The sequence below is a fragment of the Nipponia nippon genome, unplaced genomic scaffold (assembly GCF_047370975.1).
Source record: "Nipponia nippon isolate SJK-2023a ecotype South Korea unplaced genomic scaffold, ASM4737097v1 scaffold_3, whole genome shotgun sequence".
Taxonomy (NCBI): Eukaryota; Metazoa; Chordata; class Aves; order Pelecaniformes; family Threskiornithidae; genus Nipponia; species Nipponia nippon.
The window spans coordinates 125,920,739-126,063,566 of record NW_028262347.1 but is presented as its reverse complement, the minus strand read 5'-3'; the positions used below and the strand labels follow the sequence as shown (position 1 = coordinate 126,063,566).

The window sequence follows — 142,828 nt, the reverse complement described above, 5'->3', positions numbered from 1 at the left end:
CTGATTTGACTGTGCCATGGGTTTTTCATTTTATTTTGATCTTTCTGTTGCACAGTGCTCTTCTCCTAACTCTCCCAACCCTCTGTTTTCAGAAGAGGGGGAGAGGTGAGGGAGTGCCCTTTCTTAGGGTGCATGTTCAAGCTTAAAGAAAAAAAGAAATTCAAAATGCCTGAGAATCATCTTTCCACTACTCAAGGTGAAGCACTGAGCCCAATGCACATAATTTTATGGCAAACAAAGAAAACGGACATGGTGAAATAGCATTCCTGCAGTTTTCTTCTGGAGGGGGAGCAGATCCATTGCCCTGCTGGAGATCACCCTGCCATGTGCGTCGGGAAGAGCAAGGCTGGAAGGAGAAATGTGGGAATGACAGCCTGAGCCGTGGTGGTTCTTGGCCTTACTGTTGGCCTGTAAACATGATGTCGTGTCGAGAAGCAACACAACGATGGTGCTTTAATAGGCAGCTGGCTGGGGGCTTTACTGCACCAAGGCTGGTGCTGCCCAGGGCTCTCCTGCAGCAAGGGCATTTCTGCCCTGCTTATGCACAGCTCAGACCTGGCGGCGTGGGGGGGAGTAAAAAAAAAAAAAGGCAAAATATAGTGAAAAGTTAGACTGGCTCTCTATGCTCGTACAGCAAGGATAGAGGAGATGATCCAAATCGTCCAAGTGCTCCTCTGAGCATCTGGACGTTGCAGCGGCATCAACAACTGCAGTCCCTGACTCACCCCACCAGGTAGCCTCCAGGCAGGGACTTGGGAGAGAGGAGTAAGGCTGCCCACTTTGTGTGTTAGATTTTCTGCAAATCCTTTGCTATGGGAGCAAACAGTCCTTCCCCTCGTCACCCGGGGAGAAGCCTTGGTCTGTGTGAGGCTGTCGGTGGCTGTCTGGATCCCTGCCTGAGCCTGGAGGGAAGAAAGGCAATAGCAGATTAGATATTGAATTACAGGCTTACTTAAGATGGCTAAATGCTGGAACTAGACACATCCTTTTAAGTATGCCATTTTAGAAACTTTATGGCTTTTCCTCGTGAGCAGACCCCTTGTCTTGCTAGGGATGTGCTACTGATGAAGTGCAGCCATGGCTGGTGTATTAGAAAACATTTTTTTTTTTTCTAATGAAGCCACAATCAAATTTGATTTTTCCTGAGAGAAGCCTTATATGATGATGCAAGATACATTTATTTGCACCTGTCATCATTAATTACACGTTATCAGGTGAACTTACACAGTGTGATTTATGGAGCCAACTGTGAAACACTGCATTGAATGCATTACTGAGAAGAGACCTAAAGGTGAGCTTTATTGAGAATCATAGTTAGAGGAACAGTGGGTTTCGTGGGGAAATGTCCTTTTACGGGTTGTAATGGTGGTGTACATGCTGTGACCTTGCTTTATTTGCTATGTAACGTTCTGTCTTCATTGTGGGGCAAAACCAAATAAAAGAAAACGCTCATTTAGGAGTGTCATGGTGCTGTCGAGCTGAAAAAAAAGTGCATGAATAAGTGGAAGACTTGAGAAAAGAATCCATTAATAACAAGAGAGAGCAGTAGTCACTGGCATGCATGAGGCAACATTTGTAATTTTGGAGATTTCTGAATTAGACAAGTTCTAGAAGCGCAAATGCTTTTTTTATTGATCCAAGACGTGTTTTCCTTATTCCCTGCTGTCTCACGACAAGAGCATTACTGCAGTTTCTTCTTGTATTTGACAGTTTTATATCTGCCCTTCCTGCATTCCCCCTCCTGATGGCGAACGCAGGTACAAAAGAGATGCTCCTGCCAAGTGATGGGGGCAAGCAGTGAGACCGTTATTTTTTCACTTTCCAGGAGATCACCATGATCAACTGGAGCCATGCATAGGTAGAAATATTACTTAGTAGTATGCGTTATTTATATATAGTAGTAGAGGAATAAATAATATGTATTGATGGATTAATGTTGAGATGTATTTTTAAAACTGCTAGTCTGCTGCTTTACACAAGAAAAATAATCCATGGACTCGGGCAGGTGTTGGGAAGGCGCCTCTGCGTGCTGGCGGGGTGAGCTCTCGGGGGGCTGGGGGTCCGGGCGTACCGGGAAGCGCGTCGGCTGCTGCGGGTCAGCTCTCCCGCCCTCCAGTTCACATCTATAAACCCACAGGAAACAAATCACTTATTTCTGTGGTTCTTCCTCATTTGCCTTTTGCATAAGGGCACCCCGGTGCTGTCTTGCCTATTTTAAAATGCATACATCTTTTCTGCTAATTTTTGTCCGGGTATCTTGGTGCAAGTCAAATAACTAAACGCTCTACCGGTGTCTGGAGCGGTCCTCAGGGCACCAGGCCTCCCGCAGACCTGGGCGTCCCAGTGGTGGAAGCTTCCTGCTGGTGTTTGCTGTATTGACTTGCCAATGATTTAAGTGAATGGAGAAACAGAGCAGAGTCAGGGACTGAACTTGCAGAAATCCTGTTGAAACCGATACCTTGCTAGTAAATAACATATATATTCTAGTCATCACCAAAGGAAGGTGAAGAGAGGTGTTCCCGTGAGCCTGGTAGATCGTAGATCTAAGCTGTGTTGCTCTAAGTTTGGAAACTGCTATTTCTCAACTACTTCAGCAATTGGCTCTATCAAAGTTTATGTAAACCAAAAATATTACTTCTAATAAGCTATATCTTATTAGTGGTATGAACACATTTCTAAAGCCTTGCTTTTCAGAGAGATGTAATGTGCAATCCAAGACTATAAAACATTGAACTCAGCAAGCTGCTCTCTGCCTGACAACCAGGTAGTGATTAACTTAAATGATGCCTTTCTACACAGAGTATTTCAGTGTCTAATGAACTTCTGGATAATACTGATTGCAATCAGTTCTCTGTCCAAAATTCACAAAATGATGGCTTTTTTCTTTTGCAAAACAATTCAGAGACTTTAAGCATACATCTTCTGCCAACTGTCCAATGAATATTAATCTACTTGTAATAAACTGTCTTATGAATAATTCCGGTTCCACAAAATGAGTGAATTTAAGATATTGCAAAGTTAAATGAACCATTAGTGATGTATCTCTTGTAAATATTGCCAATTATTGGATGTTGTTTCAGAGTTTTCTGTCACATACATTTATTCCTTCATTTATGAACATGGTACAAAGAATCTTTAACTTTTGCCTCTTATCTATCTTTTTATTGTTTCTATTGAAATGTTAAATGGGTTTGTGTTGGATTACAATGGTTATGGCCCATTGCTAAGCATGAAAAAGACTGAAATGCTACCATCCAGTGAAGAACAGAAGGCAGGAGATGACAAAGTAGCTTGACAAAATGAGGGCTAAGAATGCCTGAGTTAAGATTTTGGATCTTAAATTACCTACCTTACCCAGGGCAAGACTTTCAGCCTACCTCAGCTCCCCATATTATAAAAGAAGGATGATATTCCCTATTTTGTTTAAAACTTCTTTTATTGATGAGAATACTTGGGCACCTTTCTGCGCAAGCGTGCTGCTTAGCTCAGGGTACTAAGTTCTGTTACCTATTTTTTAATAATAAAAAGTTTGCAAAGCTTAACCAAATTCAGCTTAGGTAAGTAAAAAATAAAATAAATGAAAGCTTTCTCAGCTGTGTCCTCAGATTATGAACTTATTGCAGTGCCCCTTTCTGTCAGACCTGCGTTCCTGCTCTCGTCTTGTTGGGTGCCATTACCTGTTACTGCTGCAAAGCCTCAGGACCCAAAAAAAGTGGCAGGGGGTGGGGAGCAGGGCCCCAAACTCACATGGTCTGTGTGGTTACTTAACCATATATTAATTACTCACTGATTTCTGTGAGGTCTCTGCCTTCAGGAAGCTTCATTTGAATATTGTAGTGGCAAATACCGTGTGAAGGCAACTCATCAGTAGCGTGCCAAGAGGTATCCTCAAGAAGAAATGTGTGTTTTTTTCACAGCTGCTAGTATATAAACCTCAGCACACAAGGGTAGTTGAGCAAGCATTGGCTTTGCTGGCTCATACAGCTACAACTGGGGGTGAATGGGAATTCCCAGAAACCCAAGGGATTGAGGGAGGGATTGGAAGGAAAAGAGCGCAGGGTTCCTCCCAGAGTAATGGCCTCATCTCGCAAGAGCCCTTCTCAGATGGGGCACTCGTGTCCTTCACCCTGAGTGCTTGCACTGCTGAAGGTCTCTGCAAGACGCCCTGACGTGGCCCCTGTCTCTGCAGCCCCTTCGGGCACAGCCTGTCTCTGCCCTGGTGAGAGAGCAGCGCACATCCGAAGCAAAGGAGGAAATCAGTCCGCTGATGGTTTCAAAGTAATTGTCTCATTTTAAACAAATCAATATTAACTTCAGATGTTGTTTTCCCATTGTTCTCTTATTTGGAGATGCGTGTTACTCATTTCTGTAGGTGAGCATCAGATAGGCAATATGAAGATTTGCCTTTAGAAATCACAAAAATAGTCAAACCATGTGAGCTTAATTATTAATCACTAAAACCGCAGTGGAAAATTCCTTAAACTGCTTCCTTCAAAATAAAAGGTCTAGTAAAGTGTGGAAAAAGCAATTTTAAAGAAAATGTTTATAGCAGTTAGATGATTTATTCCCTAGAAACCTCTCTCAGCTTGACTTTTTGGAAGCTTTCAGTAAAAAAATAAATTACTACTTTAAGCCATGTAAAATTTTAAAGTAGACAATAAAGTCATAACGACAGTGGCCTACTTTATTCTGCAATTTAAAGCATATTAAAAAACTAGACTCTTTGTATTTAAAGCTGTTGTTATGCCTGATTATAGGAATATCTTCATAATTGCTGAAATGCACCCATTTATTTTGTTGAAGAATGTAATCTACATGTGGAGAAGCGAATAGGGAAGAAAATGCACTGGGTTTTGTTTGCATCGTCTAATCCAGTGATGGGCGAGTGTTTTCCTTGAGTGAGCACAGATCAGAAATGGTGCTTTGTCAGCAAGTTACCTCTTCTCTTCAAAATGCTGCCCGGGCCTTCCGCGGTGTCGGCGGCTGGGCTGGAGTTCGCACACCTGGTGATTCAGTAGTGTGGAGGGTTCGTCAAAATCACCAAGCTGAAAGCCTCTCACTAATTAGAAGTCAGCTGTATGGCAGACATAAATCCATTTCCTCTGAGAAATGAGGTGAGACATGAATCTCTCTGCTTCTGAACTTCGAATGGTTAAAGAATTTAGCTATTTATAAAAATATGCAAGCTGTACAGAGACAGATAAGGCTTGCTTATGAATAACATTACCCTATAATTCTCATCTGACGCTCTTATCCTTTCTCTGCCATTGCTACAAAGATTGCAAAGTAGATAATAAAGCCATTTGTAAATTAAACAAAGTGGTTTTTATAAATTATTCTAACATTTCAATTTGTTTCTCTTTTTCCAATTTGGGCTAATTTGGACCTGACCTTTTTCCTTCACTCTTCCTAGCCCACCTCTCAGCTGGGCTGTCGCCTACTCCTGCCCAGCGTCTGCGGCTGGGAGAGGGGAGCTGCCGTGGGGTGGCCGTAACCACGTCTGTGCTCTGGGGTGTTTCCTCGTGTCATATATCTGACCGTATCCAAGAGTCCTGTTTCCATCTTAACTTGGATGAAAGTTACTCTCCAAGTCAATTATTCATAAAATAATGCCAGATCTCGCTGGTATCGTCCTGTTTTAAAGACTCATAGTGGTCCTTCGTCTTGAGGGCTGATGGTGCTGAGGACAGACCGCTCCTGCCATGCGGGTGGTGATGTGCTGGGTGGCTCTTCTCTGCATCCCCAGCAAGTGCGAATTTGGGCAATTGCAGCCCGAAGGTGTTGCCTTCTCCATTTTCAATTCAGTGATTAATAGCTCTGCTCTCCACAGGAGCTGGCAGCTTATTTCCTTTGTGCTGCCTCTGTGGCTTCAGGTGCTCATTTAATTTGCACGGGGACCTACAAGGGGAAGACCCACACCAGCCTGTACTTGCAGGTAAACCAGCCACGCTTTACTGGAGGAGTCCTGTGCTTGGGAGAAATATTTAATAAAAGGTTGCAACTCCAATAAAATCTATACAAAACAAACTCTTCCAGCAAAGCTCTGGCCATTTTTCCCATACTGGGAGCGTCCAGCCATCCTCCCTGAGCATGGCCATGTGCACGCGGCTGGGAAGGAACGAAACTGGTTTGTAGAGGTGATTATTCAACTTTGTTCTTTTATAGAAAATTAATTAGGCTATTATCAGGGGCTCAGCAGCAGCAGGTTGCCATGTGGTTCTCCTGTGTGTGGGTGTAGTCCTGAAGGTTTTCTGAATCTTTTAATTACTAGTCATGAGTGTAGCAAAGCCTTGCTGGAGATATATGCCTTTGGAGCAAAATATTAATACTATCTGGATGGGAGGCTGTGGGGAATATTTCCAGCTAGGTGCCTGGAGGCAAACCTGTTTGAAACAGCCTCTGGGAGAAATAAAATCAGAAGGAACAATTCTATGGGTTTGAATCAACATTACAACAGCAGTGGGGATATATACATTATGTTTTTAATTTTAACAATCTCATCAAATCTGGCTACCACAGAGACGGTTTCAGAGGGCCTTTAGCATTGCCAATATTTTTTTTCATTGCTAAAAGTGTCCTTTCATGTGTTTCCTTCTGGGAAGAAAACCTTCCTGTTTTCACTTGGCTAATCTGGCTTCTTATACAGATTTTAAAGGTTTATTGCTTAAGAACAGAAAACACCTCATCCATACACAAGCTGTGTTACATTCCTCAACTGTCACTGAAAAAAAAAAAACCAAACCCAAAACTTAATAATTAATATCTCCATTGGAAGCTGCCTGTATAGCATCACCCGGGACAGGCTACTATGCTCTTCCGTAGCGTGGACCTGGTAAGGTTCATTAGGGGGTTTCCTGAACAAGAAATGGAGCATCTGGTCCATAATCCTCATTTGTATATTTTTATATAAAATGAAGAAAAAAAAAAAAAACCAAACTTTCACATGTGGCTGCCGAGGTGGTACCTACAGCTGTGCTGTTGTCTCGGTAGGCTCTCGGTCAGTCCTGGCAAGGTGTGGTACCTGTGCACAGTGCAGGTACGTGTGTCTGGCCCCACACCGTGCCACCAGCAGCAGGGCATTGTCCTGCTTCAGCAGGGGGAGCAGCCCGCTCTCAACGTCCACCGTCATATTGCTGCAGGCTTGGCTGAAACGGGAAGGTAGAAATGCGAAGCCTAGAAGCACTAGGCTTAAGCCAAACCCAGAGCTCTACAAACATCTCTTTTAATCTGGATTTATTCAATTTATGAGAGGAACCTCAGTCTTTATCCTATTCTTGATGCACAGCTCCTGCTCCATTTTGTGGGCAAGTAAATCATCCCCTGTACTTTGGGAGATAATATTTCCTCAAAAAATGGCATGTGAACACTTGGGGCTTCTTTTTATTTGATAACTCAAAGGACTGGACAATTTAAATGGTTCTTCTACCCACAAGCTCTGTGACCGCTTGATTATTTTAGGCTGACAGTTTTCAAAAGTTGATTGTGCAAAGCAGCACGTGAATGAGATGGGAAATGGGGCATAGTTAGCCAAACCACTTTCTGTGGAAAAAGGGGGCTAACAGGAGCACTAGTACCAATAAATGCATTGATTTTGGACCTTTCAGTGTCAGAAGAAAAATCTAGCACTTAATTCTGCCCTGAAGTGGAGAAATACCCAAGGCATTACGAGTATTTTGTCTGTAGCTTTGAACAAATACACTGAGAGAAGCATTAAGTAATAATAACTCTTCCCTATGATCTCCAACGAATTCCTGGTTGGAACAGTGTTTATTACCTATAATGTTACCTGTGATGTTGTGTAGTCTCTGACAAACCTTGAATGTCACAAAGATTGTGAAAACTGGAGATTTTGAGCAGCATTTGCTGCCCCAAAAAAGCAGCCAACTTTTTTCTTTCGTGACAATCTTTAGACTATGTTTGTGCAACTGTGGGTAGAAGTTTCTGCACATAATTTATTTTTTTAAGACAGACATTAGTTAAAAAAAGAAACAAAAAAAATCTAATAGCCTGTAATAACTCATAATGTCAATTCCTAAATTGTGTTTCTGTGGCATTGAGATTGGCACTGAGATTACATAAATGTTTTCTTCCAACTGAGGATCTGAAAGACCTGCATATTTTATTTTGTTGATGAAGACAAATTCTTCAAGTGTTCAGTTGCATTAGGTTAATGTCTGAGTGTGTTTCCTTAGGAATATGATGATAAATTAAATTGGCTGGTGTTTGGCATACGCATGTGCAGTTGATCCGTACAAGGGTTCAGGATAACACGTGGAAGTTATCTGCCTATGAAGTCATTCTGTTTGTAACGGTTCACGTCACCTGTGCTGCTGCCATCGTGTCTGCTGGCTTTTCACCCACCCCCAAGTTCAGTTGTGGGATTCTGAGCTTTTCCAGGGCAACCTTTGCTTTCACCTCTTCTGTGCAGAAATTTAGGTAACTTTCAATGTTCAGCTGAAGCATTTGGTAAAAATTGAATTCTGCCTAACCTTGGTTTCATCGTGTAAGAACCATTCATTTGCAAGATGGTTTAAAACTTGTTTTTCTTTCAACTAAGCTGCTTTATTCTCTTTTTCTTTTCATTATTTTCTTTTCTTCTTCATCTTATTGTTCTCATTTATTTTTAAGTATCCATCTTTCTCTCCCCTTGGTTTTACTCATCCTTCTTTCCATTTCCTACCCTTCTTCTTGATGATCTTTCATCAGTCTGCTCTCTCTGCTTTTCTTTTTTCTTGCATTTCCTTTTGACATTATTTTCTTAGCGTTACTTTCTGGATACACATTTTTAAAAGCCCTGATGGGAGGGGTGCCAAGGTGGAGGGAGGCAGTCGGTGTGAGGTTACATCCACTCCCTGTCTTCTGTCTGTGCAGAAGGCTGACTTCTGTTGCTAGCCTTGAACTCGGAAACGCCTTCCACATCCTTGCAGTCAGAACCAGACTTTGGTTCTGCATGAAGAATATGGCTAAATTCATACATTAACCTTGCTGGGGATGTGATGACCTTCAGCCCGTCCAGGCTCTTGCTGGATTAGTTACAAGAGGGAAGGGTGACCCTGGTGATGCTCACCTGCACCGGTCAAGTGCTGGTTGGATGTCAAAGGAAAGCCTTCTGGTAATCTCCTCTCACTAATACTGTACTGCTATCAAAAGGAGAGAGAGAGGAAAAAAAGTGATTCAGAATGTATTTGACTCCAGTTAATGTCTATCCTTTCTGCAAATGCAGCTTGGCCATCTATGGAAGAAATATGATCTATTTAGTTTCATATTTCAGACTTCAGTTTCAACTAGCGCAGCAGTAATGAATCACTGACCCTAGAAAAATATCACTGATTTGATTAATTAGCACTTAAAAGAACCCTTCAGAAAGGAAACTTTCAAAGGTTGGAAATAATGCTGGTATTTTATTTGTCCTTTCATTAACTGGATTCCTAAGAGAAATTCTGACATGATTTTTATGGGGATTACTTTCCAGTTGGTGCAGTGTAACCTCTGATTAGGCCACCTTTAGCAGAAATATTACCAGAAGGGGAATTCAAAGGGAAGTAGGCTTCATTTGACTGCATTGGAATTTCTCTTTAAAATTAACTTTTTAAATTTAGAAAGCATGGGACCTATTCAGGATAGATAATGTATGCTTTCCTTTTTATTCTTAAAGATAGTATTAAACCATGTTTCACTATTTTCAAAGAGCTATATCACACTCTGATACTTCTACTGGTTTCATCCTTCAACAACACAACTGCGTGGCAATGAAGGAAAGGCACGTGCTCATGTCGGGTATTTGGTGGTGCTCAAAATTTCTGATAGGGGAGAACCTCTGCAGAGGGACAAAATCCATAGGAGCTGATTGGTGCCATTGCGGGTGACCACCTTGATCTCTGCTGTGCTGACGACCTACCAAATGCAGCATTTGCTCTAGAGACTTGCCAGAGACTCTCATCAGTGAACCAAATGAACTTGTAATGAGTTAGAAAAGGCTTTAAGTGTAACTTCTGCTTTTGCTACAGGGAGTGCAAAGCCTTGCAGAGGACCAAGGAATGGCAGAGAAAAGTTGCTGAGTAGGGAAGCTCAGCAGATATCTGGAGGTGTTTTGACTGTGATTAAAGGTCTCCCAACAGAAAACATGGGTGTCAGTGTTTGCATAGCAGCGTACAAAGAGTTACAGTCAGACAGCAGTTTGGAGGGGAACAGAGAGCTCGTCTCTGATGGCTACCTGGAAGGTGGTCTGGGTCAGAAGTAGCCTTGCTGCAACCTGGGCAGAGACACCCAGAGTAAAGAATAAAGAAAACTGGGCAAACTCCAGTGGAATTACAGAAAACTACAATAGAATCATAGAATTTTTTAGGTTGGAAAAGACCTTTAAGATCATCAAGTCCAACTGTTAACCCAGCACTGCCGAGGCCACCACTAAACCATGTCCCTGAGCACCACGTCTACCCTTCTTTTAAATCCCCCCAGGGATGGGGACTCAGCCCCTGCCCTGGGCAGCCTGGGCCAGGGCCTGACAGCCCTTTGGGGGAAGAAGTTTTTCCCAATACCCAACCCAAACCTGCCCTGGCGCAGCTTGAGGCCGTTCCCTCTCGTCCCATCGCTTGTTCCTGGGGAGAAGAGACCGACCCCCCCGGCTCCAGCCTCCTTTCAGGCAGTTGCAGAGAGCGATGAGGGCTCCCCTCAGCCTCCTCTTCTCCAGGCTGAGCCCCCCCAGCTCCCCCAGCCGCTCCTCCCCAGCCTCGGGCTCCAGCCCCTGCCCCAGCCTCGCTGCCCTGCTCTGGCCACGCTCCAGCCCCTCCATGGCCGCCTTGGGGTGAGGGGATGTTACCCCAACCTCCTCCTGCTGCTGCACTCCCTTGCGCTGCCTCTTCTCTCCTTTCCCATCCCTGCATTTGTAACTTGGTTTTCCCCTACCCTTTCCGCTGGACCTGACTTGTGCCGTAACCAATTTCTTATCACTGTGTTCACACAGAAAACAATGCTGACAAGCCAACATCTTTCAAAGCACTACGGGCTATTACTTACCCTTTTATCAAGACTGCTGTTTTGAAAGTGATCTTTATTTCATTTTTTAATGCTTTCTAGTAGACCAAAGCAGAATTTTAAAGAGGCTGGTGGGAAATACAAGCAAAGATCTGGCGGTGGGGGGTCCCTCAGCCTATGCTGCCATGCTGCTGGAGGCATCTCGCTGAGACATGGGAAGTGGTTCCCAGTCTCCTTTGAGAACTGGGGGGCTGGGGCTGGGTGATGGGCTCCAGATAAACTCTTTGGGTCTGAACAAGAGCTGAAATACCAGGAGCGGTGTCAGAAATACCAGCCAGTTGCTGTTGATTTGGTTGCCCTTTATGATGGCTGGTGAAGTGCCAGACTTGAATCGGGTCTGATCGTCCCAGTGGTACGAGCCAGGGAGGGACAAGCCGACCAGCACCGTAACTGGGCGTGGGGAGTGTTCTCATGTCAAATTCTGGTTGCTGGCATCTGCCCCTTTTAATTCAAGAAGCGCATAAATAATCTTGGATGAATTGACGCCTATGGATTTCATGAAACCTGTACGTTCACTTAATGAATTCAGATTTCCAGAACTTATGTCTGTGCCTGTTTTTAAAAGGTGCTAGGGAGAAAAGTAGCTTGCATTTCATTTAGGAATGGACAAGTTCTGCAGTAATTTAGAACTGAATCTGAAAACAAGTTACAGTATTATCTTTTTATGATGTAACATTATTACATGTTAATTAAATTAATTGAAATATGTTACCTGGTGATGAGTTAAATGCACTTTAATTGGATAGACAGCATTACGGCACAGGGAATAAAGCGACACACACGTCTTACACATCTCTCCTACCTTTGGGTTGTCTACGTATGCAGTAAATAGGCTTTGCATTTTATGTTGCTGAACTTTACATGAGCAGTTTTCTGCATATTGTGCCTCTGGGATGTTCTTTGATCCATGCTGCTTATGTTTTATTGGATTAAAACTACTTTAATAACTGCAGAAAGCTGTGTTCGAATTAAGGAGAAAAATTAACGCTACGAGGAAGGAAATAACGAGACTGATCCTATGCCTTGCTCATCTGGCTCCCTGCTCATCGCATGAGCAAAATCTGTTTGTCAGTGTGCGGGACTGGCTAAAGCGGGCATTTCCGAGTTCTGTTGAATACCGCGTATCAGGAGGGAAAAGGAAACCTTTGCTAAACTCTTCTTCAGCTCTTGCAGAAGTTTGCCGTTTGCAGTGGCTGCGCGGGGCAGGAGGGACGGCGGTGCCCCTCGCTGAGGCCAGAGCCGCCTCTCCTGCGCAGGCTGCAGTTCTCGGCCCCGTGGCCGTGTGTCGGTGCCGTGGGGCGTCGCGGCGGGGACGGGAAAAGAGCTGAGCTGAGCAGACGTGGCGGAGGGCCCGGGCGTGGGAGCGGAAGGCTGGGGGAAGGACGGCTTCCCCTTCCAGGGGTTGCTTCAAAAGTTATCTAATTCAGACCATTTTGTGTGTTCCATCACCAGATGTGCATTTCTAGGATAAGTGAGGATTTACAATGGATGCTGGATCATTTTTAGCCACAAACTATATAAAATGAAATTTTTCACAATGCTTCGATGTAGCAGTCCCAAGTGTATGTGCTGCTTGAGGCTAATGGAAAACTCACCTCTCATGGAGAATTCACTTCAGTTTGAGACAGAGTTGTTGTATTATTATAGAACTGATTTAATGTGAAGAGCCAACGCTTTCTAACAATATAAGAGGCTTCAACAGTGGATCCTTAACATTAAAATGTCACATTAATTCAAACATTTCTCTGTGGAGGGATGCTCCCACCCGCGTGCACCCTGCGCACACGGGCAGCTGCGGGAGCAGCCCGCGAGCGGGGGCTCGCTGCGCGCCGCGGAGCGGGGCTCTTCCCTGGGATTAACAGCCAGCTCCGGCTCAGCCCCGCCAGCGGCTTCCAACGCAGGCTTGTTGTCATCTGTTATGACTAGCAGTTTGATCGGATCTGATGATTTGGCAATTCTTTCTGGGAAGATCCCAAAACCAGTCTATGCTGTTTAGGGTGACTACTTAGAAAAAAGAGTAACTTTTTTTTTATTATTGTTATCATTCTGGTATAGCGTAATATTTTTTTTCCTGCTTACAGCAGTGAGACAGGCTCTAAAAGACAAACCATGTGTTGCTAATAACTCCTTCACTTCAAAACTCGATTTGTCAGCCTGAAAAGACCCATTACAGACCTGTGCAAACGTAGTGATCTGTGTTTGTAAAGCTGCTTCTGGAGCAGGGTAGTCTCTGAAGTCAGGGTTTTGTTTTCCAGAGATTAATTGCTGACCTTGTTGAGCCAGTGAATTGTGTGACTATGACGACTTAAAACTTGCTTATTCTAAAATGTTGCTTTTTCCTTTGTATTGTTGCTAACCCCCTCCCGGCATTGCAGAGCCCGCAGGCTCCCCCCCAGTGCTGTTCGGGGGTGTGGGGGGATGGGGCGAGCTCCCCCTCCTCGTCTGCAGCCTGGGTCAGTCCAGCAAATACCCCGCTCATGTCTGACTTCCACTGGCGGGGACGGGGACGTGTACTGGGAGGGTGGTCTGCTGGGGGTGAGCTCTTCTGGTCAGTCCCTCAGGGATCCGAGGCATCCAGATGTGCACCGGTGACTGGGCAGAAAATCCTCCAAGGCCAGTTTCTGTGTGCTACTGGACCCATGACACCAGCGGCAAACCTGAGACCTGCCGTGCCCCGTACAGAAACCGGGGCAAGCACAAACTTCCATGTACTTGACCAAGAAAAGGAGATGGAGCAGCCCCAGACCTGTTTGGCAGGGAGCGAAATAATGAGTTCCAGTCCCGAAGTAGCATTCATTCATCTAAAGATCATGCTCTAAAACTGACTTACTTAGGCTTATACCCAAATTAAAGAACAGATGGTTTTGTTACTACTCATTTGGTAGCAAAAAACCAATACGCTCATTTTCACTCGTGTCCTATGCTGGTATGCATATACAGAACTGGCTTTTTTAGAGACCCAGTACCAAATCACCACTCATAAGCCCTGTCCAGAGACAGACAGTTGGGTCACAATTATACAAACCAGATATGTCCTGCTCCTTTAAAGTACTCTGTTCTGTTTTCTTTTGTGTTTTGGAAGCATGAACACTTGCCATAGGAACCGAGACACCTCTAGGGAAACGCGTGCCCCTTGGGGGCTGGCTGGATCTGGGGACTCATGAGGCTCTGCTGCTGCAGCGGCCAAGGGACAATAAATGCCAGGGCCCCGGCACACCGGGGAGGCGCGGGAGATGCCGGGTTGCGTTTGGCGTGCCGGGTGCTCTCAGGTAGCTGTAGGTTGTCTGGTTGTGCAGCCCTGGCCAGAGGGGCACCTATTTGTCTCAGTGAATTGCCCCTCGGTGCTTGCGGAGAAGCTTCAAAGAGGGCTTAGGCGTGCTGGGTCAGTCTGTAGGGCTGTAGCAGTGATAAGGATAAACGGAAAACTTGATGTCTAACTGCATCAGAAGATCTGCTTCATTTCAGGTTATGTCTGTGAGTTGAGAGCTGAAATCCTCACCCAAAGCCGGCAGGGCAATACAGACATTACTACTCATGAAGTTACAGCACAGATGATGGGTAGAGAGTTTGGGAAGAGAGAGAGGACGGGTATTTATTCAAAGGCAGTAGCTCACTTGTAATTAGGAGGAGAATGAAGCTCCTGGAGAAGTTTCCGCGTTCTCACAGAGGAGCACCCGTGCTCCCCCGTGTCCTTCCTCGCTGCCACGCTAGGGCAGGTCACAAACTCCTTCCTTCCCTTTCAACTCTCTCCAATGTATCTCGAGGTCCGGGCTTGGTAGCAGCCTAGTTTGCCATTTGAGAAACGTAAATAAAAGCCTCACTACTAAAAGGAGAGAAGGCCAAGATGATTTCCCAGCCCTGCATGCGGAGCCCCAGAAGGAACAGCGCATTCACGGGGCTACATAAATATTGCTGCTACTACTCCAAGCGCTATTGCACTCATCAGCACCCTCCATTTGGACATTAGCTCTGCAGCCAGAGAACAGTGCTCTGCCTTAATGCCACGGCTTGGCAATTTTATCTGATTACTGGAATAAGTAAGTGGTGCATACGAAAGAAAGCTGCCTAATGACAAAGCCCTGATATGAGGGATCCAGAGATTAATCAGGCACATCACTTTTTCTGTAGGAAACAGCCAATTTCTTTACAATTAATGGCTTGAAAGACTTTTTAGTAGATGAAAAAAACCCCAAACTCGGCAGATTTGCATGGCGTGTGAAGCACGTGGAGGCAAGTTTGGAGGAGCAGAGCCAAGCGGTGTAAAGCACAACGCCGACGCTGCGGGATGATCCATCACGGGAGCCATCAGCCTCGCTCCGCGGCTGGGCCGGACTCCGGCCCCATGTCGGTGCCCGCCGGGGCTGGCAGCGGAGCGCTGGTGGCTCAGGGGAGCTCGTGGGAAACCCTCCTGCTGGCCTCTGTCTGCGGGCTCGCACTTGCCAACGCCCGCTTTGGGAAGTCATGGGAAATGCCGTGTCTCCCCGCAATGGCCCATCACAGCACAACTCACTGCTACGCAGCAAGCAGCGAAGAGAGAATTTTTTTTTTAAGCTTGCTGTTACTGGTATTCAACAAACAATAATAACGTAATCAGAGCGATCAAATCTTCAAGTGCTGTCAAATTATTTCTGGAAGATGAAAGCATGAAATGTTCTGTGCTTCTGGCAGTTTTTGCTACAGAAACGGAACAAACCGGAGAGTTTGATAATGCATTAACGTTACCGGTTTTAAGCAGAGTTGCGTGAAACGCTACATTTCCCTGCCACAGGAAGGGTGGGGATTTTTTCTCTCGTTCTTTGGTGTGTTGGGGGTTTTCTCTCCCATTTCTGCACGATCATGCTCAGGTCTTACACAAAGCCCTGCGCGCTGCCAGCAGCGCAGCATCGCCAGCTGATCTGGTCCTGCTCGGGGGGAGCCTGAGCTTCCCAGGGACTGGGGGCTCCAGAAACTGCCCTTCACTGCTAAAACCTCAGAGGAGGCTCAAGGAACCAAACCCAGTTGTGGTTAAATGTCCGTAAAACTCCTAGAGAATAAAAAAGAGCCAGTTGAAAGACTTTGATCATTTATTTGTCCAAACTGACAAATACAAGACTTTCTATCTTTTCTAAGGTGTATAATGTGGAGTAAGGGGAGGTGAAAATAAAATAAGGCCTCGGGGGTGCGGTGTGAGCTGGGCTGTGGTCTGGACTGGGCTGCTGAAATTCAAGATAAGAGGAGAGTCTGAAAGAGGTATTGCTCGTGGGATCGCAGACAGGGACGTCTTTTTCCTGCTGGTACCAAAGGAAAGCTAATTGACTGACTTAAAGTAAAATAAGAAAGCGATACAAGAGAGTAGTAGCAAAATTCAGAGGGATTGCAGAGGAGTGTAAAAATAGCACTGACGTTTTGAGAAATTTTTAAAAGATATGGGTAACTAAAATGTTTGTTGCAGTGCTGTGATATGAAACATCTACCACTCAGTTCAGACTGCTTGGGCACGCAGGAGCTGGTTAGATACAAAAGTTGCATCACTTGGTGATGCAGGCCAGGCATGGCTGTGCTGCATCCCCACAGATGGGGACAGGTACCACCACTTGTCTGTTCACTGGGGACCGCAGCGAGGCTCCCAAAGCCAAGGCCGTGGTAAATCTCTGGTCGAGCCCTTGGCAGGGAGGCCTCCAGGCGGTGCTGGCTCCCGTCCCGTGCGGCCTGAGGGATGGTGCTCATGGCTGTTACGGGCTGGGTGGGGAGGGAGTACTTTTATTTATTTATTTTTGATTTGTTGGTGAAAGAGCTGCTTCATTTAGCTCAGAGAAAACCTTCACCTATGGCAAGTGGCAGCCTTTACTGGAAACATTACGCTTCCCCCACCTGACGAGAAACTTTTTGAGTTCTGCTGGCTCGCTACCATAAATATGGAAGGATTTTTAATGGGAGAGCTTAGGAGAGGGCAGGCCACAATGTTAATCATGTCATTATCTAAGTGGATAAATTACTCTTTAGGAATGGCATTAAACTCTCATGGTCTGCTAACTGTATTATTAAAAAGGTTGGCCATATCACTCAGAAATATTTGTATTTGGGCTTTTTTTCTTTAGAAAGTTACTGGGGAATCCAGTTCAGCTACTTCCACTAAGTCCAGCCCTACATCAGCGTGGTCTAACAGGGCTGTTTATATATCAAAACTATAAATATACTGTTTTCTCTGAAAGACCCCGTGAAGAACTCGGGAAGGATTTAAGAAAAAAACCAAACCAAACCCCAACAGCCAAGGCCCAAACAAACTCACAAAAGACTGTGATGAGCTCAGGGACCTTCCCCCGTGCTTTTGCGTGGGGTCACAACAAGAGACACATGGAACTCAATTACCAAGAAGAAATGCCGTGGAAGATGTAATTGCCGCCTACCAGCAGGACCCTCTTGAATTGATTACTTTTTCCCTTTAGGAGCTTGCTTGTCAGCTGAGCTTTGCTTTCATTAAAGTACTTTTCTTTCAATTTTTGTCTGCTCAAAAATATCCTGAAAAGAAATCTAGTGTTTTTTTTCTTTTTTCCCTCTCCCTGGTAGAATAGCCCTACCAGCAGTTGCTTAGGTTATTTTTAAATTGAACAGAGCGGAGGAATTCTCTAAGAAGAGAGGATTTCAGTCATTATTAGTCTCCCTTAAAGCCCGAGCCCGAAGCAGACAGTTTTCCCCACCTCTAGCTGTCCTTTCGTAGAAGAAAGGCACAAGTAGTCTGCCGTGATAACGTGTACAGTTTTTCTCCCTTGTTTCCCGGCTTTCTTCTACATACGGACATACTCAGAGGAAGCCTTTTCCCTGCTGAAAAGGAGAAAAAACCCCTCTCTGTCACCCCTGGTGACCTCTGCCCGAAAATCGGGACTGCAGCTGGGGACCGCGAGCTGCTCTGCAGCTGTGCCAGGCACCGGGTTCTTTTTTGGTTTATAATGTAAGAGTTTTTACGCTTGTCTTAAATTCGCGATCCTCAAGGTATCTGGAGAATTAAACTGTTTTACAAGGTCAACCACAAGTCTTTACTGAGTAGTAATAGTGATTCTATTCAATTCTGTTTTTTTAATGAGCAATATCAAGATGGCTAGGTGTATATTCCTACCAAAGACCCGTGTTAACTGACTTTTTTTAAAGCTGCTTAGAGATTCTCCTCTTCGTCCCTGTCTCTTTCCATCTTCCCATCTTCTTCTGAAAATTTAAGATCATATCCATTTGTACATTAAAAATAACCATCCCTTTTCCTACAGGAGAAGAAAGTAATAATTTGGGATTCTGCCTCAGTGACCTTTTAGTATGTATTTCTTTAAAACGTACTTGAATGTTTTCTAAGAGCTAATCTTATAAAAATAAAGTTAGGAAAGTATCATTATGGGTGGATGAAATAACAAAGAACATTATTACCTGAACAAAAGGAACTGATTTGAATGCAATAATGATTAGTTTAATGATAAATTACCTAGAAATACTTTGGGCCAACATATTTTTTTAGGCAAGCTGAATGCATATTTATAATTTATGAAGTATACATGGCACAGCAGAAGTCAGTGTTTGGAAGCAAGAGAATAGACTCTGATATTGCTACCAAGACTTTAGAAACAAAAGCAGATGTGCTCCAAGGCAAGGAGAAAGGATGTTACAGCAAAGCCTTCTTTTGGGTTTTGTTTTTTTTTTAAGAACTCTGATCAGGTCTATCAAACAGAGGGCAAAAACACGTAGATGACTTTATGAAAGATGAACCAGCCAAATATCTTGCCTAATTGTATTAATAAACTAAGAAAAAATATCCACTTGTAACCATAACTAGTGCAAAATCATTGTTGGTGTATGGTTTTGGGATGGGAACCTACGGTGTTATTTTTAGCGTAGTGCAATGGGTCCTTTTTTCCTTAGCGTATTGAGACAGATGAGGAAAAATGAATAGCGATAAAGGAAATCAAGCAGCCGGCTATTGCAGGAGTTACCACTGGCTATTGCAATAAATACAATATTGCAATAAATAATAGTGGGTATTTATGGGACTCCAAGGGCGTACGATAAGGATTCCAGTTCGTCTGGTGACAGTCGCCAGCCCAAAGCACCGTGTCACTTGGTCCTGGGTCGTCTTGCAACGTCAGGTTAAACGGGACGTGGGCTTCGCACTTTCACGTGGCTGCATTTCAGCCACTGCGAGCTCACCGAGCGAGCGGCCGAAGCTGCGTTACAGTGCCACGGCGTGCGATCTTCCAAACCTGGAGCTGGTTCTTGGTTAGGAGGTGTCCCTGTGAGTGATCTCGCGTTCAGTTCATCTTGCAACGCTACGTTTCTGGAGTGGTTTTGCTTCTTTCTGCACCTGACAGCTGAGTTTGGCATCTGCAATGAATCCTTCTGCAAAAGAAGCCAAGCGAAGAAGGTTCTTGATGTCAGCTCATAGCCCGTAGGAAAACTTATTAAGAGATGAGCTGCTCCACGGACTGTTTTGAAAATAGAAGTTCTCGCACAAGGAAGATTATTATTCAACAAAATGATTTCTTCAAGCAGCAAACAAAATACGAATCGGGCTTGTGGCATGAATGACATATTGTGAAGAAGCGTCCGTTGGGAACACTGCCTTAAAGCAGCAAGCGCACCCGCCCCGGCTGCGGGAGCCTGTGCTCGTGAAGCCCCCCTTCCCCAGAGCGCTGCACGGAGAGGAGAAAGCGGGGATCAAGGGAGGCTCTGGCTGTAATGAAGGGAAGATGGCAGGAGAGAAAATAACGCTCGCCTCTGCCCTCCGGTATTTCCTTTTAACACTGGAGGTGTTGTCCTCTTAGCTGAGCAAAACATAAATAAGTTATGATGCTGGTAATGCTCAACCCAAAGACAGAAACGCATAGCTTAGAGAGATCTCTAGAGAGAAGAGAGCATGCATTTACCTACTGTGGGCACAGAGAAAATCAGTCCTTGAACGTTTTTTTTTGTTTGTTTTTTGTGGGTTTTTTATTGACCAAAGTGTCAGGGAAATAAAGAGGGAAGATGAATTCCAAAGGCTAGCTGAAAAATAACAGCAACAAACCAACCCAAAAATGTATTAAGAGTTTGAAATCAGCGGAATCAGCCTGACCATCTCAGGGGAGGAAAAACAGATACGAAACCCAAAGTGAAAACCAGCCCGAGCAAACCTCTGAGGCAGGGAAGGAGAGGGGAGGCTGCCCGGCAGGCGCCCAGCGAAACACGGCAACGCCGGGCTACGGGACGATCTTCTCCAGGCTGATCTTGAGGGATGGGAATTATTTTTTGTGTTTGCTACTCAAGTCAATGCCAGGTAGCAGGATAATGCACCACTAGAAACTGCAAGCAAAAGTGTATGCGAAATGAATTTTTTTTCTAATTTGCCTATTAAAAAAATAGTAAAAAAAGAAACAATAAAACTGTTCCATCCCTTTCCACAACCTTTCTCAGTCTGTCCCTTTGGACTGCGTTGAGCAATTTCTCTCCCTAACTTGGGGGCCGTAAAGTCATGCCCTCCCGCACGCAGGGCTCTGCAAGCTGGTGGGAACATCAGAGGCACCTTCGAGCTGGAAATCCGTGTTTGGCTGTTTTACAAGATGATTTAACAATTTGTGCAGTTTTTAGCAAAAGTTCCTTCTGAGCAACAACTTCTTACGAAATAAGAAAATAACCTTTTATACTGTTTTCTGCACTAATTTTAAAGGCTGAAAGCCACAGCTCAGCCAACGTTATTCACAACTTGTGTCATACAGGGTGATCAATAATTCCCTCTCTCCCCTGAAAATGTGTGAAGCTGCTGGCGAGCCCTAACGAGCAGCTCCTCTGCATCTATTGCTTGGCTTTATCAATTGTTGCTTCTTTTGTGCTGGACTTTCGTGCCGTATCCTGACGCGGTGACCGCGCCCTGAGCGGGCAGACAGAGCCTCGGGCTCCCCAGAGAAAGGAGGGAGGCATTGCAGCTCCCGAGCCCTGCGGCTGGTGGAGCAAGCCCTCTTGCTGTGTCTGTGGAAGAGAGCCCTGCAGGGACGGATCCAGGACAGGCTGGAGCGAGGAGCCCATGGCACCTGCCCTTATGGGGTGGAGGGATGGGGCTGGAAGCAGGAGCTGTCCTCCGCTCCTGGCGTGCCGGTGTCCAGCGGCACACACCGTCGCCTGCCTCCCCCCTTGCCCGTTCCCGCACCGGGGCTGGGAACTGGATCCAGGAGACGAGTCGGACCCTCCGCAGCATCTCCTTCTCCTCCCGTTCCCCTGGGGCTCCTCACTGGAGTGGGGGAAGCTGGTGGATATCGCCTTGGTGCTCTGAGCTGCACGCCCCCGGTACTGGGGGGATGCTCTGATCCCTTCGTGGGATGGAGCACAACTGCTCCTCTGAGACAGTGGCTACCCCCACAACCAAGCTGTGAGGTGTAACTGGTATCTGCTCACCGTGTACTGGTACCTGCTTACCATGTAATAGCTGGGAGCTTAGCATGTACCGGAGAAGCTTGGACTGGGTTTTGTTCTTGGCCAGAGGACTTCCAGGCGCTGGAGGTTCCTGGCAGACCGCAGACCCCGCTTCTCCCTTGGGGCTCGAGTGCCTCCTGGGACTCCAGTGCGCGGCAGCACTGCCTGCTCAGGACAGCAGCACGCGCCCAGCTCCGAGGCAGGCATTTTAATGCAAGCATTTGTTTTTAGAATGGTTTTGTGTTCTACCTAATTCCTAAGTGAGTGGCAGAGCACTTTAATATGTATGAAAAACAGACATCTTTTATCCAGCCCTAAGCTGCTTACAGAGGAAGGTGGCTGTGCCGCTGCAAGGCAATCCCTGCCTCACTGCGAGCCCGTTTGCAAAGGCAGGGAAAGCTCACGGCGGGGGGGAAGCGAAATCCAGAATCCCTGCTCGCAGGCTGGCCAGTCACCATCCTGAGTTGCAGGAGAAGGGACTGAGGGTGGAATAAATGGCCTAAGCTAACGGCCAACTGCAAAGTAAAATCATCGCTGAAATGGGTAATTAGGCGGCGAGCAGAAGTAGCTGCAATAAGGAGAGACCAGGAGAGCTCTGTCCTGAAAGCGCCGTGAAACGCTCTTCTGGGAGCGGAGCAGAACCCATTACAGCTGAGTGACTGAAGAACGATTCTGGGGGATTTAACGTTGGAGAAATTAAAGCTGAAGGTTTCCAGATGGAATAATTAGCTCTTGGTACATTTTTTTGTAACTTGACACTGGTATTTCCACATTTGGTTCCCAAAATGGTTTTGGAAAGAAGTATGTGATCTGGTATGCTGTCTTCACCACTGAATCCAGAATAATGGTGATGTTATTTAAGAGCAATAATCTGGGAAGAGAAATAATTAGGTAGGGAAAGTGTATTAAAGTTACTAGAAAGAGGATAAAGCTCATAAAAATGAAATTGCTTGGCTGAATTTTTAAACTTGCAATGAGCTTTGACATAACCGTGTTAACATGGGGAGGTAAAACACCTAATTAAGAAGCTAAAAACATGTATTTGTACCTTGGAATAATGTGTAAAAAGTAGAGGTAGTAACGATTTTCCACCTTCTGCCAAGACCAAAGTGCCCACGACTCACCCTCCCTCCCGTCATGTATTTTAAATAACCTGAGTTCAGTGCAACCAACTGTCTCATAACGCTGCCTTTGCAATAAGCCCTTCGAAGCAATTTGTGAAAATAGCGTGTGGGCTGATGATAATTAGGTGCCTCAGGAAAAGTCTGTCCTTGGCATGAAACATGACTGTTTCTTCACCGACGGATTTGGTGCATGTTGTGTACAGCAGTAGTGTGGTGGGTGGGTGCAGCGCCTTTCACACACTCCCACTTCACATCCAGAACATTGCTGGGGGCATCGCGTCTGCACCCAGAAGCCTCCTCCTTGCCCGGTGGATGACATGACCGTTCCTCGAGGACCAGCAGTCACTGTGCATGCTCGAAACGGCAGCTCCGAGACAGAAAATTGTGTCCTGTGGGCAGTTTTGAAGACTTTCTACAAGACAAGATGTGATGAATGACTGGTTGCAGCCCGCTGCGAAGCTGACCACGCTTTTTGCTGTTCTCGGTGATACCCGCCTTTCAGAGCTGGGCCTGTTGTTCCTGTTATTTCCAAGGTTCACCACCGAGTTTGAAAAAGGTAGGTTTCAGGAAGGGCCTTGTGACTATCAGATAAACTCTGGGGCTGTTCTGCTGTCTGATGTCTTATCAGTTAATGCAGTGTTGCTCCCATGTCTTTTCTGGAAAACTGATCTTTTCTAAACTGGAGATTAAGCAATAACAAATGTTTGTTTAGGGCTGTAAGAATGGATACGAAGACTCCTCTTCTTCCAGCTTCCATGCAAACCACAGTGTTAAAATGCTGAGTGGTCTACAGCAGTGAGACGAGGACAATTTTTTATCCCTCCGGGATGAACTGCAACTTGCTTTTGAAAGTAAACAAGTGGCTGCGTACGCAACAGACTGTTCTGCTGGGCTGTGGTATCTTCTGCCTGCCCTGCTAGTGCTACAGGGTGGGCAGATTTGATTACTGCTCTTCACCTTTTATTGGTAAACTAGCTACTAGTGGCCACCAAAATAACTTGAATCTTTATACTATAAGCCCTACTGTTAGTCTTTCTACAAGGGAGATCATCTGCCTATCCATCAAGCATCTCCTTGGAGTAGTAGGTAGATGTGAGATGGCACCATCTGTTGTTTGTTGTTTTGGCATCCGCAGCTTTTTGACTAGCTAGATGTTTTGAGCTTATCACATACATATTTTGCTGAAATTCATGAAACAGTTAATTTCTAAGCAAGTTATTGTGAGTGAATTCATTGATCTGACTTCACTGAGAACCTGGAATGCTCAAAATTTCTTCCTCGTTACCTAAGGTATCTGAAATGCATGTGAGACACGTGGTGATGCAGAGGACCGGATCTCCAGGCGTTCAGCGATGGCTGAAGAATGTAAATCAGGAAAGCATCCCTCTTTTGACAAGTTAAAAATAAAGCACCCCTACTGATTCTCTTCTGGGAGGTACCAGCTGCAATGCAACATCTCTTCAAAGCCTCGATGCTAAGCATGCGCCTCAGTATTTTGGAGGACTAAGAAGGGGCAAATCCGATTCTGAGAAGGCTACCTTTCTGCAGTATGTCTCCTCTGAGACCCAGAGGTTCCTTCCAGACAATCTGTAGGCTCTGAAAGACAGGAGGGAATAAGGAAATTTGTCTCTTTCTGCTAGTGGTCAGCAATGCCTACCAGGAGCATCTCCTATGGAAAGCCCCTCTTGAGCATGTGGACCAGCACCGGGTCAACACGCTTGCCTTGGCAATGCTTGTCCTTAGGGGATGGTGACCACACGTGGGTGGGAGGGAGCTCCTCCCTCCACCCATTCCCTGCCGTTACGGAGAAGCTCCCTTCCCTTCATGTAATGCTTTGCCAAAAGCAGCTCCTGCACTCCCGAGTTTCACAAACTGAGACACGGTGCGGCGTCACCGCCCTGTGTCACGCAAATCCCAGGTGCACAGGGAGGATTCCTCTTACGGGTTTTAGCCATCCTCACCCGATCTGCCTGGATGTAGAGGGGAGATGGGCCGATGCATCTACAGATCGCTCAGTCCCACATCTAGCATGGAAACTGTCTTGGAGTCTTTTAAAGGAAGGCCCAGATGAAAGTGAGCTGTGAGTGCTTTCAAGGGTGCTCTGGGACAAAGGGTGGCCAGAGGTAGAGATCTTTTTCCCATTTTTTTTTTATCCTTCTGCTACTGTGGGGTGGAACTGGGAATGGCTACCAAAGAGGGTTAAAATCAGACTGGAGATGTGTGCCATCTGACTAGTGAAAAAGCAAATCTTGCCTCAAATGACTCTGCTCTTTACTCTTCAATTCAAAAGGAAAAAGTTTCCAGCAACTTAGTCTCTTGCTTGAGCATACAAAATATGACTTTTTTTTTTTTAAATTTTTCTTGGTTTGAATGCCTTTCTGTTTCTTTTCTTAGCTACCTGAATTGATGTTCCTATGTGCAAAGCCCTGCAGAGCTTTACTCTGGACTATGCATTAGTTGTTCTGTTTTTAAAGAAAAAAGGTATGTTTGACTTCTGCATCCAACACGATTAGAATAAATTTAGGACTTTAGTGAACGGGTTTAGCTGTCCCAGCAGTCCTGGCAGGAGTTGTTTCCCTTTCCCCTCCATGCTTCTGCTTTCAGTCGACCATGTTACTGAAGTGCAGTGATCTCTCATTTGTTTTCCCTTCCTAAATAGACAGAGTTTGAAACTTTGGTATCAGTAATTCCCTCTTTGTATAAAAATAACTTAAGAATATTGTATAAGAAATCAGAAAACAAATTGATTGAAGTATAATGGAAAGAAAATTCATATTTTACAGCTTAACTTGCCAATTAATCTTCTTTGTGCAATCATGTCCTTCTCTGAGAGCTGCTCAAACTGCCATTGGGTTAATCTAGGACCCAGTAAGGCAAAGATTAGCCGTAATCTCCTGATGCGACCACCAAGAAACCTGAAGGCCAGCAAGTTTGAAGACAGAGTGAAAAAGGAATAAATGGCTAACTGGGAGATGTAAACAGTGTCGATGGCAGAGCAGCCCCAGAAATCACCAGCAGCGTTATGAGGACTCAGTTCGTTCACAGCAGCAGAAGGTGCTGGGGCAGGCTGGGGATGGAGGAATGCTGCTCCAGCCCTTTCCCCACCCAGAGATGAATTTTGGTACTCGCCTTTTCACAAGCTGTAAACCAGCCCCACTCCCAGGCTGGCGGAGGCTGTGCTGGCCTGCAGGACAGTCCCTGGGGTGACGGGACCATCTGCAAAGCCTCAGCTGCTCTCTCAGGTCTCCAGCCCATGGCCAAATCCTGCTGGTTGCTCCTCCGCCACTCATTCTCACACCGGCTCGTTTCCATCGCTGTAACCGCTTACACCGAGGCTTGTTAAGCGGGCGATCCCTTCATTTAGATGATCTGTTTGTAGTTTCCTGAAGTGTCTCCCCTTCTCTAACCGCTCTTCTCTGCTGTTGGACTTTTTAATTCTCCTTGTCTGTCTCCTGCTGCAGTGCAGGGTGCCCGTGTCCTCTGGGTGCCCGGCCGTGCTGGTCTGGCTGCCCCACCAGGATTGCCATGGACCCCCTCCTGCCAGTGAGCTGGGGAGGCCTCCCGGGGTGCCAGGCGTCTCAAGGCAATTCTCATCATCCCCAGAGACCGAAAATGGGCTCCTAGGAAGGCTGAAGTTACGCGTCCCACGTGTTTTCCTGTAGCAGTTTTTATTGCACCGAAGCTACTATTCATTTGACTCCCTTTTCTTTGATTTCTCTTAAGGGGGTTGAAAGGGGCTTGATGCACTGCGCGTGGAAATCAATGGAATTTAGCAAAAATCAGATGAGAGATCGGGTACTTCACATTACAGGGACAGAAACAAAAAGGTCATTTCACGTCAGGATTTTCCATTTGATGTGTTTGCACTGGGGACTCTGTTCCGGGAGGACTGACCTGCGCGCAGAGGAGCGGTGGAAGCTGTTCCGCCATCCAGCACTCACACGTGCTGCCTAGCTCCTCCTCGGCACGGGCGCCGGCAGCTAACTCACACGAGAACCTGACTGGCTTAGGCATCGGGGTTTAATCCCTCTATCCAGGTACAGAAGGACTACTCCTTGGGAGCCACCATTTCCAAAAAGGATTTGTCAAAGCTTCAGATGAGCTGCACGGGAGAATAAAAATAGCGCCTGTGATTCTGCTAGCTAGAATAAAAGAGGTAGGAACAATCAGTCCTTGTGCTACAGACTATAGGCTGATGGCTGGCTGGACTCAAGCTCATTTCCCTTTGTAGTGTGGTATCGCACAATTAGGTGCATAGTGGGTTTATTTGATACATTTCTGAAATATCTGCTCTTTACCGCTGTTGGAAACAAATGACTAATGCAGCAGATAAGGATTAACCTGAGGGACAGGCTATTACTCTATGTTGTTATGAGAAAACTCAACAGAATAATCGCCCAGCCAGGTCATTTGTTTGCCCGGGTGTTTTGACAGCTCTGCTCGGGAAGAAAGAAGAGCTCCTCAGCTGGGGTTCCCGATGCACTGCTGTGAAGGGGGGAATCGGGCAGGTTTAGTACCTCAAAAGAAAAATCCGCTTGCTTTCTCACCCAGCACAAGATGCCCAAAGCTGGCAGAGGAGATTCCCTCTTCTGGCTCCAGCCCCTCCACATGCTGTGGACTGAGCAGTTTAACCTGAGGGGCAGACACGGGCAGAGATAGCTGCAAACCTCATTCCCTGGACTCTCAGCTTAGATAGCATGCGGAAGCAGGGAGGAATTTATTAGGAATTTGCTGAAGCGTGTAATCCTGCCAAGATTCTGGTCAGTGCTATCATCTACGGGCAACTTCAGCACGTTCCAATATCCATGGCTACAAATACATCTGCATATAGGGGCTTCTGCATAACGCCTTCCGGATCAGGGTGCAGGATACTCCTCTGTTCGTGAGCGTCATACCACATTGAATGGATCCCTGCGGATGGCTCCTGCCATCACCTGCTCTGTAAACCAGTTTGGTCATTACCCGATATGGTCTCACAAGACAACCTCGGCGTGAAGTGGTTAGTCATGTCCTCAGTAAGAGAAGTCTGTAATTTAGATACTAATGAAAGGGATCCCTTTTTGACTGTTTAGACCCATTTTTCAGACTTAAAAATGAAGATGATGGGTCTAAACCTTTTATTCCAGTGCTCCATTGGTTTTTGGCTACCTAAAGTACATTTTGTGGCATTTGAGGGCTAACGTGTGTACCAAATGCGAGACTGATTAACTGTCGCAGGTGCCTTTTTTTTCCTCAAAACACTTCCAAGTTGAAGCTGCAATAGTTGAAAAAAGTTATGCCCCAAACACTTCTCTTTTCGTTCACCATGGCCTTTCTATTAACTTTCCCTTTGCCATGAAAGGTGAAAAATAACCCCCCTGTGCTGACATGTGGGGTTTTTCCAGCTGTGTTACACGGCCGAGGCTGGCACGGGCCGCGCTGTGCTGGCCTCGTGGCAGGGAGCCGTGCCGGGGTCGCTCCCTCGCTCGCTCCCGGTGCCGGGGAAGGAACCTCCTGCCCTTCTGTGTCCCTTCTGCACCCTTAGAAAACTCTTCCGAGGCCTAAACTAGGTTTTTCTTCCTGCAATTTAGGACTGCTGCTTTGTGTTCTATCCACCAGGAGCATAAAAACCAGATTAACCCCTTCTTCTTGTCAGCAGCCCTTGGGCACATTTATAGGTTACTACCACCTCTCTGCTCCCCCTCTCCTTTCCATTCTTTAGCCCCCGCGGACCACTGGCATCTCAGCCCACTGACATCTCAGCCCACTGACATCTCAGCCCACCGGCATCTCGGACTACCGGCATCTCAGCCCACCGGCATCACTGTCACGAATTTCACCCAGTGCTGAGCACTGGGGAGAGACTCCTTGAGCCAGTTAGTGCTGTCGCTGGGGTGACTGGAAGGGACTGTTGCTGAACTGGCAAGTGGGTTACTGTACCATCCTCTTGGCGATATACGCCATTTCAAGCACATCAGGGTTTAATGTGACCTTAAATGCCCCCTTGGTTCACAGGAATGCGTAACAAGCCTGTCAGCAGGGCAAGAATACCACTGTCACTGGGAATAAGCTCCACCAGGAACTGGGGGACTGCTCAGCCCCGTGTTACTTCTCACCCGAACGCAAGGACACCCCTCCAGCCTTCCCGTTACAGAAAACGCGGCAAGGGTCGGGCAGGAGGCAGACGTGTTCAGGGCAGCCCCCGCTCAGAAGGAAGCAAGCCACCGCGTCTGTTTTGGAGACTGGAGAGGCAGCTGGTGGTAAAGGGCATTAGGGATGCTGCTTCCTTCTTCAGGGGAGGCCACCCCATGCTCTGAAGATGAACATGATGCAGACCCTGCGCATATGAGCATGAGAAGTAAGTCCAGAACGTGAAAACTTTATCTGAACCTTTTCACTTTGCAAAGCGTGGCTTCAGAGCCCGCGAGCGCCCAGCCGTCCCCCAGCGCTCTGCAGGGGTGAGCGGAGCCTGTCCTCTGCCTCCAGGCACCGCAGCCAGGGGCCTGTTCCCGGTCATGGCATCGCTGCCTGCACGCTCACCGCAGGCTTGGCTTCGTCTCCGCGCTGACGCTGGACTCGGCATCACTGCCACTCTCTGGGCTGCCTGGGAAAAGCAGAGCCCCGGCAGCGTGCATCGCCTGGCTCCGGCGGGTGATGCAGCCCCTCGCTCCTGCTGTCACCCCTCATCCCTGCCATCACCCCTCATCCCTGCCGTCACCCCTCATCCCTGCCATCACCCCTCGCTCCTGCCATCACCCCTTGTCCCTGCCATCACCCCTCACTCCTGCTGTCACCCCTCATCCCTGCCATCACCCCTCGCTCCTGCCATCACCCCTTGTCCCTGCCATCACCCCTCACTCCTGCTGTCACCCCTCGTCCCTGCCATTACCCCTCACTCCTGCCGTCACCCCTCACTCCTGCCATCACCCCTTGTCCCTGCCGTCACCCCTTGCTCCTGCCATCACCCCCCATCCCTGCCATCACGCCTCGCTCCTGCCGTCACCCCTTGCTCCTGCCGTCACCCCTCGTCCCTGCGGGGCTGCCGTGTGGGAGCACGGAGCTTAGACCACGATGAGCCTCTCGCGTATGGCCTTGTCATCAACCTGCCGCACAAACAGCCTGGGAAACACCCAAACACTTCCCCAGCTCCAGGGAGGAAGGCAACAACCATTTTGTTACTATTTTTTTAAAACGTAGGCAAAGCAAGCCTAAGCAAGAAAGCAGCTGATGCCTGCGTGCGCATCCTTCCGCCGGGCTACGACGTGTCTGTCACCGGGTGAGAAACCCCGCTCTGCCCCCGCTGGCCCGAGCGCGGGGAGCCTCTCTGAAGCCACATTACACACACAGACTTTCCCATCTAATATTCATAGAATCACAGAGTATCTCAAGTTGGAAGGGACCCACGAAGATCATCGAGTCCAACTCCCTGCTCCTCGCAGGACTACCTGAAACTAAACCGTATGGCTAAGAGCGTCGTCCAGACGCTGAAGAAGTTGCTGTACTTCTTTGAATTCTCTTTCAACCTTTTTCCTCCCCAAAATAAATCTTCAGCCACTAATAAAACGTTCTGTTTTGCTGTTATTTTCAGCATTTTAGAGATGGACTATCGCATTTAAAACAGACTACTCAAGGACCACTGCATTTCATAGGAAACAACCTTTTTTTTTCTCTTTTTGTTGCTGTTCTCTTTGTGCGTGTTCCTCTGTTCACTGACAATTATCAGTTAGTGATTTTTGAGTTTTACAAACAGCCAAGCACTAAAACATTTAGAAGCGATCTTCTCTTTATCTGATTTCTGTCACTTTGTAGGTGGCTCAAATCTGTATTTCCCAGTGTCTCTCTGAGGATACCTGTAAGCAATGGATTTCCCTGAACCCGTGTTTATCCACAGATCATAACAATTTGATTTCAAAACTTCTTGGGAATTACTTTTACCAAGGTTATTCACTGCCACGGGAGATCCAATTCCCTTGCAGACCAAATAAAATTAGAGAGGCTGAGGAGAAAAGACCACTTTCCGAGACCGTTGCCTTTCCTCCGCGCAGTTTTCGGGCGGCCCTGCTCTGCCTGCGTACAGCTGCGCGACCCCGCTGCAGCCCGTTTGCCGCTGCGCTCTGGGGCTGCGGCGATTCACAAACCCAGGACCGCTGCAGCCCTCGCCGTGCTGCGCCGGTGGCGAGCCGGAGCAGCGCCGGTGGCTTGGCAGGAAACATACGCAATGATTTCAAACCGTAAAGCTGAAGCGTTCAGATGTTCCGTGAACTCAGGCTCAGCCCATTTTACTGTTATTCATGCCTTTAATTTTTTGCTGGAGAGGCTGGAAGCTGTGATGCCGTCAGCAGGTAGCAGAGGCTTGCTCAGCTCTGCTCTCCTCGCAGCCGTGGAAAGCGGGGAGGAGAAGGCAGGAGAAACAAGCCCACCTTGCGAGCAAACGGGTTGCTCACCCCGGGGACTGCCTGAACTGGGCCAGAGAAGGGAGCTACTCTCAGGCGTTTGCAGAGGTCGGTGCCTGCTTTTCCTCAAATCGTGACAGGCAGCACGATGACGCACTCCTAACTGCTAGCGGTCACCTGCAACCAAGTGTCAAAGGCTTCGTGTTTAATTGAGGAGCTACCAATGGCTTCTCCCGTGGCCAGGCAGGAGCTCAGGGCGCGCCTGGCCGGTGTGCGGCGGCCGTGGGGGTGTCGGGGCAGTGGGACCCTTCCCCGCCTCCTCAGCGGCAGCGCCCACAGAGGTCAGCGCCGCGCTGGGCACCCGCTTCCCACAGCGCCTTTCTCGGGCAGCAGCAGCAGCAGCGGTAGCGGGCTCGTTTCCCTCGGTGTGCGAGCAACTGTGCGTTACCAGGGTTTTATTTCTGTTGAAGACAGAAGAAGGGCCTCACTGGAGATGGGCGTCCGTGGGACATTTGGGCCGGCTGCTGCGGGATTCCCCAGAGAAGGCTTCTCTCTCCCGTGCCAACACGTGGCCTGGGGAAGCTGGGAGGCTGGGGAAGGCGGGATGCCGGGGAAGGTGGGAGGTTGGGGAAGGTGGGAGGTTGGGGAAGGTGGGATGCCGGGGAAGGCCGGAGGTTGGGGAAGGTGGGATGCCGGGGAAGGTGGGATGCCGGGGAAGGCCGGAGGTTGGGGAAGGTGGGATGCCGGGGAAGGTGGGAGGTTGGGGAAGGCGGGATGCCGGGGAAGGTGGGATGCCGGGGAAGGCCGGAGGTTGGGGAAGGTGGGATGCCGGGGAAGGTGGGATGCCGGGGAAGGCCGGAGGTTGGGGAAGGTGGGATGCCGGGGAAGGTGGGAGGTTGGGGAAGGCGGGATGCCGGGGAAGGTGGGATGCCGGGGAAGGCCGGAGGTTGGGGAAGGTGGGATGCCGGGGACGGCGGAAGGCCGGGGACAGCGGGAGGCCGGCCGAGCCACCGTGCCCAGCCCCGGGGTCGCTCCGCCTCGCCGCCCGCCTCGCCCCTCGACGCCCGGTCCTCCGGCGCCTCTCCCCAGCCCCGGGACCCGGCGGGCAGCCGCCATTCACCCAAAGGCGGGGAGACGCTTCCCCGCCTCAGAGGAAGCCCTGCGACGCCGGCGAACAACCCCGGCGCCCTGCGATGCTGACAAGCCCCTTCCCCCCGAGGGCCACGGCAACCGCCCCCTCCCCGGCGGGCGCTGCCCCGGCGGCTGCGCGGCCCCGCTTACCGCCTGCCCCCCGGGGCGGCCCCGGCGCGGCCCCCGCCCCGTCCCTGCTGCCCCCGCCCCCGGCCGGGCGGAGCCTGCCGGCGGCGCCCCGCCGCGAACTGGAGTTTCACTCGGCGGCGGCGCCGGTGCGGAGCGGAGCGGAGCGGAGAGGAGTGCGGGGCGGCCGGCCGGGCTCCGCCGCGCCCCGGGCCATGCAGGATGCTGCCGCCTCCCGCAGCCAAGCGGCCGCCGCCCCTGCTCTGGGCTCCCCCCGCCGCCGAGCCCCCGGCGCCCCCCTGGGCCTGGGTGGTCCCGGCGGCCGCGGGGCTCCTCAGGGTCGGCGGAGCCGCCGCCGGGGCTCCCCCGCCGCCGCCGCCGCCGCCGCCGCCGCTGCTGCTGCCGGCGCCGCCGCCGCCGCCCGCGCCCCCCGCCGCCGCCCTGCTGCGGGCCGCCCCGGGCTGGCGCGTCCCCTGCGAGCCGCTCCTGCCGCTGCTCGCCGCCGCCGACCAGCACGCCGCCGCGCTGCTCCGCGGGCAGGTGAGGGCGGCTCCGGCCCGGCCGGGGCGGGGGCGGGGGGCGGCGGGGGGCAGAAGTTTCCCGCCGCCGCTGTCCGGAGCCCGTCGCCAGCCCCGGGGACGGAGCCTGGGGCCGCCGCCCGCCGGCGGAGGGGGCAGCGGAGGGGCGGGCGCCGCCGGGAGCGGCGTGCGGCGGGGCTGCCGCCGGGGAGGACGAGGGCCGGAGGGGCTCTGCCGCGCTCCCCGGCCCCGCTCGTCGCCGGCAGCCGGCAGACGGCGGCTGCGGGATGCGGTTTCTGCAGGCAGGGACCGGGAGGGAAGGAGCGCGCCAGCAGTGCTCGCACAGCCCTCTGTGGTGTCAGGGCTGGTGGTTTCTTGAATATTGATAACGAGTAAAGTTTGAGTCATGTCGGTTCAACCAATCTGTCCGCTCGGTGCTTTCCCTGCTCGGTATTTCAATTCTTTATCGCTGTCGAAAGGCTTGCTTGAAACCGTAACGCGTTTCGGCCGGAGCGTTTGTCCTGTCACAGAGGAGATGTCGGAAGCTGTGCTCGTAGTTTTGTCTTCTCCTTGTATTTTTTACAAGGAAGAAGTGAAAACGAAGCAGAGATGCGAGCGCTGTAGTATCCGCTGGATTTCACGTGAAGGTTTCCAGCCTTTTCGAGCACGAGCGTCTCTTGTGGTTTGGGAGCGGAGTGAGTGGGAGGGAGAAAATAGGTAGCGCTGGGTCTAATGAAACAGTAACATCAATTATTCCCCAGCGTCAGACCACTTAAATAAACTGCAGAGGTGGTTTTACTGTGGCAACCCATTTGCCAAACGAATTTAAGTTAAGAGAAAATGCGTTTCCGACATTTCCTTTGGTTCTCGTTCGCCTCGAGACGAATTTTAAAAACACTTTCTAGCAATGTTTTTGTTTTGTGTGTGAGCTGCTGTTTAAGCAGAGGAAAACCAAGCTTCCCTGGCGAGTGGCAGCTGTTAGCCAGGTACTGCTTTACTGCCAGGCTACTGATTTATGGCTTTCTAAAGCAGTTTATAATGCCAGTGCCATGTGTCACTCGCCATGTAATGCCTGAACAACCACACATGGCTGGTGGACCGAAGAGAAATTTTCTGTACTCATCTTTTATATAATTAGGAAATCAGGAAAAGCATCAGTTTGCTCAGGGTAAAATCCCTTTTGTTAACTTTTCTTCCTGTTTCCCCCCCCCAAGTGGATCTTTGGAGCTCATTCTCCAGTCATAGGATTTTCACCTTCTTCGAGCGTGGAATTTGTTCCTGTTTTTCCACCTGTGTACGCATCTACGGTTCCGCCTCATGCTGGGAAAAACTGGATTGATAAAAGGCTACCGAACTGCAAAGTAAGTCTGAGCTTGGTATGTTGAAGTATTTTTAAGGGTAAAATATATAAAGTATATGAGCTGAACAACGTTACGGGTTTTGTGAGTTGCGAAGGCGTGCGGAAGGTCAGCAGTGTGTCAGGCAACGCCCCGCGGGGGAGGGAAGTTGTAAGGGATGGGTAGTGGAGGAGGCTACGTCAGCGGTTGTACGTCTTCACTTTTCTGAAGTTATAGAAGACTAAAATATCTTTAATATTGGTCTTTATTCCATTGAGTGTTGAACAGGAGAATGTTCTAGTTTCACTATAGGATGTGATTATGAGAGTTTTCCATTTTCCCTTTCTTCTTGGTGCTTCCACTGTTTCTCCCCCAAAGGGCTGCCGCGGTACAGCGGTGGCGTCACCGCGAGCGCCGCTACGTCCCAGCGCCGCGGTGTCGCTCGCGGTCCTGCGCCCTCGTCCCGCCCCCGGTTCCCTGCACCTGTACTTGTGACTTTATCATCATTGTTGTGACTTGATCCTGTTCCCCTCCCTCGCCCCCATCTCTCCTACGTAGAAGGCGGCTGAAGCCTCTGCGTTGCAGATGGGCTTGCTGCAGATTAACTGTGTCTGGGGCACAGTTGCCTTCCGCTATTCTTTTCTTTTTGTGGTGCTGCATCAGCTGATTAGTCGTGTTAAAGGCCAGTTAAGTTTTGGATGGTCAGCGAAACTCGGCCTGCAATGTTTATGGAGCAGAAATCAATCTATTTTTGCAAGGTTGTCCCTGACCTGAGATACTATCTGTATTGCAATATTGAGTTAAAGATACTTTATTCTCGCTTTTATTGCTGAGTTTTGCGTCTCAAACCTTGACATTCTTTGTTTTATTTATGTCGGACAGATATACTTGAATAATGCGTTTGCTCTGGATTCAGCATGGATGCATCCTGAGGAGTCAAGACTCTTCCAGGGAAATGAGAAACCTCTGTTAATGACCAATCAAGTAGCTATGGCTATAGCCAGGCCAGCTGCCGCCTCCAGGCCTCTTCCCACAGTGGTGTTGGCCCCTCAGCTGATACCAGGTCAGTAGGACATAAATAATTAAGCACTTAACTTTTCTTTTTTTAAATGCACTTCCCAGAGATGCATAAGCCATTCTCTAAAGTAAGGGTTTCATTCTCTTCAGCTGCAAATCTCTTGCTTGATCTGAACCTTGATGGCAAAGTGTCTTTCATCCTCTAAATTACTTTTAAAGAAAGAGAAGACCGTGTGTAATTATAGAAGATGGTAACAGATTATTGCATAACTGGTTGTCGACTTCTGGAAAGAAGGGGCCAGCCGCTCCCAACATACGTGGTTTATTTTCAAAGGAATTGCCAGCCCAGTTCATGTATAATTCTCCTACTGGCTGCTAACTTTAAGAATTTGGCGTGGTCTGTGTGGACAGCTATCTGTAGAGAAGAGCAATTGATCCATCATCTCGTTCAGGCTCGGTTACGCACAGTGATAGTTGTGAAGTAAATTCCATTAATTTGCATAACTCAGGTGTGTCACAGCTGTGAACAGGAGAGCTGAGCTTTATACTTGGAAAAGAACAGAAAATACATTGCAGGAAAGCTGAATCTCTCTATTTTGGTGCTACAGTAGTAACTTAAAATAGCGGTTGTTTCATAGAAAAGGTTAAGAAGTAAATTGCTACTGATGATTAAACCCCTAACATATATTCTTAAATTCAGAATTAGGATATTCTTCATGGCTTGCTGTCAGTTGTTTCTTTCTTTCTTAGATCGAAGGTAATGTCTGTTCGGTTAACAGCAGAGCCCCTCTTACCTTGGTCTTTGCCCTACAGAGGACTACTTCTTGTGCAGCTATACAGCACGCAGGAAGCTTTCTTCTGTTTTGCCAGTAACACAGAGCTTCAGCAAGAGCGTGCTGGAAGGGATCCTTACTGTTTGGGTTCATTTGCCAGACTGATTAATTAGCAGTGAATATTGTTCTGTATTGAAACATGTTGAACCACTCAAATCGGCTCCGTGTTTTGATGTTTTAGCAATCCGTTGCAGTAAGCTGCCTTCTCCTCCTGCCAGAGATGCGCGATGCTCAACTGGAGCGCGGCTCGGCAGCGCTGGGAAGTGCGACCGCCGCGGGCGGAGCCCCGGTATATCGCCGCGCTCCTGCCGGGATGCCGTGGGGAGCAGTCGAGCTGTGCTCCCAGACCGGAGGCACTGTTCGAAGCGGGTTTTTCAGGGCAGGCGTGATGGTGAGGGAGGTGTTCTGTGCAGGGCAGCGGCGGCCCTTCATTTGTTTCTGCATCTTTAAAATATTTCTATATTTTATACAAACATATTTTGTCACATACAACATTTCAGACATAACGAAGGAGCATACCTGGCAGCGGGCTAGGGGTGCGTGCCTGGCAGAACAGGAGCATTCCCAGCCTGATGCCGTATGGTCTGTGAGTAGCACAGGCGACAGAAGATTTTCCTCCCCCTGGACAACATATGCCCACTCAAGCCCGTTTGCCCAGGAGATCTTCAGGTGGATCCAGCTCTTCCTCTGGCAGCGTGCTGAGCGTTGGCTGCCGCCTCTTCAGAAACCTCCTGAGCTCCCGTTCGGGTGGGAGAGGTGCAGGGAGGAGCACCAAGACCCCCAAGCATCTTTCTAAGTCTTCCCATCCCTCTTTAAAATCTGATTTCTGATTGATGCAGTCAGTGCTAGTCCAACAACATCCCCAGCCATGTGTGAACTCCAGAGGTTGTGCAGAGAAGCGTGCGTGGCGATGGCATCGCTGCAGGATGGCACTGTCCGTGCCCTACAGCCGTAATCAGAAGCTGCTGCTAGGAAGTGTTATGGTAGTACTTGAAGTATTTCCTATGTAATCTTTACACTTAATATGAAGAGTAATAAAAATACTGAGAGCAAATTGCTTAGTTAAGTGGTGTAAACTGAGAAGCTAATAAGCTTTTTGCAGGCTATGCAGCTGTATTCATTTTGAAAGCCTGTCTTATGGCAGGTTTGCCTTCCACAGTTATCGGTAATGATATAATTGTTTTCTCAATGTATCAGCAATGTCACAAAGATAAAGGAATGAGGTATTGGAGTTTGGCGAATGGTAATGCACATAATTTAACAGCTGCGAGCTCCAGCTACTAGAAGGTGTTGTTTTCTGTAAGAAAAGGAAGCCGCTATTATTCTCACGCATATTGTGAAACATGAATTTATGTACTGACCATTTTGTATATCTAAAGAAAATCGTGATGTTTTACTTTCCCACCTAGGAATGATAGCTTGTTTTATGTCTGCTGGATACTGCATTTTTTGTGAGGCAGGTACCATCTAGATATTTTTGCAGAGAAAGGATTAGTATTTTTGCCTCCTGCGTTGTGCTCCCTGCCGTGTGGATGAAGTCGTGGCGGGTTTGGTCCCGAGCCAGGTGTGCCCGTGGGGCATCTCTGCGTTCTGCACATCCCCCTGCAGCCGGTGGCCGCTGCAGTGGGGTGAAGGAGCACCGGCAGGACCCCGTGGTGGTACCCGTTAGGTGAAAGCTGTAGCCCTTCGGCACGTGATGTTCAGTGCTTTTACTGTTATCCATGCTATTAAAGAGGTTTTAAATGTTTCAAGGTACGTTCTTGCAGTCTGGCATTCCTGGCTCTCGAGCATCGCCAACAGTGGTTCGTTACAAAGGGTGTGTTCGTATTGGCGTGTTCAAGAAGGTTTTCCCAGGAGACCTTGGAGATCAAGCCCTTCATCCAGCCTCCTGTGAGGGAGGGATCAGGAGATGAAGATGGAGGCATGTTGTCATCTCTTCAAGAAGCGAAGTTCCCCAGAAGTGCTTCACGGGCCGCCGGTGGGAGAGCGCCGAGCAGAGCCCGTGGCCATGGCTGGGCAGCGGGGGGAGCGCAGGAAGCATCCCGACTGAGGTGATGAGAAATGCAGTGATTTCGTTAAGCTGAGATGCTGGCTTTCGGCTTATAGCCCTTGAAATCCCTCTTTGCCTTCTGCTTGCTGAAGGGTGAGTATGAAATGCAAGGTTAGCGAGTCGATGTCTCCTGTAATTGCGTGCGCGGTCCCGTATTGCACAGGCTCCGGCGTTTGCAGGGACTGAAAGCTTGCTGGCTCTCCAGGAGACGCCAGTGCGATGCTAAACCCAACAGTGTGTGGGGTTTAGACCCAGTAATATAATGGTCGTTAACTGGGCTCCTTACTGAAGACCGTCATGTTCTGCAGCTCATTTCAGGGTATCGTGCCTTGAGCAGATCATCTACATACAGACTTGGGAATTCTGCAGGGAGACCCTCAGCCTGCGATAAGGACTTCCCATCCACGCCTGAACCAAGTCCTGGCCCCAACCACTGCTGCAAGCGCCTAGAAATGAAGGTTGCTTCGGTAAAGCTTGCCAACGGCAACTGAATAAATGCCCTCAAGAGTTTCTCGGGGTTGAGGCTGTGGGCAGTTGCTCAGCAGGAATTTGGAGGCTTGCATAACCTTGAAAATGGAGTGTCTGTAGGTACAGGAGCTTCGGCTAGGTTGTTGGGTGAATGGAGCCTGGATGCTGCCTTCTGCACTTCTACTCAGAGCAAAGGAAAATCTGGCGTTTGAACATCTGTTTCCATTTTAAAACACTTGACAGTCCTCAAATGGATTTTTTTTTTAAATGCACATTTCAATATAAATTGCATTTTCTTACTCATCTTGAGTGTGGTACTGGCCCTGATACTACGGGTGTCTTCAGTAATGGCTGTGAAGGTGGATGCAGAAGAATGCATTCTGGCGGACACATTGCGTTCTCGGAGGTCTCCTTCGGGGACCCTTGCCAGAGCCACGAGTGCTGGGAGGAGATGCTGAAGAGGTGAAAGGCTTTTAATGGTTTTCATCCTTAACAAAATGCTCAGAGTATGTTTTTCATTTGTAGTAGAGGCACTCTAACCTGGAATGAAGACTTTCAGTGTTTTTCAGTGTTGGTCTCCTTGAAGGAAAATAGTTGTCTTAAACCAGATATTTTCTTTTCTTTCTTTTTTTTTTGGTGGAATGATCTTTTCAATAGAAAATACTTTTTGCTAAGTCAAAGCTTCATTGCTGCCTCTACATTTCCACGGTGTCCCTTTGCTCAATAGCAGTCTTGTTCTTTCATCCATCGGTGCCCGAATGGAGAGTTCATGTATGTTCTTTCACCCCATGGCTTTAGCATTGCTGATCCCGTGTAGATTAAAATTTTGATCCTTCCTGTTAGTGTCCTTTTTCTTTCTTTTCATCCCGCTAACTTTTACAGAACTGAGCCAGTATTTTTCATAGCAAGTATCAGCATTAGAATTTCTATGCATATACACATATATGTACAGATATGGTTTTCTAGGTAATTTCAATTTAAATTTCAGATGTTACAAATCTATGAAGAAATGTGCTTGGGTTGTGTTAAATTTGGATTCCATTTTCTTATGTTTTTTAACAGTTTTGAAATACATCACAAAGGACCTCCGACCTCCTGTATTTACTAAACACAAGCTTTATATTTGAAGCACATGTATATATAAGTAGTCAGGTTTTGGGCCTCTCAAATTGGATTCTCTTATGTTTAACATGCGTGCGCTAGTGCTCCCTGTTTGTAAAACAAGAATAGCACTGCAGGAACCTGAATATCCCTGAAATGCCATGAAAACCCTCTTTATTTGTGGAGCATTCAGGCACTGCAGAGATGAATACTTCATTAAGTCTCTGGGAATGCTTGACTTTAATCCAGCCTTTACAAAGGTTTTGTTTTGCTTATTAAGTGTGTGCTTTTTGCGTGCTTTTCTATTACCTATGCAAATCAAGTGCAAACTTCAGCACAGTGAAGATTTTTTTTTTCACTTAAATTATAGGAATGAAACTACATGTGTTTATGGGAAAGGCTTGTCGTTCTGACCCTTCCATAATATTGTCCTACCTAGCCCCAAGACCTCATTATAAAGAAATGCGGATCTTTCAGTGGCTTGCAGAGGCTGTTCTTGTTTGTGAGGAGCCAGGTATTTTTATTTATTGCATATGAGCAAAAAAAAGGAGCTGTTAGTGGTGCTGTTACTGGCAGACTCGTGCAATAGCTGGAGTTTACAAATGGAAAAGACAGTAAGCTTTTTCCCCTCCCTTTGGGCTACAGAAGATAGGGATATCAATATGTTTTCCTTTGCATTGGGATAAATATGCTGTTTAAGTCAATCCATTGCTTCACTGTATTGATTGATAAATGCTGCTTCAGTTGCTCAGCAGCGGACATTTCGGACCACGTGCGATTTAGGGAGCAGGGCCAGCAGGTTCTCAGTCATCTGCCTTCTGCGAGCATCAATACCGGTGTTATAAATTTATGTGCTATAGGTCTTCCAAGTATTTGTGCTTGATAAAAAGGCAAAGTTCCTTGCAAGAGGCATGGGAAGCTCCCATTAAAATCATCGCTGATACCGTGCATTAGATACTCAAACAGTGTGGTGTTGTGTAGGGGTGGGCTCAGTTTAAATAACGCTTCCCATTTCCTCTGACTTTTAGAAATACTTTTATTTTATGGAAAGTGCCCAACTGGAATGACTCTGTCTGCTGAAGCGTATTGGTCCCGTTGACTTTGTAGTACCAGGAAATATCTTTTAAATGGTAGAGAGCAGAGGAGCAAGGAGAATAGCTGGTGCTTGATCCGAAGGGCTTGTAGTAAACAGCCTTCAATCCTATTGAGGAATAAAACAACAATAAAAGTAACTTATCTTCCCAGTTGCTATCCACTTATGGGGAATTATCTAAAAAAAAAATTAAATAAATCCAAATATTCACAAAATGGCTACAGGTATGAAGTTTACCTCTGACTCGCTAAAATTGGACCTCCTCCTTTTTTGTGTTTTGAGGTTATATTTTTTTTTTTTTTAAAACCTCTTTTCACTTGGCATCTCACATCTGATCTTCTAACAGCGTGAGTGACAATTTATTGACAAAGTTGAGAATTCAAGCTGTAAGTTCAAGGAGCGTGTACCCCACTCGTCTGCTCGGAGGGAGCCGGCAGCAGCCCCCTCTTCTCAGCCCCCAGAGAGGAAAATCCAAACCAAACCACCATCCCCATGAATGTACTGAAGCCAGTATATGTGTATTTATATGTAGTATAAATATTTATATTATTAAAAAATTCATGTCTTCAAACTTAACATTTTTATAATCAGTAGCCTTTTAATCCTAGCTATCATTTTTTACAAGTGATAATTTTTATCAGCTCTTCAAATGGCCCAAGAGGTAGGGTTTTCAGAAATACCAGTTTGTAACTGATGGCTGAAATACTTTTGAGAAAATGTTTTTCTCTCTGTGTCCTGCTGTTCCCGGGCCCAGGGTGGCCGGTTGCAGGGGTTTCCCTTGCCGAGGCCAGGGCAGGCGGCAGGGAAACCCAAAGGGAACAGGGATACAGGCAGTCAGGGTGTTAGGGGTCAGTTGGCTTAGAAATAAAAATAAGGAGCTTGCGTATTGCTTTAAAAAGAAGGGAGAATGGTGTACATCCTTCTGCGGGTGAGGTTTAGGACCTCAGCATTACTAACTTCTATTAACTCTGGGGTCAAAGTATTTAACTTCTATTGAATTGGTGTTTAATTTTATATGACTTCCACGTTTAAATTGAAACCCTTCAAAATATTTTTTTTTTATTTTAAATATACATGGAAAACATTTCAGATCCCTTAAGGAAGCTGCTCAATACTTGGTCTGATTTTTCCTGGTAGCGTTGAGTCCTGGCGTCCTTTTCCCGTGCTAAACTACCACAGCTAGCATGGGAAGGAGCATGGAAACAGGAGGTTTGGTGGTCGGAAAGCTTTGACAGAAACCAAGTGCTGTGTGGTTCCACATGCTTGGTGTGCGCTTACCTGGCTAGAGGCAGGTCAGCACGCTGCAGTGGAAATCCATTTGTGTTATAATTGTGTCTTTGGGCTATTGCGGGCAAAAAAGAGGCGGCAGCCGGGTCGGTGTCTGTGTTGGGGTCCTTCGGTCCTCACCCGACGGAGGGCCTCCTCATGCAGAAGAGCTCTTACAGGGCCTTTGGGCACTTGCAGTAGCTCATGGGCTGAAAGGATAAGCAAAACCCAGCGATTCATTGGATCATTAAAAAAAGTTACAAGGAACATTATACTCCTGTGTATTAATACTTTCTTCTCCAAGACGAAAAGTTCAAAAGGTCTTTAACCTGCTTTAAATTTTTTCCTCTCTTATTTTTTTAATGTGGGTCTTTTGGGAACGATATTCATAACCCTTTGGTAAAGGTGTTTTCCTGTAGGCAAAACCGAAGACAAAAACTGAAAGACTATAATAATCAAGTGCAATTTAAAACCTGTTACATTGTCTGTACAGTAAGTTTTCACAATACCAGTAACTTCTTTATCTGAAAGGGAAGGTCTTGAATCACCCTTTTTGGGTAAGAGTGGATCTTCATGTTGCACAACTGTTAGTGCTTACTTTTGTCTTGTTAAATAAAGTAATTTCTGTTGTTCTGGGTGTTTTTTCTTCAAGGAGGAAAATCTCATGGTTTCAATTTTTAATGTGTTAGCCAATGTCGGTAGCCAAAAGGCAGCTTTGGTGGGCTCTGGTTGGGAGTGCAGGGCGGGCACTGGTGCAGAGCAGGGGAGTGGAGGAGTTTGGTGCGTCTTGGCCAGGACGTTGGGCACGCTCCGTGCCAGACACGATGCGGCTGGTGGGTCCCCATGGCGTCGGCCTTTATAGCGCTGAGGGTCTCCTTCCTCCTGGGCAGGCGATGGAGGCTACTTGAGGGCAGCGCGTCGTGCTGTGTAATTTAGCGTGTGCAACGGGACCACCACGTCTGTCTGTCTGTTGGCTTTGCGTACCTGTGTGGGGAGGCTCACAGCCTGCTCTCGGAGTCCTGAAAAGCCTGGGAGGGAAACGCTGGCTTTGGGCAGTGGAGGCCGTGCTGTGGTGTCGAGCCGTGTGCTGGCCAGCGATGGCAGCGTGGCCCAGGCTGGTTTGTCCCACGCCAGGAGTGGCACCTGGCAGTTCAGTGGTGTAGCCGGCAGGAACAGGTCTGAAATGAAATGAAAATGGCTCTTCTAGATCAGGAAACTGGGTACCAGTCACAAACTCAGGTAGGTGATGCTGTGCTAGAAGAGAAGGCGCAACAGAAAGAGCTCCTCTTCTGCACCTGTATCTGTAGACCCTTCTCCACACGGACATTAGCGGGTAGATATTTGGCGATCACGTGTCGTCTGTTGTGATGGCTTTGCCGCCTGGTTCCAGTGCCTTCACCGCATGTCACCACCATCGGTTAATTATCTCTGAATAATCTCTTCATTGCTGCTTCAACTGCTCTCTGCTCTTCAGTTGCTTCACATCAAAATGTGCCGCCCATCTCAGGTGTCTCCCCCTAACCTGTTTGCTTGAGAAGGGCCGAGCTGGAGGGCTGGGGAAGGACGTTGCAACGGGGTTTGGATCTCAGCAGACAAGTATTGCCTTACTACCCAGGATGTAGCGTGACTTGGCAAAAACGGATTTGGGGGAACCACCGTTGCTAGGAAAAGATTTGCAGTTTTTTTCCCTCAAGGGTATATCGATGATAGTATTTTCAAGGCATTTGACTCTTGCAATTCATGTAAATTTAGGGTGAATAATGATGATTCTTAAAAACCCTTTCAAGAGGTTTTTGGAAATACAGCAAATTCTGGTTTGTCTCTGAGAAGAACTTCTCTGCAGCTACACTGAGTGCAGATGAAAGTCCCTAGCTCTCAACAAGTCAGGTCCTGGGCCAGCTTCCAGTTGCTTTGGCAAACCATATGTTACGTTAGAGTTTGGTAGATTGCCGAGATGATTGTTCAGTTGAGTGCAAAGCAAGAGAGTGGGCTCGATGCCCCCCAGACGCCCTGTCTGTGCTCTCCTCTCAAGTATTAACAATTATAGGGGTAGTCCTTTCTTCGCGGAATTATTTAGCAGGACAGAGGGAGAGAGAACTTCATCAAAGGCGGGGAAAGCACCAAAACTTCTCTTTCAGCTGACTGATGAAACTTTAATAAGGGAATTGATGAAAATTTAATAAGGAAACCCTGCTTCAAGAGCGTTACTCATCTATGCTGGCGGAAGACTGGCTATCCAGGCAGCGAAGGCTTACGTTATGTTGCTGCTTTCCTGGGCTTTTTGGGGAAACTGCATCTTCTTCTCCAAAATAAAAGAATTAAATGAGAAGCGAACAACCTTTCTGCTCCTGTGCCCTGTAAGAAACCAGTAGAAAAGTAATTTTTCTAGACAACGTTAGTTTTCGTAAGAGTTACAGAAGATGTTTTGTGGATTTTTCCCAACTACCGACAGCTGGAATTAGGAATGAGTGCAGGCTCTTGGAGGCCAGGTGTTTAACCTGTTGCTGTGTTCTAGTCCTCAGGTGAATAAACAATAAACTTATATTAATCAGTTGGATTAGTTGACTACTGATTTTTTTTTTTAAATTTCCATTGTGACTCTGGCAGAATAATCTGTTTTTCATCTATCTGTGGTTGAATGATCAAAACTTTACTATTTGTGATTTTTTTTTTTGCCTGTGTGCCTGTTAATTAGTGCATATGCAGGTGTTGCAAGTGAATTCTTGGCATTGACAAATACAGTAGAAATAATAGAAGGGTTTTTTGTGATGCTTACTGAAAATATTTGACTTCTGTTTTGCTAATGCAGAGCTTATTTTGTTGGCAAATAATTGTTTATAAAGAGTTAGGAGCAAAGCTGCCAGAAGTTAGTATAACAGATAGCCTCAGGAGCCCCAATTAGCTGCAACCAAAGCAGGTTCCTTTCCAGAAACCACTGACCCACTCTTTCCCCAGCGCCAGCTGTGAGCAAAACGGCATTTGGCGTCTGAAAGTCAAAACTTTTTAGGTGTCTGAAGCCAGAGCAGGGTGGAAAAGCCTGGATGAGGCGCCTGGGCTACGTAGCCGTGCAGGGGACGGTCACCCGCCCGGGAATGCCATCTTAACCGGGCTCGCTGGGCTGCCCTTGGCTTACCCAGAGCGGCGGTGGGGCAGAGGGGCTGCGGTGGTCGCGCTGCCCGTGGTCATGGCCGATTCCCCGCTTTCCTTGCGGAGGTGCGCGTAGAAAAAGAAATCCTACAAACTCCTGGAACGACTGAAGTGAGGAGTCTGATCCAATAGTGATTTTTTTTTTTTTTTTTTGCAGAGATACAGTTGGCTCTTGCTGCCTGAAGGATTTCCGCATGAACTGAGAACATTTGCTAAATGACATAATAAGCTAATGATTGCTTAATTTTTGAATACATAGCTTAGTGTAGAGAGAGTAACAGCTGGTGTTTGTCAAATTAGGTTTTCTCCTTAAGATTTTTACTACTCATTTTCTTGTTTATTTAACATATTTAGCCAAGATTGAGCTCTGAAGGTCTTCCCCCCGAGCTTATTAGACTTCAAGGTAAATGTTGCATCGTCTAAAGTGCGTTTGAGCCTAGATTTGGTGGGCTGCTTCTGAGCTCCCGTGTGAAACCATTGGAAGTTTCCCGTGCGGTGTGTTTTCAGGATGAAGGATACTAGTGTGGAAAACTTGTAAACCTCAGGTATCGGCATGCGTACTACAGGAGAACAGACGGGCAGACAACTAACATTGGACAGTCAATAGACCAATAACAAACACATTCAGATATGAAATCGGACAGCTTCTATTTAGGAAAAGTCAGAATAAGGGTGGTCATGCATCGTTATGAAGCTGTAGGAGCTGAAGAAAATGCCGACCAATGTGTTCAAATATTTGACTTTTTTAGTGAGGTTTTTTCATTTAAACTTAATGGTTTATATATGACTCACTACTGTCTTGTCCCTCTAGGTTATAATGGTATGTTCACATATATGGGGTTTTTAATATCTAAAAATGCACCAACCGCAAGCTAGGACTTTAAGAATAATAATTAGGAAAGGGCCTTTGAGAGTCCTTAGAAGATATGTAATATATTCAAAATGTAGTGTCTCACTAAGGGGGACATGCAAACAGCAGAGGCCAGATGGGAAATGTTGCAGACTTTTGTTCCATCTTGTGTTGAAATTCAGAATGCTGAAAACATATAATCTTAGGTAAACCCACTGGTTTCCAGTTACAGATAAAATCTGTTGCATCTCACTCTTCCACAGGTGGTTGCCAGAATAGCCTTAAACCGGTCGGCGGCAATCAGACCCTGGCGCTGGCCGCCGCGGCCACCACTGCGATGGTGTCAGTGGAGCCTGAAGCCCCCCAGGGACCTTCGGCGCCAAGCGTCCAGCCTTGCCACGTGCTGACCTTCTCCCCTATCAAAATCCCAGTCTTGGCTTCGCCTTTTCCAGGTAAGGTCACTCCCGGTGGCGCTAACACACAGCTTTTTGTTTGCTTTGCAACAGAGAGGGGCTTCTGAGCATGAGTTTTGCTGTTGGTATGCCTTGGTAAATTAAATATTCAGGGGATCTAGGTGGTGTTACTGTAATCCAGAAATAAAGTTATTTTTTCTGGTGCTGCTTCGAAGTGTTCTCTGAAATGGTGTGTTAAAGGTAAGTTCAAAACTCCATCTACATTTGCAACGTTTGTGTACACTGTGACGTTTGCAGGCAGTAAACGACCCGAGCTGCATCCTCGGTCGTCTCGGTGACTTCTGCGAGAAAGCGTGCTCGTAGTGCACCGAGGCTTTGCAGCAGGTCCTCAGGTTGCAGTGTTGGCAGTTGAAAGGTATCTGCTGGCATATGGTAATATTTGATGAAGACTTAAGTAGATTGTTTGGGTGTTTATAATTGTGAAATATGCCGAAAGAATCTAGCCATGGGTTTGTATTTTTTTCTGATGGGTTTAGATGTGGTTGCTTGCTGGAAAAACTGCTCTTTTCTTAGCACGGCTGTGCCTAACAGCTTTCTGAACATGGCAGCTGGGGACGCGCTATGGCATCCCTGGCACACCGTGGAAGTCTGACTGAGTTAAAGTCTTTGGGATAATTTTTGAAACTGTTCTTTGAATGCTTAAGGCTATATTTTAGAAATGTTATGTACCAATCAAGTTAAAAATTTAAATTAGGGTGCATTTTCCATCTTTTTGGTACTTGAAGTGTAACACAGCAAGACACAGTGAGATTGAATTTCACAGAAGGTATGCAGTTATGATTTTTGGTGTTCAGATGAAATCTTTTCATGAGAAATGTATCTCAGTAATTAGCGTTCCTGTTGAGCAGTCATTAGAATCACCCGGATTAGAATCACTGCCAGGCGTATGGCAGTGGTTTTGTGTTTAGGGAGTCTGAAGAGCAAAGTGACCCACAGGAATAAAGGTACGAGTCTTTCGGGCTTCGTCGAGAAAGGACGGTGCTGAAATGGGAACAGAAAGCGGAGTTAATTGCTGCTACAGGGCGGGGTGTGGTGCTTCCCATGGAGTATCGTCTGACCCACAGAAACCCTTTTACCGGTTTGTAAGCGAGCATCTTAGAGGAGAATCCAAAGGGGGGAAAAAAAATCACTCTGTATCTGTGCTGCAAGCCAGAATTATGTGCCAGATGTGTTCTTCCCTGAATTGAGGTGCTCGGGCGCTCTGGGAAGGAGCTGGCGCAGGACTTTTGATTTACAGCTGCGGAGGCGAGCTCTGCGTGAAGTGTGTTAGGCATGATCGAATACGATAATGCCGGGAAGCGCTGCCACTTCGATAACTGGCGCAGCTCTGCAACGATAAACATGTCAGGCCACGATAATCGTTGCTTTGCTCTCGAATGCGTGTATGATAGGCTATCGAATATCACGCTTTGAGTGCCCGAGCAATCATTCTATTATCAGTCATTCACAGTAAACCACACACTTCTGGGTGTTTTCTCCTGCAGAATATATAGTAGCTGTTTAGAAAAGAAAGCTTGGAAATGCCCGGTCCGTGTACAATAAACTTGAGATTCAGCTAACCATTTTTCTCTATTAATCACCATCTCTGGGGGGAAGGCTAGTGCCTTTGCAAAGCCTTACATAAAACATCTTTATGAAATTCCTTTTTATTGTGCTGGCGGAGGAGAGGACTCGGGGGTGCTGGGTTTAGATTGTCTTTGTCACCACCAGCTCGATGAACAGCTTCCCCAGCTGGCGCGGGGCTGGCTGCGGTGGGACGGAGCCCTGGTCCGCCCCGGGGCCGGGACCGCTCTGCCGCTGGGCTGGCGTCCTGGGCTGGCCTCCGCTGGCCGCGGCCGTAGCTACCTGGTAAAAGCAGGGCTGCGGGTTTCTGTAAGAGCTAACGAAGGAGCCAGGCGTTGGATAGGCGCGAGTGAAACGGGAGGAGAAGCACCTGCAGAAGCTTTAAACCCAGCCCTGAAACCCGGGCTGCCCCTGCTCCGCGCTGCCGAAACGCGGCGGGCGAGGTGCTGCCGCTGGGTTCAAGCCGGCTGGTGGGAAGCACGGTCAGCTGGCCAAGGGCAGCTCTCCGCTGTCGCAAGCAAAGGTCTCTGTTGCCGTGTAAGTTAATGGCCGGGAAAGCATCAAGAAAGTGTAATCTAATGTACAGATAATCCCGAGCGTGGAGCATGCTTTATAACCCTGTCGGCCTCTCGGTTAAAAACATCCGTGCGTTGGCGTTTATTAAAGATGACTTACTGTTTTCAAAGAGAAATACGTCCTGGAGATAGCATTATCTGTGGAGCCTGGGGGCAGCTGTGTTTTTCTTGATGCATTTATAAAGTATCATGGTAATTAATGAACTTCTCATGTTCTCCTTGTCTAAAGTTTATGCAGGCAATGTTCGCATAATAGGAATGAAGTTAGGGAACAAAAGATTAAATTATTTCCAACTTAAATCTCCAGGTATATTGGTGCCTATATGACTGAACGTCGTATGCTTAGTTATACACTGTTAATTGATTATACTGGAGATCGGTGTTATAATACCACCTTGTGCAGTACTAATTTCTAATCACAGCAGTTTGTTCAATCAATAATCTTGTAATTGAATATTTACTTTTAAGGAGGCCTTTTAATATGATTAGTTTTGCCGCCTTGCAGTTTGGCTGTGTTACTTTCCGCCAGCCTAATTAGTAAACTTAGTGAGTTAGTAAGAAATAGCAAGTTAGTGAACCAAGGTGGGCTGTTGGGGAGGTGTGGGGAGGTATGGTAGCTGGCCGGGTGAGGGTCCAGGCGTTTTTCCAGCCGTGCAGAGGGAATTTCTTGGAGCTTCCTTGAAGCAAATTGCCACGTCCCATGGATTAAGGAGAACTCAAAGTCTGCAGAATGCGGTGGTAATTTTTACAAGTTCATTTTAATACAATTTATTTTACATTTTGTAAAAGAAAATCAGAGGTAGAGCTATAATAGAGTACAGGATATTTGGGGAATATCAGCCTTTCCCTGTGCGGGGTGCTGTGAAGTATCCTGCTGGGTCTTTGGCCCTGGGGATAAGCAGACGAGGGTGGGATGCGCTGGTCTCTTGGCTCTGCGATGGGAGAAGCTTCTGTAATCATTTTTGCTGTTGGGTATCAGTTTGGCACCATGCTGATCTTAGAAACTTTTAACAATGAAGTAAATTTATGGAAAAGAAGAAACATAACATACCTTATATTTAAGGTTGAGGAAATTATTTGTCTCTATATGAAGTGGTCTGTGATCTTCTGGGGAGCTACGGTTGCGTGTTACCGCATCATGCAAAACAAATGCAGCCAAGGCTCTGACCACCAGTGAACAATCAAAAAAAAAAAAAAAACCAAAAACCAAAAAAAACCAAACACCCCCAAAACCCCAGAGAGAGACCACTTTCTGACTCCCAGAAGTTCATACTCAAGTGTTTGTGTATCCCCCTGGCTTTAGGTTGAGGGCTCAGCGCCTCTGTACTGAGGCTGGATGCCAGCTCCGAGCACAGCATCCCCGGCTGGACCAGATGTTGTCAACATCAGCTGTCCTAGGGTCAGCGGGCTGGGAACGTTTCTGCTCTCTAGCTGTAAGAGGTCTCCTTTGGCCCGAGAGCCCACCGTAGCCACAGTCCCTCCTAGTATAGGACATGAGTTTTCTGCTCTTAATGCTTCTGGACTTGACATTTAAACTGTTAATATCCATTAGAATCAGAAACCCAATTGAATTTCACTATGATGGGCTCATTTGAATAAATTGATATTAAAACCCCTTGTCCTGGTGCTACGGGGGTTGAAATGCAATACCAGTGTCGTTCTCGGTTTGGGTTTGCTTACTGCTCATACCGTTGACAACAGTCGTTTCTGGTCTATAAAAGATGGTTTCTGCCGTTACCCTGATTCGGAGCTGTGTAAACGCGTCGTGCAGTTTGTGTAAGAGTTAGGTAGCTTTCTGGAAGTGAGGAGTCGGAGCGGTGTTGTAAGCAGAAAAGGAGGGAGCAGAGTGTCGCGTCTCTCCGTCCCCAGTCCTACCGGTGCTCTAAAAAAGCTTGACTTTGGTGAAAGTGCATGGAGAACGTGAGTATTGGAGTTGGTTGTTGGGTGTGGGTTTGTTTGGTTTTTTTTTTAATTTGGTAATATTAGATAGAGCAAATCTGTTTTTCTTGGCCACCTGAAAGGCACATTATCCCTCGCTGCCCTTCAAAAACCACGTCGCTGGTCAGGTTCCTCATGGACCGGGATGTGAGAAGGCCAGCAAGTGCCTGGTGTCCTGACTCCAGCTCAGGGAAATCTGCTTTGCTGCAGACTTGAATGGCCATAGGGTCACATCCACAAATAGGGAGTGGGTGTTTGATAAGACTGAAAAATCTTAATATCCTTGTATGTGGTGTTACAGAAGGATAAAGGTAAATGCAGACCAAATGTCATGTGGAAAGCTAATGGTGCCTGGAAACAGTGAGGCTCTGGGATATTACAGAAAAAAAGTTGAAATAAAAAATGAAATAAAAATTAAAAATGAAATAAAAATTAAAATAGAATTTAAAGTCAAAAGTCTATGCCTACCTATGGCAGCCGATGGTGCTGGCTCCTCTAGCTGTGTCCCAAGCAGATGTAACGGGAGGTCTCGGGAGTCTGGGCTTCTGTTTCCAACAACTGGAAGAAAGTGGTCTCCTTCTGCTCCCTGCTTTTCTAGACTGGTTTGGTTTGGTTGGCCATTTCTCATTTGGCTTAAAAAAAAAAGAGTGGCTTGATTAGTTTCTGGAGGAATGTGATACTTGAAATTTTTGCAGATGAAAACTGATGCCCCTCGGACTCGATTTCCAGATTTTCTCCTCTTCAGCTATTCCTGTCTCAAAACTGCTGATCTCAAACCATTCAAGACCAGTCCTGTGGTGAGCAGTTTTGTAATATAGTGGTGGGGTGTTTGTACAATTGCCAGATACATTATTGTTTTCTGTCTGCCAGAATGTAGGATTCTGTCTTAATTCATTGTAGCATTTTCCCTCAAACTCTGAGCGTGCTGCGTTGATGCCATTCTTGTTTACAAAAGTCCCTTTTTTCCCTGATATTTTTTTAAACAACACTAAACGTTTCAATTTTCCTTTGTTGACAGGGTCTTGGATGTGCTTGTTTTCTGTTACTGAGGTTTCATTGGGTTTAACACGGTGCCTGGTATCATTCCCGTACGGTGAGCTCTGCTTCTAGCATGCTGAAACGCCGAGCGGTGGTGGCAGCCCCTCGGAGAACTTGGCTAGAGCAGCTTTCCTAGTTTTAAGCTGCTAAGAAATAAGATCTATGCGGTGTCTTCCATACGGTATGTAGAGCAATGCCAGATAAAATGCTGATTTAGCCATCTCCTAATGACGAATATCATGAACGTTATGACTAGACTCCCTTCTGAAAGTGGTTAAAGCTGTTATTAGGGGCTCCTGCAATGATAAAATTAATTCTTTTGCACCACTTTCCCTTTCCTTTAAACACTGTTGAGCCTCCAGCGGTCGGTTTTGAGGGCGGGCTGTGCTGTGGTCAGCCAGCGTTGGCCCTTGGAGAGAGGGGTGTTCAGGACGGTGGGGTGTAACCTCAAATGTGTCACGCTGCAATTATCATCCAGCAGCTTCTGGAGGATAAGATGTAGTTATTTTACCTTGCGTTTTATCTCTGATGACTTGAGACAAGCCTCAACCAAACTGGAGATACAATATCAATCCTGTTAGCTAAACAAACGTGAAACTGTTGGCAGCCGAGTCATTCCTAAGCTGTTCTGAAACATCCTTGTATATCTAATGTCGCCATGCGAATGCTCTCTTTAATGGGCTTCAATCCTTAGTGTCTGGTGGAAAAAAACCCCGGATTTTCAATACTAGCAAATACCCTTATCCCTGGGGGGGACAAGATCACCCTTAAGCAGAGGGAAGCCAGCTGGGTGAATCTGAGATTTGGTACATGGCAGCCTTGATACCTGGCACCATGACCTTCGGGGTGCAACTTTTGCTTTCTGGAAGTTTTAACTGAAATCATTATTTGCTAGCATTGAACAATTCAACTTAAATAATTTAAAAACTTAGTTTTGCATCCCAAAAGGTGTTGGACCTTTTCTAGCTCTTTTGTTAAATGATGCTTTTGCTCATCCTTTACCTAGAGAACCTTGTGATTTAAGTTAAACTGTTTGCAAGCAACACTTCTTTGAAAAAATCCATGGTTTTTTAATACCTCTAGTCTCCATCAATTGGGATTGAGGATATAAAAGCTCATAAGCAACAGCAGTAGGAAGAGATTGAAAGCGGAGTGGAGCCTGGAGGTCGTTGGTGATGCAGGGGTGGGCCTGGAGCATGGTCACGGTCACGCGTGGAGCATCGCCCCCGTCCCTCCCCCAGCCTGGGGAAGCGCCACTTGCTGCTCGGTTCTCCCTCGAAATGGGTTTTGTTCCCAGGGTCCGTGCTGGGGACAGCCTTGGCTTGGGGACCGTGCATGGGAACATTCACTAGAATGAAACTCAAGTGCCTGGGGATGGAGCCGTTCAGAAACACCCTGCAGTGAGACGGGTCTCGGCACGATATTTCTTCAACTGGTTTCACATCAGTGAGTTAAAATGGAGAAGGTTCCAGCAATGCTATTGGAGCTCCATGTTGGATTATTTGCTCCTCTTTTTTCTTATTTTTTTCATCTACTGGTGGTTCTGCTCATACAGGTACCAGGCAAAGTGTTCCCTTAAATATTTAATGTCAGCCTTGCTGTTAACTTAGTTTTTGTGCAGATTTAACATAAAGACTAAATAGGAGCTTGTGGAGATGCAGCTACTCGGTGATCTGGGCTGCATCTTCATGCTTATTTGCTCTGTTGGTGAAGAGAAAACTTAATTTTCCAGCACTATCAAGCCAAGTCTTTGAAGAGGGCTCTGTCTAAATAAAAAACAACATGCAATAAACTTTGGGGACGTAAACAGTTATGTGGAGTAATTGAGGTATGGGATATCTGGTAGTCTCTAATACCACTTTTATGGCTACTGTATTAAGAATTGGGATATTTATTTTCTTACCCTCACATACGATTTCTTAATTATTCGAGTGAAAAAGGTAAGATATGAATCTGTGGTTATGGACTCTGTAAATTAGCAGTGAGTACAAATATTAAAAAAGGCACCATCTGCCATATAAACCATTTGCCACCTGTTCCCTTGCTTTCAGAATTATTTAATTGTTTAAATTTAATGTTTTAGCCTGCCACAGAACAGCTGGGAAGTGACTAAGTATTTTTCCTATCAGTACCTTAACGGCCAAGCAACATTATATGTTAAAAACAGCTCTTAGTGCCAGCGTTTTTCTACATGCTCTTTCATGTGTCTGTCAGCTTGCTTCATTAGCAAATTCTGCTGATGTAAAACACATTTTCATAACAACAATTACTCAATTATTTTTACGGTGGTTTTTGCTGTGGAAGTGAAGCTGTTTCTTCCAAACAGAAGTGATGGCTGTTTCGGAGGGGTCGCAGCGCTTAGTGAGGGGTCAGCACCCATCGGGGGAAAGGTAGCATGACAGCGGGCTTACTCCTGCGAAACCCTTAAGCTCAGCCTGACATTATTATAGTTATATAATTATATATGTAAAAATATAAAATATACTTCCTTCCCTCCCCAGTTTCTTAGTGCCGTCGTAGGTGAGATTGAGTGAGGCGAGCTAAATTTGTCTGTAAGAAATATTTTTTCTGGGAAAATGAATTGAAGATATTAAGGAGTAAGGTTGGACATCTCTAGCACCTTCCAGTTGCCCGGAGGTTTGTTCTGCTCATCTCCTCCCGGCGCCCAGCTGCTGGGGTTGGGGTGCTCCAGCAAGCTGCGGGGCTGAGGAAATTCGTCCAACCTCTGCGGAAACTACAAAGGCTTTTTTTTTTTCCTTTTCTTAACAAAGTGAATTAAAAAATGTAATCCAGTGAGGAAATGCTTGGAAAGCTTGTGCAGTTCGGGCGTTCGGACTCTTTCTCCCTGCTCTGCAGGTCCGGGTGCGCTCCGCAGGGCTCTGTTTCCCCGGGTACTCATTCCCATCCTTAAGACGATTTACTCAGTGGTAATTTTCCTTGTGCATTTGTTATTGAAGATAGCCTAGCCATTGTGTATACCGGAATTCCTAGATCTTAAGTGAGCAAGAAATAATGATTTTGCAAAATCAAATGAGCAATTCCAAATATTCCAACCAGAAATGTGATGTTCATCTACTCGGGAAGCTTTTTCTTTCCCCTTCCCGGGTGTCCTACGTGTCTCGCAGTAAAACAGGTTTGATTTGAATACTGAGTAGTTCTAACAAGCTTGTTGTAAATGATCTGCCCAGCTTTAATGCTGTGTAACGAAGCAAGCAAATGAATGTTTATAGTTATTAAAGTGATAACTTCCTACTCCAGTTAATATTCAGCATAAAATTACTTTTCTGTTTCATATCTGTGTTGGCACATGCAGGGGAAGGCATGCACGTACAGAGGGCTTCTGAGCTAAAATAATGCCAGCGATCACATTTAAATGAGTATCAATTTTCTCCTCGCGTTGGACAGTAAATCTCTGCTGGAGACTGCAAGTGCTCAGCTGCCCAATTAAGACTCTCTAAGAAACGGGGTGATGGCTCCTAAGATGGCTCTTATTGCTCCTGTGAAAAATCGGCCATTTCTTTGGGTTACCAAGGCAAACATACTGCATGAGAAGGAGAGGCAGAGTGATACCAGGCAGAACTTTTTGATATTGCAAATTTTTTACACCATCCCCATTGAAAAATAAAGTAAATCATGGAGCATTTACTGATGCAAATGTGTGGATGGACTAAACTGGCTTTATGGGTCATGATGCAGTTAGTCTCTACAAATAGATGGTGATTTCCAAGGCATTAAGATGATGTCTGTCTGAGCCTATCTTATGTATCTGTCGGAAAAGACATCGCTAATCCTCCTTTTCCTGGAATATCATTGACGTGACTAACTAGAAGTAGAAGGGAAGATCTTCTGGCGGGATAAAAATACACTTGCAGAGAGAATGTACTGCTGCGGTACTTCATCTTACCTCTTGCAAGAATCCTGCAGCCGAGCTGGTACTAGTTACAGATGAGTCCTGCTTCATTTATGCCAGGTTCTTGGGTAAACAGCTATTTTTCTCTAGCGTGAACCAGAAGAAACTGGCTCAGTGTCTCGAATGTAATATCAAGATATTGACAATAGCAAAAACTTAATTAAATATTTCGCATAGTAGTTAGAAAAGACAAACAACCCAAATCCTTTCATTCATGCCCAGCTGTTTGCTTGGTAAATGTCACAAAAGTCAGACTTCATTTACTATCTGTTTAACTACTTGTTAAAACAAGTAGTAGGTTGGTTTCTTCAAAAAATGCTAGTGCACTACTGTAGAGAGAGTTTAAATCAGATTCCACATGTTAGTAATAGCATTTACACTGTTAAAATACCTGCGGGGCAGTTTTTCCCCGTTCAAGAGACAAGCAAGTGGTGCAGACCTAGGCAGTTATTGCTGCTGATACTTGGAAGATTAATACTAATACAGCAGTTCGCGATTTTCCCTGCGGAAAGCAAAGGCGCTTTGAGGAACTTGGTTTGGATTGGTCACGTTTTGCTCCTTCCCCAGCAGGACGGGCCTCCTGCACCGCGGTGGGACACAGGGCTGCCAGCCCCCCGTGCCATGGCACGCGGGGAGTCCGCTAAAAGCAGGCTATATATCGCTTTTCTTCCTCTTTTATGCTTTGTGATTATTTGGCCAGCCTGATAATATTTTAATCTGTCTCGGGAGTTCTGAAGTCCTGCCTTGGTGGGATGTGGATGCCCTAGCTCTCTCCTGATCTCACGCCTAAGACGAGGGGCTGTGATGGGGGCAGGACTGGTGGGATCTCTGCAGGTCTTACTCGCTGCTTTGCGGGCTACGTTCTTCCCACCTGTGGCAAACGGGACCCCTGGGGATCCATAGGGGAAAGGTCTCCTTTTCCATATGGCTCCCAAGATGCTGACCTGCCCACCGGTGTTCCTGACGCGTGGTCCCTAGGCTGGGGGCAAGTTCGTGTATCGGTGCGTGTGTTTCACGCCCTTGCTCAAACATTTCCTTTCAAATCAGTTCAGCTCCTCCTCGTTAGCTACAAGAGACACCATTTCCCCCCAGAAGACTTTTCAACAAGGGATTCTCCTGCTTCATGTCTTTTCTGTTGCTGACTCAAATTTAGCTGGGATTTCTGTAGCTTAAAGCAGAGTCTTAGCTAAACTTGATATATTGTAAGTGGAGCAGAAGTCTTAGAAGAAAAAAACAAATTGACTGAAACGAAGAAATAAGCCTTGCAAGGATAACGTAATAGTTTCAAGAAGAGTCGTTAGATTGCCCCCCTGCAGAAGATGAACGGACAAGAATTACTGTTTGCGATCGTGAGGTTTAAATCAGAGCTGAAGGAACACGTTGTTTGGTGGCTGCTGTTGTTGTTTCCTTAAATTTATTTATGCAATTAAACCATTAGGAACTTTGCATGCATTGCCAAGGCTTAATACAGTTACGATGTAATGTTGCTGCGATGCAAAATAATTCAAGGTACGATGACGCAAACCCATCTTTTCTCAACTGCTTATTGGTACCCACCAGAAACATTGCGGAGATTTTGAGAGCAGTACAAAGGAGCAAATTTTGCTAAGGTCCATGTAAAAGATGGAAAGATGCAACAGGAGTGACGCTACTTTGTGTCTTGCACTAGAGAAAATTTTAAGTATGCTATCAATGAGAAGAGGAACGCATTCTTTTTTTAAAATTATTTTTCATAATATGTTCATCTGACTTTATTCTATTTTTCAGATTTTTGTTTTGGGGGGGCTTATTTTGATATTATAAAATGAAGCTGTAGTGTGGGTTTCAACCAACACGTTCTCAACGTTTGACGGACTTGGTGGTACTGAGTCAGCTCTGTATGTCTTCTCAGCTTCGTGCAAAACCAATGTCCGATGGAGGAAGAAATTCTGTGGTCTCAGTGGATTGATCTCTTGTAGAATTTACATCCCCAGAATCTTGTACCTTCTGGTAGAAAATGGTCAGGAAGGTGTGTTAGATAGGAAATAATGTCACAGCATTCCTTGGAATAGAATGGATTCTCAAAAGGCTAATAGTTTGTTAATTTTCTCCTAAACACTTTGCCTGATGCAACTGTAAACGGAGTAAACTCCATGCCATGAAAGTGTCCCTCAGATAATTTAAGAATGCTATTAGCTTTGATCTTGGAAGTCAAAAAATAATATAGAAAAACCTGTTTGGAAGCTTTATTGTAAAGAAACCTAATGTAAATATAGGTTTCAGGGAACCACAGCAGTTACGTGCTGTTGCCCATGAGCAGCTCAGAGCAGACGGGGGGTCTGTGAGGCTGGGGGCTCAGGGTGGTTCCCTGGCAAGGACCTGCCAGCCTTTGCTGGTGGCTTTGGTCCTCCAGCCCCAGGGACAGGCGGGCGGCTGGTGTGCCCCGAGGGAGGACACAGGGGATGGGAGCGTTTGTGGTGGTGTTGTCTTCATTTATCCAGTAAAACAGCCATGCGTGTTCAACCTCTTAGATGGTGGGAAACAAATTTATAGCAATTTTCATGGTATTTTTAACCAGTTACGGTTAGGAGTCAGTGGATGTTTTCTGGTTGACTTCATGTGTTTCTCAATCAGGCCCCACTATATAAGTGTAAATAAATTTAACGAAGTAAAATGAATCTTAGTTCGTTGGCCAGAATATAAATAAGGAAAATTAATTAAATTCTACAATTTTAAGTGTGCCATAGTTGCTTCCCTAGAGTAGCTAAATAGAATTTCATTGATTTTATTGCAAACGTAGTTCTGTTTACTGCATGCAAAGCGCGATGATGATGTTTCTGCAAACGAGGCAGGAGGTCTGGCCGCCCCCAGGAGAGGGCTGGCGCGGGCGCCGTGCTGACCCTCGCCTTGTGCAGGAGGCGAACGCGGGGGCTCTGGATGAAGGGCGTTCTCTGAGCCGCAAACCCCGGCGCCAGCGTGGAGGAGGCTCTGCCTGTTGCCGTGCCTGAAGCTCCTCTGGACACCGGCCCTGCAGCAGTGATGTGTGGTCCTGTGCAAGGTCCTGCACGTGGGTCAGGGCAATCCTAAGCGCAGGTACGGGCTGGGTGGAGAATGGATTGAGAGCAGCCCTGAGGAGAAGGACTCGGGGGTGTTGGTTGGGGAGAAGCTCCGCATCGCCCGGCAATGTGAGCTTGCAGCCCGGAAAGCCAACCGTACCCTGGGCTGCAGCCAAAGCAGCGTGGCCAGCGGGGCGAGGGAGGGGATTCTGCCCCTGTGCTCCGCTCTCATGAGGTCCCACCTGGAGCCCTGCGTCCAGCTCTGGGGCCCCCAACATAAGAAGGGCATGGACCTGTTGGAGCGGGTCCAGAGGAGGCCACGGAGATGATCAGTGGGCTGGAGCACCTCTCCTGTGCAAACAGGCTGAGAGAGTTGGGGTTGTTCAGCCTGGAGAAGAGAAGGCTCTGGGGAGACCTTAGAGCAGCCTTCCAGTGCCTGAAGGAGCCTACAAGAAAGTTGGAGAGGGACTTTACAAGGGCACATGGTGACAGGACAAGGGGTAATGGCTTTAAACTGAAAGAGGGGAGATGTAGATTGGATATAAGGAAGAAATTCTTCCCTATGAGGGTGGCGAGGCACTGGCACAGGCTGCCCAGCGAAGCTGTGGCTGCCCCATCCCTGGCAGTGCTCAAGGCCAGGTTGGATGGGGCTTTGAGCACCCTGGTCTGGTGGTGGGTGTCCCTGCCCATGGCAGGGGGGTGGAACCAGGTGATCTTTAAGGTCCCTCCAACCCCAACCTATGTTTCTGTGTAAGGTGAAGGCAGATGATGTCATATCACAAAAATCTGGAGTAAGTTACAGTGGTGAGAGCTGTTTAGCTAAAGGTTTACCGAAGCAGCCGTGCTGTTTGGCTTGAGGAGCTGGCAGCCAATAGCCCAAAGCAGAGAGCCCGTCTGTCTTGGGTTTGTTTTGGAGAATGGATAAAGCTGCAGAGAAAAGTCTGACTGGACCCCCACGGTTCCAGGAAAGAGAAACCCTCCTGCCAGCCCTGTGTTGTGTCGGCTTCCCACCGTGATTTCAAGAACCAGTTATTTTTTTAAATCTCGGCTCGGATACCATCATGAAAATTGTGCAAGAATTAAAAAAAGAGAGAATCGCATTGCTGGTTACTACTTTACTGGTTTCAAAATTCCAAACCTAATTTATAACACAAATCCTCCTAGAAATAAGTATTTGAAGATTTTACTCCAAGGTACAAAGGATTAGTTCATGCAGAAATAATTGCTCTGATACGACGGAGAGAAAGTGGAAGTTGCGAAGGTTTGATACTGCATAATTTAGTGTATTCTCTCAGAATTACATCCTATTAAACGAAGAGATTGAAATTTTATGCTGGAGTTAGTTTTCATAAGGCTGGAAATAAATCATAAAAGTTTTGCAAATGGGACCATATTAAGGAGCAGCGAGAAGCGTTGTGGGAGATGAAAGGTGTGGGGTGATCATGGTCGTCCCCTTTCCATCCCCGGTGTGGGCAGGTGCTTCCCAGCCCCTGGCTCCCGCGGGCGCGGGACGGGCACGCTGCAGCCCTCCTCCCTGTTTGCTGGTGCCTCGCAGTGCGCCCTCCGCTTGGGAAACCGCTGCCTTGGAGACTCAGTTACCTGTGAAATGTGCTGAGCTGCACTTGGGTTTGGGGACTTATGTCCTTATTTGCCAATTTTATATGATGGATTGTGTGAATTCGAGATAATTCAAATAATAATAATAATTATAATAATTCAAAAGGAGCCTCTCATCCGATACCGGCTGTCACGTTCCTGGGTTCGGGAGGTCCCCCTGCACCGGGAGGTCACCCCGGTTAGGTGCTACTGCCCTGAGAAACTTGCTGAAAATGTAATATTAACTTTTCTTGCCGTTTGAGGGGACTGCGTTACGCTCTGTAACGCAACAGGAGCCAGCGGTGTCTAAAGTGATCTCGGTGGAGTTTTAGACGTGCGTCTCTAGAAACACATACGAGCCACTGCTTGAAAAACACAGCGGCGCAAATGCTGCTCCTCTGAGCCATCAGTTACGTCTCATTTGTGTTGTGCTGAAGAGTAAAATAGTCATGCCGCACTGTGCCCTTTGTAAAAGGGAATGAAGAAGTAGTAATCTTTAAAATGAGAATCCAGAAAAATTTCAATTATTGGTTCTGTAATACCAATTTTAATAATTACATTATTTTAAATATAAATCAATAATTCTAATGTTGTGAACATGCTGGTTTAGTTCTGGATCTGTAAGATGCGATGGCAGAATGAAGAAGAGTTTTTAGTGTGCTGCCTGTTTACAGGTGGCCCTTGTGTGGGGGCCCGGTACAGAGGACTAGCTATGAAAATGTAGCACAGAAGAGAAATATATATTTTATTTTAAAATAAAAGGGTAAACAATTTTTTTTTAAGTGAGCAGAAGAGCTTGGTTTCACTTCACGCATTGCTTATTTTGATGGTAAATCTAGAGGATGATTTAATTCCATGGGCTTTGTAAATCACACCGACTAAGCATCCGGATTTCATTCGCTTCTAACAAACGGGCGGTCTGACCTTCTGCGCAGTGTTGCACAAATCCAGCTCCCGCTTTTGTTGCGCCTGGCAGGTGCACTCTGTTTACTGTAGGCAAAGATGATTTTGCTGGGGAAACGGTAGTGTTTGAAATTTTTTTCTGAATTAGCATCTTGTTTGCTTTCTAGAGGATCATATTTGCTCGGCTGCTTGGCTTAGAAGGCTGCAGTTGCTTTGGAAAGGATAAAGATAACTGTCCTTTCCCTGTTTGCTGCAGGAGGACTCGGTACCGTTGTGTACGTTTCCTCTGTCAGCATATGCTACTGGCCATGTGCCACCAAGGTGGGTTACAGGAATTAATTTAATTATTAAGTGGTGGTGAGCTCATACGGCTCGTGGAAATGCGAATGAACATCGATCCTAGCACCCGGTGAGGCGGTGGAGTCTGTTTAATCCTGCTTGGTCCCCACCTGCAGGTCGCAGGTGCTGAGATGTCCAGGCTCTTCCTCCTGGTTTCTGGTGGCATCGCGGGTCCGACGAGGCACGCGGTGGGCTCTGTCCTGCGGAGCAGGTTTTGTCCCTGGTGGGTAGAGCGTTTCCCTTTTTATTTTCCCCCTTCCCTTCTGTCTTTTCTTGCGCCTTTTCCCTCTCCTGCCTCGCAGCCCCGGTCAGCTAGAAAGTTTTCAGTGTTTTTTGTTTTCGCGCTGAATCCCACTGTCTCAAACATCGCCATCATCATCATCATCATCTGATAGTGGGATCCAGCTCTTAGGTGCCTTATTTTTTGGGACGCTTCTGGCAAGATTTCTTTTTAGTTTGTAATACCACCTTGATACTTTTTTCTCAGTGTAGTATTTTGAAAATCAGGAGAATATTCAACCAGAAAGGTATTAATCTAAGAAGAACAGCAGATGTGAGATACAGTCTCTGGGACGGTAAATGGCACGGGTTTATCCCGGGAACTGCATGACACGGTGCGTTCCAGCTCTGCTGCTGAAGGAGTGCCGTCTCCCACAATGCCAAAATAATTCAGTAACTCACAGAAACTTGTCATAATTCAGAATAATCTGGAGAAGCGTTCCTTACAGAATTGTTTGTTTGTGTTTCCCAGTATATTTTTTGGTGTCTGTTGCTATCCCATCCCCCTTCCCACAAAACAGGCTAGAGGAGAAGCAGTCCCCGGGGGCACTCTGGCTTTCCCTGGATACCCAGTGTAGGGAAGGGTCTCACGGGTCAGCTTAAACAGTATCGGTGCAGGGAAAAAAAGGAGAAGTGAGTAAAGGTAATTCTTTTTCTGTACTGTGCGTCACTGTATTGCCCCTGTGTGTGTATGCATACCTATATAAATGCACACGGCTGGGCCGGGCGATGGAGGTGATGCTGGGGACGGCGCCTGGCAGCTCGCTCTGGCACCGGCACCTTCCCTGGCTCTTCCCGGCCGCCGTTGCCGGCTGGGAGCAGGAATCGCACGGTGCAAGGCAGGGAGCAAAAACTTGAGCCTGATTTTCTTTGTTGACTAGAATTGAGACAAATATTTGTTTTTCTTTTTAACAGTTAATCTATGAGCAGTGGTGTTTTCACATTAATTTTCATGAACAGGCTCATGGGAGGAATTTCGCTGGGCTCCCTCCTCCTGACCATCAGTATTGCAGAGGCTCAATCCACCCTGAACACGGTGGTGCTGAAATTCAGTGGCTTGAGTGGTGCTTTTGGAGAAGCCTGCTCAGGTTACTGGTGTAAAATACATGAGATTTCTCTCACCTGATACTTTGGCCTTTTTTTTTTTTTTTCTTTCCTTTCTTTTCTATGGAATTGCCTCCCTCTCTTATCAATGTAGGCGGAATTAGGTGGAAAAGTGTACTCGCTTCTAATGCTACTGCTTTTGAAAGAAGGACTACACCTTTGGTTTAACATGGGAAAATGACCAAGTCGGAGCCAGGGCGGTGCGGGGTTTGCTGGGGGTTGCCGGTGGGGACAGCCCCCTCCCGGGAAGGGGGAGAGCTGGAGCTCCCACCCCGGGTGTCTGTGGTCCGGGACGACTGAGGTGGGCTCCGGGAGTTAATTAACGAGAGCAAACGCAGGGAATCTAATTTCACACTTGATGTATGCAGCTGTTAGGAAGCTTGCTGTAAGCGGTGCCGAAGATCTCTGTTACTAAATATATCAAGATCTTTCCTGGGGTTGAAATCTCAGGGGCGTCTCTTGGTTCCCTTCTGTGGCTGCCCGACCCGTAAAACTGCAGGAAAACCTGAAATATTAGCGATGGGGAGTTCCACCTTTATGACTTCAGGTAGGGAACCAGTGTTTGATGGCTCAGAAGCTGGGTGTCTTCTGGGTTGTACTAGTCATCTTTAAAAATAAAAAGGGTGAGAAGAAACTTCTGGACAGGATTTGTATTTTCAGTCTTCTAAAGTTATGGAATCTGAGCCCAAGTGAAGTGTTTTGAGCATTGGGTTACCAGAAGTCCAGGCAGCTGAGCGGTTACACGGGGACACTGGCTGAGACGCTGGAGATTTGCATCATTTGCTTTTCTAACTACGCAGCTTACAGTGGTGTTTAATAGTCTTGTTATTTCTGTTATTAAATATGTCGCTTTTAATACCGTTATTATGATTCTTGCTTTTACGGCTATTGTGATGAGAAATCTCATTAAAAGTTGTGAAATGGTTTGTGTTAACTTCTGGCCACCGAGCTCTCGTTTAAATTGGGACTTCTTTTCCAATTAAACGCCGGTGGCAGGAGGTAGCTGACGTCCTGCCCCGAGGGGATTCTTTCCTGCTGCGGTACCCAGGGGCGAAGGCAGCGGCAGGGCAGGGCTGGGGCGCAGTCAGGGCCGGGCGAGGGTGGGTGGACCTGAGGAACCGCTTCTCCCCAAAGAAAGAGGCTGCAGGAGCATCCTCGCTCCCCGGTGGAGGTGGAGTGGGCGGCCGATTCTTCTGTCATCGCTTCCCCCCGGCCTCAGGTCCGGGAGAGTTTCTTTGCTTGTTTTATAACCGGTGGTATTTACAAGCATCAATAATACAGTATGCGTTTTTTAAAAACAGCTAACCGTGGCACTTCAGCTGTTAGCTTTTAAGCGGTTTTGACTAGTTTTGACTTCAAAATGGCTTCAAAACCAAAGTGACTTTACTTGTTTCTCTGCTCATCTGTTGGAAATTGCCAAAAACCCAGGGTGTTAAAGGAAGAGAAAGTAGAAAACTCTTACCCCAGCTCGGCTCAATGGCAGAAGGTGCTCATTGACACTTAGTACTTGTTCTGCAGATTTACAGAGATACTTGCTGACTTTCTATCTGCACATCTTCAGTTCCCACTCCAGTGAGCAATTTACTTCATCATTTACTTGTCCCTAAAGTGGTTATGTCAATGCATACTGAAATGAAAGCTTAAAATTATCCTGCAGAAACAAAAGTGCAGCTACCGCTTGTGCTGCGGAGGGTGCAGGACTCGGTGCGCTCGGCTCCGTGCCAGCAGGGATTTTGCATTTGCTGTTGGAGGTAGGTGATGACTTTAGCATTTCCCACCTTCAGTGGAGAGTGAGAGCAAAGCCACGGAGTTTTTGTAGTAGGAACAAATACGGAGTGAGGCTGTTGGAGCTTGGGTAAAGGAGGAAAAGAAAACTTTGAGAAAGCCCGTAGGACTTTCTCTATAGAGCATTGGATGTAACGAGGGAGGAGGACGGCTGTCAGTGGCTGACCTGCAGGGCGACGTGCACAGAGGCAGGGGCTGGTGGGACAGGACCAGATCGCAGTAGGCGGTGGTGGAGGACGGAGGGAAACCGTTTCACGTGAGGAAAACGTTTGAGGAGCAAGGTCATGGGGAGCTGTGAGGGAAAGGGCTGAAACCCACCTTTCTTCCAGCCTACAAACACGAACGAGCTGTAGGTTCCTCTTTTGACCCAAAGATGTCCAAATTTACTTTCAGAGTTTTGCAGAAGTGTTTGGGGCTCTGTTTAATTATTTTAACGTTCTGGGCAGGGCCAGCTGCCCATGGCACTCCCAGACGTCCCTGATGCCTTCTGCCGATGGTTTGCCATCTTCGCTTCTAGATGGTTTTGTCCAGCTATCTAGTTAGTGCATGTGCTTGCATTTTCCCAAGGGCATGGCATAGCCAGCTTTTGATTTTCAGCAGTCCTACGTCTCATGAAGTTATATCCTCACCTTGTTTTCTAGAGCAGCTTTTCTGCCAGGCTGCTGTGCCGCCATCTCTGTCCGTCTGGTTGCTTCTGCCACCCAGACCTGTCCTACTGAGGAGAATTTGATGTCGCTCATCAGATCACGGCTTCTATTTGCCAAAATAATTTTGAGAAGAAGAAACAAAATATATCTCAGCTTTCTCTTTGATATTGGTCTTTACCCAGCTTCTGTTTCTTACTAGGGGCAAAGTAATGGAAGTTAAAACCTGGCCGGGTGTAAGGGTGCCCTGGGCATCCAGCTCTGCTGCTTGGTGGGCTGCTTAGGTGGCTGTGGAATTTTTGAACCTTTTATAACCCCAGGCTTTCTGGAAAATTCATTTTAGTTGCATATAAAGGGGTAGTTGGAAAGTTCAGAAAACTTCCTGATGCAGCTTTCCTGAAAAGCCAGATTCTGCCTTGAGGTGTCCAGTTCCTGCTCTGGGATTTCTGTGGGAGTTTTGGCATTTGACTGAATGAGCATTGCTTGGGTTTGTGGTTGCTGCTGCGGCATTAGTTAGGTGTGACGGACAAGGGTGAAGATGCAGCGATGAGCCCCGGTCAGGAGTTTGGAGTTGGCTGTGAGTGTGTGGATCACGCGTGGGTCATGGACTGATGGACCTTCTCGAGCACGTGTAGTCCCTGCTCTTTTTCAGGGTTTTTAAAGTCAACATCAGGTGTATTTGCACTGCTAATTGTTCCCTGCGCTGGCCTCATTGGAGCTGGAGATGTTTTTACTGCTCTAAGTACAGTTCAGTGCAGTTTGTCGTGATGCTGAGAGCGCTTGGCATCTGTTGAGGAGAAGCCAAGGAGTTGTCCGTGGAGCCGGTGCGGCGTCGAGTGGCCGCGAATGGAGCCCAGGGAAACGGTTGTTTCAGAGCTGAGGCCTGACCGGTGTCGGAGGGGTCCAGCAAAACCCTTCTGGCGTGCAGCCCCTGTGCTGGGAGGAGCTGGGGGGCTGCCTGGCCGCGGCGCTCCCTGCGTGGAGGGGAGGGGGCTCAGCCGGCGCCCTGGCCTGGGCACCCCGGCCTGGGCAGCGTCCAGCCTGCCGCTCCTGGCAGCGTCTGCCGCGCACCTCCCTCCCTCTTGTTTTGCTGTTGTGCACCTGCGTGCCCAGTTTCTTTTTATTAAAAGTGACCAATTTTATCTCTGGTTAAGCAGCTGTTTATGTCCCGCGTAGTTTGGCGTTGCATTTCCTGGAGACTCTGTCAGTAATGTTTTTGTAGGGTTTATGTTGGAAGAATTATTTTTCCTTTTTTTTTTTTTTTGTTTTTAAGGAAAGTCATGGCAGCAAGTTACGGAATTGCCTGTGTATGCATCAGTGAGTGCCCAGTTACCTTAAATGCTGTCACCGTCTGTCTGCCCGCACGTTGTATGGTTATCCTGTCAGGCTCAGGGGTAACAGGGAATCCAAGCTGGAGAACACCAACAATTTGCTAAATATGTCTCATCGCAAAAGTAAAGTGGCTGATCTTGCTCTCCTTCCCTCAAATTATTATTTTTGTGTGTGTGTCTGCAATATATACTTGATATCAATACAGATCATTTTGAAGAAAAAAATTTCTGGTGTAAGCTTTAGTAGAAGCGAAGTAATTTAAAACCATGCCAGTCTAGCACAGATTGTAATCTAATATTTGTAGCCATGTTGTCGTTATGATTTGTGTCTTGTAAATATCTGCCTGCATGAAATGAGATGAAATCATATTTTCTCTTCGTTCTTAAAAATCAATTGTCCTGTTAAAATCATACTGAATGAAAATTATACATTGCAGAGCAGTATCATAATTTGCAATCGTGTAGGGCTGTCTGACCGTTTTCCTGGTGTGTGTATGGATGTGAAGACAGTCATCTCCGTCCTTCCTTTATAAAGGACAAGGGATATGGGGTGTAGTTAAGGACGCGTGGGCACGGTGCGGTGCCGCGGTGGGTCTGGGGGACGGCACGGCACGTCTCCAGCCACCCGCACCGGGTGAGCAGGGACCCAGCGCACACCAGAGCCAAGATACATCTTCAGAGACAGGCCTTGAGCTTTCTGCTACTCGAAACGCGGTTCCAGCGGCTGCTTGTGGAATAACAATTTGTACAGAGCTGGCAGTGGAGAACCTGCTGTTGGAGTACAGGAAGAAATGCAATACAAGGACGTTGGAAATGGGAACCCAAACTGAGACTCTCGAACTTCTCCTAGTGTCCTGAACCCCAACGTGGCTTCTGCAGAACTAGCAGACACTTTAAAAAGAGGAGGTGTAGGAGGAATAAATGGTACCAAACCCATCTGTGCATCAGTGGGGCTTAAGAGCATCCTGAGGTGGAAGACTTTGTCCGGGAGCCTCCTGCACAGGAAGGGGCCGTTGGTCTGTCCACCTCCGCGGGCTGGGTTGGTCCATGCTGGTGTCTTGCCCTCAAGCGAGTCATCCAGAAACACTGTGCAAATCCTGGCTTCGGAAGGATGACACTGAGCTTGCTGTTCCTAAGTGGCGATGTGAAAGCAGCAGTTTTGTTTTTCCAAAAGCTCTTTAGCTAGTTTAAGACCCAAGTTTAAAACAAGACAGTAATGAAGATGCAGGAGGAGAATGCTATATGATCTTGCCTGGGCTCTATAGAAGTAATTGCTGTATTATCAGGATTTGGCTCTGCTCCAAAAGATATCTCACTTAATTATCTGAAACTAATAGTGACACGCAGCTTGCCAATTATTTGACATGATAATTTATTTTTGATTTTATCTTTAAGGGAATGAGGGATCATAGCACATAAAAATACAGAACCCATAAACTCAGAAACGTTGGGGTTTTTTTAAGTATTATCAGTTTCTCTCAGCAAGTCATCATACTGTTTTTCTATTAAATTTAGTTTATTTCTTTCTTGAAGAAAACAAACCCTAATTCAGCTTAGATATAACCCTGTGCTTCCTGGACAGTGAAAATATGGCTAGAAAATATCAAAATGCTCCGAGGATTTTCCTTCCAACAGCTACGACAGGAGAAGCACTGAGTTGCTTCCTAAGTTGCTAGCGAGCATTTAGCGCTGACGTGTACGGTTTAGCTGCTGCAGATGGGCGGCCCCCGTTGGCAGCAAGGTCCGATCCTGCAGCCGTGCTCGGGGCGGGTTTGATTCCCTGTGACCCCAGTGCCTGGGCCAGGCTCCCGATAGAAAGGAACAGTTTCCTTCAGCTTCACGTGAAGGTGGAGAAAAAGCTTGAATTCAGGGTGGGATGTACAAGCCGTAGAGAGGCTGGAGGAGCCGAGCGGGTAGGCGATGGTGGTGGCGGCAGCGGTGAGCTGCTGCGGCGTGGCTGGCGCGGCCAGAGAAGGCAGAGCAGCCCTGGTGCATGCCTGCGCTTTCTGGCTGCCGGAGACTTAAATAACAGGCTGTCTCATGATTTAGCCGTAATAGCACGCGCTGTTACTCAGCCTTCACTATTTGTATTTGCGGGCAGCGTCAATTGTACAAGCACAATGTGCAACTCTGCACCCAAAAAATTGAATTTCAATTCTGTTCATTTCTGATGCATGGAGCACTGCTGAATGTACAGTCCTGCCTTTGCCATGAAGATGTGTGGGTGTTTCATTTCTCCCTTTGGTTTGGGGGGGGGGAACCAACAAACCCACCACCACCAAAACCAGAAAACCAGTGTTGCTTCCACTTCTGGCCGTAATGTTATGGAGTGGGTGGCAATTAAATATTGAAGTTCCCAAATCTGTCTGTAAACGCGAGCTGGCTGGGTGGCGCGCTGATGGTGCTGTTGCCAGATCAGGGTTGCCGAACGCGTGCACTTGTGCAGACCAGGCCGCCCTTCGCTGTGGCGGGCTCCCAGAGCGGGGACACCGCCTGCCGCCCCTCACCCGGGGAAGCGGCACCAGCGGAGCCCCAGCTCTGCCCTTGGCGCAGGGGAAAGGGAGCTGTTCAGCACTTCCAAGCCTCCCTGCTTTGGGGAGAGAATATTCACCAATATTCTTGTACGTTATTTCGATTTTGATATCATGCTTTGTTTTAATTTCTCCGTGAGGTTGTAACTAGCTCGTGTTCTGATTTCTGTGCTTAGCCAGTCCTGAGAATCACTGACAACAAAGGAAGCTAGTGAGAAAAAAAGGGTGCCAAAGAAATTTGTTTTCTTAGGATCCCTAATTTCTCTTTAATGAACTGTAATATCATGCATAATTTTAAGCACACATTTTGCATATTTTTAAAATGCATTTTTGCAGAAGAAAACTGTAGCTGTTGCCCATACATCCCAGCTGATCCAGATCTGGTGCAGTGTTCTGGTTCCTTTAAAATTTCACGATAAAAAAATGTTTCTAGCCCAGAACAGCTATTGTTTGTGTAGCTGGCAGAAAATCAGAAGCATAACACTCCAGTAAGTTTGCATTACTATGGATTGGTTTGGCTCAAGAAGGATCCCTTTTTTTTAATTCTTTTTGGCAGCTTGGAAGGTGCCCTGTTGCATTTGTTTTCTGTTGCTGATTCGTTTCTCCAAACAGCTGTTGAAGGAGCAAGGACTTCAGTCTGAGGAGAGCGGCTGCTGCGCAGTAGCGAGGAAGCCAGCACATCTCCTAGGCAATGCCTGTTTTGGGGGTCTCTGTGTCTTAGGTTCTATTTTGCATCTGAGTGTTGATTTCATTAAGATTTGTGAGGAATTCATACAGGAGGGGTCATGACTGGAAATAAGCCCCTTGGCTTTATACAGCGATCGTGAGCAGGTGCTACAGGACAGCATCTCTCACTGACGGAGCCGTAGGTGGTGTCCTCCACCGCTGGAAAAACCTTATCACTAGGCAGCCAGCACTCTGTGCTCACTGTCTTGCATCAGAAGAGGTGTTCCAAGCTAGAATTGTTTGTAGGAAAAGAAAAGTTTTTCAACTTTACTGGAATATTAGGCACTTTAATAAATAGCAGAAGCTATTTGCTTGTAGTGGGTGAATAAACATATAAAACAGATTTGTTTTGTTTGCCCCAGCCTCATACACCTCAGACACCAGCAGCCGCTCCAGATGAGTTCTGGACAGTGGTTTTAGAGTTGCCCAAGAGCAGCACCTCTGTGCTTCAGCGTCCGCACCGCTGGTGCCACTGGCGGCGAGCTGAAGCAGTGGTGACTGCGCACGGCGCTGCTCGTGCACGGCGCTGCTTGCACAGCCCGGCGCGGGCAGCTGGGCTCCAGCCCTACTCCCTAGTACCAAAATCACCGTCTCTAGCACAGAAACCTGTGTCAAGCCATATTATGAGCCAATGTTTTCTCTTTTTTTTTTTTTTTTAAGCATCCCTTTCCCAAAAGAGAGAGCTGGAGGAAAGGGAAGGTTGAAGCCTTTGCTTCTTTGCTAGGTGTGTCCGAAAATGCTTCAGGACCCTAAAGCTTAATGCCACGTAGTAGATTTATGTCTAAGGGAGATTGTCGCATGAGAAGCTTCTTCACAAGCGAGATGAAATGTGAAACAGCAGTCCTGTCACAAAATCCCACGAGGAATGAGGTTTTTCAAGGAAACACGAATTAGCGTGCGGGAGCATGTAAGAGCTGGAGAGTCGATCATGATTTTAACCACTGTGATGCCACGGGTCTGTCAGCTCTGCTTGCCAAGGTAAGACAAGGCTGGGCTGCTTTTTTATCGTGCTGAAGTACTTCATCTCTATAGAAATAGAGAGTCAATAACTGGTATGAGATTATTTTCTGATCTTAGGAATACTGAAGACTTACTCAGAGACCCTGAAAGGTCACCGTCCTGTCAATGGATCTACTGTGCAGATGGCCAGGTCTCCACTGGGTGACTTCTGGGACCTGCCAGTCACAGACCCCCAAACCAAAACAAAATCCAAATATGAAAAATATTACTGAACTTTCTTGTGGGATGCGGGGAGGACTCATAGCGTGTGTCAGAGCTGCTGCCTGGTCATTGGAAAGCGGCGGAGGACTTAGGCAGATTCCTGAGTTGAAATGCTGCCACAGTAGAGGATTGAGTTGTAAGAACTAAACAAAAAGAAATAGTTTGTTTTGTGAGCCACCATAGTAAATACACACATTTGTACTCAGCCTAAGTAAGGACGTTTGTTTCAAAACAAACAGATATTTATTTTCACTACTTCAACTGTACTTTGAGAGCTGCATCTATCTTCTCAAGCACCTTTTTCAGGCATCACACCCTTTCCTATGTGGATTATCAGGAAAATTCCCCCTGCGACCGTTGAGCAGAAGGAGCGGGACCGTGCTGCCCGGGCTGCTGTCTCCCGTCCCTCTGCGTGCGCCTCTCCCGCTGCTCAGGGCACAGCTGCCATGTACGTGATCCCTGAAATGGCCTCGTTACGTGCAAGACTACTAATAACGTAGAGGAAAATATTTTCTAATAATCTGTTTTTTATGCAGAATGCACTTGCCAGCCTGGCATTCACAAATGTAACAGAGGATCATTGTGATGAAATGTAAATATTTTCCAAACACGGGGCCTTTTCTGCCGGGAGCCTGCTGCTGTCGGCAAGGCACACCCCGGCACGCCGCTCTGACAGCCGGGTTGGTCGCTCGGGGCTGCTCTTCGAGCGCCGGGGCTCTGCACCCGCTGGCCGGCAGCACGGCTGGCGGCAGGCACTGGCAAGGGCTGGTGGGGAGCTCGGCTGGGACGTGCCGGGAGCATCGCTCGCTGCAGCGAATCCCCGGGAATGAAATCCGGGCAGAGTCCTCGCAGCTAAGCCCAAACAGCCCTTGATTCCTTGGTGATAAAGGATGATAAAACAAGGCTTTCCAAAAGCAATGTAATTCATTGGCCATTGGAGGAGATCACTTGAGCTTGATTGCCGAGACAGCTGTGTCCATAGGCCAGCAGGCATGCACAGAGATGGGCAATTAGCTCCTTAAGTAATTCTCTGACCTAATGAGGGCTAGCTTCCTATGGATTTATGCCTCCTGGTATTTAAATAAGTGCAAACTTCAATTGGAGCTTTTTTGACATTCAGAGCGCTTTCCTTTCTGGTGGATGCTGGGGCACTTGAGAAACGGCAGGTTTTGCCTGTCGCCTTCTTTTACTCCGAGCACTCGCAGCATCTCTCTCCTCCTCCCTGCCCTGCTGGTCACGAATACGGAGGTGTTCCTTCAGTCTTTGAAATATCGACCTGTCTTTTCAGATTTGTACAAGAGCTACTCGTGGTTTCGAAGGTATGTGTGGAGGAACACAGGTATTTTGGGGCAAATATCCCCTAAAAAAGAAGGTATGATGAAAAAACTTTGCTTCTGTAGGAGCCAGGTTAAGGAGCCTGGAGCCGTGCTGGGGCAGCTGCAGGGGGATGAGAGCTCATCACTGAGCAGCTCATTACTGACCTTCCCAGCGTTTAGTGGCGAGCGAGGGGTGAAGGGCTTTGGGCTGATGCTGTTGGCATATTTCTGTGCCTGCTTTTTAAAAGGTATCTTCAGTCTGCGTTTCTGTTCAAAGCTCTATATGCTTGTCTATAGAATAGCCACGTATGCTGTAAGTCGGGCCGTAAAGGGCACGGGAGCAGGACAGCCGGCCGTGGCACCCTCAGTCGCGCTGCGCCGTCGGAGTCGCCTCCCGCCCGCTCCGGGGCAGGGATGCGAGGGATGCGGAGCGCTTCGGGGGTGCTGTTGGGGAAGAGCTGCCTGCCACGCTTACCTTCTGAAGCCCTTCCGAGTCAAACACTTGTAATGAAGCAGTTTAAATTTCTTTATTTCATATTAATGAAATTATTATACTTGATACCATATTCACTGCATTCCGGTGTAAAGGTGGAAAAATGGGTGTCTGCTTTAGAAAAGACTGGTGATAGTTCTCCATGTTGTCTTTCTGCTGTAGAGTTACGTATGCGTGCATGCGTGTGTGTGTATATCTATCTATCTGTAGTTATGTGCATCATGCTACTGTTTTTCATTTTACTGAAGAGTGAAAGTCCTATACTAATTTTCTGATCTCCTTATAGGGCAATTTATTAATCTGATAGAATAGCAATCAGGTGGCTAAGCTTCTACACTAACCATTTTTAACTAAAAAAAAAATAAATTCTGTGTCAAAATCCATAAGCCAGCTAATACTTTCTCTAGTTTGCTGTGATGCCCTCGAGTCCCCGTGTCTGTGCTAGGTGGTACCGTAACCTGCTGAGAGCTCTTCCTTTCTGGAATCCTACATTCATTTTGGTATCGCCCTTCACCCTTCCGTCTCATTGCCATTCCTCTATTTTCCATCCCAGGTCATTGAATATATTATTTTTGCTACTTTCCAGTACAGTAGCAAAATAGATCTTCAATAGCAATTTCCTTTTTTTTTTTTTTAATTTAAAAATAGGAAAACTCAAACAAAAATAAAACCACAGGAACCTTGGACAAAGAACTGCAAAGCAATCAGGGTAATTCTGCCAACAGCAATCATGCTGCCAAAATTTAAAGTATTGTTTCTATTTGGATAGGAAATGATAGAAGTCCTGGTTGATGAATTCCTTCTCCTTTTCTCTTGCCGCCTCCCCAGGTGGTCCGGGGGCCGTGCAGCTCACTGGCCTCGGCCGGGGCATGGCTGGCATGGGAGTCGGGCGCCCTGGGGATGTGCTGCTTCGCCCCCTGCCCTGCGGGTGGAACAGCCTGTCGCTCGTAAGGCCTGCTGATGCTTCAGGGGGTTATTTTACATAAAGACTTGCCTAGACATCCGTATAAAGGATCTTAAGAATAGCTGGTGTTATCCCGATCCCCTTGAAGAAAGTGCAGTGCTGTCTGCTGGGACTGGAGCGGCTCTCCCACGGGGTGCCTGCAGCACGTACTCGCGGTATGGCTTGTCTCTAAAGACTGTCATGGAAACTGTCCTTTTAATGACAGATCTGTATACATTTGCTGCTGAAAAACAGGCTGTATGAGGCAGTTTTATGATCCGTGCCCAGAAAGGTCCTTGCTGTGCTAACTGGCTCTGCAGGTGTTGCTCCTCACCAGCAGCCCTCCCTTTCTGGGTTAGTTGTGAACCAGTAGATGTTGGGCTCGGCTTTGGCTTCACGTTCAGTTCCATTCACTGGAACAAGCAAAAACTGCTCGCGGGGCGGCCCCGTTAATGCTCGTATTGCATGAGGGGGAAGGGAGCACCGAGGGCGAATCCTGCACCATTGCACCCCGCCAGTCTGGCTGTGGCTTACCTGGGGTCTGCGGAAAATGGGCTTTTAAACTCCTGGTGTAAGTGCTGTGAGGGCAGCCCCTGCTCAAGATACGCAACGTGATTTGCAGTCTGAAGCAGAAGGAAGAAGATAATCAGATTCGGAAAGTGCTGAATATTTTTAATAAACGTATCTGGGCCTTTCAAAGAAACAGAGGAAGGAAAAGAGAATTCAGCAAAGGTGGCTTCTAGGCAGCCTCAGCTTTAGCCTTAAGGAAAAACGTGGTGTGACCTTGAGGAGAAGGCAGAAGCAGAGCTGAGGGGCTGAATGTAGCTGGAGGAGTCTGCATGGTTTGCAAAAATTGATATTGGTTTTTTTTTTTTTTTGCTGCTGTACTGTTCCTCCTTTGTTCGAGCAAAGAGACTTCTCTTGTCCTTTGCAAATAAGCAGTATTGCCCCAAATTACCTACTCATGACAGATGTTGCTTCTAAAGGAAGCAAGTCCCTGGGCCTTGATCTTCACCAACTTCTGGGGTCATAAAATGAGAACAGCAGTAATAAAAATAAATTGGTGTGTTTCTGTGTCTGACTCTGTTACTGGCTATTAGACACAGTGACTGAAATTATTAATTTCATTGCTCTCCTCTTTTCAGTAGTAAACTGCGTGTTTATGTTTCAGGAATTCGTACAAACTAGTCCTCCCTGCCGCTGAGAGCAGCTCGGCCGGGCCGAGAGGAGCAAAGCGGGGTCCTCACGGGGAACGCGGGATGACGAGAGCCTGCGTCACTGCATGCTGGTGATGTCATTCGCCTGGGCGAGCGCCTTTGGGGCTGGGAACAGGCAAATTCCTCCAAAGTAATACTTCAGTAATGAAGGAATTGGACCAGATACGGATTTACTCTGTTTCCTTATTACCGAACCATCCTGCAATGGGCTCTTCTGCCTGTGACCTTCCTCGCCAGCAGAAAGACCGCGTTTCTCTGCTGGGTTTGGTGTATGTCAGGTAGCGGGTTCCTTCTGATGCTTCTTGCCCAACCTGCTCCGTCCTAGTTACACAGTTCTTTAGGTTATTATCTTCTTTTTCAAGATTTTTGAACTTTACCCCTGTCTCTTTCTCTCAATTCAAGTCCAGATCCCACAGGAGACATTAGAGAGACAACAGAAATGAGCTAAATGTGAAAAGTTGTCAATGATTTTTATAAGCAGGCTGTGGTTTCCCTGCAGCATTGCGCATTGGATTTTCATTCCCAGTAGTTAGCCCCAAAGTACCGAGCTCCCCGCGGCAGCAGCTGGGTATTATATGCATTTCTCAAATCCGACAAGGGCTGTGCGGAGTGCCCAGTATCAAATCCCTCCCAGACTTAATGCCTCGAGCTCAGCGCCTCAGACAGCGAGGAGTATTTTGTAAAACTGGTCAGCCACCGTAGCGGCGAGGTGATGTAGGCGCTGCGCAGGGCACAGACACCTTTCCCTCCGTCCCGGTGTCCGTGCTGCGGTGGCCGTGTCTGCACGGGAGGGCGGCATCGTCCGGCTGCGGGGTGAGGCTGGCACGTGCCTGCCCTGCAGCGCGGACCTGCTCGTGGGCTGCTGCCGAGGGAGTGATGCCTGCGTGGCCTCACTCACCTGCTCTTCAATTTTCTGTTCCTTTCAGCAGTTTCCAGGAATTTGGGTAAGATGCCTTCACAGTTTAATGCTTTTCTTTAAACCAGTTTTGTAATTTGGCAGTGTTGCAATAGTTTGATTATTTTTGAATGAGCCATATATATATGTATATATCTCTCTGTCTACATACGATCTTGATTCCTGTTTGTTGATGACCCTTTGGCTGCACAGTGCTCAGGGTGAAGCCAGAAGGACACATAAGCAACCTCGTGCCCTTCAGCTGGAGCAGGGATGAAGGGCAGGGTGGGAGAGGAGGTGACAGAGGTCTGCAAGGTCACGGGAGATGCGGGGAGCGTGAGCCAGGGTCAGCCTCTCACAGAGACACAGAGGTATCAGATGTTAAACAAACAAGACATAGATATTTGGAACTCCTTCCTAAAGAGTTTGGTCAATGCAAAAGCCTCTGGTTTTATCTTGATGGGTGCAAAAGAGACATTTGTGGACAAAAAAAGCCCATTAAGGTTTATTCAGTTCTTTGAGCCATGGGTATTTGAAGCGTTGGAAGAGTATCCTATTGAAATACTATGTTATCTCTGCTTTTTTCTTACGCATTTTCCCTATCGCTACCTCCTTGCTCCATTCCTCCACTCTTCCCGCAGCATTTGCAATTAGCTGTGCCTGGGAGCAGATCGGGACGGACCTTTGCTCCGATGCAGTGCGTCCCTCTTACACTTAACGTTCTTATGGATACAGCACTGCAACACGTTTTCGTGTCTGTGACTTAAGGCTGCCTTTCAAACCAGGGGTCTGCATGCAGTCAACAGGAGCTAGCCGTCTGAGCACACCCAGTGCACTCCGGGCCACTTTTCAGGTATGCGCCAGGGTTGTTTCTTTGGTTTGTTATATTTTGTTTTAATCTGATGTTATATCCCATTAGATTCTTAATGGTGGCTCCATCCTTTGTTGTGCATAGATTTTAGTCAGAAAAATCCACGGAACCCAGGAAGATTTTGAATAAAATTCTGACCCCTGGACAACAAGGGAGGGTTTGATGTGCTCAGTGCCAGACTTTCCCCTCTCATCTCTGATACGGGTTTTACAGCACTGTGTTCATCCGCTCCATGGGTTTGTATGCAGTCAGGATTATTATCAATAACAAATAAAGAACTGATGGCAAGCTTGTGAGCAATGTGCTCGGCTGCCAAAACTGCTGCTTTCTGTCGGTACTCGCCGCAAAAGGAACAGCAGCTATAGCTGCCGCTGTGAGGAAAGCTCTTCTGAGTGTTTAGATTCAATATTAGCATTTTATTTCATATTTATAGGTTGTCCCCTGCTTTAGGCTTTGCTGGGGTTGGTTGGATTTTGTTCGATTTTTCCATGCAGAATTGAAATTCTTCTAAATAGTATCAAAAGGGCTAAGCCCAAAGCCTGCCTTACACCAGCGTTGCTCTGCGGGTCCCTCTGGAAGTGTTAAGGTAAAGCCTTTCCCGAGCAGAGCCAGGCCACTGAATATTTAATACTCTTTGTTAATACATTCTCATTACATTTCAATTTGGATGTAAAAGAGAATCATTGCAGCTCACATTTGACTTAGAAATAAGCATATCTTGGAGTACCTGCTGGGCTTCTTATTGAGTGTGGGATTTTCAGTGTTGCATCAGTGACTTGGAAGTCAACAAAATTATACTGTAATGGGTTTTCTACTCTTTGGTCATGGGCACATTTTTGGGAATTACATTCTTGGGCTTTATACCACTGAAAATTTTTCCTGTTTTTAGAAACCAGAGGTTTCTAAAGGTCTGTCTGTACACAGCAGAATGTAATGAATATACATGCAAACAAGCAAGAATAAACCTTCTGACAAAGCAGAAGAATTAAAACACCAGTGTTCCAGGAACAAAACAAGGTGGTAGACTAGATTAAAGTATGAAAGGAAAGGATGCAAAATTCCCATCTTCCCACGCCTGAGACCGGCCGCCCCGGCTGGAAGCTGCCGTCGCTGAGGAGGCTCGTATTCGTACGGGTTCCAGCCTCTGCGGTGCCGTCAGCCCTGCGGAGTGAAGGGGGTAACTCCAGGCTATTGTTAGCACGGGAGAGGGTTCCCTGGTGCTCGTGCCGTGCATGGCCCGTGCCCTGTAACCATCGTGCGAGCGCCTGGGCTGGCAGCGTAGAGCGCGCCTGCAGGAACATGAGCGATAGGTGCTGCCATGCGGTAGAGTGTATGCACTCATGAACGATGTACAAGAGGGCTAAAATGTATTTTCCATTTGTTGTCTTGTTTCTGAGCTATTTAAGGTGTGAATGAGCATTAAATATTTCTGTCCTCTTCCCAAGGCTCTTGGTGTCTTTCCCTTGACTCCAGTGGGCTCTGACGAGAGCTTTTCAGTAACAAGAAACACCTCTGTGTAATCGCCATCTCTCGGCAGCAAAAAGGCACAGTGGTTTTTCTTGTTTTATCTTTAAGTCAGTGAACTTTATGATGGGTGCCATTTGGACAGTAGTCTCCAGCAGAAAAATAAGTTATCTGATTTAAAGATGGTTTTTAAATGACAAAGACATTAATGGTGCATCTTGATTTTATTAAAATATCATAGAATTAATTTGAAATGCACCCAGGCAATGACGCTTTTGTCTTTAAAAGCCGGTTTGTGATAAGACTGAGGGGCGTTGCGCATCCCTGCTTTGCTGTGGCTTCCTGCTGTGAGACCTCCCGGGGCAGGACTGCTTGCTCACCTTCTGCTCCAGCCCGGTGCTGCTCACTAGCAAATACTGTGCCCAGGAGTTTCCTCATTCCTGAAGTTCAGCCGCTGGGTTGGTAACGGGGCCGGGGAGCAGTACTGATGGCCAGGGAGGTTCCCGGAGCTGCCGCGGCATCCCTGTCCCTCCCCAACCACCTCCTCCTGCGGCCGCAGGGACCGGTCGGTGCAGGGCGGGCTGGGTGCGTTCAGGTGCATCAGTGACACTGGGGCCAGTGCCGAGTCCCTGTGGCACCTCCTTATCTGAGCCCGTTTGGGTTTGCAGCTGAAGGTCTCGCAGAGGTTTCCATTTCAAGTACAAAATGGCTCTTGCAAGACCTCCGTTTGGCTTTGGCGTGATTTAAGATTGCCCACGGAAAGCGGCTGTGTTTGAGCAGGCTGGGTTTGCCCAGCTGCCAAGGCTGGCAGGGCGAGGACGAGCGCGGGCAGCAGAGGCAAAGCTGCTGTGCCTGCCCAGGTGGGAGCAGAGCAGGGCTGGGCTCCTGTGGTCAAGAAAAGAGACTAATTCACCCAGTGTGGGCATTGCGTGCCTTTAAAAATGGGGGAGATCTTCTGAAATGAGCAGAACGCAGGAGGATAAGAGGCCTCGCTGTAAAGCCTTTGTAATAGACTAAGTGCACTGAAAGTGTTGTTTTGAAGAAAGATGCTTCACTGGTTCAGAAAGTTCCGATCATGGTTACCGAGTCATTGGAAGAGCAGCTCTGGCAGGTTCATGGGCTGCTGGCTCAGTGGCGCTGACTTTGTTTCCCGAGCGTGGGTACGGGCGCGCTGTGCTGACGGCCAAGGCGTTGGGTACCTGCGAGGTGCCGCGTCTCCAGCCCCGGGGGCTGCCGGCTGCCCCCGCAGAGGCCAAGGCCACAAACCTGCCGAGAACCAGCAAAACCCTTCAGATGCTTTGCCTGCTCCCTGCTCCCACACAGGTTGCAGGACAGCCGTCGGAGCCCGGCCCTGCGAGCGGGGAGTGGGTGCCAGCAGCCGTGCCCTCCCGAGGCGAGGGCATCCTCTGTCAGCCGTGTCTCACCGCCTTCTCCCCATTTTTCTTCCCACGCAGCAGGCAGGCAGTGGGGTACCATGCTGGAGAGGCGTTGCCTCTCCCCGTTGTGGTGACGCTCCAGAAGGTGCCATTTTGGTGCAGTGGTTTCTCTCTGGAGTTACCCCCTGCGCTTGGAGTAGATGGGATCGGCGGGAATGGATCCCTGCAGCAGTGCCTTCCCTCTGGAGCGCTTCAGTTCTGCCCGGGAGGGGGCTGCGGCACCAGATGTACACAGCTCCTCCTTCTCCCAGGCAACTCCTTCCCGCTTTGAATAATTAGTTTGCGTTTCTCTTATTCGGTGTAATTGAGTGAGGACGTTTGTTGTCATTTCATCCTCATCAAAATAAATATCCTTTATTTTCTTTCTTTTCTCTTAATGGTAGGTCAGAGTTTGACAAGCAAATACAGGGAGGTAATTATTAGCGAAAAGTAGCAGGAAGAACAGTTCTTTTTTTTGTAGTTTTTTGCTGAGAAACTGTCTCCTAGAGGTATGCCAGCTAAGGGAAACAGGCCCGAGAGAGATTGCGGGGGATTTGGTGTGCCTGAACAGCACCCACAGCGGTGGGTCCTGGTCTGTGGGAACCTGCTGGGGTTGCTCTGCTGCAGGGGATGTTCCTTGGTATTGCAATCACTTAGATGACTTGTAACTCCTAATGCTCAGTAGTATCTTGATCAATTATGACCCCAACCGTTGTTGTATATAGTGTTAAGGAAAGTACCCCCCTGTCTTTGCACACGTGAGCATGTGGTGACGGTGGCCTGGCTTGCTGTCCTGTGCCCTTTGCTGGGGATGAGCGGCTGGATGCTCTGACCAAGGGCGTGCGAGAGAGCGTGCTTATGAAGAAGGGTGGTGGTTCACTTTTATACTTTATTTCTTGTAACTGATAAGTTGTGCAGACCAGTAGGTGGATAGGCAAAGTTTGAGTTTGTGAGTTCTTTAAAGACTGTTCCTGGCTGGATTATTTCAGGCAAAACAGGATTAATATTCTCAAAAATGCCTCCAGTTTGTATTCCTCCTTACCCACCTAATCCCAATGATACAGAGAGAGTGCTTCTGTTAAATGTGTTTTTCATATTTTTGAAACAAATATGTAACTACAGGCAAATATGAAGTACATCATAAAAGGTGGGGAAAGATAAAAACCATGAATGGAGCAGGGATGTTTTTAGGTATATGAAAAACACTGTTTGAAATGAGAACCTCGCCCTTTTTTTGCTGCTGAGCGGGATGGCGGCGCAGGCTGGGCCGTCGCTGGCCGCGGGAGCGTCCTGCTCTGCGCCAGGCGCGGTGGCTGGCGGCCGTGGGGAGCGCAGGCGGCCGTGGCTGCCATTTGGTTCACCTGGCTGGGAGCAACCAGCGGTTGTACTTTGCTGGGCAGGTGAACAAACGTGGTTGTTTCCATGCGGGGAGTCCGCCGCCCTGGTCCAACCCTTGCATCCAGTATTTCCATGCTCGTTTGTTCTGAAGGTGAAGCCTTGTCGTGGCCGTACGTAACGGCAGGTCGGGGAGCTCTGCAGCCGAGGTGCCGCTTTGCTGTGGCCACGCAGCTTCCACATCGGCGAGCTCAGGGGTAACGCTTTGGTGCGTCTTTAGTGCACGGCATCGCAGCCAGCAGAGCATCACCTGCCCTGCAGCTCGATCCATAAAGCCCCGGCATCAGGGGAGCTGGTTGTTTCAGTGCAGCTGGAGACATTCGCATGCATCCCGGGCACACGGAGAGCGGTACTGGGTGGGCAGTGCCGCCCCGCAGCACCCTGCCCTCAGTGTGGCGATGCCCCTCCATCCCTCCATCCCTCCATCCCTCCATCCCTCCTCTGCAGGAGCACAATTTCCTATTTTGTTGTCGGTTTCTCACTAAAGAAGTATTTTGATTGTGTAGTTGAATTTTAGAAATTCTTAGAAACGTCGTCCTGATTGATTCCCACGTAGGCTGAGCGCCTTGCTGAGCTGGCTCTGCGTGCGATGTGCCCGGTGCTGCTGCTGTCACGTTGTGCTCTTACAACAGTCTTACAAAGCCATTAATAAAAACAAGTTCTGAGATATATTTAGCTAAAATAAATATGAATGACAAACTATGGTGTTCAATAATGCATTAAGATCTTTTGTCCTGTGCCACAAAGAGTAGCTTTGCAAGAGGCAAATGTGTTGCAGGAAGAAAAGCTTTGGTTTCGGGAGCGTGATTCAGTGCCCGTAAAGCTCAACAGAGAGACTTGTGCTGACTTCACCAGGGATAAGCTTAGGCCCACGCTACGGATATTTTCAATATGAATAGGTTAAAATAAATTATGTGGCCCTTGTTCTTCTGGGTGCAGTACTGTGAAAGGCTTCTTGAATCACGGTGAAGAAAATTAGGCTTAGACCCTTCCCAAACTGCTACCTTAGCTTTAAGATAATGTTGGAAGTGCCATGGTTTAATTGGAAAAGGTAAGAATTACAACTTAACAGCAGGAGCAGGAAGCCCCCGCTGCCGTAGCCAGCTGCGGAGCGGTCCAGGACCAGTCACGCTGTTTTGCCGTGGGCAGCACGGCTCCCGTCAACGCGGGTCGTTAACATCCATGCGCTGTGTAATGGAGTGATGAGAGCCGATGGGTCTGCTGAGGCACAGAGTAAACATTTATAAAGAACGGTTTTGCCCTGAAAATCTGTCCTATCCCTTTCAACCGGGTCACGAGCATCAGTAATGTATCTGCTCCCTCTCCTGAGGTCTGTTTTGGCCATGAGCAAGTAGAGGAGAGAGCTAGCAACAGTGATCTGTCTCTGTGGTACGGGGTAAAAAAAGAAATACCCTTTAAATGCTATTTGCTAGAAATAACAAAGGTGGAAAAGTTAGTTGTCTGTTCTGGGAAAAATCTGCTATCTCATTTAATTTGACTCCGGGTGCATGCCTGGGGATGGTGGTTTCTGCTGGAGGTGAGGCAGGGTCGGTCAGTTCTGTGATGGGGAATTTCTCATTCTCTTCTTAGGTGCTTAAGCAACAGTGTAAAAATGCCAGTTCAGACATGCCGGGTGACAGGGCTTTCCATTATAACCATTCCCAGTTTGGCCAGAGTGGCTGTGGGACTTGGCCTCCCTGAGCTGCCCTTGCCCGGGAGCAGAGGAGAGAAAACGTTCCTGGGGGCTGAAGCTGATCTTGCCCCGAAGCTGGGGCAGGTGGGGAGCTGAGCCCTGGAGCTCTGGCTCCGGGCTGTTCGCCGGCTGTGCCCTCCGCTCGTGTTGGGAAGGTTTTTTTGCTGAGCAAGGGAGCAACTCCAGCGCAGGAGCTGTGCCCGGCGCGGTCCTTCTGCTCCGGTCCCAGTGGCGTGCAGCCGCTCCCGAGGTGGGGCTGGGCAGCGGGGCTGGGGGCACCAGCGAGGTGGAGGCAGGTGCGTGGAGCCCCCAGACCCCCACGCCCAGGGCAGGGGAGCCCCAGCCCCGGCAGCGGAGCCTCAGGCGCCCCAGCTCTCCGCTCTGGGTTCCATCATCAGGGATGCAAATCAGCATCTGCTCATCAGGGATGCTAATCAGGGCGGTGTGTCACTTGCAGAGGATCTTCAGATTTCTGAACCTTCCACTCATCTGCTGTTGTCCTCCTTTGTCCTTGTAATGTCCTTGTTGCAGTTGAATGGAGACGTAGGTTGCTTGTGTTTGTAAGCGACAGTAAAATGCATCTGCACTGAAATAATCTTAAAAATGGACAGATGTTCTCAAAACGCACGGCTTGCTAGTCAGGGCTCCTTGGCTCTGACAATAATCAGAAACTTCATAGGAAAGATCCCTTTTGTCCTCCCCCTCCTCAGTATTGTTTTGTAGTAAAATCTGCCTAAACTTAATCATGAAATGCACAGTGCGCGTGGGCGGTGTTAGGTTCTTTACGGTTCACGTTTAGGTCTTAGTCCAGCCCAGGCTATGTTCAGTTCATACTGAAAGCTTACATTGCATTATGACATTAAAATAAATCCACAGAGTTTATTTGTATTCCAAATCCATCTATTGCAAAGACTGCTTTTTATGAGCACAAAGAACTAGAAAGCATAAATATTTATTCCTTAAAGGTTATGATTGCCTTAAATCATTCAAGCTTATTTGGTGAGCATCAGATATAATTAAACCAAGCAGTTGAACTTGGTCTGCATGTATGAAATAATGTATATATGTGTACATATATGCTTGACTCAAATATGGATGGAAGCTGCAAGCTAATTGCTTCCATCACATCAAAAGATGCACTGATAATTTTATTGTTCCTGGATGTGATAATAAAGGAACATAAAGAAGCAGTTGAAATTATATAAGGGAAAAAGTCAAGTTTCAACACGCAGCATACACTGCGGTAACAAAATGAGCAGAGCTCATCTCAAGTGGTAGGTGTCTAACTATGGGGAGATAATTAAGCATGTGATGAAAATTATTCCAATTTTGTGTGTAGAGAATTGCTTGTGTACTGAAATTCTTGTGCGTACCTTAACGGATGCTTACGTCTGCCTGGTGTCCCTTTGCACCTCAGGACCTGGGGGTGAACCTTCAGGTCCCTGCACGCGTAGCCCGTGCGTGCTTCATAGGCCGCGCGGCCGGAGTCCCGGCGCAGCAGGGTCCCGCACCGTGGGAAGCGGCGCTGGGACGGGACCGGTGGCGTTTTTGGAGCCGAGTGGGATTTTCTCCCCTGCACGGTAACGCGGCCCCTGGTAAAAGGCGGCGATGTGAGCCGTGGTGCCCGGCTGTGCTCGGGGGTAGGTTTTGGACAGCTCAGCGTTTCTCCAAGAGCTTGTCCAGAAAGCGTGGGGCTGCCCGGGACAAGCCCGTCCTCCCCAGGAGATCTCCAGCAGCAGGAGGGGACCTGGGCTGAGCCCCTTTGGTGGCACAGGTTCACATCTGTGGGCGTGAACATTTCCCCTTCTGCAAATTTAAAGGTGGAAAAGGACAAGCCAGAGAGTCCTGGCCGTGCTCATCTCCAGTATTTTTTGATTTGCTGTTACCTTTAAAGATGGTCATTTTGGATAAATTCAGAATAGCTGCGTAGCCTTTTCCAAGTATGTTGTTGTAGACAGCGAGGCGTTCGTGTGCACGTACCTCACCAGAATCAGAAGAGACCAGATGATGAAACACCGTTTTAATCTGTCTCTGATGGCTCTGGAAGCGATAGAATGACAGTACCTTTTTGTTGTCATTAAAATTGATTTGAAAAGCCAAAGAAAACCAAACAACTCTTGCTCTATAAAATATTACTCATGGAATTAATTGTGTAGTAATGTACATCTAAGTTACAGCTGGAAATCCTAGCTTAAGAAATGGTCTCTAAGGCTATGGAAACCAGGATTTCGGTCCGTTCATACGTGTGTCCTGCTGGGCATCTCTGTAAAACTGGAGGGGCTGTTGTGCGTCCGCTGTTGGTGGATTGCTCCGTGTAATTGGAGGCACCTTAGACTTCAGTGTTGGAATTGATGGTTCCTCAGCGTTTCTTTATATCCAGAGAGTTCATCAAAGTTAATAGTTTTGCCAGGGGCTTTGACAGAAGCAGGAAAAAGAAACTGTTGTTGCCTCAGGTCCCAATATCTTCTTGAGCTGGAAAATGGTTCACTGTCTTGTTAGAGATAGCCAAGTTACAAGTGTCTCCAGTGACATTATTGTGCTGTAGGTAGCATGACAAGCATCACGCTGACCTCTTCCTCTTCTGTAAATGCTTTATTTATCATTCTTTCTTCAAAGCAAATATGGATTAAATTTATCACAATCCCTTGCAGGGTAATTTCTTTATCATGCTGCTGATTGTGTCTTGCAGGAATTTCTCTTATCCTGACTTAATGGCAAAAAAAACCACCACCAACAAACAAACAAAAAAACCCCAAACCAAACAAACCAAAACAACAACAAAAAAGAGATAAATAGTAAAACGTTTCCTTTTCTGGTGTTCTTCCTGCAGCCGCTTGCAATTAATCTTCCCCGTGCCCCCAGGTAGCCCGTGCTGCTGTCCCGGGGAGGAGACCGCCAGGAGCACGGCACGGAGCTGCTTTGTGGGGACGGCGAGTGGATCGCAGGGGTCTCGTTGCTGCCTCCCCTCTCCCCCCGCCCCGTTGATGTTACCGATCTAGGAGCACCTCTCGGTACCCGTTTTGCTTTGTTCTAGACCGCCGCAAGCCCACGGAGGGCTCTCACCGGTTCAGACGGGGCACCACGCGTGTACGTGTACGCCTGAGTTATTGCTTAAGAAAATCCGTGCTTTGTGTATATATTTTTACGTGTGCCTCAGGACATGTAGCCTTCTCCATTGTCTACCCTGTACGAACCTCCGCTGGGAGGTTAAAACAGTGTTGGCACTGTCCTCTCATTCCCTCTTTTCTTCCCCTTCCCCTAGCTGGCTGGCACGACGGTGGCTTGCTAATGAAGCCCTGTCCTAGGAGGGCTGCACTGCAGGTGAAGGCTGAAGTGTGGGAGGAAGCCCGTAAAAATATTAAATGTGCTTCTTAACATTCTTACGATTTTCAAGCCTCTTAGGAGGAGAGCACCAAAATAAAAACATGGGGATGTGATATACTGGTGTGCGAGAGCGGCGGGACCAGTGGTTCTTGCCGTGCGTACGGGTATATATGCACATGAAAATGTTCCTGGGTGTGTGCTGCAAATGGTGTTTGTTTGCAAAATACTCATCTAAGGTGACTTTTTGGTTGTCGCGAGGCCTGATCCTGCATCCGCGAAGCCCAGCGTTCAGGGGTTGCTCTGCATAGCGCTGCCAGCTCCTGAAGAGAGGCGATGCTGTCTTCATCCGCTGCTGGGAGCGGCGAGGGCTTGGAGGTCCTGTGAGGGAGGAGGCGAAGAGGGGCTTACGGGGGATCCCCAGCTGGTGGGGACTAACCATCCTCTTCCACTCCTTCGTACGGGAAAATGGCAGTTGTCCTCCCGGTTGTTCCGTTCAGCACGTTTGGAAATTTGTTTAGTTTTTCCCTGCTGGATGGGGGTCATGGTTTTCTGAGGTGTTTCATTTGCATTTAAAATTAATTAATCATCCTTTACCAAGTAAGGTCTGTAAGATACCCTGGCTGATGGCAAGTTGGTATCGTGCAAATGCGTTATTGACCATTCAGTGAACTTGGCGTTCTGGCCCCAACTCCTAAAGCTTCGTGAACCTCCTACTTTTTCCTAAGATTATTTTTTGGCAAAGCTTTACTTTTCCCCGAGTGGTTCTTTAGCCGTGTTAACCCTTTATAGGAATGTGACCTTCTAATTTTATAAAATGTTATTTCTTTCATATGATTTATTATTTTATATCCATTTCTGTTGTTGGAAAAGATTATTAAAAAAAATGGAATTTGATTAGAAGTATGCACTCTGTTTTAAATTCTTTTTCATCTGTTAGGAGGGCGAACCCCACAAAGTCCAGTGATAGGCGGCTTTCCAGTCTGCCCTCAGGAGCACGCCAGTGATAATATGCGAACGTGCATTAAAATGGCAGCTTGGAAAACACGCTGGCTAGGAGAGAAAATCGCCCTGCAGCTGCTGGAATGGTATTTCCATAGAGAACGTCAGCAGGTCATGGTAGAAGACATGGGCTTTCCCTGTTTCAGTAGTAATTGTGGACTTTGTACTTCCAGCTGGGCAAAAGCAGATGTTTAACATTGCTTGGACCTACAGGAAAGCCTTTAAAATAGCACTGTTATCTTCAGTTTTTGAGAGAGACCTTTTTACATTACAGAAAGCTTTGGGATTCAGGGTGAAGTCAGAAATAGACGGCAGGTCCGTGGGCATGCAGCTGGGCAGCCTCTGAGTGGTGTAAATGGGGTTTCCTTTAGGCTTTCTGTAGTCCCAGTTTCTACTTTCTTCTTCATTTGAACAATCTACTACAAAATACTCAGATTTGTCTTTTCTTGGAGAGTTCCTGGCTTCCCCTGCTGTCTCCTGGTCGTTGGGGTGGGAGACGAGGGGGTGGAGGAGAGAAGAGGAAAAATCATCATGATTTTCATGGTGCGTATTTTATTTTACTCGTACAGGTAATTCAGATTATTTTCAACAGAATATATGTCTGTCTAACAGCAAAATGCATGCTTCATTAGCATAATTAGCTTTATCATTATTATTGTTGCTAACATACCCTCCTTTTGAACGTGTCGTACCTTTTCAAGGGCCTGTACCCGGGCTGCATCACCCGGCTCCAGCCGCAGAAGGGGAAGGTACCTCTGCCCCGGCTGGGAGGGCTGTGCTGGTCCGCAGCTCCGAGCAGCGAGGAGGTACCCTCTCGTGTCGTCGCTAGCCCAGACAGCACCCAAGACTATTCTTGAGAAAGAAAAAGTGACCTTTATAATGATAAAATGTTGTTATAGCTGCATTCATAAAAGACGACCAGTGTCTCCATGTTGGTGAGAGTTACGTTTAATAATCTGCTTTGGCACCTGGAATCTGAGAAAGAAAAAATCAATGAAGAAGTTTATAGCATGCAAGTGTGTTTTCCTAATAGAGTGAAGTTTCCAGAAATGGACCGTATTACCGCGAAATGCAGCGAGGTTGGGATGAGAGGTGTTTGACAGCACAGGAGTCGTTAGTGAGACGAAAGGGCAGTAAGCTCTGCAGCTCGGCTCGTGCTTGGGAAATACGCTGTTATTCCCAGCGGCTGCCTGAAACCGGGGACACGTCCCCGTGTTTTTGAAACGGTGGCTTCTAAGCAGGGTGTGGGGACGGCTGATGGGACGCCTGAATTTACGTCCGAAATGAGATGATGTGGTATGGGTCTTTCGGTTTCTGAAACAAGGTTTCGTGCACAGTTAATGGGAAACTAATGTTCAGAGTTTGACCTCAAATTCGGCAATAGCCACGAATTCTCAAGGATTGAGTAGCCTGGTTTAATTAGCATAGTTTTAGCAGCAGACCTGGATTACTACTCTATCATGAATAATGTATATGAGCAATTTAGTGATTTTTCCATTTTGTGAATTGTCTGAGCAGACCGTGATTCCCTTGGATAAAGCTGCTGTTTTAAATTGTCAGCAAAATAATTTCCCACGGATGCAGTGGGACAGAAAGAGTTTGTGATGAGTAACAGTAGAAACTGGAGGTGTGTTATTTAGTCTTAAATAAGAAAACTGATCTTGCTGTAATCTGTTCTGAAAACATTAATATATCTTTGCAAATTCTTATTTTGAGAGCCGCGTTTTTATTAATTTAAAATTTCCACCGATCCTTGTTTGCTGAGAATCAATGGACGTCATGGCCGGACTAGACCAGTAAGTCAACTAAAGACAAAACTGATCTTTTTAACTGTGCAAACGGGTCTAGAGAGCAACGTTTAGCAGGAGGTTAAAAGAGCGTTCTGTGAAATAAGGCTGAAAAAAGTGAGTTTTTTTAAAGGCATTTTGGTTTATTGGGGAAAAAAAATAACGTTTCCTTGTGGTTTGAATGCAGGTTCTGCCTCCAGAATGGATGCTCATGGGGGCCCTTTGATGCCAACGCAAGTCACCCGGGTAACTGCTGTGTCTGCACCGGCGGTGACGTTCATGGCAACCAATTTGGTGGATCAGACGTTAACAGGTCTGTTTATGTTTCTATATACTGATGGTATTACTGAAGCATATGTTGTATATTTGCCTGCTTCCAACCAAGCCATGCTTTCCATACTGCATAGTAATGGGGGACCCTTATAAAATCGGCTCAAATTTTATGACATTTGCTTGAGCTAATTATGAGCGTGTTCAGGTGCTGTTTACTCGGTCTGGCAATTGGCAGTAGCTTTGCATTTGATGATACAAAAGGCAAGTTTCTGAAACGTCCTTGGGCTTTTCATTTCCCATGCCAGTGGTATTCACAAGCATTACAGTGATAATGTGGTTATCTTTTGGATAGTTGCTCCATGAAGCCTTGTTGGCTAAACCTCTGAGGATGCTTTACGCTGTACTGTGTGATAAAACTGGTTTATTCACTGTCATGGAAATGTCTGTGTGTTGTCGTGAGAGGAGGGGCAATGCTGTTCCCAAAGCCTGGAGGAAGTCTTGTGGCTTTATTTAGATTTACACATATGCGTTGCAAATCACGACCAAAAAGCAATCGGATTCGATAGGAAATTGTGAACATCTTTCTTAATAACGTGAACTTCCTCGTACAGCGCTGTCGTCGTGAAGCCAGGAGCTCTGTCAGTGGAGGCGAGATGCTGCGATGGGGCTGGACGGGTTGCTCCGCTGCCCGAGCCGGGCGCGCACTGCCGGGGGGGGGGCGGTGCCAGCCAGCCCTCGCGGGCTCTGCCGCACTGCGGCCTCCCGAACGCACCTTCCCAGCCGTGTTTCATGGAAAAAAACTGGTGTTTATCAGGAATTACTAGATATCCGTTTAGGTGTGATTTATCTGATCCTTCACACCTAGGGATTAGTACGGTTGTGGAGGTGTTGAAGGGTTGTGTACTGGAAATGAATGTTCTTGTACTGTGTTTGGTCACATACGGGTTTTTGGTATAGAAGCTCTCGCTTGTCCAGCCAAGCCGTTTCCTTCGTGGGTACCGCAGGCTCACCGGCTCCATCCATGGCTAAGATAAGAGTTTCCTAAAATCCTTCACGGTCAGCTGTGCTAGGCAAACCTGTAAGTGGGGCTGGAGGCTCCCTTTGAAGCAGCTCTGCCTGCTGCTCCGCCTGTCTTGAATGAGATCCTCTGCTGAATTTATGCTGCCGAGTATTCCAGCTCAGTCTGGAAACTGCTGAAAATTTTATGACACAGACACCTTAAAAATGAAAGAAAGTTCATAGACTTCTCTTTTGACATGCTTCAGTTTTGAAACCAGACAAGTTTATTCTCTGGTTTGCTTTGCTTTTGGTAAACACCTACTGCTTTTGTCCTCTATACAGTTAGTGTGCTTGAAGACCTGCATACTCTTCCTTAAAGTCACCGAGAATTGTATTGCTTTGCTTTCTTGTCAGAAGTGAGATGGAGGAAATATTAAAACTGTTCAAAGACGGGGACAGAAGGATGAAGATTTGCGCAAGGGTCATGCTGATCTGCAGCTTGTTGCTTGCTGAAAACTGAAATCGTGGTTTCTAATATATTTCATATCAAATATATTTCTGTTGTGGTTTAACCCCAGCCAGCAGCTCAGCCCCACCCAGCCGCTCGCTCCCCCCCGGTGGGATGGGGGAGAGGATCGGAAGGGTAAAAGTGAGGAAACTCATGGGTTGGGATAAAGACGGTTTCATAGGTAAAGCAAAAGCCGCGCACGCAAGGAATTCATTCCCTGCTTCCCATCGGCAGGCGGGTGCTCAGCCATCCCCAGGAAAGCAGGGCTCCATCACGCGTAACGGTGACTTGGGAAGACAAACGCCATCACGCCGAACGTCTCCCCTTTCCTTCTTCTTCCCACAGTTTATATGCCAAGCGTGGCATCCTGTGGTGTGGGATGTCCCTGTGGTCACTGGGGGCAGCTGTCCCGGCCGTGTCCCCTCCCAGCCCCCTGTGCCCCCAGCCTGCTCGCTGCTGGGGCTGGGGGGGAGGCAGAAAAGGCCTTGACTGTGTGCAAGCACTGCTCAGCAGGAGCTGACACATCCCTGCGTTATCTACGCTGCTTCCAGCACAAATCTGAAACATAGCCCCGTAACCAGCTACTCTGAAGAAAATTAACTCTACCCCAGTCAAAACCAGCAAATCATTACAAATCTCCAGAGAAATAAAGGGGTGAGGGGAAGAGATTGCTGCAGAAGGAAAGAAGCGCTGCTCAAGGAGACTTGTTCTAAGAGGGGAGCCAGGGCGTTTGGCAGGGCACAGCAAAACTGGTCGGGACAGAAATTAGACACTAATTAAAGGGTGAGATACAGCGTGCAGGCAGGAGCAGGCTCTGTTTCCCTGGCGCAGTGACGATGGGCTGAAGGTGGGGTCCCCACCTGCGGGAGCAGGGCATGGGCCCGGCTGACGCCGCTGGCGCTGAAATCCCACACTTGGCTCAAGCAAGAATCAACAGGGGAGAAATTGTGAATCAGTCAGATACGGTTTTTAGGCTAATCTCAAAACCGAAAAGCAATAAGGTTGTGGGGAGAGACAGAACTGCCCTGCAGAGATGCTGGTGGGATAACAGAACGCTGAGTGTTTCGATGTGTGCACTTGAAGTAAGTCCAATTCTCGGAAACATTTAGAATCAAAATTTTAAACTTCTTTTGAGATTAACAGAGGTTTTGCCTCTAAATAACTTTGAAAAGCAAATTTTTATTATCTCTTGTCCATAGATTCTTGTGGCATGAATCAATCTTCCCTCTTGCTCTCCTTCTCTAATTCTGCTTTTAAGAAGATGTTTATGATCACACACCTACATCCTCTGTGATATACTCAAGATAGTTTTGCTATTCACCTTTACTTTTCATATTCTGAATTATTCATGTCTCTCTACCTGCCGTGGAGCCTCAGAGAAGTCTCTTTAATCAGGTATCTTTATCCTCCCGTCTGCAGCGCATCCTTCGGCAGCGGTACAGCAAGCACGGGAACACGTTAGTAATTACGCTGCTAAGTTTAGGGGCAAAAATAGGCGCGTGATTATGTTGGAAATATGTCGTGGTAGCTTAATTGTCAGGCTGCCGTTTATTTTATGCACTCTAAGTTAAAGAGGGGGGGAGAAAAAGGTTAATGAGAAAGGAATAAACCTGAGCAAAGACATGTGCCAGTTGCCAGCGGAGAGTAAACGTGCGTCTTGCTGGCTGTCCTTCCCAGCCTCTGCAGAGAAGAAATCTTTAGTGATCTAAGAAGTCCTAGCCGTGGTCTGCTCGGCATCCAGGGGCGAGCCGAGCCCGGGAGGGCGGCTGGGCACTCCTCGCTCCAGGCGGGACACGCAAGCTTGAACTACTTCTCTCTTGACATTGTACTTGGGGAAAACGATCACGATGTTCACCTATAGATATAAAAAATAAACAGCTCCTGACAGCCACAGTGACTTTCAGGACTTTCTTTTGTTATTTTAATTTTTTTATTTCCATCTTATTTTATATGTGCTGACTGTCCAAAATTTTGTGGAAGTCTGTTTGACGCGTGAGTGCCTAATGAGCTGCGCGCTGCAGAAGTTCACCTCCGTGCGCCACGCCGGTGGTGCTCTGTTTCTTCAAGCAAAAGCTGCAGCACCCGAGCCCCTCCCTGGGGCTTCAGCTTTCCTGTTCGGATGCTGCGAGGAAGCTTTTCAAAGGAGGAAAAAAAGAGCGGTTGCCTCGGGCGCTGGCAGCGCAGAGCGTCTCCGTGCCGAGGACGTGTAAGGTTCAAAGAGGAGTGAGAACGGCTGCCCGGGCACGAGAGCCTCCGGCTCGGTCCGCACCAGCACGTCCGTGCTCTGTACTTCAAGCCAGTCTTCAGTTATTAAAGAGCAGGGTAGGAGCAGCTGTGACAAAAGCAATTACGCCGTACGTTGTACCTTCCTTTGCATCACGCCGGAGCTGCGCGAGTGTGGTTTAGGCTCCCTCTCCTATTTCATTTCTTCGGCATCAGCTGTGGAAAACTCCTCTGCTGAATTTCACATGTGCAACAGTTTGTTTAAATCTGCCAATTGACATTTATGTATTCGTATTAATGCTTGTAATGAGTAATTAAAAGTTGACACCAGCTAGGTAAATGTTTTCTTGTTCCTCATGCATGTGTGCATATGCATATACATGAATGAAAGATCTTGGCTACTTCTTAAACCAATGTGATAATGAAGACTATAAAAGAATCAAAATTCTAATAATAATAAAAAGGTTTTTTCTAGAATCAGAGAAATAGTTAAAAAGAGAAAGAAGCAGAGCTGGAAGAGGGGTTGATGTGATTTCCCTATTAAAAGGAAAAATAAATCCCAGGTTCGTTAAGCATCGTTTCCCAGGTGTGTTGCTCCATGTCCAGCTGCTCCATGTTCCAGTGACAGAATCCAAACAGCAACTTGTTTGTGGCTGTTTGATCAGCAGGTAATTGGCCTCCCAGAGTTGGTGCTTCAGGGACTGTTTCATGGCAAGAGCAGAAGAGCCGGGAGCTGGAAATGCTGAGAGGTACCGTGCCGCTCTGCGGCGCTGCCCTCAAAGGCTCCCAGCACACGGTGGGCCCTGGTGCCCTCAGCCCAGCGCCAGCTCTGTGTTTCTGCAAACCGTGGCCAGAGCCAGCTGTGTGCCTGCAAAAGCCATCCCAAACCTGGGTCGTTCTGGCTGCCTTTAAATTGCTGCAAAATCAATGCCTTGCAAAGGAATGTTTGCTGCATAGAGGGATGTCTCGAGGTTCCTTTCATCCTCTACAAACATATTTGCAGGAGGCACGCTAATATTTTGCTTTAAAACCCTTGTCAGAAAGGAGGGAGGCTGTACGGGGCAGTTTGCGCCTGCCGTGCCACGCAGGGCAGCGCCCGAGGGCTGGCACGTTGCATGCCGTGGGAGCGGAGAACGAGCCACCGAGGATATCCCAGAGGAGCAGCAGTGGGAGGGTCGGAGTGATGGGAAGACGCAGGGCAAGATAATGAAATACCTCCATGAAACAGTTAAGAACCTGCACCTTGTCTTTCTTCTGCCATGTTTTAGAGCTGCATGTATTGGCAGAGGTAAATTTAAGCGAGGTGCTCTAATGGTGCCTCCATATCCGAGAGCGGTGACTGCCAGAAGCATCCCTGGTCCTCGGGTGTGCTTTCGCTGTGTCTGCTCTCCTCACACAGGCTTTATCGCGGCTGGTGCCGCCGTTTGCCAGCACCAGCAGCCGCCTCCTGCCTTTCCAGGTGCTCACGTGTGTTGATACGTTATTCTCGTGATGTATTCTGTGGTGAAGCAGAGTGAAATGGCTGAGACTCCAGCCTTTTCCTTGGTGTAGTTCCTGTCACATGTATGCCTATTCTGTAGTCTGAGTAATTTTAAAATTAACTGAATGGTATTTTGACATGTGAATCTGCTATATAATATGCAGTCCTAGAAAAGGAGTGCTTGCAAATAGTTTCTTGAAGCTACTACACCACAGTTTGTTTGTTTGGCAGACAGAAGGTGCTCCTTAACTCGAGATGGATGAGGGGTGAGGTATGTCGTGGCTTGTCCTTGTTATAGCACTCTTAATACTGCTCATATTGCCCTGTATTTGCAGCGTGTTGTTGCACTGGAGCTCTCCGAGGCGCCCGCGAGAGCCGTGCGGGGTGGCTGGGTGTAGGGCGGGTGTCTCCCGGCAGAGCCGGGGCCAGGGGCGCGGAGCCATGCGCGCTGGCAGGGCTGGTCGCTGCGGGCCCCCGTCCCGAGCCGCTTCAGCTTCCTTGGCCAATTTACCTTCAGGCACATATGCGCGGGAATGCTTGATTATGATTGCATATCGCTCATGGAGTTTTTATCGTGAGTTGAAACATCATAATTTTTTTTGTTTAACTCTGCCTAAAACTTTGCAGGCTTTGAGGTAGAAATCCGGGTGCTGTGGCACGGGGCCACGATCGGGGTTTGTAGGCTGTGATTCCAGGAGGAGCACGCCAGGTCGCGTAGCCCGGGCGGCTGCGTGCCGCCGGCTGTACGCGCTCCCCGCCGGGGCCGTCGCCGTCCCTGCTCTGCGCCCCCTCGGCAGCGGCGATGGCTGCAGCTGGGGAGCACGGGGCGGGGGCCTGCGCCCGCTTTCCCTGGGACTGCTGAACTTGCAAAGGCTACGTAAACCTTGTCCTCCCTGCCGCCGGCGGGATGAGCCGGGCGACCGGAGAGCGTCTCTTCTCGGACCCCCAGATACGTGTTTTAAGAGTAGTGGAAGCGCAAGATGATGAAAAAAAAAACTAAATGAAAAAAATGTATTTTTTAATATTTCTTACTGTGAAAACTACTTTTTCCTTGTTGTTAGGCCTGTGTCTCATACCTGCTGCCGTTTTTGCCTTTCCTTACTGTCCCTTATGGCCTCTCTGTGCCCAGGGGTAGGCGTTTTGTAGCCAGTAGAAACACTTTCTGGTGTTCAGCACTTCAGGATGGAAACAGCTGTTGGTAAAGGAGAGGAACGTGTTGGTAAAGGAGAGAGCACTTACAGCTGCTTCCAGTGGCAATGCCATCGAAGGCTCCTCGGCGGTTAACCCAGGGCACGGCAGCATCTCCTGGCCGGGAGGAGAGGGGCTGGCCGGCCCCGGGCCCCTCGGGGGGAGGCTGCTGCGCCGGGGTGGCCGTGGAAAAAAGTTTGGGGTTCAGGGAAAGCAGGACGAAAAGCTCAGTGCAATAACAGCCTCACTCCAAAGTATATGAATGTGTCCCATTAAAATCCAGCATGATATTTAGAAAGGTGATACGGTCCTCGTCACACACACGTGTGTGTAAGTAAAGGACTGAGTGAGGAGGAGGAGGTGAGGAGAGGAGACTCGGAGCCACAGGGAGCGGTTTGTTTTTTCGTCACCAGTTTTGGCTTGTTGGGAATGTATTTATTGCATGATAAAAAGAAATCCTTTCCCCTCACAGATAATGGCAAAGAATCGAGTAGATCCTCCTGCCCACCGACCTTGATTTTACATACGGAGAGGAAGAGTACCCCTGTGGAGAGCGATGGCGATAAGGTCTGCGATGGAGTTTCTTCTTTTAAAAACCTCTTTAAACTATTGAACTGCCCAAATCAGGGTCAGTATAAAGGGCTGTCCTGTGGCTGGAGCTGTGCTGCTGATACGGGATTGTTTCCTACAGTGAATTTTGCAGAGCTATCTGTTTAATTTCTCTGGGTGCTTTACAGCAGCTCTGCCACTGTAGTGTCCCCATGCCGGAGGAGAAGCGAGTTGATGGGGGGTGTGAGTGCAAATGTGGAGGTGTGACACAGCCCAGGACAAAATTCGCGTCCTGAGAAGCTGAAGTCCAGAAGCGGGGTGTCTGTGACTGTCTCCGGCTCGCTGCGGTGGCAGGGACCTGTGGGGCCGGGTCGGCCCCTGCTCAGAGCAGGATCCCCTCGCAGGGCATCGTGCCGCTTATTGCAACATCAGCCCCAGCTGCAAGGAAGAATTTTTTCATGGCTTCCACCTTTGTGCTGTTCCTAATTTAACTGTGCTGTGCACTTCTGTAGCCTTCCTTTACAGATAATTGCAAGGTCCTTAAATAAAACTGACAGGTGAACGTAAACGGATAGCAAATAATATGTGCAACTTATGGATGGGTAATAGTATATGTGTGTAACTTCATTAGCTTTTTATAAAAAAGCCTAGATTATTGTATGAAGAAACCAGCCTTGAATCACACTCCCAGCTTCTGTGAAATAAACGGAAGCATTTGCTTTCTGTGCAGCTCGTGCAGACTTCATGTAAATGGCTAAAGCTAAAAGAGGGAAACCTTTATCCAAGTGTGGGGGTGTGGAAGAGCATCTCGGGCTCAGAAGGCAGCAGTGTGGCAGATGCTCGAAGCCGCCTTGGAGCAGACGTGCTCTGTTCCCCCGCATTTCTGCTCCACGCACACATGCGTTTTGCAGCAGGAGCTCTGTCCTGCAGGAGGAGGACCTGTGGGCTGAGCTACTGTTCAGTTTATTTTCCTTTGGCACATTCCTATCACGCTGCCGTCTTTAGGCTCTGTGTGAGCAAACCTTCCCTGCTGACGGGGCGCTGCAGGTGTGCCCCACGCGTGCAGCTGTGCCAGTACTTGGGCACATTCCTGAGGGCTTTTAGTTGTAAAATACTTTCAAGATGAGGAGCTCTGGACATATGCTTTATTATTTTTTAATTAAGTACGTGCTTCTTGTGTTTTGATACCGCACTGAGCTAGATCACTGCCTTCCTCCCACACCTCCCCCTCGCACTTCATTTCCGTAAGCTACTCCAATAAATAGCTGCTCTTCAGCTGGTGAAACGCTGCGCTTGTCGGCTGTACCATACAACCCTGCTGCGTTGTTGCTTGCTCCGTCCCTAGGGCCAGCCCTACGCAGAGCAGCCCAGCCCTGTCGCAGGGGGGTCCGGGGGGGACGGGCACGCAGCTGGGTCCCTGCCCCTCGTTAGGGCGGACATTGCTCCCCGCGCTTCGTTTCTGACGAGGCGGCTCTCCTCGTTATTGCAATACACAGAGTTATACCTGCTGTCCCAAGTGAGCTATTGGCCTGGACAGAAGCATATCTGCTGGTTTTTCATTTGTATTGCTGCAAGTGCGGCGACATTTTTATTATTTCTGCAAGTGGGGCGACATTTTTATTATTTCCCGTTTATCTGGGCTATTCTCAAGGTAGCTGGTTGTTCATAAAGCTGCTCCTGGAATAATGGCAATAAGGGTGATCCACTTCGAGTTAAAGGCAGTGATTTGTATAACAGTAACAGTCTTCTGCATCGGCTTCATTTGTTGACTAATCTCTGTCTGTCTTTCAAGGATCCTTCTTTTAAACTAGTGAATGAGGATGACAGCACATCAAACGGCAACAAGCCCGTGGCATCCACTCCAGTGCCAGGATCACCATGGTAAGCAAATGCAATCAGACCGGCTAGAAGCCATTCATCAGTGCTGTTTCCCTTGCCAAACGTGCATTAGCGGTCTGGTACGTGGGGCAAATACGCTACCCTGGGCGTTAGGCAGCAGTGCTGGGTTGCCGTTCCAGCTTCTGCTGGAGCTTTCCCTCATTAATCGCGTACGGAAGGACAGTGCGGGGAGGCAGCCGCAAAGAGGGCGCGAGCCAGCTCCCTGGGATGGGCGAGGTGGGGGCTGTGTGCTGCGCGGCCCCGGCTCGGCCAGGGACTGGCTCTGGCAGAAGGCAACCGACGGCTTCTCTGTCAGCTTTTGTGGGTGTGCATGGCCCTCGCCTGCTGTGAGCAGGGCCGTGTCCGTCTGTGCTCTGCCTCACCGCGTCTCACGCGTGCCGAGGGTCCAGCTTGGGTGGATCAAAGGGGAAATACAAGATCCGTCAGAAACGTTCTTGCTTTTTGGGGCCAGATCCTCTTTCTCTCCCAGTTATTTCATTGGCAGTGGATGACTCTTACTGTCTTGCAAGATTAGTGTTGATTTTGGGTTGTGTCAGTGCCAATAGGTTGTGTCTCATGATGCCGGTTTCCTGACCACCTTCCCATTCAGGTACATGTTGGGTAACTAAAGCTCTCGTGTCATTTTTAAATAGACAAAAAATTCCTTCACTTTCTGTCGTGAATGGTTGACTAGAGGGATTATTTACCTCCTTTACCTATATGCATTCTTACGCTGGATGAAATAATCAGGTTATACTCAGTGGCTGACATCTATGGGATCTTGGGCTAAGGCACTCCACGTAGGTATAGGCCATTATTTGTTGCTATTACATTGTGCCATTTTGCAAACCAGTAAGCACAGTGTGATGTCCCACTTAATCTTAACATCATAAATATGTGATGTACATCAATCCTTTCTTTTCCTGACGGTTGGTACTTTATGGTGTAGTGCAGAGGAACCATTTGAGCCCAGCAGTGTCATAGGCAGGTTATGGTTTCATCCATTCTTACAGTGGTACCCGGGAGGGATCTTGCAGCACCCCCTCTTCTCCAGCAGCGTCTGCTGAGCGGTGGATGGGCAGCCGGTACCTCCACCGAAGCGCACCACTCTCAGATCCAAACTTGTGATATTTTTTATCTCTAAGGAGAAACCTTACATTTCTGGGTTTCCAGAGGACTGTTCAGTGACCCAGGGAGTACTCCGGGTGCGAGAAAAGGCATCCAGAGCTGGTCCTCGGGACCAGAGGGATGGGGCATAGTCCTCATGCTGACGGTTGTCCCATGTTCTGAGGTGACAGCGTCTCGTCTGCCCCATGGCTCCTGATGGAACATGGAGCGTGCCCGTAGGGTGCTTCAGTCACAATTTACAAGTTTTTCTGATAGGTTGAAACTAGGTACGCAACACACATTCACCAAATCCTGAATGTACTTCAGGCACTCCCCACCCGTAGGTTGGCTCCCTGCTTCTGCAGGGCCCGTGGTTGATGTGACATCGCCAAGCACCTGCTAGAAGTAGCTAGACCATAATTTTTAATGGCAGAAAAATTTTCAGGAATGTTAGCAAACCTTACTTACCTTATGAAATAAGATAAAATACTAATATCGTCATCTTGTGCCCTTATTCATACCTAAATTACAATTTTCTAAAGGGAAGCATGAACATAACAATATCTGCATTTCCAGTTTATGCTCTGTGACTGAAACAAAATACCATGAGTCCCCTGTGGATAATTGAAATTGTTATTGTACCAAAGAGGAACAGGTGACACGTTACATGGGGAAAAGGACATTAATTTTAAATTAAATGTCAAATTATATTAGTCATGGAAAAGTGAAGAGGTGTCACAGGGGACCCCCGCGTTTCTAACCTGGGGTGATGGCACGCCAGACCTGGTGCTACTCGGTGATTAATGAGCGCCAGCAACATCTGTGTGCGTGGCCAGGGGAGCGCTGAGCACAGCAGCCTACCAGCACGGACAAAACACACGTTTCCAGACCCACTGGTTATAATCCCTCTCAAGTAATGGCTTCAACAGTCCAGTGTGCATGTGGTAGCATTGCAGATCCCGAACTAGATATGGGTTTCAGGTGTACCGTCATTTGCAACTAATTCCCCAAACAGTTCAAATTCTGCAGTGCGCTTACTTGCCAAAGAAGGAAATTACAGCAAGGGGCATTTCAAAGCAGGCATTTACTCCTGGGCAGGATTGGGCCTGTGTCCTGACCATAATTCGAATATTTAATAAAAGGATAACAATAACCCATTTATATTAATCAGCTAAGTGTTCTCTTCACCTAAATGCCAGGCTTTTTTTCCCTTCCTTCTGAGACAGCTGTGGTGTTTATGGGAGTCTCAGTCTGGAAGTGTTGCTGCAGCAGTCCCTCTGGGTGTGCTCTGCAGGAGAGGCTCGGGGCTGGTGGGTCGGTGTTTCTGGGAGAACAGAGGTTCCCGTAGCTCCAAGGTACAAAGTAAGAAGTCATAACTATACCTAATCATTGAACATCTGTCTTGTGAGGAAGTTTGGTGATCCAGAACGTTTGTGCATTAAAATAAACAGAAAATTATTAAAATATTTGTCATGTCTGTGTCACTGAATTCAGGATGCCAGGACTTCCACGGGGTGTAAGTGTGGCTGAAGGCAACGGCTGGGTTTGTTCAACCGATTTTGTGCTCCTGTTCATCGGGAGAACAATTAACTCCGCTGAACATAATTACTGTGATGTTCGGGCTCAGTAACGCACTCGCACCGACCTGCTCCCAGCACCCTGCAGCTCCCTCCACGGTTGCTTACAGACATTATGTATTTTTCATTATGTGTTTAGGCAAGACCAATGGTGATTTCTTACCAGTGGTACCCAGAGTATATTGGATTATCTTATTACAGTACTCGGCAGTGATGAAGCATTTTTCATATTTGCAGTCTCTTACCCAGAGCAGACTTTTTTTTTTAAACCAGTTTTGTTCTCTGCTTCTAATAACAGTTAAGCAGCAGAGCTTCTAATGAGAAGGTTTGTTTTTTCCAGGTATTTATGCTTCAGAGGGACCAACATATTCCCATTATAAGTGTTCATGTGTATGGGTGCGTGTGAGGAAGTCAGAGTGTGTAGATGATGTTTGGTAGTTTTCATTACGATTCAGAAAGTGTGGGGTTGAGATTGATACTGTGTTTGTTTATTTACATATAGATTTAGTGAAGTACAACTTGAGGTTTTCCAACGTCTATTAAGGATGGTGTGATGCTTATTTTCATATTACTTTAGCTGATTTAAAGTGAATGTCAGGACAAAAAGTTGAACTTCTGTCATGCATAGTTTAACTGACCGAGTCAAGAAACCGTGGTTTGTACAGCAGCGACTCGCTCACATTTTTCAGATTTGAAACGGAGCCCATAAAAATCAACCTCAGCCTTCGTGGCAGCCTTCTGCAGCGGCTGGTTGTACCTGTCCAGCGCAGAGCGCGGTGGGAGCTGGCGGGATGCCGCGGGGTGCCGCGGGCGGTTACACCTCCTCCTGCCGGTGCAGCCCGGTGAGGCTCCCGCGGCCGCCGGCCAGCAGCAGGCCCAGCCCCGGCCCGCGGGCATCGCGGCCACGGCCACGGCCACCCCGCCCCGCTGCCGAGGCTTCTGCCGCTTGCTGCTCTCGGCCACAGCTTCACAACATGAAATGTATTTTCCTATGGCTTCTCTTGCTGCGAGCACCACGGCGTTCCTCCTCGCCTGGTTCTTTTCCCCTTCTGCGATGGAATGTTTCACCTGCTGCTTTTTGGGGGTGTTCAGACCATTTCTATGGCATTTTATTGATACGGAGAGAGTTTCTCTCCCAAGGTGACTGGCATGGGCTGGCAGGGCCTGGGGCAGGCTGTCAGTCGGAGCGGGGTCTCACCCAGGCGCTGGAAACGGAGATGCAATAAGGCAGCTGTGGGTTAATGTCTTGTTTGTGGGTGAATTTGACATTATCTAAGCATAGTTTATCACTTGGAATAGGTGTGTAGTCTGGACCGGAGATGACCGGGTCTTCTTCTTCAACCCTACAATGCAGCTGTCAGTGTGGGAGAAGCCGGTGGACCTGAAGCACCGCGGCGACATAAACCGGATCATCGAGGATCCTCCTCACAAGCGCAAGCTGGAAGCTGCAGCAAGTAACTAAAGCCCTGTGATTATTTGCCTCTATTTAAACTCAAATGTCGAATGGAACTTGGTCACTAAATATGTTCAGTGGAAGTTTGATAACCGTAATTAGAAGGGTTTTCCTTTTGAGATTTCATAGAAAGTATCGTGTTAAAATTGATGTTTATTGCAAAATCCTTATTTTCACTGAAATGCTGAATTGGGGAATAGAGCGTTCGCATTATTGGCAATGAAGAAACAGGTGGCTTCTTATATTGGATGAATCTTTGATGTATAAAATACATCTCGGAAGAGGCTGTCTTTATGTTTTATTGCACTTATTTCCAAGATGTACATTAGGCATGCATTACCAATGCATTATTCAGCTGTTACACAAAAGCAGACACTCCATAGCTAACGATTATCCAACCAAGTTGTGGAGGGGAGAAGAAAATCCCGGTAGTAAATCTCTAATAAGTGCTGAAAGGTTTGGTGGAAATGTGGGTGCTTCCATCTAAAGCTGGCTCTGCCAGTCACCCTCTAAACGCTGTGGATTCCTGAAGGGAATGGTCGTGGGTAAAGCATAGCTGCTGATCTGCAGTAATACACGTTAAGTGGTTGAAAATACAGTGGAACAGACACCCCTTGGCTTGTCAGTGATCCAGGGTGTTTGCTGTCTGGTCCTCCCCGAGGCAGGCAGTTGGCAGAGGCAGTTTTCCCAGCCTGACTGTCCCATCCCATGCTCCTCGCCACGCCATCGTTTTGGACTGCTATCCATAGCTTTGCTGTCCAGTCCAGATTCTGTCCGTGCTGGTGACCAGTCCAGGAGCAGCCCAGCGTGCCAGCCTGTGCTTCCTGGTGCAGTAGTGGCTTCATAGTTGGTTCCACCACATTTCTCTCCAGAGATTTGGTTTCACCAGTTGATGCTGCCTCCCTGTGCTCTGTTACTGGGAGCTGCTCCTTGCCGTGTCAGTGCTCCTTTTATTTCCTGACGCTTTACGTCACCTTTCACGTGGGAGCTGTGTCCGTAAGGCCTGCCGTTACTGGGAGGACATCCAGGTGCTTGGCAGGCATTTGAAATCCTGCTTGTCTTGATTAGCTGCTTGGAAGTCTTGAATATTCTGCTTTACAGCAGCTTCATGGAAAAGCCTCCCTCAGCTGATGCCCATTCTTTAGTGGTGAGGTCTAGAAAAATGAAGGGGGAAAAAAAATGAGGCTTTTGTCATTCTTTTAAAGTGTCATTCTTATAAAGTATGTTCTAACTGAAAATAAGGCAGCAGTGCCAGCCCCGTGAAGCGACCTGCCTTTGGCACTCAGGCCGTCGGGGCCGTGGCGTGCGCTTCGCTCCCCAGGCAGGGCTCCCAGTCATCTCCGGCTCCCAGTTAGCTACCGCGGCGCAGGGGGTGCCAGTGTGCGATCTGGACTTGACGCGCTGTCTGCCTGTAGAGAAAAGTGAGTGAGCATCAGGGTTTATGTTATCAGTACTAGCAGAAGGTTACTGAAGAAAAGCTACAGAGAGTGGTTTTCTTAGTGTAGTCCTTATCAACATATAATATCATTGCATTTTTCAATATGAATTTCAATCGTCAGATGCTTGTATATGTATCATTTTTGTATATGGCTTGAATAACTTTAGCTGTATATCTAATAATTCCAAAGTGGATCTGCCGAAGTTCCTTCTTCAGGAAAAAATATAGCATACGTTTTTTATTACAGGATATATTGAAAGATCAATTAATTACTGACAAGGGGGAATAATGGCCAAAGACAAAACTGAGGGTCATTATTCATGGTCTATAATTAATTAATGAGAAGAGCCTAAAGTCATTGTTGATGTGTGCGACTTCAAAATTCTCGTTTTTGCTGTGTGTTCCATCCTTTTTATTTATTACCTATAAGTACCACCAAAATTTGATTCATGCACCAGTTTCTTTATGACCATGGTTTTCATTGTTGCAAATAGTCTTCATCTTCCTTGATATAATAGGGACTTGCGATTGCTCAGTATTTGAGAGAGTCAGGTTGTAATTAGTCTATATTAGCTGCCGAGGTGAAAGGAATTATTTGTTACCATTTCTCTTAGTTTGTAATCTCGAGTAAATAAATGACACGAATGAGCTGTGCGTTTGCAACAATGGTTGCCAAATTTATTTAGCTTAGTTGCTGCTGCTGAGTTTTAATTAGAATTTTTAAATCAAAGGCACAAAAACGGTTGGCGAGCATAGTTATTCCTAGGGTGCTGTAGGTTATCTGCACATCGTTCCGCTGAAAGATCAAGTGCATTTATAATTTGGGCATAAATGAAAAATTACTCATTTATCAATTACTCCGCCTCCAGGGAGTATTAGTTCCTAGGGAGATGTATGGAGGTGTCACGGCTCTTCACCAGCGGCTTCCCGTCAGCCCGTCCCGTGGAATCGGGGAGGAGGCGCAGCTCCGCCCGTGCCCCCGCGCAGCCGCTCTCGGCCAGCAGCACCCCGGCCCCTCGGACGGGGATGCGCCTGGGTGGAGGGCCCCACCGCCGACCGGAGGCAGGGCCGGGACAGAGACGGCGTTTCCAGGGCTTTCGCACCTTGATCTTCCATGTTCCTAAGTGCAACATCTTCTGGCGCCAACTCGCTCTTCTTGTCCCTGGCTGTCATTACTCCTCTGTCTCAGTACGGTCACAGGCTGACCATAATATCCCTACTTTCCCTCAAAGATTCCTTAAAATGTTTCTGTCTTATTGCAATGGAGAAAAACATTTTTATCTGTTCCTAGTCCTTCACCTGCTCAAGTGGTTTGTCTGGATGTTTAGGCTGAGGATGTTGTTTTTGCAGCTAATTAAAAGAAAACTGGCATTCCGACTACAGAAAATGGCACGTCCATTCATAGTTGTTATGATCCCTATTCAAAGTCAGTTATGATTTAGTTTACTCTGTTGCCACAAATATTTTGGACCCTTTAGCGTTCAGACAAAAATATGAAGCACAGTCCTTAGAAAGAGCATAGGTAAGCTCCTAGGCTGATGTGCGATCCAGGGGTGCCAGGTCTCTTTATAAAATTGCAAATCAGATTTTTGTGTGTGGCCAATGGATTGACAACGCTTTCACTCACCTGGTAAATGCTGGTGTTTCCTCTTTGTTCTGGAAAATGAACCGGAATTCATGACATGGCTGGGATGATTTAATTAATCAGCGCTAAGCTTGATAGACCATCGGATTGGGGCGATGCTCCGCTTCATGATCGCGTGGAAAGATTACTGTCAAGTAATACGCTTCCTCAAAGCTTTAAATCAATTATTAGATTTTGTTCTCGGCTGCCTCTCTTCCCTTTCACAGTCAGTTTATAATCTTACCAGAGGTCCAGCGGTGCGGTGTGATCCAGTACGTTCCCGAGTGAGAGTGTAGATACCATTTCTCATGTTTCACTGGGTTTTCCATTGCACTGAGATTTTGAGTGAAGATGCTGACTCTGATCCTGTCTCATTTACCCAAGGCAGTATACCCACAGCAGTCGCGCGTGCAGGCGAAGCGAGAAGGATTTGGTGTCCCTCCCTCGGGGACGCCGCCCTTGCTCTCCGGGGGAACCCGAGGTGTGTTGGGAACCCGCGGATGGAAGTAAACACTGAAATCAGGCCGTACCGTATCACATTCTTGTCTCTGAAAGCTATATAGAAACTCAGATTCAGTTTTATAAATGCCCAGTTCATGTATTTTTCATGACAAAATTTAAAAATTATATATCCTTTTCAGAAATCCATGAAAGATCTTGTCATAAGGTAACTTCACATTTGAGTTCAGCTTCAAGTAGAGAACTTCACATCATCGTTCATCATCACCAGTGAGTTTTCTCTTGTCCTGCGGACACGTCGAACAGGGAGGGCTTACCGCGCGGGCCAGAATTCTCACCGCTTGCTTGCTTTACTAAAAGAACATCCCGCCAGGATTCGTCATGTCTGAGCGTGCCATGACAGCCGTCCTTTAGCCGGCTCTGGGCGGGCTGGCTGTGGCGCGCAACGAGCGCAGGAGTGCCCCGTGGGCATGGCTGTTTCTTTTCTTGAATTGTGGTGAAATTTGGTAGGAACAGGACGGTGCTTGCCCGGTCAGCACTGAGCCTCGAGGCATCTTCAACTTCATCTCTCTCTGAAAACACCATCAAGTACTCTGTTGTTTCATACTATCACCTTCAGAATTCATTGAAGTTAAGACCACCGCTGCCTCCACAATTTGTTCAACTCCTGATTAATAGCTTTGTAATATCTCTGTTGAATTACATTCCACCTTCTGAGTTTACAGGTTGTTTTTCTTATTACTTTGTATTTTTAATTGAGTATCCCAAAGAAGAATTTAGCAAGAAGAGATAGTAGTTCCAGTGAATTTATGTATATTTAAAGCATTATTAAATTAATTTCTGTATCCATAATGCTCGTATATTGTCAGGAATGTTGAGCCCAAACTCTCCTTGTTTTGGAATGCCATTCATTTTTTTCTCTTTAGCATCATTTTAAGTTGTAGTAGCAAAGTGTCCATTTGCACCTGCTGTGTATTCCCTCCTCATGTGGTCTCTGCTCCTGGCCTTCCCATGCCGCAACATCACAGCTGCTGTTTGGTTTCATAGAATCATAGAATCGTCAAGGTTGGAAAAGACCCTTAAGATCAGTTTCTGTCATTCCTTTTGCAGTGATTTGGTGTATGCTGTGTTCATGCACTTAAAATAAAGAAAAGGTAATATTTACTGAAAGCATACTAATAAACACTTAATTTCCCTAAAATAGGGAAACAAAATGAGCTAAGAACAGCATTCTTAAATTGAAACTTGAAATAAATGACCAAATTTCTGTTACCTTCAATGATACAAAGATTGGACCTGGACGAGTAAAGGGCATTTGAAATTAGTTTATAAATTTCAAAATACCCACTGATCTCTATTTGTGTTCAGTCATTTTCTAGCAGATCTCTTGGAGCTTCGTCTGATTTCAGTGAGATCAGACCTCACCATGTCAAGTTATTCAAAACTTTTACCTCCGTAACCTAAGTTCAATTTTATATTTATTTTCAATTTACTTTTTCATAGTTTCCTAAATAGCAAGACATGTCTTCATTACCCACCTAATACAAAAAGGGTGAGGTTTGGTGTTTCTGATATTCCCAAGCTAACCCCATACAGTTCGCTTTTTATATTTCTTAACTAATTTATGGTCAGCTACTGAAGAGTCCCTGACACAAACTGAGCATTGGATGGACATGACTTCTGGTGGTCTGTCCATTTGAGTGTTGAGGAAAACTGCAGTTCATATACATGAAAAAAAATAGATTCCAGAAATAAATATCTGTTCCATATGCTTCACGTTCGTTATGACCGACAGTGCAACCTCGGAGTCTTCAAGTACGAGTGTCCAGGCCGAACCAGGAGCGTAACGTTGCTTTGGGCTTACTCCGCAACACCGGGAGTGTGGAGGTGGTTGGTATCTCCATAGCCTTGCTATGCTGGTGGTTGAATTTCTGGAAAAGCAGCATTATATTTGCTCATATAAGAAAGAGAAATGGGCTAAGGAGGGAAGTTGTGGTGCGAGTTAACACTACTGAATGCTTCAGGCTGCCAGGACTGAAATAATTTTGCAGAAATGTCTTTGTAGTTGTATTTTTAAGGGAAGGGAGGAGGGAGTATCAGGTGAGACAATAACAAGATTTAAATAAAGTCATGTCACAAATGAACAATGAACAATGAGCAGATTTTCAGAACGAAAATGGTCGGGTTTATTGCTAATTCTTTTATTTGGATGAAGGTGTTTCTGAGGACCTGATAAAATATGTGTTACTTTTAAAACACTCTGTGGAGAGTGAAAAATAGTAAATACCTGAGCAGCGGCCAAAGACGAGAAATGAAAGGATAATCTGAGGAATTTGTATTCCCGTTTATCTAGTTCAAATCTAATAACTATTTATTTCTTTTTAGCAGATAAATGTGTTAGTTCTTGTCCAGGGGATGAAAATGATGATCTTAGCATCAAAACTAAGAGAAATAAGTAAGTTCTAAAGTTTACTTACCTATATGTAATGTTGGGAAGCTAACGTCTGGTACAAATAAGTGCAAAGAGAAACACAATTACTTTTTTCTGTATGGATAACTACACCGATAAATGATGAGAGTCATTCCTAAGGTATCCAGTCTTCATCAAACTCCATGATTCTCTGAAATATCTGTTTCCCATGAACAGCATCCATTTTTGTCTGGGTAACTCTTACGTACTCTGAAATGGTTAAAAAAAGACTGTATGGATAAGGAGTTATTTCAAAGACCTTGGATAAAAGCTTTGTCTTCATTGATGTGAAGCAGATTTTTTTTCCACTGGTGTCAGAGTTTCCAGGCTCCGGGCTCAGAAATATCTGGAGGTATTTCTGTTATTATGCTTTTATTTGACCTTTATTACCGTGTGTGTTTCAAATTCTCATGAAGTAACAGGCAAAAAACCCATGTGCCAAATAAGCAACTCCCTCACCCTTTGCCAAAGCAGCAAGAAAATGAAGTAAACGTTTCTGTTTTAGAAAATGCCTTAAAGCCGTTTCATTCTATTTGACCTTTGGCCAGTAACTGCATATAGCATTAGCTGTTCATGCGGGCTGGCTATGATTAAGATACTGGTTTGGACCATTAAAAAAATAAATCTGTAAAATCTGCATAGATAGTGTGTTGTATTTTTGAGGACATTGTGACAAGTAAGCACAACAAAGTTCTGTATTTTCCAAGTGAATGTACTGCAGATAATTCTGTTCTCTCTTGTATTGCTATTCTTCTCCTCCTGCATTGGGTGGTTCTTCTGACCTCGGTAAGACTTTCTGGGGATTTGTATTACTATGAAGGAAGAAGCAGATACTCTGAATTCAGTACTCAGACTATTTAAGCATTTAATGCTTGGTAGAAAAGAGTATATTTATACTTTATATATGCTAAATATGTACTTTTACTATTTACATAGTATCTAGTATTTATAAACAGTATAAAAGTCTATATTTAATATAGAAGTATTTAAGAACACTTTTATTGACATCAGCGGGTCAGATAATAATGGGCCAGGATTACGACCTGTGCTAGTAAGGTGATTCCTTTCACTGATGGGCTGAGAAAATGTGAAAACGTCTTTTCCATTAACGTAGACAAATAGAATTTTAAAATTCCGGAAGCTTGTTCATAGAACTCCAGAAAAATGCACTTACTCAAAGGTGACTGTATGAGAGCAGCCCTGGGCGTCCTGTGCCGTGTGTCGGAAGGTCAGGCAGGGCCTCGCTCACTGTCTCCTCGCGAATAAGGAATACAGGACTTACTCACTTGAAAGACTAACTTTGAGTTTTTTAGTCTTTTATTTCCTTTACACTCAAAAGGACATTGTCAAAATCATGAGAGCCAAATATGGACCATCTTTTTGTGTATTTGCAGAATATATCTTTTCTTATTTTTATTTACTTGCAGACATACATTTTCGCATATATATTTTTTCCCCAAAGCAAAGAGATAAATACAGTTCAAGCTGGGCAATCTCAGCCCATCGGAGTTGCTGCATGACCCTCCTGCCTTAATGCATTGTAGCATCTTTCTTGTGGTATGTATTTATAGGTACATAGATACATACATATTTATATATAAGCATAAATCATGCAGCCCTCCAGCTAAAGGTGCGATCGTGTGAGAAACCCCGCAGCATGGTGGCAGGCACCTCCGGCACGGGCAGCAAACCAGCGCTGCGGCGTCCGCCGGCGCTGCGAAGGCATCTGGCCCGGCGAAGGGCGTTGGTGGGACGGGGAGGCATCCTCTGGCTCTGGAGAAGGTCGTTTGAGTCGTAGGCGACACAAACGACTCTCAGCTGTGACGCATGCCACAAAAGGTAAACAGCACGTGATAATGGGTGCGTGTCACCTGCTGTTTATGTCATCTTTTGTCTTTATATTATGCTATATTTATGCGTGGTATAATATAACTTCTAATCATACGTGAGATTTGTGGCAAGATATTCATTGAGAGGGTATTTAAAGCTCTGAGAACCCTATTGTAAGTTCTAACTTTAAAAAGAAATCTTCAGATTAGTAGAAGCTAATTCTTATTTGCTGTATTTGGGCAATTAGTCCTATGAAAGTCAAGGGCAACATTCACATAATAAACAAGTAAGGTTCGGCTTGACAACATAGCATTTTCTCAGACTTCGTTGTGATGATCCCAATTCCCCCGAAGTTGGACCTGTCACCAAAAAGCCGTAAAGTGTTTATTTTTCTGTCAGCAGAACATACGTCCCCAAACTACTACATGATTTCTACAGCTGTTTTGAATTTTAAATTCTCTTTCATAACATGTGAAGATTTCCTGACGTTTTGCTTTGTACCCTGAAACAGTGGCAGAATGTACAGGTTCATGGATGGACCTTTAAAATACTGACCTTTTACTAAAGAAATGCAGTCTAAGTGCTTGTTTAAATGTATTAATATTAGACCATAGCTAACAGTTCATGACATAAAATAAAATATTGTAGGATTTTCATTTCAGACTAGAATTTAGTGATCCTCAGGGTAAAAATCATGTAGAAACTCTGTTGCCATGCTCAGGTTATTTTCGTTAATGTGATGGAGGCACCCCACTGGGCACTGTGCGGTACCGTCCCGGCCGGGTGCCCGCCGCAGCAGGCAGCCCCCGTCTCGGCAGCTGAGGCCTAGGAAGGGTTCTTGGCGCAGCAGTTAGCACCGCTGCTGCCATCAGTTTGGAACTGATATTATTGTTTCTAAGTGCTGTGGGTCGCAGTTGCCCGCATCTGCGTGTGGCTGAATTAGCCAGCCAAAAGCAGAACTGGTGTAAAAACTGTGGCCCGTAATTCTTGGTAAGAAAAGCAGCCGAGTTACTCCGTGCCATAAACAGCAAAAGGGGAATTCTCAAGACGCAGAGTCTTACTAAGGTGCTGGTTAAGCTCCGAGTTTTGGGTAGGAGGATACACATCACCAACTTTTCATCTTCCAAGCTGCACATACAAGGTCCAAATCTGACTTTCTGTTTCTCTGCTTTGTTTTGCTTGGGAATGGACAAAGTGCTGCTCACTCCGGACTGAATCCAGAGGTGACAAAAGATTTGTCTTTACAGAAAACTAAGCAAATTTTCGTTTTGGTGCTGGATGGACAGAAAAACTATTTATATTGCTGTCATATTCCCATTAATAATTGCCTATGAAGGCAGTGAGTGTTTCCCTGCACTGAACACCGAATGCTGTTGGGAGAGAGGGAGCACTGCGGTCCCGCCGCACCGCGATGCTCCGGGCGCCCGTGCCCTGCAGGGCCGGGGCTGCTGGGCAGCACTGGCTCAGCACGCCGCGCTCCTGCCCGGGCCGTGCTCAGCGTGCGCGGAGACCGCTGCAAGCACAGGGCAGGACGTGCACAGCCCTGCACCTGACAGCTGCAGCAGAACGCGAAACTGAGCCCCATTTTTACCCCCACACAGCCATTATCCACTTATTTTTGCAATATCAACATTTTTTCTTGGTTAAGTATAACTAAAAAAGGTGTTACATGCTTTCAGGGTTTGTTTTTAAATATGCTGTATTCCCCATTCTATTTTATTTAATTTAAGTAAAGTTACTGAGTAAACCATATTGTTCCTTTGACATACAGTAAATCATCCGCTATACAGAAAGCGCTGTGCTAATGGTAAGATCTAATTGCATCAAAGTTCCAGCACAATTCTTTATAATTCAACTAGAGGGTCATCACCCAGAGGCTCGCGTTGGGTCACCGGTTCACAGTGCTAAGGATAGATCTGCTCTTTCCCTTCTCCTGCTGTTCGCTTTGGTGGCAGGGCTAGCAGCAGACCTGACCCAAGGCCGGCCACGGAAGGTAGCGGGACTCCTTGCCTTCTCTTGTGGGCGTTTGCCCAGTGCTTCCAGCCAGAACCTGCATCTGCGGCTTTAGGGGCTCTGGGCCCCGCAAGCTGCTGTTGCACTTTTAGTTATGTTTCGTTGGGGTATAATGAAACGGGTTAAAAATACTGGAGTCAAATTCTTACTCAGGCAGTGCTCTGATTGTGCTCTCTACAAAAGAAAAACAATTTTCAGAGAAACGTTGGTTTTCTGGGTTTTCTTCACAGAATGACAGAAGGGCTTGGGCGTCCCTGTCCCACCCGGCTCCCAGCAGGCGCGCGGGGACCTGTCCAGGAGGGTCCGAGCATCTCCGAGGAGGGAGCCCCACCGCCTCCCCGGGCAGCGCGCCTTGGTGCCCGACCATCCTCACGGCAAAAAAGCTTTTTCTTACGCTTAGGTGGATTTCCCTGTGTTTCAGTTTGTGCCCGTTGCCTCTTCTCCTTTCAGTGGGTACCACAGTTACACAAAACCTCTCACCGCCCTGTCCATTTTGAGATTTGCAGGCTTCCGAGGTCCCGTAGTAGGCTGTCCATATGTGTCCATCTGAGTAGGGAGTCACGTAGTTTGTTGTGCGGATTATTGTATGACTCGCTAAAGAAAATTGTATTCCTTATTGTCATTTTTGGCATGAGAAAACAGTCTGTGTGATTTGCAGCATCGTTCTCGATTGTGTAAGGAGGACTGTAGGAGAGAGGGGCTCCTCTGGTGCTTGGCTGGTGGAGTAGCGTACTGCATTTCTCTCAGTTTCGGCTTGAAAAAGCTCTTTGTGTGTACTAGAAATTGGATTGGGCCTTTCATGGATCATGGTACAGAATAAAATTTGCTGGTATGATATAAAAGCCACTGTCATTCTGTGAAGAACACCAATTTGATATCTCTCAAATCGTAGTAATACAGCATCATTTTAGGATAAATGTAAGTATAATGTAATTATTTGTAGAAGGAAGATAATACGCTAGAGCTCACGTTACATACTGATCGAATTCATTTGCTTGGAAATAAAAAAGTGTTTTCCTGTTGAAATTTCAAACTAAGTATTATTCTGTAGTGGTGAAAATTGCATCAGTAGCAAATGCAGTCATGCCTAGCAGGAGGCTGAAAATCAAATCGCCTTACTTTCATTATCCTCACTTGACCTTGCGATCATGTTAAGACTCCTGATCTTTCCAGAAGGAGCCTTAATTTGTACTGAACTCAGTCATTGCTCAGAGCATTAAGAAACAGCAGGATGGACCCAGAGCAGAAGTCTGATTTCGAGGTCTGAGTTGGCCAACTTCTCTGGAGCCAGGAGTTCGGTATCCCCACCTCAAATCCCGTCGCCCTCCTGGAGCAGCCTCCTTCCCACCCGTGCCGTTCCCATGGAATTAACCTCTCCCTGCAGCTGCCGAGGGCCCACGGCGGCAAATCTTCAGCCCTCCGAACAGCGGGGAAATAGGTGTTCGCTTCCAGCGCTGTGAGAGCGCGGTGTTAATGGTCTCTAACTCTGCTAAAATGACGTAGATATTTACCTGGTGTGGAAGAGTTCCGGTCCAGTGGTGACACCGGTGATGCAGGATGGCACCCGAGGAGAGCATCGCTCTTACGCTGCCGCCACTTCAGGGTTGCAACTTGCAGTAAACTGTCCTTCTGTCCTGACGTGAGCACAGCGGTGCTACGTACTCGCCTTTGTCCAGGGGGTCTTTAGGCAAAGGGACTCGGGCAATACGTAGTATGTATTTTCTCAGAAACACCTATTTATTCTAATCAGATGCAAGCTTGGAAAAAGGCTGTCAGGATAAATCCGGGCCTTCTGGCACTGACGAAGGGCAGGTTCTTCGCTGATGCTTTGTCACAGGTTTGTGCGTGCAATGCATTGCCAGGTTACTTCCCTCAGGAGTGAGCTTCTGGGGTGCATGGGAACATAAAATAAAGATTAGTGTTGACTTTCAAGTCTGGGGGCACAAAAACAGGAAAGAAATATAAAACAAGATGAGCCTCTTCAGTCACTCCTTTAAAGTCTCCACTTCTTGACAAATTTTATATAAAGCTGTCACTTTTCTGTGGCTTGAAGTATAGCATAGCATTTCGCTGCTGAGCTCCTCCTTGATCACACCGCCGGACCATCCTTCCCCATAACGAGCTGTCGGAGGGCCCTGGCAGGGCCCCCCAGCCCCGCGGTTTAATCACAAACTGCAGGGTTGGGTCGCTTCTCGGCTGTCGGCGTCCGCTCCCTGCCTGCTCCGTGCACGCAGAGGAGTCCTGCCGTCCCGGAGGGTTTTCTAGGGAGGGTTAAAAATGCCCTCCTGAGCTGACAATTACTGAACTATTTTCTATCTTACCTTGTTAAAGAACAGAAGATTCCCAAGCGGCTGACCAGGGGAAGGCTGAAACAGAGGAGAAAAATGAGGAAACATCAGCACCGCAGATCACGCCTCCCCTCGAAGAGCGCATCACTCATTTCCGAGACATGCTTCTGGAGAGGGGGGTAAGAAACGCGCTTGCTTTCTTTGACATATCTCATTTATGAAAACAGGGCATCATCTAGGACCGCTACAGGAATCACTTCATAACTATGAATTAGAAGCTAAAGGAAGAATTATTGAGAGGGGTTTTTCTATCTATTAACCGTGTAGGCATTGTACTTACTGTGACTTTTCTTCTGGCCGTGCAGAGCTGACAGCGCTTTGCAGGTGCCGTTCCAAATAAATTCCTATGGACAGACCCAAAGATAACCAGAGGCGGTAGCTCCTCCAGCGCTGACCAGTGGCTCAGCAGGGCCTGGGGACCACAGCCACACGCCGTCCCACGGGTCCCGCATGGACCCCAGAAGTGTTCCTTACAGGATGAGCAGAGGACGAAAGATGCGTTGTGTGTTATCACCCGAAAGACAGCACCAGGCCCAGAACCATTCCTAGCAAGCTCTTTGCTTTTCTTTGGCGTGGGAGTGGTTTCATCGCCGCAAACTCCAATGATCCCAGCTGTGGGAAGCCAAATTCACTTACTGGTCTGCCCAGTCTGTTAGGAAAGGACGTACTGGAGTCTCAGAAGGGTTAAGAAAACCTGTCCTTTTCCCTGGACCTCCCTGAGTGCCCTCGGCCTTCCCTGAGAAGAGCCGGTGGTCCCAGCGGAGGCTGAGGTGCAGGAGCGTGGGATGCGCAGGGCTTTGGGCTGGATGGGGAGCAGAAGAGGCATCCCCTCCGTGGCCAGCCAGGTGAGAGCGCCTGGAGCATCGCTCCCCCCGCATCCAGGCCGGCGCAGACCTGGCTGCCACGGAGCTGGTACAGGTTACGGGAGGGCTCGGAGTTATTGCAGGCATTTTACCGCGACCTAATCAAGATTATGAGTCGGTAGATGGAGCATAAATTCAATTTGCAGACAGAGCCCATCAACGCTCTGAGCCTCATGACCAATGGTGAAATTTGCATTACAGATCGCGTAATAACATCCAGTGACTGATTTTATAAAGAGCTTCAAGCCTGATTTTTGTTTTCTGTGGTAGCACTTACAAACCTGTGTTGAACTGGCTGCATAAAGATTACCATCAATATGAGGAATTTTGGATACCGTTATTTATAAATATAAAATCACCTCCACAAAAGTTCATCTCGCAGTGTCCCTTCTTCTAGAAAACTGATGATTTTGAGCGTGACTGGAATTAATAAGCATACCAGGTTTAGGTCCTAATCCTGCAAATGTAAATGGGTGTATAATGGAGCAGTGTATGCAGATTTTATACCTCCTTCCAACACGCTGCAAATATGTATTCTATAGAAGTTCATGTAATTGCTGTAAAGAAAAAAAATCCAAGGTGTCTGTTGTTAGGCAGTAAAGCCTATAAAATTTATCACTAGTAATCAGCAGACTTTAGATAATTAGACCTTCAGAAGCTCAACAGTAACTTATCTCCACGGCAGACCTGCTTTATTAATACCTTTTGTTATTTATGCTTAAAAAATGCAGAAGTGCCATAAATGAGGACTGGTTGAAGACTTCTGCTGGCATATTTAAAGTCAGGGGACAATAGGTCAAAATTTGAAAGTAAGAGGGATGTTCTATAATAGGATTCCTCAAGTGTTTCCAATGTAAGAGTCAGACTTGGTCATAAAAATAAGAAATTCAGGAAATTTACTGTTTGGTTTTGCTATTATTTAAAAATGTATAGATAATAGGTTACTTTGCTTTGCCCTGAGCATTTTTTAAATGTCCAGACAAGCCGCTGGTTAGCACCAGCCGGCTGGCGTTGCTTGAAGTGCCGTGAGGCCATTAGTGTTATTTTACGCTGATTATTTAATGACTGTCTCCTGCCGTTTTCTCGTAATGTTATTTCTCAAGAAGTTACTTGATGGCGTTACAAAGGGCTTGAAGTAGATGGAGTTCTTTGGCGTAGTTCTGAATCTTCCCACATAAATTATATCAACAGAAGAATATTTATTGTAACGTTTCAAAAATAGATGTGATTTTTGGTGTAGCTTCAAGACAATGGCACAATTCTTAAATCTGTAGCAAGTTTTGCTATGTAAAAATCTCTGATATCCTCCTGGAAGTTTAAAAGTTTCCACAAAATCCTGAGGGGAAGGGGAAAATTGAGGGCTCTCCCTGGCTCCCTCACAGCCACGGCATCAAAATGTCCGCATTCCACAGTCTGCATTTCTAGGAAGGTCTCTTTGCTGGGATGCTGTCACTGAAACAAGACTTTTTTAAGGATTCCAAACGGTATTTTTTCTCAAGATTTTACCTTCTTAATATTGGGGAGAAAAAAGGGGGTTCAGGGGGTCCTAACCCCCACCTTCCTGTCTCAAAACAATTCTGGCAGCCCCAGCGTTATCCTAAAGAATAGATTAAAAAAACCCAAATAAACAGGGAGGTTTCTGTTTTGGTTTTTTTCCCCCCAGCCTGTTTTTCAGCCAGACCCAAAGAGCTCCTTTCTAGAAGGACAAGCCACTGACTCCCACTTTTTAATGCCTTTTCGTGGGGGTGGTTGGTCGGCGTGGGGTGCGGGGCACGCTTCGGGCCGGCCGCAGGGTGTCCTCGCCGCTGCCGACCCGGGTGCCTCCTCCCAGCCCTTCGCCTCTCCATCCTTGCTGGTTTTTGCGTGTTTGGGTAGCTTGTGACCAGGGTGGGCATCGCTCCCTGCCAGAACAGCGTCTCCTGAAAGCTGGGAATCCTTTGCTGATGAAGATAAATGCATCTGCTGAAAATATCAGGTGCTTCACCTTTCTGTTCTTATAAATCTTCTAGTCAGAGCCAAAATCTCAACCTACCGTCGTTGCTGGGCTTCCAGAGTGAATTAAAAATAAAATGGGCTATTCAGATAGATGCCCTTTCACTTCTAAACATATTGCTCAAACGCAGTATGTTGAATTTTTGTGAGTTTTTTTCCCTGTACTTTGCAGTCTGGTTAAGAGCAGGAGTTGAGAACTGGAAACCCACGACAAGCTCAGATCTCTCTTCTCCTTTCCGTCTGTGGCGATACTAGGCCACCGGAGTCATTATTTATTCTGGGAAGAGATGCCACCCCTGCCATCCCCAGCGCACGTGTTCCCTGGTTGAATGTCCCCTAGTAGGGAAGACGACCACAATACAATATGCATTGGGAGATTAGTCAGAATATTAATATTTTATATGCATTTGCAGAGCTCCAAAATGAGTATCCTGAACAGTGTATGACATGTAGCTAGAATTAAATTATAAATACCAGTAGCCAACATTTATTTTAGGTGTATGTCTGCAGTATGTGAAATGTAATAATTACTAAAGAAAAAATCATAAACAGGAATGATTACATGATAAATTAGCCTGAGCCTAACTAGCTTTGAGTTCAAACTGGCCTTTGTACTGGGAACAAAGCTGATGTCCGAGAGCGAGCGTAAAAGACATCCTGAAAAAAAGGATTCCTGCCACTGATCCTTCTGACGGGGGAGAACCCCAGGCCCCAGGGCTTGGCACCTGCGTGGGCACGGGGCGCGAAGCTGCGAGATGACGATGTTTGGAGGAGGCAGCCCTGAATCCCTGGATATTTTTCTGGATACGGATGGTCAGCCTCAACCAAACCCTTTCCGAGCTTCCAGTGCTAGTCACTCTACAAGGAAATGCAGTCCATTTAAACCCACTTTGCTATGTCAGAGCTTTCCTGGTTGAGTGTTAATTACTCTATCTTAATTATACTTCACATACTTAATTTTTTTACTGAATTTACTCTTCTTTGTAATTAGATGGGATGATTAGAATATTTTATGTTACTCCAGCGTTTTCTGTAACAAACTAATTAACGGTGATGCTGTACAAGGTACCAAAATCGGGCTGGGGATTTCAGTCCTACACTCCTGGACTGCCATTTCGTGGAAGCCCCGGGCAAGGGGGACTGGGCAAGTGAGGGACCTGCTCAGATTCCTGGCGGTCCTTACAGCCCACTCGCCGTAAAGAGGTTTCGGAGAAGGAATAACCTCTGTAGGAGCGTGATACCCTCATTTCATGTGGCTGCGGGGATGTGAGTGATGCTCGGGGCCTGGGGGGAACGCGGGGTCCCGCTCTGGAGAGCGGGTTTCAGCGGAAAAGGGGAGAAGCCTCGAAGTGGAGGAGATGTGACAGCCGTGCTGTTGGAGGGAATCGGCACGTTTACTACAAAAATGTGGTGCTTCAAAGATGTTCACTATTAGTTTTTCAGTGTGTGCATGCATTGACAGCCTCATTTGGGTTATAATTTAAGTTCTGGAGAGGAGGGGAGTTAAAGTTGAGATAATCGCTTAAATGGAAATTGATGCTTCTGCTGTACAAGGGGGATAATCAAATGGCATTTTCCTTTCTGCTACAGATTCTTTCCATCAAAAATTTGGAATGAGCGTCTCCCAGATACTCAGTGAGATGTCCTAGAGCAAATCAATACTAATGGTGTGGGGGCGACCAGAGCATTGCCAGAAACAGATTAAAATTCAACTTCCAGCTGCTCTGAGGCATCCTTTAGAGGGTTCATTAGCTTTCTGAACTACTCTTTTGCTTCACCTTGGAACATTTTCTTCTTTCACATCCTTATTAAAATTCCTTAATGCAACTGTGTTTGTGTACTTCACAGGTTTCAGCATTTTCTACATGGGAAAAAGAGTTACACAAAATAGTATTTGATCCACGCTACCTTCTGCTAAATTCAGAAGAACGTAAACAGGTGAGCATTACCTCCAGCGTAGCTTCTGATGGGCAGCAGACGTCTCCCAAATTAACTGTAATAACAGAGTAATCATCTTGGTAGGATAAAAAGAATTGCATAAAATTAAATTTTCTTTTTTGAGTTTTTCAGTGAGACTTGTAATTTAGGCTCTGCTCATAAGAAGGTGCTGTCTGGTTTGAAGAGCAAGTGGTAGCAGTGAGTTTGTGCGTAGAGGCGAGCTATGGTCTCTTGGGTTGTAGGAGGAACTCCTACTGAGGCCAGGAGACTGGGCTGTAGAAAGGGAAATGGCCATAACATAATGTTTCCACTCGGAATTATTTAAATATTGTAGAGAGACTACTTCATTTTTATTACTTAGAATATTTTCTAGGAGTATGGCAGTATTTACTGCTCTATGTTGCAATACTAAGCTTGCTAGACATACATGGATAGAGCACGGTGGCTATGCTGGTATCCACTTGAATGGGTTTGGTTTTTCTGGCAAGCTGCAAAGGACGGTGGATGGTGTTGCTGCCGTGTTTATTTGGGCATGAATTATCACTAGGGATCTCAAAGAACCCGAGGGCTGCAGGTTAGTCCAAAAGATTTAGGAGAGATGCAAGGATGTCACAGAGAAGGTGAATGCTTCTATTCTGTGGTTATTTCTCTTCCTTACCAGTCTTTTGTCATCCTGGGGAAGGAAGATTTTTGAATATAGAATTGTACATTTTTTAAATAAACACTGTGAAAAATGTACTTATTCCTGTTCCATTGCACTGGGGCCCATATTGTCCCGTGATTCTCCAGAGAGCTTCTTGTAGGTATTTGCTGAGGGACTGGGCACATACATCTTCATTTACTCCCTTTCCAATATTTTCTTTTCTAAGAAAAAAAGTGAAATAAAATAATACGGAACTATGGGAATGAAAATGTAAGAGAAACTGCTGGAATGGAAAACGCTGCTAGACAAGAGACTAAGCAGGGAGTTTTGTATTTATATCAGGGAATCGGCAAGGACAAAACCTGGACCTCGATGAGTCAATCAAGATACATTACTTCTTTCATTTTATCAGCCTTGGAGATGATATAATAAAAATAGATCATGAATACACATAATATAATGTGCTTGAAGCACTGCTGAGGGGGACCTCGTTTGTGGGATGTATTTAATACTCAAGGAAAGGGTTATGAAAAACAAGCAGCTGGCAGTCCTGCAGGCAGAAACCTGTACTCGGGTGGAGGTTGGCTCTGAGAGCAGCAGTACTCCAGGCTCAGAGCTAAGGTGGGAGAGGACGGTCGTCGGTTGCTCTTCTGCAGAATGGGCTTAGTAAACCAGTAAGCTCGGGAGCACATGCCAGGTGTGCAATGTATTTTAGCTACTAAGCTTGAAGTTAAGATTTCTAGACATTCGTTATGAGTAGTGCCATTTAATTAGACCCCAAGAAGTAGTTTAAGAAGAAAGTTAGACTCAGACAAGAGTAGATGCCTGATTTAATGAAAGTACTGCTTGAAGTGCAGCTCAAATTAGTAGAAGACATTATTTAGGTTTATGGAAACATTTACCTTCACGGATGCTGTGTGACCTGAATAGCGAATGTCTGAGTACTTTTTAAATTATGCAAATGAATTCATACTGGAGGGGGTTAGAGGTGAAGAGTGGCTCACAATGAAAGTAAGGACTGATGAATGAAGGAGGGAAGGAAGGAAGGAAGGAAGGAATGAGTGCCGGAGCATGGCTGGCTGTACTGCGGTTGTCTTCTCTCCGGGGTCAGGCAGACGGGTTGGAAGGGGCAGGGACAGCGTTTGGCTGGGGTGTGCAGGCGCCTGAGGGGACTTCCCCTTGACTTGAACTTGGGGTGAGGTGGGTTTGACTTCCAGCAGTGCTGTTGGTGGGTGTCCTTACGCTGCCCGAGGAACGTAACGATCTGTATTGAACAGCGTGGTTTGCTCCGCTTCCTTACCAATAGTTTCCAAAGGGTTGTTAACAGTTGAAAGATGCTCCTATGTTTAAGCAAGGAACAGTGAAGGGTAAAGGAGCAACTGTATTAATGTAATGAGCTATCTGTTAATTTTGATTTATTACCTTCATAACAGCTTCACTGATACCAGAAAGGCAAGCAATAACAGTGTCACCTATTTTATTTGTTCCATTTTTAATGTCTCCTCTCGGACTCAACTTATGCAATTGTATACAGTATAATGTGTACAGATTTCCTAGATTTTTCATAGTACTTCTTTCATGGCCATTTTTTGATGTTTACTTTTCCAGTGCTCTTTCTTCCCTTTTCCACAAAGCGTACTAAATACCAGTTGTAATTTGGTTACTTTAGCTTTCATGACATGTAGATTTGCACCTGTGCATCCTCATGGCTGATGAGAAAGCAACCGTGGTAGTAACCATAGTAATCGTATTTAATGTATGTAATTTGTGGTGGAAAGGATGGTGACTATGGAAAGCTAACAGCATTCTGAGGAGCAGCTCCTTTTATTCAACGACTTCGTGTGCCACACTCTTCAGAGCGTGAAACCAGCAGGGCCAGGTTTTTGCTATTAAAAACATGATTAAAGCAGTTGGCAGAATTTGGTGACACAGTGAACTCCTCAATTCCCTTTCAAGACACCAAATATCCCCATGCTGAGCACCCTGCTGCATATTTAGCTGCCAAACACTGTTAGAGGAAGGTTGTTGACCCTTCCAAACACATTAAAGCTTTTGGGTGTATGTGTACAGAGGATCATGTGTAAGCTCATGCTTTTTGACAACTGCTTTGAAAGGTCTTCAGGCTTTTTTGGGGGTAACCTACAGAATATTGATGTTTGGCATTATAGACATTTTCAGGAATTCCAGCAAGTTGGGAAAGATGCGAGATCCAAACTAAATAAATGTAGTCAGTTGTACCGATGTACAAAAATAATGCTTTAGGCATGAAAATGCGAGCAAGACACTGAAGTCAGGAAATTTTTATTTATGTTGCACTTGATATTTGAATAAAGATGTTATCTGTTCAAATCATACTTTTTTCCAGCTACTTATTTTGTGAGAACATGATCAGTGAAGCAGATTGAGCCGCATACGAGGCAGCCTATACTGGGGCATGATAAGAACTGCAGGTCGTGAGATTGACAGCCCTTTGATCAAGCATAAATACCATAAAGGCTTTGTTAATAAATGCTGTATCTTGTTTCCCTTTCTTGGAAAGATATTTGAACAGTTTGTCAAGACCAGGATCAGAGAAGAGTACAAAGAAAAGAAAAATAAATTGTTGTTAGCCAAAGAAGAATTTAAAAAGCTCCTTGAAGAATCCAAGTTATCGCCAAGGTATGGCATTGCCTCGTGAAGATTTGTTAAGATAAGCTTTCTCATTTAGCCTGTGCTTATCAGCCCCGACACGCTGAATGTGCTCTTTATAGCAAGCTTGGGCATCCATCATTACTATGCTCTGTTGACATTTCTTCCCTGATATTTTACAATATTTTGTTTTATTACTGAGAAAGGGAACGAACCGTTTCTCTCTCTGTTCCTTTCTCTCTCTCTGTCATTAAGAATGTGTGATATTTTGCATAACGCGTTTATTTTATATGCATATATATGGTATAATTATAGAACACACACACATGTATATATTAACTATATGAAATCAGTACCTGAATGCTAAATCACATTTATATTAGGCATACAGGTATAGCTAGTGAAAAACTGTATTTTGGTTTGTTTTTTGATGGAAGAGAAACGTAATTTAACCAAGTTAGTATTAGTGCCACCTGACTAAATTGAAATAAAGCATGCAATGCAATGATGTATTTTTCTACGTTGATTTTTAAGTAGTGGATCCAAAACTGCACAATGGCGAACGCAGTGCTTAGGGTGGCACTTGCTCACTTGTGCATTATATGAAAATGAAGAGATTTATATATTGTACGCCTGGTTAAATTGTTGGAACTAAGAAATCACAGTTTTCTCTACTAAAATATGCGGGTAATTGTACAGCACTCCCTGCCTAGACACATAGATTCAAACAACGCCATCAGGCTCTACAGAAGTAATAATTATAAGAAGTTTTTTACAACAAAACTGAGAATATTCTGGGCTAATGTAGCAGCTAAACGCTGGTTCCAGCAATGATGTTTTCAACCAGCAATGGCAAAATCGTGCTGGCCTACAGGACAGAGAGCATTTTACCGGTTGATGGTTTTGGTGAGCTGACTGAGACCACAGCATCAAAGAAACTCGTCTACCGGCAGCGGTCCCCGGCTTGCTTTGGGTATGCAGTCACACGCCCTGTGTGCATTGGAAAATGCCGGACCTGACGGTGAAATCCTGAGGCAAAGCCGCCTGCGGATTTCAGTTGCATTGTGCCCATCGCTCGAAGTTACAATTAGTTTTTTGCTATTTTTAGAAAAGATCAAACTAGCGTGGTATTTCCTCAGGTGTCCTGTACTACGGACAGTCAAAGTGCGTTCGTTTGCAGTTAGACACGGGTGTGGTTTTCGGCCCGGTTACAGGCTAATTATTGAAATACTGGCCATAAGCACCGGCAGGCAGAGATGAAAGCCGCAGTAACCTGGGCTGCAACAAATACTGTGTTAATGATTCAGAATTGTCCTGTCGGCTATCACCCAGATTTTTCTAAATCAAAAAAATGGAAGTTACCTGTCACAGGCTGATCTGCGCGTCCAAAGCCCGGGCAGTTCTGGCGTGGCCTCGCCTCCCTCGTCCCGGGGTTGCCGTCACGTTCCTGCCACACGTTCCCCAGAACGCCCGTTTTTAGTGTCTGTCTGAAAAGTGAAGTGAGATCCAGGTGAAAGAGTCCGGGTGTGGACTGACAAAGTGGCGGCTTTAAAATGTCTCTCTTTTCTGCAGAACCACGTTTAAAGAATTTGCAGAGAAATATGGAAGGGACCAGCGGTTTCGCCTTGTTCAAAAGAAGAAGGACCAAGAGCATTTTTTCAATCAGTTCATACTTATTCTTAAAAAGCGGGACAAAGAAAACAGGATAAGGCTACGGAAAATGAGATAAAAACTCCTGAAACTGGCAATAAATCCGCAAGTTGATGCTGTGACTGCAGTAAGAAATTCAAATGAAGGCTAACGCGTTTGGGGTTAAACATGCAACAGCTTGACGAGGAAGCGGGCATCCCTGAGAAAAACTTTTGCTAAACGGAGTTTATTGAACAGATATTGAATTTGTGAGGGCTGTTCTGCAGGAATCTGAAGGATATTTTGTTCTCAAAAAATTAATGTTTCATATTGAAGCTCTCTTTTGTACAACATCCAGAGTTTGATGCATTTCTAATTGCCGTGATATGTCAATCCCTTAATTGTTTTAATTATGCAAATTACTTGTAATATACACAAATTATGAATCCAATGCAGATTTGTAATTAAGCAGAAGCAGATGCCATCCATAACAATCTCAAGATATTTTCATCATTTAGGGGAATTATCTGAAGCAATCTTTTGGCAACTTTATGCGTTAACATAAAGTGTTTAGAGGTGCGGTGGTGTGCAGGAATTCATTACCCGGTGTTCACACGTCTCTGTCCAGTTCTCTGAGTAGTAGTAATACGATATTAATTGTTAATCTTAGTGAAGAGTGTGAAAATCTCGGCGTATGTTCCATAGGAAAACTCTAAGTTTCAGAATTTGCTTTCTGCTTACCGTGACTGGTGCTTTCAGGCACGCAGGCGATAGCAACACTTCTCCGTCAGAGTTCCTAGAAAGAAGTTCTTTCGTAAAACCATCACAGTGTGATTTCAGTTATGTTACTGTATGTGAAAAGTCTGCATGAGATTTTTCTCATCATATTTGTATAAATAAATATTTAACTTTTTTAATTAATAAACATTTTAAGCCAATTTTCAGGGGGTTTTAAGTTTCTAAACTTTTTAAAATATTGGTTAAAATAGTGCAGGGCTCATGGTTTTCACTTGGGAGGTAGAAAACCAGAGAGAGCTCCGAGCGCTTGTGATGTGTATGGAAATTCCAGTAGTGGCCATTGGAGTTCTGAGCACCTGGAGAGCAAAGCAGTCGCCCTGAGGGCGCAGGTGGGATGTCAGGGCTCGAGGAGTCGGCACAGCACCACCGAACATCAGTGTGTCCCTTCCTTTGTGCTGAAGGAAAGACGCACTCTCCTCTGTCATCACCATAATTTTCTCAGTTGTCCTCACTTTTAAGTTATTACTCATTAGATTTATAGATTTCTATTTGGTAGGAGTGATTTTGATATTTTCCCCAACTGATGGTAATTTTTCTTTAGATGTGTGCTGGATATTTTTTATAATCAAGGAAATAAAGGGTATTTTGTAGTGCTTTGGAAGAATGAACTCAGATTAATTAAAATAAGAGTATTTAAGATGCGTTTTAGAAAGTATGTAGAGTTGCAAACTTCCACATGAAAAAAGTTGTCACGTATTTCTATGCGAGGAAGACGAAAGCTGCTATCGGTGCGAGCGAGGAGACGTGTCGCTGTGTCGGAGTTACCGGTTAAACAGATGCTCACCTCTGCACCGAGGGTTGTACTGCAGGACCGAGTGAGCTGCAGTGCGAGCCGATAGATGCAATTTGATTTTTACATGGCTTGTGGGACTTGTGATAGCCACTCACCTCCAACTCTATTTAACAATTATTTTTCCAGCACTGGAAAAGCCTGGTTTGCTCCCCCCGTGCGACTCGGCAGGCCCCCATGAGTTGTGCGGAGACCAATGCTGCTCGCTGGTACGCGTGGCAGGACGAGGCAGCTGCGACCCAGAAAAAAGACGTAGGTCTGTCGGTAGATCTGAAGACAGACTTCACAGGGGTTTTCATAAGGTTTTGCAAATTTTCCAGTTAAAAAAAAAGTAAGGTGCAGAAAAACAATGAGATCTTGCTTTTATGACTGAAGCTGTGTCAGTGGCTTATACCCCTTGTGTTGTTTTAAATGTATGTGCATATCTAGACCCTATACCGCTGTCCCCTATTTCAAACATGAATAAAATGGGGTATTATTACATTGGAGATTCTCCTTGATTTTAGCAATGTCAGAAATCCTCGTCATGTGTGATAGTGAATGGTTATTTGCTTGATGTTCTTGTGAAATTCTGTGAAACGCCAGAAGTGATCAGTGGCGGTGGTGATCCGTATCTGTTAGAAAGCCTCCAAGTTCAGGTCTGTTTTCTTGTATTTAAAATGGAGGAATATGAAAATAAACGCAACTAGCCCCATGATACAGCAGAAGGAACTGTGTATATTAAGGCACATTATAGTGCAAAATACTGATAGTCATCCAAGTAAAATACGTTAAGAGAAGTGCTTCAAGTTTGTGGAAGCGTGTGATCTCATCCCAAATAATATTTTTATGGTCTATTCATTTCTCAATGCCCTTAAGAAATCCTCCTCTCACTGCAGGTGCCTCAAATTAAAACAGTCTCCTCTCTTGTTATTAATATGTAAGAAAAATGACTTTGTTGGGAGTGACTGCTTTTCAGTGTTCATCAGAAGTCTCCTCAGACGATGGCAGGGCCCGTCCACGTTACCTTCTCCTATTCCTATATAGAAATAGTTTTGCTGAGCTGAAAAAGAAACCTGGGTAACAATAAGAAACAACAAAAGCGTTTTAGATTTTAACTTAAATCACAGAGCACCTTGTTAGGGATGCCGTATGTATTGCCTTTGGCTATAGGTGGTAGTGGAGATGCTGCTCCCCATCCGGGTTTGGTTCCTCGCCCGCCTCGCGAGCGCGGCCGGTGCCGGGGTGGGTGCGAGCGAGACGGCCCCGTGCTCGCGGGGACGCCCTTCTGCCGAAAGCAGGAGCGCCTGTTCTCGGAGCCAGGGCTCAGAAAATGAAACGGCTTTTGTGTATCCTGTATGTAATGCCACTTCCACCAGGTATAAGAATTGTCAAAATACACGCATTAGCATTGTAAATATAAATGAATTAGCATTCATGTCTAATATCTTAAAGAAAAACCTTCTATCACAACTTTTTAGTCCAGTCTGAGATGAATATAGCTGCTTTTTGCTTTACCAAGTTATCCTTTGGATTGCTATAGTATATAGCACATAATAGCCATTAATATTCTAATTATTATTGTTTATAATCATATTACTTTAATAAAATATAACTACTCTAAAGTGAGGAAGGCCTTGAAGGTTGCAAGTGCCTTTGATGGATCCAAAAGCTCGGCAGGCAGATTGGCTCCAGGTCCATCCGTTTGGCCTGCAGATGGTCGGGCGAGGCTGGTTTTGTCAAGGTTAGAGGTGACGTTGGTCTGGCCTCCAGGCATGGAAAAATGAGGCATCCCTGATGTCAAATCCAGCAATGCTTGGAGAAAAAGGAGGCCCGGTGCTTGGTTGGGTTGTGCTTCCCCTGGGAACACCTCCGGGGAGGCGCGGGAGCCCTCCGCACCGCTTCAGCCTGGCGCTGGGGGTAACTTCACGGGCGATGTGGAAATCACACAAGAATGATGGCCACAAATGTGTGACCATCATACATTAATGGCCTGTAGCGGGTGCCGGGACGTTATAGCTGTATGAATCCGGGGGAGAACACCTACGGAGCCACACGTAACACCCCAGCAGCACTGCGGCCTGTAGGCTGGGTGCAGCTGTGGAGGCAGCGCCGATCCGCCCAGCTCGCTTACGGAGCCCACGCACAGCCCGGAGCGTCTTCAGGAAACTTTGAAAAGCGCTAGGCTCCATTAAATGGTCAGAGCTGGTTATTTTTCTCAGGAAATATACTTTTTTCCAGGATTAGTTATTTCTTTTCTGCAATATATCTATATTTTCATATGCTGGGATGCACGCTTCCAAGTGTCTTAGCTGAGATGTGGTAAGGACAGACAAACAGGCCTGCCTCCCATTGCACCGTTGGCAGGATCTCAGCAAAAATAGTTTTGAGTGGAGCTCCCCTGTGCGAGGTGATGCGGCGGCAGCCGGACCAGGGAGCGCAGCCCCCATCACCAGAGGACACCAAGGAGAAGAGGAGGGGCTCATGTAAGAGAAGATAAAAAAAACTCCAAACTAAAAGCCCCAGGCTTGCTTTGGCCAGCGCAGTTAAGTCTAGAAAGGGAGATCGTTACTCTGCACAGTCACGTTAGGAGCGGGGTAGCACAGCAGGAGAGGATGTTTACCAAACCTGAACAACTCCACAAGAACAAATCAGAGTAAACTGGTTTTCATGAGTTAGGAGGTAATTTTCAGGACTCTCTTTTTACCTTCTAAAAGGAGGGCACTCTTCCTTTTATCTGGGTAATCAAGAGGAAAATCTAATTATTCCTGACTTGAGTAACCCATTGAATTCTTTCCTAGGGTGGTTCCAAGGGCGTAGCACTCCGGGTGGATAGTGACTGGATCGTTCAAATTATTTTGTTACAAATTTTGTTCATCTCCAGCTCTCCAGGAACCCCATGTTTCCTAATACCTGTCACATTAAAACAAGTGAAATCCATCTTTTAAGTCCTGGGCTCGCCAGGATCACCTGAGGGGGATTCGTGACCCCCGGTCCCTGCCCCGATGCAGGGGTGGGGGGCTGCCGGGGCCATGCTTCCTCCCATCTTCCCCTGACCCAACGCAGTTTTTCTAACCCCGGTCTATTTACAAGGACCCGATCACCTCCAAGCCCCTGTACCACGGCTTCTCCGACTCACACGTGGGGGATTTTTGAGAAGAAACACTCAAAATGAACACCCAGCCTCCCACAGCTACGTGCATCTGTTAAACCGGAGGTAAGTGCTGAGCTTGATCCCATGAAGGCTTGGACTTACCTGCAGCCGTTTCTCAGCTTCTGGGCTCAGCTGGGTCGGACCTGCCCTGCTCCCAGCCCCGGCTCGGACTCACCTGGGCCAGGGCTGGGCAAGAGGAGCCGACCTGGGGTTGCTGGCGTGGGTGCGCTGGGCTGGTTTCTTCTGAGCCTGTGATGAGCACTGGTGGTCTGGCTGTTGAAAGCAGGAAAAGGTCAAATTATACTGAATGTCTGAAAATGAAAAAGAAAAAAAAAAAACAAACGAGGGGGGGGGTGTTTGAGAAGCTTTCCTTTTTTTTTTGGTAAAGTTAGAAAACAAAAATTCTAGAATGACCCTAAGTGGTCCTAAAGGAGCCTATAACACTGCATACCAGCCTTGACTTTGCTATTTCTACAGGGGGGAAAAGGGGAAAATAACTAAAACAGAATCTTCAAGATGATTTTTAATAAATGTAGTCTGTCATAAGAGGAAGGAAACCTGTGCTACGTTTGAAAGTACCAACAAAATAAAATGCAATCAGCAGCAGAGTCCAACCCCACCATAGCAGCAAGGGACAGATCTAAAAATGAGTTTGGGAATGCAGGCAGCAAGAATGAGCTAAAACACCTTCAGAAAGAAGCTGCTAGTGTTGGTGAAACTTTCAGCACATTGAATTTCTTAGGACCAGAAAATCTTTTATCAAAATGAAAAGATTTGGATCCTATAGCATTTGTTCAACAGCACTGTATTTGAGTAAACCAGATCCTGGTCTGCTTTGTTGAAAGAGTTATGGAAATTAAACTGGGAATATTTGAGGGTTAAAAACCCCCGACAGCCTGTTCCTCTAACCCATTCTCTGTCTCCAGGAGCCCCAGCTGTGTGTAATCCCTCCTGACAGGCGTTGGCCTGTTCGGGGTCTCTCAGCCTGCAGAAGCAGAGATTTCGGAGGTCGCCGGGTGACTCGCTCCCCACTCTCACTGCTCTGGGCAGGAAGGGTTATCCCCTTCCAGCATAAACTTCTCTTGCTGCAATTTAAATCCATTATGTCTTGACCGGCACGGGCATGGAAAGCAATGTATATGCTTTTTATTTTGCCTAGAAACTTGATAAATTTGAAACACCTGACTCTCCTGGCGTGGCATGGGACGAGGGAATGGGCTGGGTCACGCCTCGGAGCTCCTCTTGCTCCTGCCCTGCCGGCTGCTCGCATGGCGATGATTGTCTGGGAACCGGGTTTGTTGCTTCTCGTTGGAGTCTCCAGTTGCTCTGTGTCTTCCTTTGGTTGCTCCATGATTTCGTATCTGTGATGGACTTGGTGTTCTTTTCCTCAGGTAAGTGCCTTGGGTTTTTGGATATCTGCTCTTTCTTAATTTTCAAGCTGGAAAAAAAAAAAAAAAACATTACGAAGTGTGTAATGGTTTTCAGTTCAACCGACAGCGTAGAGAGAACAGCCCTGAAACCTCAAAAAATTCCCAGGCGATACAGCAGATATATTTACAAGTTGGCTGGGTCATTGGGAAACCGCTTGAGAAAGAATGAATTTGAGCTGACCACAGGGTACCTGTCGAGACGGAGCTCTGGTTTTGCCTCCCCTATGAACAAAATGCTAAAAATTAAGGAAGCTGTGATTTAAAGCTAAGTTGAGGTGGAGTGGACTGCCAAAGGCTCGAGCTTGTGGCGTATTAGCTTCACATGCCAATAAAATACTAACAATCACTTAGCCTGAAAAGTGCTGTTTCAAGAGTAATTTGTTTGTTTGCATCCTTAGCAGGATTATATTTGGCTAAAGATGAGATAAATAGGAGGAAAAAACAAAGGTGATAATCTTATGGGTTTTTTTCTTTAGGAAAAATGAAAAATACTTAGTGAATAAATTCTGAACAATATGGGCAATGTGAAAATATACAAAAGACTGTTGATGGCAGGTTTTTATGGGTTTTGGCTCAGGCTTTTTCTCTGCTTTTTGGCCTCCTAACAAGGCTACAGATTTGTGGGTAGACATTTGGTGGTTCAGCAACAGTTAAAGTCATTTTGTTTCTCTTTCCTAAGTAGTTTGTGGCTCTTTTTTTTTTTTTTAAACTTAGTTCTTCCTATTTTGATTTCTTCACTTGGGTTTACTTTGGTAAATATTACTTTCATCCCATTCCTCTGGGAACACGTTTTTATATTGCTGTGATCATTGTTGGGAGAGCTAATCTCTAGCATAAATGAAGAGAAGTCAAAGAAATGAAAACAAATGATGGCAATGTTCCCAAGAGACTACAAATTTACTTTTCTAGATTCACAGCAAGATGCTTTGGGTTTGCTTCTGTGAGCAATTTAACTTGATTTATCCTTCCAACCGCCAATGAAATATCTATATATTGTATTTCTTCAGCAGTGGCTGTGACACCCAGAATTGTTGCCTCTCCACATGCTTTTCATAATGAATACACTTCTGGCAAGTTTGCTTGTATATCGGAGCTGTTTTGTATCCAGACAGTTTTTCATGGTTTTCTTCCATTTACTTGTCTTGAGGTTGTTATATTTAATAATATCTTCACATTGGGAAGGAAAACAGGGCAGCAACTAGAAACGCAGAAAAAATGCTTCCCCTCAGAAAGGGGACTGAGTTTCGCACCTTTCTGCAGAGAGAGATCTGAAGCTGATTTAGAGTATTGAGCTTCAGAAGAGTTTGTGAAGTTACCTGGAGCTAGGAAACTGGATCCTCGCGCTCCCCCTGACTGAATGCTTACAGTTTGTCAAAACTGCTATAAATTGGACTTTCTTTCCTCAAGCATCCTGCACTGGGCGGGGGGGGTGGATATTAATGCAAAACCCTGCAGACGTCTACCTGTAGTTTTAGTGTACGTTAACCTGTTTTTTCAAGATACAAGGTGAAATACGTAGCTGTGTAGATGAAGTAAGTGGATGTATGAAAATGTGACAGGAACCCAACTTCTGAGTGTCAGCGCACGGGCCGCTGCAGTCGCTGGCTTGGCTGAATGCACGTGGCGTTGAGAACAGTAGGTTTGAATTTTTCTAAGCATCCAAATCTCCTAATAACTGATAACCTTAACTTAATGCCTAGATAAAGGGTTTTGTTGTTCCTGCTGACAGCAGCAGAGTCAGGCTTCACCTCTTGAGTCATAAATGCTTAAACTTGGAAATTTGGAAAATAGCAAAGCAAGCAGGGACTTTGGTCTTCACTTCTCAGCTCTTTCCTGTTCTACATCCCTGCAGAGATGCCTGACTCCTTCCCAGACCTTAGTCCTTTCATTCTGACTATTATTTTTTACCTAATTTCCAGTCCGAATGCAACCACAGAAAACACGTAACAATTCTTTCCCTCCTCTAGTGGCTGTTTGCCCGGTGTGTTGGTAGGAAGTGCCGCGGCCCTGCCATCGCTCACCCCGAGTAAGGCAGATTTCTTCCAGCCTCTCAGCTTAGACGCTCATTTTTGTAATTGCCTCAAAGCTTTTCCTTGTACCTACCACAGTTCCTATCTATGGAGGTTTTTTCAGTGATTAAAACAAAACATGATAATTAGATGCAGTTACCGTACAGGTATAAGGTAAATTGAAGTCTTTCATGTTTCTGCTTGGTGATCACCTTTGTTTTAGCATAAGTTAATCCCCAGGTGCCTGATCGCACGTTTCTTATTGTTAAACATGTCCCGTTGCTATTCATCCTACCTGCCAGGTTATTGGTTTCTGCCATTTAAGCCTCCTGAGCCCAAGTCGGGCTCCTTAGCACATCAGTGGTCAGCAGGTGGTGGAGGTCATGCAAAGCCTTGAAGACGATGCTGGGTGGCCCCAGAGTTTCTCCTGCAGCCCATCCCGGTGTTTCTCTCCCACGATGCTTCCTCCTGGTCCTTCCCACCGCTCGTGCACTAGCCCCCAGCACCTCCCAGCAGCTGCCGGCGCTGCAGCCTTCTCAAAAGCTCTTCTGAAGCCCAGGCGCCTCACGTGGGCCGTGTTTGCCGACAAATTGCCTAAAACATCATCTCTCTGCCCCACGTCCGTCGCAGAGCTGCGAGCTGTTCCGCTCCTTTGGTTCTCCGCCCTTCTTGTGCCTGTTGGGTTTCCTGCTGCTTCGCCCCATTAAAGATGGTTGGACCGTGATCATATCAAGTGTTCGGGTTTGCTTACAACTCATTTCTGGTCTATTGTATTTCCATGCTCAGGTGCTCAGCAGGATTTGTCTTTGGGGAGAAAAATGAAGGATTTTTTTTTTTTTTAACCTACAGTTAGACAGCTGTTCCTGTCCTCTCATCTTCACTGAAGATTGCAACACATCCCCCTTTTCTTCTCTCTCTGTTTATAAAACTGAATAATTGGTCAGTATTTAACTCTGAAAATGATTTTCAAGACATTTTTCACAATGTCTTCTGTAGTGGATTTTTTTTTTTTTGAGTTAGCCTCTGATAAAAAAAAAGGCATGGCTTTCTTTGCTGATTTAGCCTTTTTTTTATTTGCAGGCTTTGAACACTCCCCCATCTCTGTGAGCTTGTTATTTATCTAGAGAGAAAAAAAGCCCATCCTTGTGTGGTGGTCTTCTGGCTTGAGATGCAAATTTCGGACATCTTTTCAATTGAATTTGAGGAGTCTCCAGTTCTACTTTGCATATGAGTTGCTGTGCTGTAAGGACGAGTCTACATATTTCTAAATTAATTTTTCCACATTTGCCTGTTGGAATCTATTTTTCTTTAGCCATCATTGACTTTGAAGCAAACCACTTTGGGATTAACCAATCAAAATTATTTGGGTTTTTTTTTCTTATATATAACTAGCTCTTTTATGCAATTCTCAGCGTTTATCAAACCTATTTTTAACGTAACATCATCTTTTGTTAGTAACTTTTATATTATGTACTCAGCTAGAGCAGCTCTCCTGTTAAATCCTCTCTGTTGTTGCTTTCGTGGTGGAACACAATCGTGGTGAGATTGAAATTCCAATATTGTCCTTCCAGATAGGAGACCCTCCACTGACTCTTCCTCAGACTTCTTCTGCAGTGTCTCCTCCTCAAATATATAAACCAAAACAGCTTCAAGGGGCACTTGTTAGAGGCGATGTTCTTCACCACCTTCCCCCGACTTTGTGAGCAGCGTAAATTGTTTGTGATGCTAAACCAGGCCTTAACAGCCCAAAAAAGGAGCTGACGGAGTTGACAAGGGAGGGAGGAGAGGTGAGCGTTGGACACCCCGGGCGGCCCAGCGCTGCGCCGGGGTGCCGCGGTCCGGAGGGCCAGCTGCCAGCGATACATTGCCATGTTATCAGATCAGGCCTTACCTGATGAAGCAAAGTAGCTTTTATATATTTCTCCTTTTCCTACCTTGAAGAGAAAAGCTTTTCCCTGGCATCAAAGGAGAGCAGTGTTTCTGCTTGGAACAAGCACTGCACAAAAACCAAGAATATATTTAATTTTAAAGAGCATTTTTAATAACATCCTTCTGCATCTGAAAAGGCTGTGATTGTAAGCACAGTAGGCTGAGACTTTCAAGGCCTGTGTTTTGTTTGTATTAAAAATAGTTTTCCATAAGATGTGATATTTTTCCTCCTAAAAGAATAAAACATTGATTTAATAATTCAAACATAGTCAACTGGAGATTGATACGTCTAACCTGCATAGGTCTTCTTACAAATTGCAACAGTATGTTTTTCTTTTTAAACAAAAGCTGCTAATATTTTCTCTCGAATATTCAGAACAGCCGTAACGCTACAAAGCGGGGGATCCCCTTCCCTGCAGCACCCGGTCGTGCAGAGTGTGCCTGGAGCGGGGCAGCAGGCCCAAGGAGGCAGAGGGGGCTGTGCCAAAACTTGTCCGTGGTTAAAGGAAATATGTTTGGATGTCTTGTCCAGGAAGGTCATAAAACAGCAAAAACAAAACTTTAGAAGAACTCACGCAATGCTAGTGAGCTGGGTTTGGCAGCACAACGTGCAATGTTTCTTCTTTCCACTCTGTTGCCATTTAATACTTCTAATCCTAAAGGAGATTAAAGGCGTTTAATTCATTCATAAGTTTTTGTAAGTGGCCTAAGGTGAAATTCAGGCCTTAATTACAAATGTATTATTTACAGACCACCGGCGAGCTCTCTCTTCTCTTCCCTTTCCTCATGTAATACCTTCCCAAGGGAGCATCTGTTGGATTTCCCTCCCGGTCCCGCTCAGCCCGACGCAGCGGCGCGGCACGTGATGCTGACCTGCGCATCGCAGCCAAAACCAGCGAGGGTGCTGATGGGCGATAACCAGGAGGAAGGCACCTCTCTTCTTGAATTGCGTGGGACTGTTTGCTGGAGGGGAGCAGCATCAGAACGGTGTTACCGCGTTAAGGGAGGGACGGCCGGTCAGTGCTGGTGGCCCTCCAGGCTGTGTCTGCAGCCGAGGAAGCCCCTCTTGCCCCCCGTCTCCAGCAAACAGCCTCTCCGGGCAGGGCAGGACGAGCGGCTCTGGGAGGTCCCTCCTGTCCTCCTCGGAGCAGGGACAAGCCAAAAGGTAGGCTGCCTGCCTGACCTGTTCTGTTGGCTCTTATTCTTCTTTGTGAGTGTATCACTGCATCTTTGAAACCTGGCCGTCCCTTCATCCCCCACTGAGAAGCAGTAGAGGGAGGAAAAAAAATCCTGAAAAAATATATTCCCTAGGTGGTTTGCTCTGTGTTTAATTAGCTTGAAGTGAGTGGTGGGGGCCGTTACTGCTTGTCATCTGCAGCATCGGTCTCCTGGGGTGGGATCCTATCTTATGAGGGATCCTTATGGTGTTTGAGTCTTCCAAGTTATAAATTCTTCTCTTTTCTCTCTCAGAAAAGCCAGTTTTCATGAGTATTTGCCCTCCTTACAGGAAGGCATAATTTTCAGCACTAAAACATCCTCATTCTTCAAGACCAAATATATAATCACCTGGTTAACTCCAAACATGCACAGCTGAGCACAGCACAGATAAGACAGATGATGCAGTTGGTCCGTATTTATCCTGGAGATAATTTTCTGGAGAGCACACCCCGCAGGCAGTCTGCGTGCTTCATGCTGAGCTGGGGACCGGCCCAGAAGGAGCCTCGCAAGCCTTTGTCTGACATCTGGGCAACACAGCTGCCTGTGGCCACGGTGGGGCTGGCACCTTTGCTTCTTTGGGTCACTGAGTATCTGCGTGGGGCCTGCAGAAATGCTGCAAAGGAAACCCTCACCCTCTGCTGCTTTTCGAGGGGGAGCTTTAGATTGGATATTAGGAAAAATTTCTTCATTGAAAGGGTTGTCATGCCTTGGAGCAGGCTGCCCAGGGAAGGGGTTGGTCCCCATCCCTGGAGGTATTTAAAAGACGGGGAGATGTGGTGCTCAGGGACATGTATAAAAGGTCAGAAAGCTCCTTGCTGGGCCATGAAGGAGGCCATGAAGGGGAAAAAGGAGATTTTTGGGAAGGAGAAGGGCTTTCCCATCTCTGAACTCTTCTGGGACCCGTGTTATCCAGGAGCATGGCCTCGGCTCTTTCCAAAAATACCTGTTGCTCAGACAGCTTTCAGAGCCTGCTCCCAGTACAGAATATTTCCATGAAAAGAAGGGGTTGCTCTTTACACCGAGGGTCTGCAGCCTTGGCCGTGCCCTGCTGTGGCCATCGTGGGGGTCGCCGGCGCCGTGAGCGTGGAGTCCTGTGTTTGTTGTTCTCCGAAGGGAAGATTGGGAAGAGAAAAGGCAACTTCTTCCTCTCCGCTTTGCTGGTCTCTTTAAGTATTCTGCACTTGTCCTCTGTAAGGAGAAAAGTTTTGCCACAGGAGAGATACTAGGGAAAAACAAAAAAGCGGTAAGATTGTTTACTTTATATGCTGGGAATTATAATACAAATTATGCAGAATGCCAAAAATAAGCTGAAAGGTGTTCAGGAGAAGGAATGGCGGGTTTACATCCCAGCGCTGATTTATTCACCCCAGCAGCGGTGGCTGCCGCCACCGCCGGTCACCGCAAACCCAGCCAGTTCTGCCGAGGCAGGGTCCCACCGCTCCTCCTGACGGTGGGCACACCTCTGTTCCTCCAGGCATTGGGTAGGCGTCCTCGCTGCAGGAAAAACGTGTTTCTAGATTTCTAGCCATGTTTCTGGATGTCTTTAATCTTGATTGTTAGGCTTTAACTATGAGAAGAAAGAATTTTATTTCCCTCGGTGGAGTTGTCAGCTATTTCTTGGGCTATATAAGTAGCTTGTGATTATCTTTCCATGATAAAACCTTCATGGTGATAAAACCATTGTGTTTTCCAACTGGCAATTGGTGGTGGACAGAATAAAGAGGAGATGTTTTTCTGGTATTTTCTTTACTATATTTATTTTGAAACAGCAGACAAGATGATAAGTTTTACTCCACCGGTCTGTCCGTAATACTCAGGAAGACAAGACATTGTATTTCGAATCTCACTTATATTCCCACAGTGGCTCTTTGATGTGTGTTTAGCAGACTGTCTCCCAGCGATGGGACCTGTACCTTAAAGAAGAAGCAAAAATCAACACACTCCTTTACTGGGGCGTGTTGCGAGACTGGCCCCGTGGCGGGCAGGCAGAGAGCAGGACACCGAGGTCCCCGCTCCCGTACAAGCATCCCCAAGGGCTACTGGGCGAACCCGCTGCAGGAAGCCCAGAAAAAAGCTGATTTTGGTCCAAGTGAATCAGAAACATTGGGTTTTAGTCCAACCAACTCCAATCTGATCCCGAATCAAATGAAAAATAGCCAAGCAAAGCAAAGCAAACTGGAGAACCTATTGTGGCTGATGCCCTTGATAATTTCAATCACACTGCTGCAAACCCATGGTAAAGCTGACGGTTGGGTGGCTGGTAGTAACTCAGTTCCTTCTGACAGTAATGACAGAAGCAGATGGTTTTGCACATGGGTTTTATTTCTGTTTCTATAAACAAACATTTATTCTGACTGCTATGCTAAATATATATACTTTATTAAATGGTCTTAGCTGCTACTGTGAGTAATGGTAATTACCCAACCCATGTGTTGGGTTTACAGCTAGAGTCTGACACCTACTTTACAGCAAATGCATATATGATATATATATATATATAATATATATATATGAACATAGTGACATCACTCCAAAGCTTAAAAAAAAAAAAAAATAAATTGAGCCACCTTTAGTTGATGCTCCACAGCCAGAATAATTTCTAAAGCAATCTTCATGGCTGTCTTACATGCTGCTAAGGGTAGTCTAATATGAAATATGCAACAGCTCTAGTTCTTCCTTATACTTCTGATACGATGCTTTTAATAAGAAAATATACAGTATACCTTCACACTGCATCCCTGCATCTTCCCAGCAATTCAAGGAAATGTTCCCGGGTTTTAATTAAAACAAGATGCTCTTCTTGTCCATCTAGCCACAGAAAATCAGCTAATCAGGGACTGGGAGGGAGAGCAAGCGCCTGAAAGCGTGTGAAGCCTGCAGGACAGGCAGGTGCACTGCCGGTGGTATAGGCTCTGCAGCACTGCATTAGCAGGGCATGAAAAACAAGGAAAAACCCGGGTAATGGACGGCTCCCCCCAGCTGATGTTGGGGATTGTGGGTCCCCCCACCATCAACTCAAGGCTTATGCTGCTTAACCAGAAAGAGCGTGCTTGGTCCTGGCTCCGCTGCTCCCCGCAGCAGGGGCAGATGAAAACGTGGAGCAACGAGCACGCGCCTCCTGAGCCTCCTCTTTGCTAAGCAAGTGGCTGGAGGCAGTTATGCATTTCCAAAGTCTTTAAGCAATAACCCATTTCCCCACACGCTTGCTTTTCTCTCTCCGGAGGCCGAGGCTGTGGCTTGGTTTGTGGGAGGCCCGGGGACTGGAGTTGCTGGACATGCTGCCCCTTGAGCCCTCGGACGTAGTGACTCCCTATTTTTCAACGTGGCCATTGGGCTGCTCACCAATGTTTTGCCCAGATGTGCCTGAATTTTCCAAACTTTTCTCTGGGCTGACTTTTTTTGTCTTTAAACAAATTATTTCACGAACCAGCGTGTCATTTGGTAGCAGTATTAGCAGAGGACCCGGTAACATGGCGTGCAGCCCCGGGCGCTGAGGAGGCTGAGCCCTACCCATGGAAATGCACATCCCATATGAACCTGGGGCGCTGGACGGCCTGGCAGGCAGGGCTGCGGCAGGCAGGGCTGTGGCCATGGCCCCTCAGACCCTAAGCTGGCTCATCTCCCCGTAACAGATAGCGGCAGAGCTGCGAGCCCTTGCTGTTGGAAAAGCCCCCGGGTGCTTGCTGGCATGGTGGCCATGGTGAAACACATACAGCCAAATGCCAAAGCTCCTGTCCTCCAAAACGGCAAATATAAAAAATGCTTAGCTCGTAGCCTAGTCCCTTGCTGAGCTCAGGCCGGTGTAAAACCATTTTGCAATCCAGCACGAGCCCCGCCTGCAATGCATCAGCTTGTGGGTACAGCCCTGTCAAAGCAATACACTTGAAGATGAATGCTAACAAACTGGATATCATACTGCTTTGTGGGGGCTAGCAGAAAAATGGATATTACCTCTGCTTCCTTCTCCGCTCGAAATGCTCCTAGACGCGCTGCAGCAGCGCATTAAAAACAGCAGAAGCAGCGGAGGGAAGGAAGAGCGCGTGCGCTGCCGCTCGGACCCCGCAGCGGGGACGCGGCAGGCACTTACACCTTTCTGGTCGTGTCTTTCAGTCACCATTGCCCGTGCTGCCCTGAAGGCTGCAAAGCCCCAGAAAATGTATAATTCAACTTAAAGACTGGAGCTGAAATTTTTATCGGTATTGGACAAGCTGGAAGCTGGTGGGTACCTGCTGGTGCTCAGGGCAGGATCTGGCTATGCAAAAGCATCTGGTGGGGCCATCATAATCCATCACGAGTTCCCGTTCTTCCACGGCTTGTCTGAAACCCGTCGCCACGCAGGAAAGTGCGGCAGCCTTTATCAGTAAGACAAAATAACAGTAAGAGTCATAAATAGGCCTGAGCAGAGTGTTTGTAGTCAGGGAATGGCACTTTGCACAAATCCTGCTGGGATCGGATTACCCTTGCCTTGACTTTCCTGATCTTTTGGTATGCTGCTCGATAGACGTCCTTCTAAACTCCATCTCCTATTTTTTCACTTTAATTCCTGAACTTGATTATCCGCTCTCCCCTGTGTTTAAGCCAGTTTTGGTTCACTTACTTCACACTTATCTTTCTCAAAAAGTGTCTCTGTTTACAGTTTAGCTCATTTAACTTTTGTTTTCCTCTCTCTCTCGCCGCAGTTGTGTGTTATAACTGATAGTTTATGCTCGGGGGATAAAAAAAGGGACACTTTTTTCAAAACTGCCTAGCTACTTAGCAAAGCCAGCTCTCCACCACCAGTAAATCTCATGCAAATCCTGCAGACATCCCTCAGCTGGGTTGATATCTGCAGCCCAGATATGGGGCATCCTTTCTTATAAAAGGAATAATATTTTTTAATTATACCTGGACTTGATTTAGAAGCCGTACCATGGTGACAGTGGTGCAAAGGGATGCCCAGGCCTGCAGGTCTGTCTCCCTCCTGTGCTCTACTGACAGCAGCAAATTCCTGTTGCTAACCCAAAGCAGCGGCTCTCCCCGCTCGCTTCCCTGGCCCTCCGAGGCCGTCCCGCACCCCAGCTATCACTCCTTATTGCAGTATGTCTGGTTAGGTTTTCCTACTTAATTCTCAAAAACAGTGAATTGCATTTGCAACCAAAATATTTTTAGCAATAAAAGAGTTCAGTATCTTTAAAAAAGAAATGCAGCACAAGGCAGGAAGGCACGGTTACAGCTCGTGGCACACAAGAGCTGGGTGCCGGGCTGTGAAGGCCGCTCTGCGGGAGCTGGCGCTGCTCTCGGCTCCGCCAGCCATCACACGCCCTGCGCACACTGCCTTGGGGCCGCAGCGCACTGTGGCGGCACGGCGGTGGGGCTGCCTTTCCTTGGAGCGAGCTGCACGTTTCGTTAATTTGTCTTCTGTGATGTGCTGGAAAAATATTTTCCTTCAGTAGTTCAAGGCAAGATCTGCTGGAGGGGGCTGGGGCCGGGCAGGGCAGGGTGCTGGTGCGCCAGGGGTTCACCCTGCTTCGGTGGGCGCCCGTTGTGCCCGCGTTGCCCGCTCTGCACACATGCTACTGCGGCTCAGCTTATGAGCTCATGGGTTGTTTCATGACCCTCCTACAGTTGTCTTCAGCAGCTGTCAGAGCTGCAGTCATGCAGACTTTAGGTTTGGTTTCCCTCTCTTGGTTATTGTAGGAGGACCCGAGTACTTGTCGCGAGTTACGGAGCTGCTGCTGTTTGGAGAGGAGAGCAGGTTTTAATGGCAGCGCTGGTGTAAATAACCTTAAAATGTCTTTTCTAGCAACTATTACACACAGAGAACTTTTGGAGTTAGTTTTTTGCAAACAATTATATAGACGAATTCACACAAATATTCTTGGAGCAAATAAAACGGGGAAAGAACGTGGTCAGAGCGCATTACTTCTAAACACCATGGGTGTATTTGCCAAGTGTTTGTGGGTTTTTCATTCAACCCCAGTGACATTTGCTCTTATTAGAGGGAGACGCATCCCCCTGCCTGCCACCTGCGTGGGAGCGCTCGTGCTGGGGTGCAGCTGGTACCTGCCCCGTGCTTGCACAGCGCCGGGTGCCCTCGAGACACAGCCACCGCGAGCGGCCGACGGCGACAAGCTGGGCGTTTCACGCATGAGGCCTTTTGCAAAGGGAACTGTGAAGAGTCCCCAGCGAACAGGGATAACAAAGCAGCTGATTGGTTTAGGGTAAATATAAGTTTCTCATCTGCCAGATTCATTAAGCAACCCGGTGTACTTATGCATATGTATAATCAAGCATTTCCAAAAACTCCTTGTTCCTTTTATCTCCTGATAAAAGGGGAAGTATTTAATTAGCAAACAGAAGCTTTAAAAGGGTGAGCTCTTTAAACAGAGCTCAGGAAATAATAAACCTGTTTAATGAGCAAGGCCTTTCTAGACTGGCCGTTTAAGCTACTTCTGTTCTTTGAGAGAGAGAGCTCTTGCCAAAAACCTGCTCACCGCTGTGTTAGCTGGGGCTGTCCGTGTTTCCCATGTGCACACCAGCCGCCCTTGCAGGGCCCTTCTGAGGCTTTGGCCACCCGCCCCATCCCGTTTTCCCTGGGCGATGTGCCGGTGCCCCGGGAGAGCAGGGCAGCATCCCCACCGCCGTGATGCTGGGGGTCCCTTACCTCAGTCTGCCATGTAGAGGAGGGATCGCCGTCTCCCGTTATTGCCTGAGCGCATCCCTCACGTCGCTGTCGTTAACGTATGCTTGACGAGCCTCGGAAATGGTGTGCTGAGAATGATTAATTACATTTGCAAACATAACCGGCGTAGATTTCATATCTCTGGCGAGCAAGGGAGAACAGGTTGTGCAGAAGGAGTGGACTAAACATGGCATCGGGGCCCCTGCCCTTTCTTACGTGGGTGCTCCGAGGAGCTCCCCTCACCGACAAAACCCTGCCGCCTCCCCCAGCGGCACGGCTCCAACCCCTCCGGGACGTTTGCAGTCACTGACTCTGGGGGGCTTTTGGGCTGCCTGGCTTGGAAATAGTTAAAAGCCAAACCAAAGGATGCTGGGGAGAAGTTTAGAGCTGTTTGAGGAGGACATTGGAGGTACAAGGCAAATTAAATTTTGCCTTTAGTCTCCTTTCCCGTAGTGCTTTCTGAGCTACTTTTTTCTGGCTGATACTGGGAGGGTGAGCACGCAGCTGCTTCCATGGCACTGTCCCAGAAAAGTGACACCTCATTTCTTCCAGACAAGAAATAGCCGCTGTTACGAACAATTAACCAGGGAGGCAAAGTGGGGAGCGATGGAGACGTGTTGCTTCCCGCAGCTGCTGCCCGTGCTCCTCTCCGCACTTGCTCAGTGTGGGAAAGTGCCAGTTTCTGGGGAAAAACCTCCCTGGTTTTAAGAAGCTATTTCTCATTTCGGCTGGACTGCGGTTTCCAATTGGAAATTTCAGTTTCCTTGTTCCTGACACAGCGAAGGGGCGAGCCAAGACCCTGCTCTCTGCACGCAGCCATTGCCTGTTATCATCTCTCATCTAGAATTATTACTTTTTCTTTTTTCTGTCATAGCATAAATGGAAAGCCTTCTTGGCACAGGTTCATCTCTTGGCCTTGGCCATCTTCCTGTGGAAGCTGGTACCATGAACTCCCGTGGCACCAGGTGGGAGAAGCATCCCCATGGGCCAGGCAAGCGTTTTCCAACACTTTGGTTGTTAAAATTTGCATCACTTTCTTGTAATGCTCACTTTTATTGACACTGTGTCACTTAGTGAAA

At 46.8% G+C, this 142,828-nt stretch overlaps 1 protein-coding gene across 1 annotated transcript; it reads left to right on the top strand.

The window, feature by feature from the left end:
- Positions 1-32,410: 32,410 nt before the first annotated feature.
- Positions 32,411-124,719, top strand: TCERG1L (transcription elongation regulator 1 like). The gene is made up of 13 exons (XM_087767358.1): positions 32,411-32,728; positions 33,921-34,067; positions 34,926-35,106; positions 46,132-46,320; positions 88,859-88,984; positions 95,815-95,909; positions 97,684-97,772; positions 101,753-101,907; positions 107,813-107,882; positions 114,072-114,207; positions 118,792-118,881; positions 122,064-122,182; positions 123,725-124,719. The coding sequence occupies exons 1-13, from the start codon at positions 32,411-32,413 to the stop codon at positions 123,879-123,881; spliced, it is 1,872 nt and encodes a 623-aa protein (XP_087623484.1). The 3' UTR covers positions 123,882-124,719.
- The last annotated feature ends 18,109 nt before the right edge of the window (positions 124,720-142,828 follow it).

What these genes read in the sequence shown, in the direction of transcription:
- TCERG1L (XM_087767358.1), top strand. Translation starts at nt 32,411, where the DNA reads ATGCTGCCGCCTCCCGCAGCCAAGCGGCCGCCGCCCCTGCTCTGGGCT. An exon ending in CCGCGCTGCTCCGCGGGCAG is followed by an intron (nt 32,729 to 33,920) that starts GTGAGGGCGGCT and finishes CCCCCCCCCAAG; the next exon opens with TGGATCTTTGGAGCTCATTC. An exon ending in CTTGGCTTCGCCTTTTCCAG is followed by an intron (nt 46,321 to 88,858) that starts GTAAGGTCACTC and finishes GTTTGAATGCAG; the next exon opens with GTTCTGCCTCCAGAATGGAT.